The sequence below is a fragment of the Phocoena phocoena genome, chromosome X (genome assembly GCF_963924675.1).
Source record: "Phocoena phocoena chromosome X, mPhoPho1.1, whole genome shotgun sequence".
Lineage (NCBI taxonomy): Eukaryota > Metazoa > Chordata > Mammalia > Artiodactyla > Phocoenidae > Phocoena > Phocoena phocoena.
In genome coordinates this window covers 3,214,394-3,358,572 of record NC_089240.1, presented here as the reverse complement: position 1 = coordinate 3,358,572, position 144,179 = coordinate 3,214,394, and positions in this window count along the sequence as shown.

Sequence of the window (144,179 nt, the reverse complement as noted above, 5' to 3'; positions counted from 1 at the left end):
TGAATGGTGTTGTGCTCAATGGGCTGGAGAGTGTAGTTGTGTTTATTTGAAATTAACATACCTTCACAGTGCTATCCTGCTGTCCTGTGTCATGGGAAACTAAAGATCTTGCAAAGTGAGCTGTAGGAGCCCAGAGTTCTTCAGTTGATCTCAGGTGCATTATTTTTTTTTTTTGTCTAGTATTTAAAGAATATCACTAGCTAACATCCTCTTCTAAACCATACAGATCATAGCTGTTTAACTTGATTTTTTAATCCCTTTAACTTTGGTGTACTGAATTCATGGAAAATAGTTACAGAAGCATTCTGAATTCATTTATGGAAAGAGAAAGCCTAGTTTAATTTTATTTTGCTGTAAAGGGTTGATCTCTGCATAACCACCTCTAAGACAACACCACCTACCAGCTAATATAATGTTATAATATAATGGCTCTACCAAGCCCTTTCCAAAACTGTACTGTACTTCCTATGTAAAAATATCACTTTGGTAAAGTTTGCAAATCTGAGAAGTAAGGAAATTATAATGTACAAAGTACATTTCATTTATTTTGAATTAATACGATTTTTGGCTACCTGAACTTTAGCATATTCTGGTATGTGTCCGGATGCTTGGGAAACATAACACACTATCAGAAAAGAGTGCTTATAATTGGCAGATACCAAAACCACTAATGTGCCGTTTAATTTTTGTACACGTAAAACACTAAAACTCTAACCTATCAAAGTGTATGCTTTGGTAAGATGCATTGGATCCCTTTCTCTCCATTTTTCTTGTAGAGTAAAGCTGGACAGGATGGGTTTAAATAATGGTATAAATATTGACTCTCAGATTTGTAGAACAAAAATCAGGTTAAATATCTAAGTCACGTAAAGTGGTATGACTGTTATTATGCTCTAAACAGATGTAGATATTTCATTGCATTTTGTGGCTATGAATGAAGACACAGAGTACACATTCAAATAATATTTCTTGGACTAAATTTAAATGCTTACCTTTGTAAAATAAGACAAGCCAAATGATATGGAGTCGGGGGCAGAGGCGGCAAAAGAAACTTGACGGCGTAGCGAATTGAATATTTCAGGCAATGGCATAAATTAAAATTGCATGTCTGTGATTATTATCTCAAGTCTTTGTCAGTCTTCCCTCCCGAACATAAATCTACTTTAATCCACGTGGAAAGGAGACATAGAGATGTCATTTTCTAAAAAAATAGTCACCACAGACATAGAACAGACATAAAAATAGTCACACAGAACAGGCTTGTGATAGCCAAGGGGAAGGGGAGGTGAGGGAGTGATCCACTGGGAGTTTGGGGTTAGCAGGTGCAAACTATTATATAGAGGTTAGGTAAACAACAAGGTCCTACTGTAGAGCACAGGGAACTATATTCAACATCCTTTGATAAACCATCATGGAAAAGAATATGAAAAAGAATATATATATATATATATATATACACATACACACACACATATATGTGAACCACTTTGATGTACAGCAGAAATAACACAACATTGTAAATCAACTATACTTCAACAAAGTAAGTTTTTTAAAAAAGAATAGTAACTATAAGAAACAATAATACAGCGCCAATAGTTATATACACTTTAAAAGAGCCCTGATCCCACAATCAGTCAAGACTTGCTTCAGTAATAGCTAAGAATTCAGACTATATTATTGTTTGTAGATATTAAAGAATGGAATGCATCGGCTCTCTTCTCTGTGACCATATCACATAAACAAATGTAAATTCAACATTGTTTCCACTGAACTCCCGCCAGTCTATAGAATCGTAGATGCTTTATAGAATTGCATGTTACAAAGTTGCTGCAATTTTAATAGAATCACAAAGATGCATGGAATGTCAATATGATCGACTGTCTTCCTGCAGCCTTGGGCTAAACAGATAGTAATTAGCAGTCATTTTCCACCCTGTAAAGCCCTCCACAAGGGCTCTCCAACCCCCTATCTCAAGGACAAACAGTAAAGGTGTTGCCAAGAAAAAGAAGAGAAGCATCAGCTGGGGATGCAACCATGTTCCTGGAAGGGTTACTGGATCCATGGGAACCCGACAGGATACATGGGCTCACCCCTCACGTACTAGTGCACTCTTCTGCCATCACTCACTCAACTTCCGTAAAGATACACCTCACACTCGGTCCATTCTGGACTTCTCCAGTGGCCAAGTCTTAATCCCACGTGTGCCCTTGCAAAAATGTGTTTTCACCTAAAGAGAAACAGTGCAGGTTCAAGTCCACCTTCAAACAGGAAACTATTCCACAAAGGAATAGTTTTTTATATACTTTTATATTTTTTAAAAATTTTAATATTTTTATTTGAAATATAGTAGATTTACCATGTTGTGTTAATTTCTGCTCTACAGCAAACTGATTCAGTTATACATATATACTTTTTTATATTCTTTTTCATGATGGTTTATCACAGGATACTGAATATAGTTCCTTGTGCTCTACAGTAGGACCATGCTGTATATCCATCTTATATATAATAGCTTGCATCTGTTAATCCCAAACTCCCAATCCATCCCTCCCCCACCCCTTCTCCCCCTTGGCAACCACAAGTCTGTTCTCTGTGTCTGGGAGTCGGTTTCTGTTTCATAGGTAAGTTCACTGATGTCATATATTAAATTCCACATATAAGTGATATGTGGTATTTGTTTTGCTCTTTCTGACTTAACTTCACTCACTATGACAATCTCTAGATCCATCCAGGTTGCTGTGAATGTCATTATTTCATTCTTTTTGATGGATGAGTACAATTCCATTGTATATATATCACATCTTCTTTTTTAAATTATTAGTTATTTATTTATTGGCTGTGTTGGGTCTTCGTTGCTTTGCACGGGCTTTCTCTAGTTGCGGCGAGCGAGGGCTACTCTTCGTTGCAGTGCACGGGCTTCTCATGGCAGTGGCTTCTCTTGTTGCAGAGCATGGGCTCTAGGTGCATGGGCTTCAGTAGTTGTGGCACACGGGCTCAGTAGTTGTGGTGCATGTGCTTAGTTGCTCTTCAGCATGTGGGATCTTCCCGGACCTGGGCTCAAACCCGTGTGCCCTGCATTGGCAGGCAGATTCATAACCACTGCACCACCTGGGAAGTCCTATCATATCTTCTTTATCCATTCATCTCTCGATGGACGCTTAGGTTGCTTCTGTGTCTGTGCTATTGTAACTAATGGTGCTGTAATCATAGGGGTGCTTGTGTCTTTTTGAATTATAGTTTTGTCTGGATATATGTCCAGGAATGGGGTTGCTGGATCATATGATAGGTATATTTTTAGTTTTTAAAGGAACCTCCATACCATTCTCCATAGTGGCTGCACCAATTTACATTCCCGCCAGTAGTGCAGGAGGGTTCCCTTTTCTCCACACCCTCTCCAGCATTTGTTATTTGTAGACGCTTTGATGATGGCCATTGTGACCAGTGCAAGGTGATACCTCATTGTAGTTTCGATTTGCATGTCTTTAATAATTAGTGCTGTTGAGCACCTTTTCATGGCCTATGGGCCACCTGTATGTCTTCTCACAAAGGGATCTTTAATCTCTCAAAACATGGCACGGAGAGCTTACATCCAGTGTTACCCCAATGGTCCCACCAACTGGGGTTGGAAGAAGACCTCCTTGTTTCTCTCTTAGCAATTTTAACAACAGAGTTTGACCTCATGACCTTCATAGTTTGGGGAAACTGTTTTTCTCGGATGATATGTCAGAAATGTGGCTTCAATCCAGTTGGCAGTCATGTAAGCCAAGACATTGCCAAGCGGAGACATAATTTGCTTCTAACACCCAGCAGCGAGAGAAGGAACATGGGCATGCTTGCCTCTCAGCAGTACAGTCTCCCTGATCATTATTTCAAGCGTGAACAGTCATACCATTGAATAAAGTCACTCAGCTTATCTAGGTGATACCTCTGGGTTATACTTATTTATTTACTTTTATTTTCTAGGGGATTTGGGGGGGCTTCAAATACCCAAAGAGACCACATAAAAGTTCTACAAACTTTTCCACTGTGATCAGCTATTTTTGTCGGACGATGTATTTGTGGTACCATTCTACAAGCTCTACCCAATGACATTTTTATTAATATATATCAATACATTTCTCTCTAATTAAATACCTAAAAATGGGAGTTTAGCACCATAAAATTTGCACTCACCACCGAAAGCCCTGCCCCTCTCTGCATGGCTTCCGTAATAATAAGGTTGTAGATAATAGTTTGCTCTTGTGTTTTTTTCGATACCAGATGTTCTGCCATTTATTCAAACCAGAATATGCCATCAACTGTAATGTTTGCAAACCACAAAACAGCTTGCTGATAACCCGAAAGCATTAAAAATGTTAAAACAGTATGCTAGTATGTGCTTTTTCTATAGTGATACATAATGTCTCAGGTGTAAATAGACTTTTCAGAATCGTGGTAACACTAAAGGCACCTGATAGCTTGTTATTACTGCGCTCATGAATAGAAACTGTGACAGAAAATAAACTTTTAAACTTTATTTTCTTTGCGTATTTCTATTAATTTTTACTTCTATATTAGTCAGCGAGGACTGCCATAACGAAGTACCATAGACTGGATGGCTGAAATAACAGAAAATTCTCTCTGTCCTGGAGAGAGAAAGCCTGAGGCTGAAAGTCTGAGATCAGGGTCTCTGGCAGGTTGGTTCTTCCTGAGGCCTCTCTCCTGGGCGTGTAGATGGCCATCTCCTCCCTGTGTCCTCACAGGGTCGTCCCTCTGTGTCCTAATCTCTTCTTATAAAGACACCAGTCCAGTTGGATTAGGACCCACCCATATGACCTCATTTTACCTTAATTACCTCTTTAAAGACCCCATCTCCAACTACAGCCCCTTCTGAGTTCCTGAGTGTCAGGACTGCAACATGTAATTTTCAGTTGGGACGCGATTCACTCTATAACACCCTCCAGGAGAAAGATTGGATGCTTCACTCAGCCCCCGCTCAGCGTACATCAGTACATTTCGTTGTTCCTACGTGAAGCCCCTGAACCCACCTGAGCCAATCAAAGCACCTCCGCAGGATTTATACCACTCAGGTTGAAGAGAGAGGCAATTATTCTGGTAATCCAACTTTACTCTAGGCATAAACCAGCTCTTCCACTGGAAGGAAGAGGTGATTCAGCTAATCAGGTGGGTACTTAAGGATTGTAGTATGAAATAGCATTTCTCAACATCTAATGCAGTGGTCCCCAACCTTTTTGGCACCACGGACCAGTGTTGTAGAAGACACTTTTTCCACGGACTGGTGAGGGGGGATGGTTTCAGGATGACTCAAGCACATTACATTTATTGTGTACTTTATTTCTATTATTGTTACATTGTAATAGACAATGAAATAAGTATACAACTCACAGTAATGCAGAATCACTGGGAGCCCTGAGCTTGTTTTCACTTGCCACTCACTGGTAGGGTTTTGAGGTGAGTCTGCAAGCCATTGATTTATGGTGGTCTCTGCGCCGTCAAACCTCTCTGCTCATGAGATTCTGTGTTTGCAGCCGCTCCCCAGCACTAGCTAGCGTCACCGCCTCAGCTCCACCTCAGATCACCAGGCATTAGATTCTCACAAGGAGCGCGCCACCTAGATCCCTCGCATACGCAGTTCACAGGAGGGTCCGCGCTCCTAGGGGAGCGGCTGCAAATACAGATGAAGCTTCACTTGCTCACCTGCTGTTCACCTCCTGCTGTGTGGCCCGGTTCCTAACAGGCCACAGACTGGTACTGGTCCAAGGGCCAGTGAATGGGGACCGCTGATCTAATGCACACAGATATGCCCTGCGGATCCTGTTACAATGCAAATTCGGATTTGACGGCCCTATGCTGATTCTGCATTGCCAGCAAGCTCCCAGGTGAGGATGACTGAGGTGGTCCAAGGTCTCCACCTTGCCCAGCACAAGAATGTAGCTATTGATATGGAACATTGGGCTCTCTGGAGGTCTGAAAATACTTTGAGGGCGTTCTACTGACAAACCCATCTCCCCCCAATTTTTATTTTATTCTTTTAATTAATTTTTATTGGAGTATAGTTGTTTTACAATGTTGTGTTTCAGCTGTACAGCAAAGTGAATCAGCTGTACGTATACATATATTACCTCTTTTTTGGATTTCCTTCCCATTTAGGTCACCACAGAGCATTGAGTAGAGTTCCCTGTGCTATACAGTAGGTTCTCATTAGTTAGCTATTTTATACATAGTATCAATAGTGTCTATATGTCAATCCCAGTCTCCCAATTCATCCTACCCACCCCCTTTACCCCCTTGGTATTCATACGTTTGTTCTGTATGTCTGTGTCTCTATTTCTGCTTTGCAAATAAGATAATCTATACCATTTTTCTAGATTCCACATATATGCATCAATATACGGTATTTCTTTTTCTCTTTCTGACTTACTTCACTCTGTATGACAGTCTCTAGGTCCATCCACGTCTCTACAAATGACCCAGTTTCGTTCCTTTTTATGGCTGAGTAATATTCTATTGTATATATGTACCACATCTTCTTTATCCATTCATCTGTCAGTGGACATTTAGGTTGCGTCCATGACTGGGCTGTTGTGAATAGTGCTGCTATGAACATAGGGGTGCATGTACCTTTTCAAATTATGGTTTTCTCCAGATATATGCCCAGGAGTGGGATTGCAGGATCATACAGTAGCTCTATTTTTAGTTTTTTCAGGAACCTCCATGCTGTTCTCCATGGTGACTGCACCGATTTACATTCCCACCAACAGTGTGGGTGGGTTCCCTTTTCCTCACACCCCCTGCAGCATTTATTATTTGTAAGAAAATTATCATTTCTTAAAAACACGTAATAACTAGTTGACATAGGCTTCACCCCATCTTAACTTTAAAACCTTAAATATCTTAAATGATTTGAAATAAGTAGGATTTTTCATGAAACATTACCTAAAGTGACCATGTAACGAGAGTTTACTTGGCTTGGGGAAATAAATGTCAATAATATGAAATTCAGCATCGAAGGCAACCCAGTGACAGACAGATTTGTGTGAACCACGAGAAAAAAGGTTGCTTTAATCTGATGGTAATGTGTGACATACAGGATTCATTTTACTGGAGAACTCAATTTAAAATTGCGTGAAAGAAGGCTTTCTGCTCACATGTCAAAGGCCATTACTAATGAAGGGTAGCAACTGGGTAATGATTGAAATCTACAAGACATCACTTTCAGCGTTTTTCCCCCCTTTGGATTTTCATTAACTGGATGATAAGCCGTAATTTTTGGTTTCATTTCATACTAAAAGTATATGCTGTCTATATAATTAGCAATATTTTATTTTTCCATCAACTTCATGAAGAGAAAATCATCTCATGGTGTCCTATTTTCATGTTGTGGTAATGAATCCTTTTGTCAGTGACAGAATATAGATAAATACCAGCATCAAAAATGGAAGGAAAAGAGGACCTATTTACTAGAGGATATTATTTCCCTGCATTACTGTGAAAATTAGGTAAAGATGAACAGGAAAATGGCAGAGTCAAAAATTAGTCTTCCGGGCTTCCCTAGTGGCGCGGTGGTTGAGAGTCCACCTGCCGATGCAAGGGACACGGGTTCGTGCCCCGGTCCGGGAAGATCCCACATGCTGTGGAGCGGCTGGGCCCGTGGGCCATGGCCGCTGAGCCTACGCGTCCGGAGCCTGTGCTCCGCAACGGGAGAGGCCACAGCAGTGAGAGGCCCGCGTACCGCAAAAAAAAAAATTAGTCTTCCAATCTGTTTTTGTAGCACAGGCAATCTGTAAAATTTTCTACTAAGGGCAAGAAGATTTTATCATTTACACCCACATACCCCCAAATTATACAGCATCATCTTATATATTTTTTTCCAACTTTTGTCTGGATATGGTATTCTTTGACTGAGATATGACTGTTCTAGACCAAGAACATATACACATTTAAGAAGATCTCTGTGTCAATATGTTTTCCATTATTATCATTCAGTTGTTTGCTGAAGATTAATAACTTGTCAGGTCACCCCAGTTAGTCAAATAGTATGTTTTAAATGTGATATATTAGTAAATATAAATTTTTAAAGCAAAATCAATTCTACAAAAGGTCAGATTCATGCAAACAATATTCCTCCCTATACATTGCTAGAAATATCAAATGTGCATTGAATCTATACCTTTCTGAACTCATTTGGTATAAACATGTTTAGATTAATTATAATAGTCATAGAAGCAAGAGAAAAATTAATGTGTTTTCATTTTGCACTTTTACATGATTTCATGCAAGCCAGTATTGTGATTTATTTTAAGGACCTGGGTTGCTCACTTATCATTCTTTTCAAAGTGAAGACCGTGCCTATTTAGGTTTCTACGGGCTACATCCAGAATTTCAAAAATTCATATAAGTAGAATTTCAAGTGATACCATTTTCAACCACTTATGTGGGAAGATGCCTTTTGTATGGTTTAATGATCACTTTGCAATTCAGGGAAACTTTTTCAATTTTTAGGTTTACTTTCCACTTTATCTGTTGCAAGTTCTACAATATGAGACCCTGAGAGACCAAAGTTATGCTACCATATAACTTTTGCGGGAACTTTGCCCCCAGTGACCCATCCTGGCTTCTCTGGCTAAACACAAATCGTCCAGCCAAACTTAGATAAACCACAGCTCCACTCACACAGCCTCTGTTTCCTTAAGGGGGCCCGAAACAGCCATAGCTTCTCCTACCTTCTTAGAACTGGATCAGTGAAGAATAACGAGAAGAAATTCCTCCATCAGCCCTATACTATGCTCAAGCACCTCCCTCATCAGAAAAGTCACCACACTGCTCTTCTGTTGAAATATTTCCATCAAGGCTTGCACTAATGACTTTTCCTGGATTTCTCCTTCCACAGTTACAATAAAATTTGTCCTTCCCATGTGCAAACATCTAGACGTCTCCAAAAAGTCAACCTTTCCAGGTGTCTTAACCCAAAGAGTAGTGTTCCATGGCTGGTATCTTGAAACCCAAGTTGTATGGGAAATGATGCAGCCTCTCATGTTACATGAGTGTATTTAGATATTCACTAAAATTAAATGCACTTTACACAAATGATTTAATAAACAGTTAGAAACAGTCCCCTTTGCTCCAGGAAGAAGCTAGAAGCCAGCATCTCTGGATAATTCTCTCATATCCATGAGTATACTGTCATGAAAAATCAATATTTTTCTAGCAACCTCCAGGTCCATCCCCACGTATCATTTTCCAGAATGGTCTCTTGATACACACGTGATCTGTTTGCTGTGAGTGTCTCCTCTGAGTGAGATCTGTATTTGCCAGCATGGTCCAGGGTGTTTCTGAGCTCCTTATAGATTGGAAGCAATGCACATTTTCAGGTGTAAAGAGTAAGGAAAAGTGGCAACTTACTAACAGGTACCTACTGTGGATGAGAAAACTGTAGGGTCTTCAGGAAAAGAAACAACCACTTCATCAGCTTCAGAGGTGGGGTGTCATTTGCTGGCTCAGAGGAGTTTGGGGGTGTCCAGAGTCCTCTGATCCCACCTGAAGGTCCACATTCCAGTGCTAAATCCTGGTATTTTCTAATGTATGAGAAAATGTTCGTAAAAGATGTGTGATGCTGGAAGTCAATCCAGATTCCATTTCAGTAAGCTTCAGCCTCGAGTCTTCTTGGATTTGTCCTAAATCAGCCTGTGTCTTCAATAGAAGAGCGATTCTTTAGAAGTAGGTGCCCCCTTCCTCTCACCATGCCCTGAGAGAAGACTTAAACTTTGACCTCAGTTGTCACTCATTAGCTCTGTCATGCAGTCCAATCAGTCTGTCCATCTTGCTGTCTTTCCCACCAAAGATTCCACCAAAGCAGTCATGTGGTCTTGACTTCAATGTGTATTTCATATTATGGGTTTCCAGTGTCCCACGCTGTTTTGGTAGAGATATGCCTACTGCCTTGAAACGCACCTGGGGTGATAAACCATCCCATACTCACCTTTCTCTGATGGTCTCCTACCATCGACCTCTGTGGGTACTAATGCTTGCATTGGTCAGCATTCAACGGCAGAGGAAAGAATGCATGTTGTCCAAAAGTGATTTCATAAGAGCATTTAATGGCTTAAATAATCATCAGGAGAGCTGAAGAAATGGGTCATTAATCTCCCAGGGTTGATCCCCAAATTACTTGATAGATGGGGGTTATCAATGAAGCTGATATTCTTTCTATTGTCAAGAATCTGCCTGCTACACTTTACACGATGCTGGGTTCAAATCATACCACGTCTGCTGTGATCTGAATCAGTTCAATTGATGCCTCACACCTGCCTCTCTTATCACCTGTGTCAGCTCTGGTTTCATAACTCATGCAAGTGCATTGAATTGAAAGAACTTAAAAAGTTGACACCTGCATGGAAGATTGTCCAGAAAAATGCAGCTGTTGCTTTCTGGTCTTCTGGAAGCGAAACTGGAAGAAGATAAAAAGTGTTTTGAGAGGCAGCCCACATTTTCAGCCACAGGTGGTGGTTCTTTTTCCTTTTTTGTTTTTTTATTTTATTTTTGGCCACTTGGGATGTTCGTTGCCGTGCGCAGGCTTTCTCTACTTGCGGCGAGCGAGAGCTACTCTTCGTTGTGGTGCGTGGGCTTCTCTTTGCGGTGGCTTCTCTTGTTGCGGAGCATGGGCTCTCGGCGTGCAGGCTTCAGTAGTTGTGGCAGTCGGGCTCAGTAGCTGTGGCTCGCGGGCTCTAGAGCGCAGGCTCAGAGCCTGGCGCACGGGGCTTTGTTGCTCTACGGCATGTGGGCTCTTCCCGGACCAGGGCTCGAACCTGCGTCCTCTGCATTGGCAGGCGGACTCTTAACCACTGCGCCACCAGGGAAGCCTCTTTTTGTTTGTTAACGTGTCTATTTATCTCAGCAGAATCCAGGTGCTTGTAAAAGGCGACAGTGATCTAGACTGGAATTCAGCCGGGGGTGCCTTCAATTGCTACTGCCATTCCAATGCATTCTCTTTATCTCTCTTCAGAAACAAATTAACCAAATGCAGGCACCTGGCCCACAGAATACAGCTATTGTGTTGCCAAATGTATTTGTTTCCTCTCTTCCTTTTGTTTATTGTCTCTCTCAATAAGCAACAAGGTCTTCCAGACACTGACTCTCAGGTAACAGAGCCAACTTACATCTTTATCATCTTGACAGCTTCCTGTGCCTCAGGGTAGATCTCTACAATTTTGATTTTCTCACTGTCCCACGATTTCATAACCCTCGTCTACGTCATTGATGCAAAGGGAAACTGAAACTTAGGATGTAGCGGTATTCCAGATTTATGTAAGACCAATGCTTGCCATGGGTGATACCACCTATGTATTAGTTGCTAGAGCTGACATAACAAAGGGCCATGGACTGGGAGCCTTAGCAACAGACATTTTTTCCTCCCAGTCGTGGAGGCTGGAATCTGAGGTGAAAGTGTCCGCAGAGCTGATTCCTCCTGAGGCCTTTCTCCTTGGTGTGGAGATGGCCGTCTCCTCCCTGTGTCCTCAGATGGTGTCCTCATCTCTTCTTATAAGGACACCAGTCCTATTGGATTAGGACCCGCCCTGAAGACCTCATTAACCTTAATGACATGTTTAAAGGTCCTATCTCCAAACACAATCACATTTTAAGATACTGGGTGTTAGGACTTCAACATATGAATTTGGGAGATGGGGGGAGACAGTTTAGCTCATAACTGCCCCCGAAACAACAGGAATCTGAATCCTCTCTGGAATATTGCCTTATCCATGACCATAGAGCATACTCTTCATTGTGCCTAGATATGAGAATGAACTGAAATAAATACCTATGCTCTACCTGCTGGCTGTGTTTGTGTGGTGAGTGGAGAAGTGAGAGTTTCCCAGCTGGTTCACCTGCTAACATTTTCCTGCAAATTTTGTCACCCAGTACGTTGATTGTTGCGTGAAGTGTATGTAACAGGTCTTGGTGCTGATAGAATTCGTGGAAAGCCCTGCCTGGCTAATTATAGTGAAATCCCAAGATTTCCTACAGGGAATGCCATGCCGTCTTGCAAACTCTTGCCATTTTGGATCAAGCTACTTGCTTTTTACAGAACTCGTAGAAAATGTGTCCCTTACCCTTGGAGTCCAGTGATCTTGCATCTTGAATGATATCTATCAGTAAGTAGATATTCTTTAATTCAGAAAGAGAAAGACAAATACATGATATAGCTTATATGTGGAATCTAAAACAGTCATACAGATGAACTTATTTACAAAACAGAAACAGACTCACAGACATAGAAAACACTTATGATTACCAAAGTGGAGAGGCGGGAGGGATAAATTAGGAGTTTGGGGTTAACATATACACACTACGATGTGTAAAACAGATAAACAACAAGGGCCTACTGTACAGCACAGGGAACTCTACTCAATATCCTATAATAACTTATAATGGAAAAGAATCTGAAAAAGAATATATATAACTGAATCACTGCTGTACACTTGAAACTAACACAACATTGTAAATCAACTGCACTCCAATGAATTTTTTAAAAAAATAAACTAGATATTCTGCAACCCAATGAAGGAATGAGCCTAGAACATTCCATCATCAAGGAGAAGTGGCTTGCTTCAGAGCAAGCAGGTGCTACAGGCTCACATGTTTTGCAGGAGCAAATCATTCACATACCAAAGTGCGTTCTCCTGCATGGCCTCAACACACATCATGGCCTCAACACACATCATGGCCTCATGGAAGGAAACCTATGGTCAGGTGACAAAGTAAAGCCATGCTTGTTTGTGATTGACACCGGACAGTACAAGACATGTTGAAACCATCTGGGTACGTGCTACCGCTGTGGTCTCTTGGACCTGTTAGGACTCCAAAGTGATGCTTGAGGGAGGAGATGATGCTTCACGCTTTGTAGGAACAGAATGGCTGTTTAGAAGCACAGGGCGGTATGGTTTCTTGAGCCCAGCAAAACCCAACTTCAAGCAGAGAGAGAAAAGCAGATCACACACAGAGGAATAACAAGTAGACCAATAGCGAGGTTTCCACTGGTCCCGCAAAGGAGCCATAAAATCCAAGGGATGCGAGAGATTGCCTGTCAGAGAAATCCGTAACCCCTGAAGTATGTATCTCAGAGTGTGGACTGCATAAGCACGTTTACACTGACAGACCTCAGCAGGGAAATCCGTGCACTCAGAAAAGATACCAGACAGAGGAACACGGCACCCAGCACGGGTAGAATGTATTTGCAAACTGAATAAACGTCGTATCTGTGATATTCATGTCTTCCGTGAAACCATGTGGAACTTTATCTCCTAAGATATGTATAATTAGGAAACGCTGGTTTTCATTCCCTTCATTTTTGCCTTAATTCATCTACTCATCCGTCATTCTTGAAGATAGACCAATGCTGCCCTTCCTGTCCTCAAAATGACCTTCTAACAATTGAGAATCTGGATACAAAGCTTGGGTACCCACATGTCCCATGTCCCTGGGAAAACTCTGGTTCATACTGGCTATTTCAGTAAAGAGGTAAGAGACACTCTTTCTCTCTCACACGTGTTCTGGTATGTACAATAAATTGTAAGTTCATTCTGCAGAAATACTGAAAGATTAACTGTTTCCATCCAAACACTTGTAGTTGAAATTGAATACCTTTGCTTTATCTGGGACCCACTCAAAAATCTCTTAGCCTTTCTGGGTTAGTCACCCATGCAGGATCTAATCCCTTCTTCTTTATGTTGGAGGTGAAACAAAACAGAATGTGCACACACAAACACACACACACATATTTTGTTTCTGTCACCACCCCAGTGCTGAATACATAAATAGTTGAGTTATAAAGAAGAGACCCAGTGAAGTAAGTCAGAAAGAGGAAAACAAATACCGTATGCTAACACATATATATGGAATCTAAAAAAAAAAATGGTTCTGATGAACCTGGTGGCAGGACAGGAATAAAGACGCAGAGATAGAGAATGGACTTGAGGACATGGGGGGGGGAAGGGTAAGCTGGGATGAAGTGAGAGAGTGGCATGGACATATATACACTACCAAACGTAAAATAGCGAGCTAGTGGGAAGCAGCCGCATAGCACAGGGAGATCAGCTCAGTGCTCTGTGACCACCTAGAGGGGTGGGATAGGGAGGGTGGGAGGGAGGGAGATGCAAGAGGGAGGAGATATGGGGATATATGTATACATATAGCTGATTCACTTTGTTATACAGCAGAAACTAACACAACATTACAAAGCAACTGTACTCCAATAAAGACGTAAAATAAATAAATAATACAGAAGAGACCCTTCATTATTTGATCGCACTGATCTAAGCTATCTTGAACAAAAGCTAGCTGTTATCCCCCCCAGACAAATGGTCCTTAGTCATATTCGCCGTATAGCAAAGTTTCAACCAAGTGCCGGACATTTGTCAGTGTGATCAATTCATCATTCTGTCTCCTTTCCAAACCAAGACAATACTCCTCAAGTACGTTAAAGAAAGTGTTTTTTTATTTTTACCTTTTTCTGGTTATTGTTGCAGAGAAATTGAGTAGCACATATAGGCAATGTGTGAAATGGTTTGTCTGAATGAAGGTTGAATAAAACATGCTGAATTCACAACAGCAAGCGTTTGGAAAGCTTTTGTGGGCAATTCTTTGACAATTCAATCCCAAGTCCAGCTCCCCTTACTTCACTAGCTTTTCAAAGTCAGACATGAATCACAGTGCTGGGAGCCATGATACCAATTAGTGAAGTTGGGTGACATGTTTTATTATTCTTCTTAGGAAAGCAAAGGAACCCTGGAAGTAGAAATTGGCAAGGGAAGCATTCATCACCGCTCTGCCAGTGTTATTCATTTGAGTATGCCCATAATTCATGGCTATTTTGTCAATGTGGTTCTCTCCTTAGAGGGTTTACATAATAGCCAAGCTTTGACCTAAATTATGAACTGACCAGCAAAAATGTTAACCCTCCAAAAATCTTAAGATGGTATTAATTGTAAGGACTTTAAATTCCTGGGCTTTGAATGGTAACCTTGTAGCTCCCAGACAAACTTGTTAGCTTGAAGACCCTTTATGCTGACTGGGATTCATTTATAATGTGTCAAGGCTACATGAGTTTCTATAGAGATACAGAACTGGTTGGTCCCTAAGATGTCCTGACAGTTGTCTCAGATTAAATGTTCTTAGGAGGGCCAGCTGGTATTTTTGTGTGTGTTAAATTAATAAGATAGGAAAAATATTGATTTGTTTTTCCTTTCTAATATATCCTTCTTATTAAACATCACTACATTTTTTTATTTTTTCTAAAGCAGGTCTGTGCTAGTAGGAAATTGAAGCCTTAGAAAGAAAGGAATGTCCATTTTCATTTTGGGGGGAGTTCTCCGAAGTAGTTCTAAGTTGGTCATTAGACATTTGAGTGTTTGGTTAGAGATATGGAGGAAGGAAAGGAATTATGAAGGACGGACTGCGTGGAAGCCTAGAGTAGATTCAAGCTTTAATTTTAATTTTAATAAAGATATAGGTGTAGTGTTCAGGAGCAATGTCTACACACAGTATGAGGCAGGGTAATTTAGGTGGAATATGGAAGCATACATTTTTCCATTAAAAGGGAACATGTGACTGTCTCGGGGCTTTGAGAGTAGGCAGAAGTGGAGGCATCAGGGAAGGAGACAGATATGTAGGGGAGGTAGGGACGGTGTCCATCTGGCCAGTGTCCAGGCAAGACTGCACAGGAACACGCGAGAAATAACAACCCCACCATCATGCTGGGAATGGAAGTTGAGGCAGAAGAATGGACCATGGACAAGAAAGGCAGGAACCCAATCCCAAGTCCAAAACAGCAACAGTACGATTGGGATGATTTCACAGTGAGAAGGACCACTTTTTAACTCCACTTCCTGGTGTTGGTTTGCAACATGTATCTTTTCCTCCAAAGCCAAATACGTATCTGGTAAATGCTAATAGATGATTGATAGATAGATAGAGATAAATAGATAATGGATAGCTATATGATAGATAATATATGAATAGATAATAGATAAATAGGTTGTATAGATAAATAATGTATAGATAAAAAATAGATATGACAGACAAATAGATGTACATAAAATTAATTTCTCCAATAAAGGAATTATTTATCTTTTTATAACTCTTGCAATAAGGAAGCCAACGATTATAGTACAGGTGAAGAAATGGATTTGTGGCTAAAAACAGTTAAGCTAAATTTTAACCTACGTAGCATTCAAGTGACTGCCCCTCTGTGAGTGAGTCCTAGTGCAGTAAAGACCCATGATCTTTGCATCATGGGATCCAGAAAATCCAGGGTCCGATGGCCAGCTGTAGAAAAAGAAGCCTTTTATTTAAAAATATATACTGATTTTTCAAAAATATTTTTTAAATTGAAGTATAGTTACTTTACAATGTTGTGTTACTTTCAAGTGTACAGCAAATGATTCAGTTATACAGGTACATGTACCTATTCTTTTTCATATTCTTTTCCATTATAGCTTATTCAAGATATTGAGTAGAGCTCCTTTGTTGTATTTTATATATAGTAGTGTGTATGTGTTAATCCCATACTCCTAATTTATCTCTCCCCACCCCCCAAAAGTATTGATTTTTTAAATTCATCAATAAAATATAAATAACTGCTAAAATTAAGCTTTTAATGAATCCACAGAACTGTTATTGTCTTTTTTTAAAAAGGAGGATATTGGCCAAAAACCTGACTACTTCCTGAGTTGCCTAATTCAGCTTTTGTATTGTAGCATGATATATAAGAAAGCAACAGGAACATTTGTAAGGGAACTCTTTATAGAGGTTCTGCTGAGTTGCACTCATTGCTCAGTTGCTAGGGGAACAAAAGAAAACATCGTGGTGTGATGTTCCCGTCAACTGTGATAATCCAGTGAGCAACCTCACCGAAAGAAGAAGAAAAAAAGCAGTAAATAGGCATCCTTTATGGAAGTATTTCAGTTTCCTAATCTGCTTGGAACCATTGTGTCCTATGCATGCTTTTTATTTTTTAATATAATATAAGTTAATATGTATTTATTTATTTATTTTGCCATGCCTCGCGGCACGTGAGATCTTAGTTCTCCAACCAGGGGTCGAACTTGTGCCCCCTGCATTGGAAGCAGGGAGTCTCAACCACTGGACTGCCAGGGAAGTCCTGGAAGCACTCTGTCCTAGATGGTAGTTAAATCATGTCTGTATGGATCCTCAGTAGGAAATGCTTCAGATATAATAATCTCATAAACCTTCAGGTCAATTATTTTTATTAATTTAAATCAAGTGAAAAGCTTATAAGTGGTATTTTAAATTTAAATTAGCTTCATTTGCTTATAAATAGAAGGGAATTAACTCTAAGTAATTATACACAATATGAGTGTGTTGTTATCACAGAAGTTAAAAGGAAGCAACTGGGAACATTTAAAACATATTAGAAATACATATAAATAAAATTGTCCTCTAGATTATTTTGTGCATTACAAGTACCCTCGATTGACTTTCAAATAAGATGTCGACATTTCTCTAATAATATACATAATTTCGTTCACGATGATTTTAAATTTTTTTTTTTTTTTGGTTTCCCAGAGGAGTTCCAAACATAGATTCAGTATTTTTTTTAATTCATTTTTAAATTTTAGCCCAAAGTGCCACTCAAGAGACTAACTCATGATCTTACCTGGAAGAAATATCCCTGTTTTTCAAATTAGATTGAATTTTCAACTCTGCATGGAAATATTTTAATCTTACCATTATATGTGGGTAATATTTTCTTGATTGAATGTATCTAAATAGGAATAAATCTGCAGGTATTTATGCATGGATGTATAGCGTAGTATATATGTAGAGCACCTACACAGAATGAAAAATGTTACTTTCTCATATTTTAGTGAAGATTTTTTTCTTTATATACACAATATGCTTTTGGGGTTTTTTAAATCTATTTTTTATTGAAGTATAGTTGAATTACAATGTTGTGTTAATTACTGCTGTATGGCAAAGTGACTCAGTTATATACATATATATATATATATATATATACATACACATTCTTTTTCGTATTCTTTTCCACGATGGTTTGTATATAGTTCCCTGTGCTCTACAGTAGGACCTTGTTGTTTATCCATCCTATATATGCCAGTTTGCCTCTTCTAATCTCAGACTCCCAATCCAACCCTCTCCCACCCACCTCCCCTTGGCAACCACCGGTCTGTCCTCTGTGTCCCTCACATTTGTTTCTGTTTCATAGATAGGTTCATTTGTGTCATATTTTAGATTCCACGTATAAGTGATAGCATATGGTATTTGTGTCTTTCTGACTTCATTTAGTGTGACCATCTCTAGTTGCAACACAGTATGTTTTTATCAATATCTCTTTTTCAGTCTGTACAAGAAAACTTAAAGAATTAAGGAATGAAGGTGAAATATTGAAATAATTGAGAGGTTTGTGTTTGTTTAAAACATACCTGTTCAACACTTTGGAGTTTCTTTAGTACTTTTTTGAACCATTTTATTGACATGTGATTGACCTACAACTGTATGTATTCAATATATATCACTTGATGACTTGGTAGATAAGTATATACCTGCGAAACTACCCCCACAATCTACGCCATGAATATTTCCATCACTTACATAAGTTTCCTCTCAGCATTATTATTATTACTATTACTATTTTTATTATTATTTTATGATAAGAACAATTAACATAGGATCTATTGCCTTAGCAATTTACTGAAATAAGCCAGACAAAGAAGGACACACAGTGCATGATACCAGTTTTATGAGGAATCTAGAATACTCAAACTCATAGAAGCTGAGAGTAGAATGGTGGTTTCCAGGGGCTGGGGGAAGGGAGTTGCGGACAGGGAGATATCAGTCAAGGGGGTACAGACTTTGAGTTATGCAAGATGTCTAAGTTCCAAAGATCTACTGTACCTCATAGAGCCTACAGTTAACAGTGTTGTATTGTGTACTTTTTTAGAGCATTTTTGCTTGAATTAGTGAAAGATCTGCTGTGAGGTTTCAGTGATAAAACATAAGGCTGAGCAAGTTAAAGTAGTTTTATAGGATGACAGTAATCTAAAGCGTTGCACACAGTGTGAACACGTATTCAGGAAAGTTAGAGGGGAAAATATATGTATATGTCTTTTACTGTTGAGTGGGACTAAAATAAGAACTCCAACCATGATCTGTTATGTCATAAAATATTCTACTTAAAGTCGATTCTCATCTTTTCACATAGGTTTTTGGTATTTCGTACTTCTTAAGAGAAACAAAATTCTTGCTGCCGAAATGGCTTATTTGTAGTTGCTTTCCTTTTCAGTAAGCACTTAATCATTTTATCCTTAAGAAGCACATTCACAAAAATGTATTAGTTTAATAATTATGTTTTAAAATCTAAGTATGTGTTATGTTGTTTTGATTGTGATGCTCCCAGTATTTAATAATTAGGGATTTTATTTTGAAGGAGTTTTGTATACTAACTATATTTATGTGAAACCAATCAAAGAGGGGTCATTATTCATTGTAATGAAACAATGCAGAAGAACATTGTTTAATGAGGCACCTTTCTGCCACAGGAAATAATATACAGATAAACACTGTAATCTATATATAGTGTTTTTATTAAGAATTCATATGGTAGCTTTCATTGGTTGTGTCCTCACTTGGTGCCATATATTTTTTTTAATTTTTATTTTATATTGGAGTATAGTTGGTTTACAATGCTGTGCTAATTTCAAGAGTATAGCAAAGTGATTGAGTTATCCATATACATGTATCTATTCTTTTTTCAAATTATTTTCCCATTTAGGTTATCACAGAATACTGACTAGATTTCCCCATGTTATACAGTAGGTCCTTATTAGTTATCTATTTTATATATAGTAGTATGTATATGTTAATCACAAACTCCTAATTTATCCTTTCCCCCCAACCTTTCCCCCTGGTAACCATAAGTTCATTCTCTAAGTCTGTGAGTGTTTCTGTTTTGTAAGTCAGTTCATTTGTATTATTTTTTTGAGATTCCACATATAAGCGATATCATATGATATTTGTCTTTGTCTGACTTACTTCACTTAGTATGATCATCTCCGGGTCCATCCATGTTGCCCCAAATGGCATTATTTCACTCTTTTTTATTGTTGAGTAGTATTCCATTGTATATATGTGTCACATCTTCTTTATCCATTCATCTGTCAATGGACAGTTAGGTTGCTTCCATGTCCTGGCTGTTGTAAATAGTGCTGCAGTGAACACTGGGGTGTATGTATCTCTTCGAAGTATAGTTTTCTCCAGATACGTGCCCACTACTGGGATTGCTGGGTCATATGGTATTTCTATTTTTAGTCTGTTAAGGAACTTCCATAGTGTTCTCCATAGTGGCTGTATCAATTTACATTCCCACCAACAGTGCAGGAGGGTTCCCTTTTCTCCACACCTTCTCCACATATTTCACTGAAGTCTTGTGTATGTTAATTCATTTAAACACCACAACTTCAGGAGGTGAGTGTCACAGTTATTCCCATATCGTCACTAAGAAATCAAGAGCAAGACGACTTTGCGTCCATGCTTGAACTCACCCAACCTCCCAGCAGCAGAGTGGTGTAGAAAATTACATTTAGGAAGGAGTGTTCTCAAGTCACCCAGTCATGCTCTGGCTCTTTCTAACCCTCACCACCCCCTGAGTAATCCAACCTGCATTTCACACATTTTTCTTTAACTTAAAAGTATCTGCTAAGTGTTCACTATGAAGAAGAATATAAGGGAGGATGACGACCAAGCTCTACACAGCGGTTACCTAATTTTTTCAAGTGGTACTTACTTGTAAAACATTATCGTAGTAATTATCTTTTTTCAGCGATGTGTCATTCGAATAAAGCTGGGATGCAGCACTGTGTGAGGAAGATTAGCGACAGGTCAGTGCTGAGAAAATTGAAATTAGGAAGAAAAGATCACGCTGTTCCCTTTCCAAAGTCGTGCTGGAACACTAAATCCCCCAAGTCACGTGTATCGCATCTGCACCTTGCGATGTGTTTTGTGTTACTATTTCCCGACAAACCGGAGCCCTTGCTCAATGGCATCGTACGTCATCATGCAGAAAAGTGACGGGCCTGGGAATACACTCTTCCCTATAATCCCACCCCATGGGTAACGTTTGATTAATTAATATATTTAACATATTAATTGTGTTGAATAGCAATGATAATATTTAATTATTGAGTTATAAATGCCATTGCTTAATATTTTAATAAATAAAACCATTCAATGTATAATAATGAATGCTATGCATAAATGCAATACCATTTAATTTCTATAAGGTAAGAAATGGTATTGCATTTCTTTCTGGTAAGGTAATTTCTTTCTTTTTCTATTGAATTATAGATGAATCGCACTATTATAATAGTTGCTGGTGTGTAGCATAGTGATTCAGTATTTTTACAGATTATACTCCATTAAAAGTTCTTACAAGATAATGGCTACAATTCCCTGTGCTGTACAATATATCCTTGTTGTTTATCTATTTTATATATGGTAGTGTGTATCTGTTCATCCCATACTCCTAATTTATCCCACCCTCCCCCTTTCCCTTTTGGTTACCATTAGTTTGTTTTCTATGTCTGTAAGTCTGTTTCTGTTTTGTCAATAAGTTCATTTGTATCATATTTTAGATTCCACATATAAGTGATATCATGCGATATTTGTCTTCCTCTGTCTGACTTACTTCACTTAGTATGATAATCTCTAGGTCCATCCACATTGCTAGAAATAACAGAATTTCTTTTTTTTTTTTTTAATGTTTGAGTGATATTCCATTGTATATATGTACCATGTGTTCTTTACCAATCTTCTGTTGATGGACACTTGGGTGGTTACCATATCTTGGCTATTGTAAGTAGTGCTGCCATGAACATTGGGGTTCATGTATCTTTTTGAATTAGTGTTTTCATTTTTTCTAGATATATACCTGTGAGTGGAATTGCTGGAATTTCATTAAAAAACAAACATTAGAGTAAAATAATTTTTTAAAATAAATTTATTTTATTTATTTATTTTTGGCCACATTGCGTCTTCATTGCTTCACGCGGGCCTTCTCTAGTTGCAGCGAGTGGTGTGCGGACTCCTCATTGTGGTGGCTTCTCTTTGTTGCGGCGCACAGGCTCTAGGTGCCTGGGCTTCAGTAGTTGTGGTGCGTGGGCTCAGTTGTTGTGGCTCACGGGCTCTAGAGCGCAGACTCAGTAGTTGTGGTGCACAGGCTTAGTTGTTCCGTGGCATGTGGGATCTTCCCAGACCAGGGCTCGAACCCGTGTTCCCTGCATTGACAGGCAGCTTCTTAACCACTGCGCCACCAGGGAAGTCCCAAGAGTAAAATAATCTTAATGTGTTGTCCTGATCATAGTCTAATTGATTTTTTTCCTTCTCTTGGTGTGAAATCAGGAGAGATGCCGTTGAATTAGGCAATATTAAACACATTTTAAGAATAAAAATGTTAAACAGATAATACAGCCAAAGTTCTGTATGTGAAATTTGGATTCAAAACATACGTTCAGGAATATTTATTATTGGAGTTATTTGGAATTTGTAATTGAGTCGGAAGTGATAAGTACAATCATTAATAATATAATTATTACAATATTAGTAAGTACAAACTTTTTAGATCTTTTTTTTTGCGATACGCGGGCCTCTCACTGTTGTGGCCTCTCCCGTTGCGGAGCACAGGCTCCGGACGTGCAGGCCCAGTGGCCATGGCTCACGGGCCCAGCCGCTCCGCGGCATGTGGGATCTTCCCGGACCGGGGCACGAACCCGCGTCCCCTGCATCGGCAGGCGGACTCTCAACCACTGCGCCACCAGGGAAGTCCCTAGATCTTTTTATACATTTTAGTATATTTTAACATTCAATAGAGTTTATAAATTTGGCATTTAAATTAATAAGTACACCAGTGTTCATTTTCAGAGTTGTTTAGACATAGAAATTTGAAAGAAATTTTGAATAAAAATCATAACATTATTATTTTGAATATGGCCATACAAACACACCCATATCTATTAATAGCATTATATATTGTTTCTAATGTAAATGAGTCTATTAACCATAAGTATGTCAGTGTCACGGCTATTGAGACTAGTAAATGCCCCAGTGCTTATCTGGAGATATTTTGATTTTTGAATTTGAACAAATACATATACAGATGTTATTTGAGCTAAATGCACCAGAGCTTGTCATACGAGTGGTATTCTACTTGAATTGATATTGGAAAGAAGTACATTTGTGTTTGTTGGAAATTAATCAAAGAAGAGCATGGGTGTTACTTGGAAGTGTAAATCATTGTAATCTGGCATTCCAGCTATTAAGTGTACCAGTACTTGTATACTTATTACATTTTGAGATATTTAGTTTTAAAATGTTGAACAAATAAAAATAATTAGAATTTCAAATAATAAGTTTACCAGTATTTGCTATCAAAGTTATTTGGGTTCTGGAAGGTGAATTGTAATTTGAATTAATATGTAAATCAGTGTTATTTAGGATTAGAATTGAAAGGTAAAATATTGCTATTTGAAAATTTGAGGAAGTTTGTCATTGTTATTTGGGATTCAAATTAATAAGTGCAGTAGAACTTTTTACCAGAAATATTTGTATAGTGGAACTTGATTTGAAGTATAAGCTAATAAGCCAACTGGTGTTGTTTGGAATTGGAATTAATACATGTACTGATCTTTGTTATGGTCTTATCTGAATTTTTGAATTTTAATTAGGAATTCAGTGAACGAATGTACTAGTGTTATTTAGAAATGTGAATTTACATTTGATTCGGACTGAATTTAAATCACTAAGTATACCAGTGTTATTTAGAATTTGAGCCAGTAAATGCAAAGTATGTGCTATCAGATTTATTTGGATTATGGAATTTGAATTTAAATTTGAGCTAATAATTCACCAGTGTTATTTGCGTTTAGAAATAATTAGTGGACTGGTACACGTTAATGGTACAACTTGGATTTTAAAATTTCAACTGAAAATTTCAGTTGGAAGTTTCAGACTATTATCTGAAATTTAAAATTGACATTATAATTGAATCAATAAATATGCCAGTGTTATTTGTAAATAATGTGAAAAAGTATACCTTAGATTATAGGTCTTTGGGATATCATTTGCAATTTCAAGGAAATTTGCGCCAGTGTTAATTACAATTTGAAATGATAGGTGCAACAGCCAGTGCTTGTTGTCAAATTTTTTTCGATTTTAAAATTGTGTGTGGAATTGGAACCAATCAGTAAAACAAAGTTATTTGGAATTTGAGCTACTAAGTGCATTGGTGTTTTTTATTTTAATTACTTTTAATTTTTGGTTTGCAGAATTTGATTTAGAATTTGAAATAAAGCATAGTCGTTCTTAATTTTAGCTAATTAATGCAGTAGTACATTTATCAAAATTAATAAGTAAACCACTGTTGTTTTGAATTTGATCTAACAAGTAAACTAATGTTGTCTGAAATTTGAATATTTATACACTAATGTTATTTGGAATTTGAAGAGATAAGTGGAATAATGCTTCTTATTGGAGAAATTTGTATATTGGAATTTTACTTGAAATGTGCACTGGTAATTACAGCAGTGTTACTTGCTATTGGACCTCAAATGTGTGTCTCTTCTTGTCATGGGTATCATTTGAATTGGGGAATTTAAATTGGAATTTGCTTTGATAAGACAAATGATATTATGAGGAATTTTATACTACTAAGCATATTAGTTATGATTGTCTGAGATTTCTGAAATTTGGAATTCTAAATGAAAATTAAACCAAAAGTTAAAATTTATATTATTAGGTACACCAGTGTTAATCAAAATATTAGCTAAAAGTCCAGCATTACTTGTTATCTATTTATTTGGGATTAGAACAAATCAGTTTACCAATAATTGTTATCACTGTGACCTGGGTTTGGGATAGTGAATTGGAATTTGAATGTATAAGACCTCTCATGTTATTTACCATTTGAGCCAATAATTATGCCTTTGCTTGGCATTAGAGATATTTGGGTACTCCAACTGGAATATGAATTAATAGGCACACCAGTGTTAATTGAAATTTGAACCTGATCAGTGCACCTATGCTTGTGGTCAGATTTATTTACCCTTTGGAATTGAAACGGCATTTCTGTTTAAAGTGAACCTCAGGTTGTTATGGAAATGGCATTTCTGTTAAAAGTGAACCTCAGGTTATTATGGAAGTTACCTGCATATGGACATAGGGTTGAATAAATACATCAGTGTTATTTGAAATTTGAAGAGATAAGCGCATTGAAGCTTGTTAGCAGTTTTATTTGCGTTTTAGAATTGGAATTGAGATACGAATTAATAAGTAAATCGGTCTCCTTTGGAATTTGAACTTAGAAGTAAACTTTTGTAATTTGGAATTTAAATATGTAAGCACGTGTTATTTGAAATTTGGATGAATTACAAGACCACCGTCTTACTAGTTATTTGAAATAATATGTGTACCAGTGATGGTTATAGGAGATATTGAAATACTAGAAATAGAGATGAAAGGTAACATAGTCATTTATCAGTGTTATTTTGAATTTGAGCTAATAATTACAATGGTATGTGTTATGAGATATTAGCCTCTAGAGTTTAATTGAAATAAGAAGTAATAATTATACCACTATTATTTAAAATTGGAACTAATAATAGTTGCAGTGCTTGATACCAGTACAATTTATATTTCAGAACTTGAATTGGAACTTGAATTAATAAGACCTGAAATACTATTTTCAATTCATGCTAACAAATGCATTAGTGTTTGTTATGGATAAATTAAGACAGAAATAGAAATTAGAATCAGAATATAAGTTAATAAGTACACAGTAGTGCTATTTGGAATTGAAAATAATAACTGTACCCATATTGATTCTCAGTGTTATTTGGATTTTGAAATTTGAATTGGAAATTGAAATAAACACACTAGTATTATTTGGAATATTTAATTAGCATTATTATTTGATCCAGTACGTACACTGGCGTTGTTTAGAATTGGGGTGAATAAGTGTATCACTGCTTGATTACTGGGTTACTCAGATTTTGAAATTCGAATTGAAATTTGAAATAAGTGTTCCATTTTTACTTGGAATTGGAACTAATAAGTCCACAAAAGCTGGTTTTCAGATATATCTATCATTCGGACTTTGATTTGGAATCGTAATTACTAGTATGTAGTGTTATTGGGAATTTGAATGAAAAGTATGCTTTTACATGTTATGTGAGATTTCTCATTTTGTGCAATAATTCCCTAGTGTACTGGCTGCTGAGAAACATTTCTTCCTACTGAAATTAATCATGTTTCTTTATTACATCAACTCTCTCAGACCATCCGTTTAACTGTTTCTATCAAGTGGCTTGTGTAGGACTGACAGGTTTCTAAACATCGATATCATATTATAAATCAATCTCAAGTCTTGCCAAAAAAATAGAATTTTATTAAGATGTTAAAAATGATACTAGATAATTATTTGAAGCCTGTGCAAAATCATCAAAAAATGAGAAGCCTGGCAGTTCTCATTACCAGTTAATGATAGGAGCTAGAAATGTGATCTAATGTTGGAAATTCACATCGCAAGAATGAATGTCAAAGGATTAAGAGAGATGCCGGGAAGACCATTGGAAAATCATTTTCATTTTGTGTTTCCACCAAACAGACTCTCCTGTTGCTTTGCAAATTCGAACATAAACGGCAGCGTGTTTCACCATTCTAAATGACATTGACACCAGGGGAGACTGCCAACAATGCCGTCTCTCAGGTAAGCACGTACACACAGTTAACGTGACTTAAATGATGTCAGTTATGAGGATAAACACATTTGTTTTCATCCATCCTTTCATTTTTTTGGTTTAAATTTTTATTGGAGTGTAGTTGATCTACAATGTTGTGCTAGATTCTGCTGTACAGCAAAATGTATCAGTTATACATATACATAGATCCACTCTTTTTTAGATTCTTTTCCCATATAGGTCATTACAGAGTATTGAGTAGAGTTCCCTGTGCTATACAGTAGGTTCTTATTAGTTATATAGATAGATAGATGATAGATAGATAGATAGATATGAATCCTAATCTCCTAATTTATCCCCCCCCAGGTAACCATAAGTTTGTTTTTTATTTTTGCAGGGAAATTCTCCATTTTTAAAAACAATATTCTCAAAGGGTGCAGATTGAGTGGTCTTTGATTGTTACCAATTATACTAAGATAATGAGGAACAACTTGTACTAAATTCCTTCAGTATTTTCCAGGTAACATTAACTATAAAAGGATAATTAGTGGAGAATAGAAAGGGAGTAGCTTACCTAATAGTGATCACCCACCAGTGAACATCCAATTCTGTATATTACATGAGAAATGTGAAAATAAACGACATCTGAAGAATATCTCATTCTGCCTATTTCACAGGATATATATGGATGTGAAGACCAATGAAACATTTCATGAACATTAAATTGCCACGGGCATATATAAATATAATAAATGCACACTGTGAATGCCATCTAGCCAAAACAATATTCAAGATACTGTTCTGGACAGAATAATCCAGAGTTGTTTCTGGAGGATATTGGTGTACAAAACTACTACTACATGTCCCCAGATTTCTAGTGAACAGCTCAGTCCAGGATGAAGTATCACTGACAAAACAAAACATTGTTCACAGTATAAATAGACTGTTCACATTTATCTGGACTAAATTTCTTTTCGTTAAAAATTTTTTTAAAATTAATTTATTGATTTTTGGCTGTGTTGGGTCTTTTGCTGAGCACAGGCTTTCTCTAGTTGTGGCGAGAGGGGGCTGTTCTTTGTTGCGGAGCACGGGCTTCTCATTGCAGTGGCTTCTCTTGTTGCTAAGCACAGGCTCTAGGTGTGCCAGCTTCAGTAGTTGTGGCACATGGGCTCAGTAGTTGTGGCTCATGGGCTGTAGAGCTCAGGCTCAGTAGTTGCGGCGCACAGGCTTAGTTGCTCTGCGGCATGTGGGATCTTCCCGGACCACGGATCGAACCCGTGTTCCCTGCGTTGGCAGGCAGATTCTTAACCACTGCACCACCAGGGAAGTCCCTGAACTAAATTTCAAAAGCTGGAGATGCATTCAGATAAGTATCTGGACAGTTTCTTGTATCACCAAGTCCCAAATTTATTTCTCTTTATGACATATTTCTGGATTTCTCAAATCTACGTACAGCACAATTCCTTTAAAAATAGATTTTGAAAGGACAGGAGTAGTTTTTTTTTTTTTTTTTTTTTTTTTGCGGTACGCGGGCCTCTCACTGTTGTGGCCTCTCCCGCTGCGGAGCAACAAGCTCCGGACGCGCAGGCTCAGTGGCCATGGCTCACGGGCCCAGCCGCTCCGCGGCATGTGGGATCCTCCCACACCGGGGCACGAGCCCGTGTCCCCTGCATCGGCAGGCGGACTCTCAACCACTGCGCCACCAGGGAAGCCCTAGGAGTAGTTTTATTTAAACATTCTCTCCCTCTGAAAAGAAGTCATTTCTGAATAGATTCAGTTATTTAATACGTTTTAAGAAAACTGATGAGACACAATGGGTCACACCATAAAAAGCAAGTCACGCATTTGATCACCATGTTAATGACTGTTGCCACCTAAAATATTATCAACCTTGAACTTCTTTCTCAGACTAAGAATCCATATTGCTTCAGAGAAGGAAAATGTAATGAACAAAATGAAACACGTATAATTTTCTGTAGTAAACATCTTGATATTAGAATACAAAAATATTAAATGAAACCAAAAGGATCTGTAGCCACATTTATTTTTATCTTAAAATTTTTAACTTAATTATCCTATTTTTTTAAATTGAAGTATAGTTGATTTACAGTGTCTCAGGTGTAGAGCAAAGTGATTCAGTTTATATATAGATATATTCTTCTACAGATTCTTTTCCATTATAGGTTAGTACAAGATATTGAATATAGTTCCCTGTGCTATTCAATAGGACCTTATTGTTTATCTGTTTTGTATCTAGTACTGTGGGATCTCTTAATCCCAAATTCCTAATTTAGCTCTCTCCCCATTTCCCCTTTGGTAAGCATAAGTTCGTTTTCTATGTCTCTGAGTCTGTTTCTGTTTTGTAAATAAGTTCATTTGAGTCGTATTTTAGATCCCCCATATAACTGATATCATATGATGTCTGTCTTTCTCTTTCTGACTTATTTCACTTAGTATGATCATTTCGAGGTCTATCCATGTTGCTGCATATGGCATTATTTCGTTCCTTTTTATGGCTGAGTCGTATTCCATTGTGTGTATGGACCACATCTTCTGTATCCATTCATCTGTCGATGGACGTTTAATCTTCTGTAACAAACATCACATCATGATGGTAGAACATAAAAAAATATTAAATGAGACCTAAAGGGCCTATAGCCACATTTAAATATAGATTACTTTCTATTTCCTCATTGGGCTCTATTCCTGTGGTTTATATGATCATACTTGATTATTTACTTAGTAAACATTTGTTGGGTGTTCTAATAGGTGCCAGGTACTCAGCTAAACAAGAGGAAACCAAGTTAGATAAGACATGCTACTTGCCATGAGTGAGGTTATAATCTACTAGGACAAAAAAGCATGGCAACTTGTAATCCCCATGGAACCATTCCTCTATCTTGGTATGTGTGTGAAAACATTGTGTAGAATCTCTGAGGATGGGCTAAATATATCTGAGGTTGGCACCTGGAATCAAGAAGAGACAAGATTATGACAGTACAAAGTCACTTTTCTCTTTCAGGTGGCTGCCGTTATTTGTGAAATTACATTGGGTCACTGTCGGTGCAACTCAGCCATCAGAGATGGGTCCATACCCTTCCTTTTCTGAAGGGATGGAATAACATCCCTATGTAGATTTTTTAAGGAACCTCCATATTGTTCTCCATAGTGGCTGTACCAATTTACATTCCCACCAACAGTGCAAGACGGTTCCCTTTTCTCCACACCCTCTCCAGCATTTATTATTCGTAGATTTTTTGACGATGGCCATTCTGATACCTCATTGTAAGTTTTGATTTGCATTTCTCTTAATTATTAGTGATGTTGAGCATCTTTTCATGTGCCTCTTGGCCATCTGTATGTCTTCTTTGGAGAAATGTCTATTTAGGTCTTCTACCCATTTTTTGATTGGGTTGTCTGTTTTTTTGATATTGAACTTACCATATGACCCAGCAACCCCACTACACATTCTCCAGGATAGATCATATCTTGGATCACAAATCAAGCCTTGGTAAATTTAAGAAAATTGAAATTGTATCAAGTATCTTTTCTGACTACAGCGCTATGAGACTAGAAAGCAATTACAGGAAAGAATCTGTAAAAAATACCCCAAAAATGGAGGCTAAACAATACACTACTAAATAACCAAGAGATCACTGAAGAAATCAAAGAGAAAATCAAAATATACCTAGAGAGAAATGACAATGAAAATACAAAAACTCACAACCTATGGCATGCAGCAAAAGCAGTTCTAAGAGGGAAGTTTATAGCAATACAATCCTACCTCAAGACACAAGAAAAATCTGAAATAAACAACCTAACCTTACACCTAAAGCAATTCGAGAAAGAAAAAGAAAAACAACAAAAAACCCCAAAGTCAGCAGAAGGAAAGAAATCATAAAGATCAGAGCAGAAATAAATGAAATAGAGATGAAGAAAGTAGTAGAAAAGATCAATGAAACTAAAAGCTCATTCTTTGAAAGGATAAACATAATTGATAAACCATTAGCCAGATTCATTAAGAAAAAAAACAGAAAAGACTCAAATCAACAGAATTAGAAATGAAAAAGAAGTAACAACTGACTCTGCCAAAATACAAAAGACCATGAGAGATTACTACATGCCAATAGAATGAACAAAGTGGAAGAAATGGACAAATTCTTAGAAAAGCACAACGTTCCACAACTGATTGAGGAAGCAGTAGAAAATGTAAAGAGACCAAATCACAAGCACTGAAATTGAAACTGTGATTAAAAATCTTCCAACAAACAAAAGCCCAGGACCAGATGGCTTCACAGGCGAATTCTATCGAACATTTAGAGAAGAGCTAACACCTATCCTTCTCAAACTCTTCCAAAATATAGCAGAGGGAGGAACACTCCCAAACTCATTCTATGAGGCCACCATCACCCTGATACCAAAACCAGACAAGGATGTCACAAAGAAAGAAACCTACAGGCCAATATCACTGATGAACATAGATGCAAAAATCCTCAACAGAATACTAGCAAACAGAATCCAACAGCACATTAAAAGGATCATACACCATGATCAAGTGGGGTTTATTCCAGGAATGCAAGGACTCTTCAATATACGCAGATCAATCAATGTGATAAACCATATTAACAAATTGAAGGAGAAAAACCATATGGTCATCTCAACAGATGCACTGAAAGCTTTGGACAAAATTCAGCACCATTTATGTTAAAAACCCTGCAGAAAGTAGGCATAGAGGGAACTTTCCTCAACATAATAAAGGCCATGTATGACAAACCCACAGCCAACGTCGTCCTCAATGGTGAAATGCTGAAAGCATTTCCACCAAGATCAGGAACAAGACAAGGTTGCCCACTCTCACCACTCTTATTCAGCATAGTTTTGTAAGTTTTAGCCACAACAATCAGAGAAGAAAAAGAAATAAAAGGAATCCAAATCGGAAAAGAAGAAGTAAAACCGTCCCAGTTTGCAGTTTGCAAACTGAAGAGAGGGGAGCTCCACACAGGTCCTGGTTCTCTGCTGAGAGACCTGGGCTCCTTCAAGGTGGTGGGAAGGCTCGGGCCCTGGTGACAGGAGCACAGGAGATGTGGATGCGTCCTGCTCGCCAGAGAGCAGTCCTAGTTCTGGGGCTCAGCACCCTCCCCAAAGCCCACACTCTGCACTTGCGCTCAGGCTTGCCAGGTCAAGTGCTGGGCCTTGAACCCAGAAGAGTTGTTGGACCAGAAAAGCGTCACAAGCCGGGACCCCCGAAGCCCTAACCTGGTTCCACCAAAGCACATCTGATCACCTGGCAAAGGCCCCTAACTGGGACATAGTCCGTATCTCTCAGCTGTGTGAACCGAGTCGTTTTGTTTTGTGTTTGTTTTAATTCTCCAGGTGATTCTAAGGCTGAGTTTGGACTCTGTTGATTTCAGGTTTTCGGAACTTCCACCGTAGGCCACGCAGCTGCACACCTGGAGGGGGTGACGGGCCCCCTTTTCCAGGGAGTTCCACCAACTCGGATTTCTCCATTAGTCTTTTAATGTAAAATGGCTCCTTTGATAAAGGGTATGGTGGTTATTTCAGCCAGATGTGTCCTTCTCAAGAAGTTTGGGGTGTTCTTGTTGTTGATTTTTCTTTTTGTTTTTTTTTGTAACACAAAGTAATTGAGTCAGCACCTAGCGAAAGATATCAGGGCTCCTCATGTTTCGTTTCATTTGTCCCTCTGGGCACCAGGTAGGATTGTATCGATATTTACCCATGAAACATTTTTTAATTAACAGGCTTTATTTTTTAGAGTAGTTTTAGATTCACAGCAAAATTGAGAGGAAGGTGCAGAGGTTTCCCGTGCACACCCTGCTCCCACATATGGACGGCCTCCCCCATGATGCACATCGCCACCAGATGGTACATCTGTCACAATCGATGAACCTACACTGGCATGTCATTGTCACCCAAAGCCACCGTTTACATTAGGGTTCACTCTTGGTGTTGTACATTCCATGGGTTTGGACAAGTGTATAGTGACATGTATCCATCATTATGACATCATACAGAGTAGTTTCACTGCCCTGTAAATCCTCTGTGCTCTGCCTGCACATCCCTCCCTCCCCCAGTTCTTGGCATCCTTTTACTGTCTCCATAGTTTTGTCTTTTCCAGAATGTCATAGAGTTGGAAGCACACAGGATGCAGCCTTTTTAGGTTGGCTTCTTTCACTTACTAATACGCATTTAAGGTTCCTCCGTATCTTTTCCTGGCTTGATACCGTATCTCTTTTTAGTGCTGAGTAATTTTCCATTGTTTGGATAGACCACCATTCATTTATCCATCACCTCCTGAAAGATGTCTTGGTTGCTTCCAAAGTTTGGCCATTATGAATAAAGCTGCTATCAACACCCATGTGCAGGTTTTTGGTGAGGACATTAAGTTTTCAACTCTCTTGCATACGTACGAAGCAGAGCAACTGCTTGGCTTTATGGTAAGGATAGGTGTAGTTTGGTAAGAAACTGGTTAACTGTCTTCCAAAGTGACTGCACCATTTTGGATCCCCAGCAGTAATAAGCGAGGGTTCCTATGGCTTCATCCTCAACCAGAGTTTGGTGCTGATTTCCGTCCTTTTCACAGCAGACAAAACTCTCAGGTGGGTGAAATGTAAGAAGAATGTGAAACATTCAAAGTGTGGTTAAGCTGACTCTTCTTTGTGGTCAGAAACCAACGTGGAAAAAGCCAGCACAGTGGAATACCTCCTTTAGAGAGCTGCTTCTCAGCCTGCCCTGCAAGCCCATTTCAGAATCCAAGTCATTAAATCAAAGACCAACGGCTTTCCATCCTGTCTGACCCGCAGAATCTTAGAGCCTCTGTGTTACAGCAGAGCGTCCTTTATGGAAATTCTGAAAAGGACCCCAAACAATGGAGGTGGGTGACAGGGGATTGAATCTACAAATTCATGCTGTGAACTTAATTTCTTCAGAGAAAGCTTATATTAAAATGACTTCTCAGGGTATATAGTTAACTTAATCACCTTTTCCTCATCTCCACTGGCCCCTAGAGTAGTCATCTTGGAGTCAATGAAATGGTTTAAGTGTTTGCTTTCCTTTTATTGGTCATTTCTGTTTAGAATAAGGGTGATGGAAGGAGCACAGTCATCGAGAGCACAGACATTTACATAATTGCCACTTGCCAAGGTGAGCATTATAAAGCAAACCCAATATCCCTGAAAACTAAATAGCAAAATGTTGCTAAATAGAAGTAATTTGCTATTCCCTTGAATACAGTCATTGCCAACCTGATAACTAAACATTTCATCTCTTTTAGGGGCGAAGGGCCATGTGTTTGATTTAGCAGTGACCATTAGACTAGAGTTATTATAACTAGAGTTATTATCTTTGCAGTTATAATGTGGACATTACTTAATCTGTTTACACATTCTTCGAAATGTTGAGTGAATGTCTAATGTGGTCTGTTTCAAATGAGAGTTGCAGTCTTCAAACAGCTCTATTAATATTCTAACGATTAAAGAAAATAGAATTTTTGAAAGATCGTGTTTTTCATCTCCTGTCCCATGCGGGTGTCCTTTAGGCTACGTCTATCCAATTATAATAAAATAAATTTGAAGTAATTTTATTAAATGATGTAATTTATGAAATGGACATGCTGATCTCCACTTGTTTAAATTACTGTTACCCTTTAGCTATTCATATGTTTCCATTTTTTCCTTTTAATCACTGCTTGATCTAAATTTGTATATATTGTACATTCAGAGTTAAATTGTAATTATTTTGTCTTTCCCCCTCGGTTTACCCCCCTTGAAGCTCTGGGAGAAAATGTGTTTGAATTTGTTAGTTCTCACCATTATTGTATTATTGGTCAATGCTAATTAAATGACATGGAAGTCAGATAATTTTTCTGTAAGGTATTATTTCTTTGTTGGCTAACCTGGAGGTAGATGTTATTGAAAGGATATGTTTCTTTACAAAGAATATGTGTGCACTTTCAATCCTAGTAAGTTTGTGTGCACGTGTTTTACATATTTACCTATAAAACATAGACAACTTAATATCCTAACATAAAGGAATAATGTACAGCTATCTGCCTATACTACTATAATTTTATCTGTGTAAGAATAGAATGTCTGAGTCATAGGATATGCTTGTTTTCAACTTTGTTGATGCTGCTAAAAGAGTTGTAGGTGACTCTTCCAGTTGCAATATAAAGCATCAGCATGGGAGAGATTCCATTTATTCCGTATCATTATTGCCAGTGCTTGAGATGGTCAGTCTTTTTTTTTTTTTTTGCGGTACGCGGGCCTCTCACTGTTGTGGCCTCTCCCGTTGCGGAGCACAGGCTCCGGACGCGCAGGCTCAGCGGCCATGGCTCACGGGCCCAGCTGCTCCACGGCATGTGGGATCCTCCCGGACCGGGGCACGAACCCGTGTCCCCTGCATCGGCAGGCGGACTCCCAACCACTGCGCCACCAGGGAAGCCCGAGATAGTCAGTCTTTTTAATTTCAGTTACTCTGGGACATGAAGCCTGTATATGGTTTTCATGTATATTACACAGATGACTAAGAATGGCATTTTAATATCTTACTAAGTGAAGTGCCTATTTTATTTTTTATTAAGTAGTCTGTCTTTTTATAATTTATACAAAGCAATGTTTTACAAATGCTGGATATGAGCACTTTGTTGGGAATATCTAATATTAAATATTATTGCAAATATCTCTTTTTAGTAGCTGGTACTTTCATGATTTAATGGTGTGGATTGAAAACCAAACATTTTTTTCCTTTTTTTTTTGGAAAATTGAAATATACATGATTTACAATGTTGTGTTAGTTTGTGGTGTACAGCAAAGTGATTCAGTTTTATATATATATATTTGTATATATATATATACTCATTGTATATATATTTTTCAGATTCTTTCCGATTATGGTTTATTACAGGATATTGAATATAGTTCCATGTGCTATACAGTAGGTCCTTGTTGTTTACCTATTTTATACATAGCAGTTTGTATCTGCGTATTCCAAACTGCTAATTTATCCCTCCTCCATTCCCCTTTGGTAACAATAAGTTTGTTTTCTGTGTCTGTGAGTCTGTTTCTGTTTTGTAAATCAGTTCATTTGTATAATTTTTTTGATTCCACTTATAAGTGGTATCATATGATATTTGTCTTTCTCTGTCTCTTTCTTCACTTAGTATGATCATCTCCAGGTCCATCCATGTGGCTGCAAATGGCATTATTTTCGTTCTTTTTTAAGTCTGAGTAATATTCCATTGTATATATGTACCACATCTTCCTTATCCATTCATCGGTCGATGGACATTTAGGTTCCTTCCATGTCTTTTCTATTGTACATAGTGCTGCTTGGAACACAGGGATATGTGTAGTTTTTCGAATTAGAGGAAAATCAGATATTTTAAATGATGAAAGTAGTGGTTCAGTTTATCACTCCTTTCCTTTTCTGTAAAGTTGTGTGTTAAAAAATAAATAAATAAAACAAAAAACAGATCTACCCTTTTCACAAAATTTTAAGTTCAGTATTCTTAACTATAAGCACCATGTTATACAGCAGATGTCTATAAGTTTTTTTTCATCTCGCCTGATGAACTTACTCATTTGAATAGCAAAAAGCTTTCTTGAGTGTGTTCCTTAAAAAAAAAAAAATTTAATCCTTTTTGAAGAAAATATCATCCTTGTTCAAGAATATATCATCCAAGTAATCATTGTTAAGCTTTCCTATGTACATCTAAAATTCAGATCACTACTATGTTTAAAATTGATATCCCACAAGGACGTACTGTAGAGCACAGGGAACTCTGCTTAATATTCTATAATAACCTAAATGGGAAAAGAATTTGAAAAAGAATAGGTACTTGTCTATGTACAACTGAATCACTTTGCTGTACACCTGAAACTGACACTGTAAATCAACTATGCTCCAATATAAAATAAAAATAAAAAAGGACATTACAAGTGAACATAAAAGTTATAAAATGCTAAAAGAAATTCAGATCAATTCCTTTTTTGGTGTGAGATGAAGTGGTTGATTTTTGTTTGTTTCTGTGGAGGTACCCAAATCTCCTCTACTATTTATGCCATCACATGCTTTCCTTAGGATCTGTGGTCCAAACTCCATCATGCGTTACTTATCTATAGATATTTTTCATTTTCTTCTTCCTGTCTTTGAGTCAAAAATTCACAGTCTTATGGAAAAATTAATGTAAGTCATTATTTTCTTTTAAAGGTGTCATTTGTTTCTGTGATATCTTTTAGGTGTTCTTTGTTTTAAACCTGTTTTTTATTGTGTGTTTTTTTATTTATAGTGAACTTTCCTGGGGTTCATGTGGCTTCCTGGACTTGGACTTAAGTTCCACTTAATTCCAGGAAACAGTGTGGAAAAATTCTTAGAGATTATCTTTTCAAATATTGATTCTCCCCTCTTGTTTTTCTTCCATCCTGGACCTCCAGTTGCATGTGTGTGGCATCACTTGTCTGTGTCTTGTATGTCATTCTTTTTCCCTCAAGTTTCCTTTCTTTTGTCTTTTTTTGTCTTCTACTGTAACTGATGACCTGTCAATTTTATTCACTAGTTTTGTTCTCAGTTCTGGAATTTCTAACCCATATTTTATGTTTTCCTTTGCTCTGTTGATATTACTAACCCTCTGAGTTTTTGAACATACTAATTATTTTTGATATGTACTGTCATATTTACTTTTTTGACCAAGGTGTTAGGCTTTTTATTTAAACATTTTCAATTATGAACCAGTTTTAGCTTTACAGAAATACAAAAAAGAAAAGTTACAAAACATAGAGTTTCCATCGCTCCCTCATGCCACTTCCCTTAATTTTTTATGTAACTTTAGTACAATTATCAAGAACAAGAAATTAACCTTGTACAACACTATTTTTTTTTTTTTTAAACATCTTTATTGGGGTATAATTGCTTTACAATGGTGTGTTAGTTTCTGCTTTATAACAAAGTGAATCAGCTATACATATAAATATGTTCCCATATGTCTTCCCTCTTGCGTCTCCCTCCCTCCCACTCTCCCCATCCCACCCTTCCAGGCTGTCACAAAGCACCGAGCTAATATCCCTGTGCCTTGCGGCTGCTTCCCCCCAGCTATCTACCTTACTACGTTTGTTAGTGTGTATATGTCCATGACTCTCTCTCGCCCTGTCAAAACTCACCCTTCCCCCTCCCCATATCCTCAAGTCCGTTCTCCAGTAGGTCTGCGTCTTTATTCCTATCTTACCCCTAGGTTCTTCATGACATTTTTTTCCCTTAAATTCCATATATATGTGTTAGCATATGGTATTTGTCTTTTTCTTTCTGACTTACTTCACTCTGTATGACAGATTCTAGGTCTATCCATCTCATTACAAATAGCTCAATTTCATTTCTTTTTAAGGCTGAGTAATATTCCATTGTGTATATGTGCCACATCTTCTTTATCCATTCATCCGATGATGGGCGCTTAGGTTGTTTCCATGTCCTGGCTATTGTAAATAGAGCTGCAATGAACATTTTGGTACATGACTCTCTTTGAATTTTGGTTTTCTCAGGGTATATGCCAAGTAGTGGGATTGCTGGGTCATATGGTAATTCTATTTGTAGTTTTTTAAGGAACCTCCATACTGTTCTCCACAGTGGCTGAACCAATTCACATTCCCACCAGCAGTGCAAGAGTGTCCCCTTTTCTCCACACCCTCTCCAGCATTTATTGTTTCTAGATTTTTTGATGATGGCCATTCTGACTGGTGTGAGATGATATCTCATTGTAGTTTTGATTTGCATTTCTCTAATGATTAATGATGTTGAGCATTCTTTCATGTGTTTGTTGGCATTCTGTATATCTTCTTTGGAGAAATGTCTATTTAGGTCTTCTGCCCATTTTTGGATGGGGTTGTTTGTTTTTTTGTTATTGAGCTGCATGAGCTGCTTGTAAATTTTGGAGATTAATCCTTTGTCAGTTGCTTCATTTGCAAATGTTTTCTCCCATTCTGAGGGTTGTCTTTTGGTCTTGGTTATGGTTTCCTTTGCTGTGCAAAAGCTTTGAAGTTTCATTAGGTCCCATTTGTTTATTTTTGTTTTTATTTCCATTACTCTAGGAGGTGGGTCAGAAAGGATCTTGCTGTGATTTATGTCATAGAGTGTTCTTCCTATGTTTTCTTCTAAGAGTTTGATAGTTTCTGGCCTTACATTTAGGTCTTTAATCCATTTTGAGCTTATTTTTGTGTATGGTGTTAGGGAGTGATCTAATCTCATACTTTTACATGTACCTGTCCAGTTTTCCCAGCACCATTTATTGAAGAGGCTGTCCTTTCTCCACTGTACATTCCTGCCTCCATTATCAAAGATAAGCTGACCATATGTGCGTGGGTTTATCTCTGGGCTTTCTATCCTGTTCCACTGATCTATCTTTCTGTTTTTGTGCCAGTACCATACTGTCTTGATTACTGTTGCTTTGTAATATAGTCTGAAGTCAGGGAGCCTTATTCCTCCAGCTCCTTTTTTCGTTCTAAAGATTGCTTTGGCTATTCGGGGTCTTTTGTGTTTCCATACAAATTGCGAAATTTTTTGTTCTAGTTCTGTGAAAAATGCCAGTGGTAGTTTGATAGGGATTGCATTGAATCTGTAGATTGCTTTGGGTAGTAGAGTCATTTTCACAATGTTGATTCTTCCCATCCAAGAACATCCCATCCAAGAACATTTCTTTCATCAGTGTCTTATAATTTTCTGCATACAGGTCTTTCGTATCCTTAGGTAGGTTTATTCCTAGATATTTTATTCTTTTTGTTGCAATGGTAAATGGGAGTGTTTTCTTGATTTCACTTTCAGATTTTTCATCATTAGTATATAGGAATGCCAGAGATTTCTGTGCATTAATTTTGTATCCTGCTACTTTACCAAATTCATTGATTAGCTCTAGTAGTTTTCTGGTAGCATCTTTAGGATTCTCTATGTATAGTATCATGTCATCTGCAAACAGTGACAGCTTTACTTCTTCTTTTCCGATTTGGATTCCTTTTATTTCCTTTTCTTCTCTGATTGCGGTGGCTAAAACTTCCAAAACTATGTTGAATAAGAGTGGTGAGAGTGGGCAACCTTGTCTTGTTCCTGATCTTAGTGGAAATGCTTTCAGTTTTTCACCATTGAGGATGATGTTTGCTGTGGGCTTGTCATATATGGCTTTTATTATGTTTAGGAAAGTTCCCTCTATGCCTACTTTCTGGAGGGTTTTTATCATAAATGGGTGTTGAATTTTGTCAAAAGCTTTCTCTGCATCTATTGAGATGATCATATGGTTTTTCTCCTTCAATTTGTTAATATGGTTTATCACATTGATAGATTTGCGTATATTGAAGAATCCTTGCATTCCTGGAATAAACCCCACTTGATCATGGTGTATGATCCTTTTAATGTGCTGTTGGATTCTGTTTGCTAGTATTTTGTTGAGGATTTTTGCATCTATGTTCATCAGTGATATTGGCCTGTAGTTTTCTTTCTTTGTGACATCCTTGTCTGGTTTTGGTATCAAGGTGATGGTGGCTTCGTAGAAGGAATTTGGGAGTGTTCCTCCCTCTGCTATATTATGGAAGAGTTTGAGAAGGATAGGTGTTAGCTCTTCTCTAAATGTTTGATAGAATTCACCTGTGAAGCCATCTGGTCCTGGGCTTTTGTTTGTTGGAAGGTTTTTAATCACAGTTTCAATTTCAGTGCTTGTGATTGGTCTGTTCATATTTTCTATTTCTTCCTGATTCAGTCTTGGCAGGTTGTGCATTTCTAAGAATTTGTCCATTTCTTCCAGATTGTCCATTTTATTGGCATAGAGTTGCTTGTAGTAATCTCTCATGATTTTTTTTATTTCTGCAGTGTCAGTTGTTACTTCTCCTTTTTCATTTCTAATTCTATTGATTTGAGTCTTCTCCCTTTTTTTCTTGATGAGTCTGGCTAGTGGTTTATCTATTTTGTTTATCTTCTCAAAGAACCAGCTTTTAGTTTTATTGATCTTTGCTATTGTTTCCTTCATTTCTTTTTCATTTATTTCTGATCGGATTTTTATGATTTCTTTCCTTCTGCTAGCTTTGGGGTTTTTTTGTTCTTCTTTCTCTAATTGCTTGAGGTGCAAGGTTAGGTTGTTTATTCGAGATGCTTCCTGCTTCTTAAGGTGGGCTTGTATTGCTATAAACTTCCCCCTTAGAACTGCTTTTGCTGCATCCCATAGGTTTTGGGTCGTTGTGTCTCCATTGTCATTTGTTTCTAGGTATTTTTTTATTTCCTCTTTGATTTCTTCAGTGATCACTTCATTATTAAGTAGTGTATTGTTTATCCTCCATGTGTTTGTATTTTTTACAGATCTTTTCCTGTAATTGATATCTAGTCTCATGGCGTTGTGGTCGGAAAAGATACTTGATACAATTTCAGTTTTCTTAAATTTACCAAGGCTTGATTTGTGACCCAAGATATGATCTATCCTGGAGAATGTTCCATGAGCACTTGAGAAAAATGTGTATTCTGTTGTTTTTGGATGGAGTGTCCTATAAATATCAATTAAGTCCATCTTGTTTAATGTATCATTTAAAGCTTGTGTTTCCTTATTTATTTTCATTTTGGATGATCTGTCCATGGGTGAAAGTGGGGTGTTAAAGTCCCCTACTATGAATGTGTTACTGTTGATCTCCCCTTTTATGGTTGTTAGTATTTGCCTTAAGTATTGAGGTGCTCCTATGTTGGGTGCATAAATATTTACGATTGTTATATCTTCTCCTTGGATCGATCCCTTGATCATTATGTAGTGTCCTTCTTTGTCCCTTTTAATAGTCCTTATTTTAAAGTCTATTTTGTCTGATATGAGAATTGCTACTCCAGCTTTCTTTTGGTTTCCATTTGCATGGAATATCTTTTTCCATCCCCTTACTGTCAGTCTGTATGTGTCTCTAGTTCTGAAGTGGGTCTCTTGTAGACAGCATATATAAGGGTCTTGTTTTTGTATCCATTCAGCCAATCTGTGTCTCTTGGTGGGAGCATTTAGTCCATTTACATTTAAGGTAATTATCGATATGTATGTTCCTATTTCCATTTTCTATATTGTTTTGGGTTCGCTACTATAGGTCATTTCCTTCTCTTGTGTTTCGTGTCTAGAGAAGTTCCTTTAGCATTTGTTGTAAAGCTGGTTTGGTGGTGCTGAACTCTCTCAGCTTTTGCTTGTCTGTAAAGGTTTTAATTTCTCCATCAAATGTGAATGAGATCCTTGCTGGGTAGAGTAGTCTTGGTTGCAGGCTATTCTCCTTCATCGCTTTCAGTATGTCCTGCCACTCCCTTCTGGCTTGTAGGGTTTCTGCTGAGAGATCAGCTGTTAACCTTTTGGGGATTCCCTTGTGTGTTATTTGTTGTTTTTCCCTTGCTGCTTTTAATATGCTTTCTTTGTATTTAATTTTTGACAGTTTGATTAATATGTGTCTTGGCGTGTTTCTCCTTGGATTTATCCTGTATGGGACCCTCTGTGCTTCCTGGACTTGATTAACTATTTCCTTTCCCATATTAGGGAAGTTTTCAACTATAATCTCTTCAAATATTTTCTCAGTCCCTTTCTTTCTTTCTTCTTCTTCTGGAACCCCTATAATTCGAATGTTGGTGCGTTTCATGTTGTCCCAGAGGTCTCTGAGACTGTCCTCAGTTCTTTTCATTCTTTTTTCTTTATTCTGCTCTGCAGTAGTTATTTCCACTACTTTATCTTCCAGGTCACTTATCCGTTCTTCTGCCTCAGTTATTCTGCTATTGATCCTATCTAGAGTGATTTTAATTTCATTTATTGCATTGTTCATCGTTGCTTGTTTCATCTTTAGTTCTTGTAGGTCCTTGTTAACTGTTTCTTGCATTTTGTCCATTCTACTTCCAAGATTTCGGATCATCCTTACTATCATTATTCTGAATTCTTTTTCAGGTAGATTGCCTATTTCCTCTTCATTTGTTAGGTCTGGTGGGTTTTTATCTTGCTCCTTCATCTGCTGTGTGTTTTTCTGTCTTCTCATTTTGCTTATCTTACTGTGTTTGGGGTCTCCTTTTTGCAGACTGCACTTTTGTAGTTCCCGTTGTTTTTGATGTCTGTCTCCAGTGGCTAAGGTTGTTTCAGTGGGTTGTGTAGGCTTCCTGGTGGAGGGGACTAGTGCCTGTGTTGTGCTGGATGAGGCTGGATCTTGTCTCTCTAGTGGGTAGGTTCACGTCTGGTGGTGTGTTTTGGTGTGTCTGTGGCCTTATTATGATTTTAGGCAGCCTCTCTGCTAATGGGTGGGGTTGTGTTCCTGTTTTGCTAGTTGTTTGGCATAGGTTGTCCAGCACTGTGGCTTGCTGTTCGTTGAGTGAAGTTGGGTGCTGGTGTTAAGATGGAGGTCTCTGGGATATTTCCACCGTTTAATATTATGTGGAGCTGGGAGGTCTCTTGTTGACCAGTGTCCTGAAGTTGGCTCTCCTACCTCAGAGGCAGAGCCCTGACTCCTGGCTGGAGCACCAAGAGCCTTTCATCCACACAGCTCAGAATAAAAGGGAGAAAAAGTAGGGAGAATTAGTAGAAGTATGAGTAAAGAAAGAAGGAAAGGAGGAAAGGAAGGAAGGAAGAAAGAAGCAAAGAAGGAAAGAAAGGAGGGAGGGAGGGAGGGAGGGAGGAAGGAAGGAAGGAGGGAAAGAAGGAAAAAAGACAAAGAAAGATGATACAGTAAAAATAAAATAAAGTATAATATAGTTATTGAATTAAAAAATATTTAGAAAAAAAAAGGGACGGATAGAACCTTAGGACAAATGTTGGAAGCAAAGCTATACAGAGAAAATCTTACACAGAAGCATACACATACACCTTCACAAAAAGAGGTAAAGGGGGAAAAATCATAAGTCCTGCTCCCTGAGACCACCTCCTCAATTTGGGGTGATTCGTTGTCTAAAAGGAGGGAGGGAAGGAAGGAAAGAAAGAACGAAGGTAAAGTATAATAAAGTTATTACAATTAAACTTAATTATTAAGAAAAAGAATTTTTTAAAAACAGTCATGGACGGATAGAGCCCTAGGACAAATGGTGGAAGCAAGAGTACAGACAAGATCTCACACAGAAGCATACACGTACACATTCACAAAAAGAGGAAAAGGGAAAAAAATCATAGATCTCGCTCCTAAAGTCCACCTCTTCAATTTGGGATCATTCCTTGTCTATTCAGGTATTCCACAGATGCAGGGTATATCAAGTTGATTGTGGAGCTTTAATCCGCTGCTTCTGTAGCTGCTGGGAGAGATTTCCCTTTCTCTTCTTAGTTCTCACAGCTCACAGGAGCTCAGCTTTGGATTTGGCCCTGCCTCTGCGTGTAGGTCGCTGGAGGGCGTCTGTTTTTTCGCTCAGACAGGACGGGGTTAAAGGAGCCGCTGATTCGGGGCCTCCGGCTCACTCAGGCCGGGGGTTGGGGGATGGGGGAAGGAGGGGCACTGCGTGCGGGGCCGGCCTGCGTCGGCAGAGGCGGCGTGACGTTGCGGCAGAGGCCGGCGTGACGTTGCACCAGCCTGAGGCCCGCCGTGCGCTGTCCCGGGGAAGTTGTCCCTGGATCCCGGGAACCTGGCAGTGGCGGGCTGCACAGGCTCCGCGGAAGAGGGGTGTGGAGAGTGACCTGTGCTCGCACACAGGCCCCTTGGTGGCGGCAGCAGCAGCCTTAGCGTCTCCCGCCCGTCTCTGGGCTCCGCGGTTTTAGCCGCGGCTCGCGCCCGTCTCTGGGGTTCGCGCTTTTAGCCGCGGCTCGCGCCCGTCTCTGGAGATCCTTTAAGCAGCGCTCTTAAACCCCTCTCCTCGCGCACCAGGAAACAAAGAGGGAAGAAAAAGTCTCTTGCCTCTTCGGCCGGTGCAGGCTTTTCCCCGAACTCCCTCCCGGCTAGTCGTGGTGCACTAACCCCTTCAGGCTATGTTCAAGCCGCCAACCCCAGTCCTCTCCCTGAGCTCCGTCCAAAACCAAAACCCGAGCCTCAGCTCGCAGCCCCGCCCGCCCCGGCGGGTGAGCAGACAAGCCTCTCGGGTTGGTGAGTGCCGGTCGGCACCGATCGTCTGTGCAGGAATCTCCCCGCTTTGCCCTCCGCACCCGTCGCTGTGCACTACTCCGCGGTCCCGAAACTCCCCCCTCCGCCTCCCGCAGTCTCCGCCCGCGGAGGGGCTTCCTAGTGTGTGGAAACTTTTCCTCCTTCACAGCTCCCTCCCACTGGTGCAGGTGCCGTCCTTATTCTTTTGTCTCTGTTTTTTCTTTTGCCCTACCCAGTTACGTGGGGATTTTCTTGCCTTTTGGGAGGTCTGAGGTCTTCTGCCAGCCTTCAGTAGGAGTTCTGTAGGAGTTGTTCCACGTGTGGATGTATTTCTGGTGTATCCGTGGGGAGGAAGGCGATCTCCGCGTCTTACTCTTCCGCCATCTTCAAGGTCCCCCCCTGTACAACACTATTAACTCTGGTACAACACTATTGTTGGTACAACACTATTAACTAAATTGCCAAATGTATTTGTATTTCACCAATTTTTCCACTAATGTCCTTTTTCTATTCCAGACTCCTAAACAAGATCCCAAAATGCATTTAATTTTTCTTTCTTTTCAGTCTCCTACAGTCTGTAATAATCTTCAGTCTTTGCTTGTTTTTTATGACCTTAACCATTCTGAGCCATATCGATCAGTTATTTTGTCAAATCTCCCTCAATTTTGGTGTGTCTGGTGTTTTCTTATGATTGTACAGACTGCAGGTATGCATTTTGGACAAAAATACTCCAGAAGTGATGCTATATCTTCAGCCTGTCCCATCACGGGATTCATCATGTTGATATGTATTATTACGGGTGATACTGACCTTAGTGAAAGTGGTATCACAGGTACTTAAAACTCCTATTCTGATATGTATAATACCTGGATTGGTTGCAGTTTTTTGTTCTTTTTGTTTTTTGTCTCTCCACATTTATCTTGGTTTTCAGCCATTGTTAGTGTTCCCTTGTATCTCTGGTACATTGTTTTAATGTTGGCATTGTTTAAAATAATTTTCAGAAACAAAATTTGCCTTGGGATGGTGTGATCTTCTTTCAAAGAGGGTTTATTTTTGCTTGATCTAATTGCATCGTATGGACAGATTTAAGGCTAGTTTTCATTCCCTACCAAGACCCATTTTTTAATCTATTTTTGGTTCATCTCTAGTCTTATGATACAGCTCATCAGGGTCCCAGAATGAAGCTTGGGATTTTCTTTTTTTTTTTTTACCAGATCCCTGCTCCAAGGCAGGCTCTCCTGTCCAGTTTTTGTCCTCCAGCTACACAGTAAGTGTCACTGGCTATCCTCTGGTCCTCAGACTCAGACAGTGCTTATTTCAATGCCATTGATGAGTCATTAATACCTTGAGGGTTGAATTTGTGTCAGAGGATGAGTTAACCTCTACTGGTCACTCAAATCCTGACCGTCTTGGTACCTCTCAGATACTTTCAAATAGACGTCTTTGAAAATTTCTGTCTTCTTGTGGTTGATCAGTAGAGAAAATTCTCACACCTCAAGACTTAATGCAAAATAACAATGCTAATAACAAATAAGAATTCAAAAATCCCCATGCTCATGGGACCGGTTGCCTGTACTCACTCTGCATGTGGTGGTGAGGTCTCACCTTCTACCTGTTGACACCTAATAATTGTCCATTTCTTCCATGGGTCTCTTGGCTTCAGCACACTGTTACACGTCTGTCTTGGAGTTGTCAGAATGTCTAACAACTACAGAATTTCCTTCCTTGATATTGAGTTCATGACCTATATATTTTGTTATATTTTTTTCAGTATTTGTTTGTGTTTGAAATGAGAACAGAGTACTTCCTATCATCTCAATCCATTACACTGATCAGAAGTTATCGACATGATTATATTCAATTTTTTGGACTCAGGTGTATTTTCTTTCTTTTTTTTAAAAAAAATTATTTATTTTGGCTGCACCGGGTCTTGGTTGCGGCATGTGGGATCTTTAGTTGCAGCATATGGGCTTATTAGTTGCAGCATGCCTGCGGGATCTAGTTCCCCAACCAGGTGTCGAACCCGGGCCCCTTGCATTGGGAATGCAGAGCCTTATCCACTGGACCACCGGAGAAGTCCCCTCAAGTGTATTTTCAACTCATTTAAATTTTGAACATAAATACTTGAAGCTACCTTCTCCCCTGGAAAATTCAGTAATTAAGTTACACATTTTGAATCCTGAGCTAATTGGATTCGATAAAGAGAAAGACATTGTGCACAAATGTTCTCAGCTGTAAACATCCCCATGGATTTCTGACAACTTTTATTTCATCACTCATTTCTCTTTAATTCCCTCTCTCTCTCAGACGTACATGTAACTTTGTGTTTACAACTGGGTGAATCTGTTTACAGAAAAGTTGGTCACAGAGGGAAAGGCAAAGAGTGGCGCGACCAAAAATCTAGAAGCAACAAAATATTTGAGGAATCACTAATTGATGTGAAAGTGACTTAAAAAATGTCCCCAGCCATAGGTAAGTCTATGGACTTCTTCCTGTAGGTTGGATAGAATATCAAACTATTTCATGACCATGTTACAGAATATCGTCGTGGTAGGACAGATTAGATGCAGATATCTTTGCTTTCAACATCAGAATGAATTACAATGTGTTCTCTATATTTGAATAGTTTTGTGAATTATTTCACTTCCTTTATCAAAGCTTATAAAAGATTTAAAAAGATTAGTGGTTGGCATTATGCAATATAAAATGTACGTAATTATTGTGTTTATTACTGTTTAGCCAACCTTCACTTTTTTGACTTGTTTGTTTTGGTTTCATGCCATAAACTTTCTACAACTTGAAATGTTAGATGTTTGAATGTTTCTGCTTATGTGAGGATTTGAAACCACAGTTTAGATGATATATGTTTGCAGACATGCTCCTGCATATGCTTTTTTACCCCACCCATCGTCTTTATTTTTAACCAGCAAGTAAGAGATTTTTCTCAGTCACTTGAAAATTTAAAAAACAAACAAATAGGAAAAACTAGATGCAGCCTGTGTACTCTCAGCTTAAGAGAGAACTTGGAATTTTTAGTTACATTTTCTGTATGATAATAACAAAGCTACAGGACATGGCATGAATTTCTTTTCTTCCAGTTTTAGTGAGATATAACTGACATAGAGTACTGTACAAGTTTAAGGTGTACAGTGTAATGATACACATATTGTGAAAAAATTACTGCAATAAGTTTCGTTAACATCCATCATCTCACAGAGATATAAGAAAAGAAAAAGAAAAAAATGGTTTTTTCCTTGTGATGAGAACTTTTAGGATTTACTCTTAGCACCTCTCAAATAGGCCATACAGCTTTGTTATAGTCATCACGTTGTACATTATTTCTCCATTGCTTCTTTATCTTATAACTGAAAATTTGTATCTTTTCACCACCCTTCTCCAATTCGCCAACCACCCACCCTGTCTCTGCTAACCATAAATCTGATTTCTTTTTCCATGAGTTTGTTTGCTTTTAGGTTCCATGGTAAGTGCGACCCTACGGTATTTGTCTCTCTCTAACTTATGTCACTTTAGCATAAGACCCTCAAGGTAAATCCATGTTTTCATGAATGGCAAGATTCACTTAGTTTCAATGGTTGAATAATATTCCAATTTTTTCTTTATCCATTCATCTGTAGGTGGAAACGTATGTTGTTTCCACGTCTTGGCTATTGTGAGGAGTGCTGCAATGAACACAGGGATGTAGATATCTCTTGGACATGATAATTTTGTTTCCTTCAGATAAATACCCAGAAGTAAACTGCTGTGTTATTTGGTAGCTCTATTTCTTTTATATTTATTTATTTTTCCCTTTTTTTCTTTTTTGGCGGTGTCAGGTCTTAGTTGCGGCACACAGGATCTTTGTTGAGACATGTGGGATCTTTTCATGGTGGCGTGCGGTCTGCTCAGGTTTCTCTCTAGTTCCGGCATGCAGGCTTCTCTCTAGTTGTGGCACGTGGGCTCTGTACTTTGCAGCTTGCGGGCTCTCTCGTTGAGGTGCGTGAGCTCAATAGCTGTGGCGCACGGGCTTAGTTGCCCTGTGGCATGTAGGATTTTAGTTCCCTGACCAGGGACTGAACCTGTATCCTCTGCATTGGAAGGTGGATTCTTTACCACTGGACCACCAGGGAAGTCCCAGTAGTTCTATTTTTAATTTTTTTGAGGAGCCTCCATACTGTTTTCCAGTGAGGAATTATACAGTGGGTGATGGAGGTGTGGACAATATAAAAGATCCACATCAAAAAGAATGAATAAGTCATGAGAAGGTGAAAGGGGAGTGAGGACCAAACATTGGAATCTCTGAGAAGAAAAGGAAGGAGAGGGAAATATTTGAAGTTAAGACGACTCTCATTTTGACCTAAAGAACAACATGGAGCCCAGGACTTTGTGTTCAGGAGACAAAACAGAGTTACTAGCTTTCAAGTTGGTGTCGTTGACACAAGTTAGCAAAAGACATTTTCACGTTTCCTCCTTTTGTAAACTTTAAAGTCACTGCGTCCAAACAATTGCAACTTGCTGAGAATCTTGAACATTTAAATAGCTTTAGTCTTAGAGGTGAGAACCTCTCTAGAGCAGAAAGTGAAGCCAGGGAAGCACATCCTCAAGGTTTCTTGAAAATGTAAGAAAAAAAATAAACTCAAAACCTTCAGTGGAAGTGATACTTCCGCTTTGGGGTTGCTCCAGAGGTGAGCTTAAATATCTCTCTCTATGGTGATCCAAGCTGTTTAATTGTGTGTGTGTGTGTGTGTGTCCTCCCTGCACTCCAATGAAAAACTCCTCATTTTGATTCCCTTCTTTTGTCCATAAGTGTAACAAAATTAATGCACGTATACTAGATAAATTTACCGGGGCTTGGAGCTTGAAAATGTTTTGTTTATTAATTAATTTTTGGCTGCATTGGGTCTTTGTTGCTCTGCATGGCCTTTGTCTAGTTGCGGTGAGCGGGGGCTACTCTTCATTGCGGTGCGTGGGCTTCTCATTGCGGAGGCTTCTGTTGTTGCAGAGCCTGGACTCTAGGTGCATGGGCTTCAGTAGCTGTGGCTCACGGGCTCTAGAGCGCAGGCTCAGTAGTTGTGGCGCACAGGCTTAGTTGCTCCGCGGCATGTGGGATCTTCCCGGACCAGGGCTCGAACCCGTGTCCCCTGCATTGGCAGGCAGATTCTTAAGCACTGTGCCACCAGGGAAGTCACATGGTTTTCTTTTTTCACTATCTCCAAAATGATCTTCTCTGCTGGGAAAAAAAAAACAAAAAACTGCAACTAATTTTTAAAAATTCCCAAAGGTCTTTGAGCAATATTGACTATTGGAGTATCCAGTTTGGATTCATGGGTAGTCTGGTCATATTTTCCACATGTCTTGAATATGCTACTTTCAGAGAGTCACAAAAGATAAGGCTGTTATTACAATTCACTCCTCCTGGGCCTTTCATCCCACTAGAGCCAGCTGTTCATTTACTTGTCATGCATGCAAACCTGGAGACTTTATACTTTGAGAGATTAGGGACCCTGGAATCCTTTTCAGTGTGTGGAGCATTAATTAAAAGTGAGTAGCATTCAGGATGACGGTTGTAATGAAAGGAAATAGAGGGAGTTCGTGAACTTAAAGGTAGTTATGGAAGATTGAAAAGCACATTTCCTTAAAAGCACAAATAAACAAATGGGACCTAATCAAACTTATAAGCTTTTGCACAGCAAAGGAAACTGTAAACAAAATAAAGACAGCTTATGTACCGGGAGAAAATATTTGCAAATGATGTGACCAACAAGCGATTAATTTCCAAAATATAGAAACAACTCAGGAACCAAAAAACAACTCAATCAAAAAAATAGGCAGAAGACTTAAATAGACATTTCTCCAAAGAAGACACACAGATGGCCAACAGGCACATGAAAAGATGCTCAACATAACTAATTATTAGAGAAATGCAAATCAAAGCTACAGTGAGGTACCACCTCACACTAGTCAGGATGGCCATCTTTAAAAAGTCTACAAAAAATAAATGCTGGAGAGGGTGTGGAGAAAAGGGAACCCTCCTGCACTATTGGAGGGAATGTAAGTTGGTGCAGCCACTGTGGAAAACAGTATGGAGATTTCCTTAAGAAACTAAAAACAGAGCTACCATATGATCTAGCAATCCTGTTCCTGGGCATATATCCAGAGAAAACCATGATTCAAAAAGATACATTTACCCCCAGTGTTCATAGCAGCACTGTTTACAATAGCCAAGACACGGAAGCAACCTAAATGTCCATCGACAGATGAATGGATAAAGAAGATGTGGTGCATATATACAATGGAATCTTACACAGCCATAAAAAAGAATGAAGCAATGCCATTTACAGCAACATGGATGGTGCTAGAGATTGTCATACTAAGTGAAGTAAGTCAGACAGAGAAAGAAAAATATAATGTGATATCTCTTCTGTGTGGAATCTGAAAACAAAAATAATACAAATGAACTTATTTACGAAACAGAAGCAGACTCACAGGCATAAAAACAAACTTATGGTTACCAAAGGGGATGATGGGGGAGGGATAAATTAGGAGTTTGGGGTTAGCAAATACTCCTATATATAAAATAGATAAGCAACAAGGACCTACTGTAGAGCACAGGGAACTATTTTCAATATCTTGTAATAACCTATAATGGAAAAGAATCTGAAAAAGAATATATTTGTGTATATATAACAGAATCACTTTGCTGTACACCTGAAACATTATAAATCAGTTATACCTTAATAACAAAATAATAAAACAGGCATCTTCATACTAAAAACAAAACAAATGAAGAAAACAAAACCATGCCGTTATTCATCACCATTTCTGGAACACATTTCGTCCTGTGTTCAAGCAAATGCTCCCTTCTTCCTTTTCTCTTCCTAGGACCACACACCTATTTCTCTTTTCTATCCTAATGACCCCATTTTTACCGTTTATTCACTCATATGTCTCAGTAGATGGCACCACGTCTGACGCATGAGGTCACAGAGTCACTCAGTTTCCTCTTTAGGGACTCAGCCTTTCAGACAAGGTCTAGTCCAAGACCGAGAACAAGGACCGATGAGATAGATGTTGACATCGGCGAGCACTTTTATCCACGACGACCTCCAGCTTCTCGTTGTTGATCGTAAAGTTTAACTCAGAGCCACCGAAATTTTGAAAAATATTATGCTTATGGAGGGCATTCAATAACAATAACCGCAAGCATTGTGTACAACTTTAACCATTTAGAAACACTGACACCCCCCCGCTTTGAACCCCTGTTGTGTATTTGATTCCAAGCCAGACACTTCTCAGCAGTGAGGACGTTGAACAACACGCTTGGATGTCTTCACAGAACAGAGTCCCTAGAACTACTGTTGCTCACAGGGTGCAGTGCTTTCAGACACCAGGGGTACTTCAGTGCAGTCAGCAAGGATGAAAGGTGCAGACTGAAAAAACCCCACCTCTGCATTCACACTCATGCACCAACATGAGTTTCTCCAACCGTAAAAGCCTCAGAGCCTGCAACTCCCCTGCAAGCCTTCGTTTTCATGTTTACGCATTGTGGTTTTAATTATTATCAATGTCTACAAAATGGAATGATCTTGATTTGCAATCAATCCAGAAGAACCTTTAGGCCCTAAAAACCTGTTCCTACACATGGCGGGGGGTCCTTAGAACAGAAGAAAAACTAAATCGAACATTCAGTGAATGATCTTTTTTTTGTGTGTGTGTGGTACACGGGCCTCTCACTGTTGTGGCCTCTCCCGTTGCGGAGCACAGGCTCCGGATGCGCAGGCTCAGCGGCCATGGCTCACGGGCCCAGCCGCTCCGCGGCACGTGGGATCTTCCCGGACCAGGGCACGAACCCACGTCCCCTGCATCGGCAGGCGGACTCTCAACCACTGCGCCACCAGGGAAGCCCTCAGTGAATGATCTTTTTATTGTTGTTTTGTTTTCAGTCCTACACCACCGAGCTATTATTTTTATTCATTTTAATTGACGTATAGTTGCTGTACAGTATTATATAAGTTACATATATATAGTATAGTGTTTCACAGTCTTTAAAGGTTATACTTCATTTATCGTTATTATAAAATACTGGCTATGTTCTCTGGGTTGTACAGTATATCCTTGTAGCTTATTTTATACCTAATGGTTTGTACCTCTTAATCCCCTACCCCTATATTACCCCTCCCCCCTCCCCCTCCCCGCTGGTAACCACTAGGTTCTCTGTATTTATGATTCTGCTTCTTTTTTGTTATATTCATTAGTTTGTTGTGATTTTTAGATTCCACGGATAAGTGCTATCATTTGTCTTTCTCTGCCTGACTTATTTCACTAAGCATAATGCCCTCCAAGTCCATCCGTAGTGCTGCAAATGGCATTATTTCATTTTTTTTCATGGCTGAGTAATATTCCATGGTATATAGGTACCACATCTTCTTTATCCATTCACCTATTGATGGGCACTTAGGTTACTTCCATGTCTTGGCTATTGTAAATAGTGCTGCTATGAACATAGGGGTATATGTATCTTTTCAAAATAGTGGTTTTGGTTTTTTTGGATATATACCCAGGAGTGGAATGATCTTTGACGAGGACAGTGAGTAATGTAAACAATTCAATAATTATAAATGAAGATCATACCAAGACTTTTGAAATGAGGCCAAAGAAATCAGAGAAGAGAAACATACGTCTTTAGAAATTACATACAGTTACAATTTTCAAATTACAGTTTTCAAAATAGGGGTCTCTAATAGCCAATTAAACCGATATTTATAATTCCTCAAATCTTAAGTTCATTAAGCCCTTTATAAAAACTCATGAAAATAAATGCCATTATTATAATGGTGAAGAGACTGACATGGCAGCTTTAGAAAGTAATCATAAAGGAACTTTTATTGGTGCTGAATTATGTGTATTTGTTTCTTTAACTGATTAACCTTTCTAATAGATACCTGCTTTATCAAAATGAGTTATCCTAGCTTTCTTTGGAATTAGAAAGTTTTCCACTTTACTACCTTGAAATATTTTTTGAGAAAAAGAATGCTATACTTTGAATAATTTAGAAGGTAACTAATGAATTAGATTATAGGTTTCCTTAAAATTTAATTGAGCACCTATTCTGATTGGCTTAAAGAGATTAACAAAGGCTTATATATATGCAAACAAGAAAAATTTAGATTTCTAGAAGAGACATTTTATTCCTTACACTTTAAGTGTTTTGGCTTTTTAACAAGTATGTATGTATATATATACACATACTGTGTTATTTCATTCTTTGTTTTCTGAGTGAACCTGTAAGTCACAAAGAAAAATGATTCAAATATAAGTTTGCTTAATGGCCTTGGCTAGTAGTTTATAAGAAACAACTGAAAATTGTACTTCAATAGTTTTCTCTTTTTAAAAATATTTAGTGTGAATTATTATAGAAATAAAAGCTCACATAATATATTTGCCCAGATCATTTTTATAAAAATTAGTTATATGTAATGATTCTGTTTTATAAATTGTTATTGGCCATATTTTGGTCTTATCATAATCTCATTTAAGCAAGTCTTCAGTTTATTTTTCCTGAAAACCTAAATAATTTGAGTTACCTTTGTATTGGTGTATCTTGGTAATACACTAATATCACAGTCAGTAAATGTTACAATTATAAAATAATAGAAGTGCTTCCTAAAACTAAATTATTATAGGCTGTAGCTGTATAGTAAGGGATTTATTTGTTTTATCTCCAAAGAAAAATAACATAATGTAAAAAAAAAGCAGACTTATGTGAAAAGTGTTTAAAATGAGACTTTCCAATAACAAAAGTTAATTTCTTTATTCTTCAGAAGAAGTAGGAAAGAGATGCTATTTTATTTTTCATTTCAACAAATTGAGTACAGTTTTGAATCTATAAACTAACCACTAAGTGAGCTGAAAGAGACTCAACCTGATAATTTAACAAAGCAAATAAAATTAAACAAAGAAAACAGAAAAGAGGAAAAAGAGACAGATAAAGAGCATAAGGATATAACATAGGAGCACAAGCCCTACTGTGACCTGCCCATGAGAGGGATCTAGGAGGCGCCCTCCCAAGGAGAATCTAATGCCTGGTGATCTGAGGTGGAGCTGAGGCGGTGACGCTAGCGCTGGGGAGCGGCTGCAAATACAGATTCTCATTAGCAGAGAGGTGTGACTGCACAGAGACCACCATAAATCAATGGCTTGCAGACTCACCTCAAAACCCTATCAGTGAGTGGCAAGTGAAAACAAGCTCAGGGCTCCCAGTTATTCTGCATTATGGTGACTTGTATAGTTATTTCATTATCTATTACTCTGTAATGATAATAGAAATAAAGTGAACAGTAAATGTCATGTGCTTGAATCATCCTGAAACCATCCTCCCTCACCAGTCCATGGAAAAATTGTCTTCCACAGAACCGGTCCCTGGTGCCAAAAAGGATGGGGACCACTGGTCTAAAGGGAAGGAGGGACAGAAGAGGGAAAAGAGTTTAGTTCACACAACTCAGAAGAAAAAAAATACTTCATTAAAACAAAGACACACCCTTGAAAGCAAAAAAAATGTGGCGAAACCAATCTAACATATTACTTATAACAATAAATATCCATGGGGTAGAATCACTTATTAAGAGAGACATTGTCAGACCAGCTTTTTGCTGTCTCTGCAAGATGCAGATCTATTAAGTATTCTAGATAATAGATTTAAGGAGAGAGTTATGTGTCTGGTGTGTAGCACATAAGATTTCCAGAAAGGAGAGTTGTCCATTTTTAGACGATACTTGAAAGGATTGAATTGAACTGCCCAGTGAGACTGGGTTTAAAGAAACCGGTTCTAGGGAAAAAAATGAAAGTTTAAGATCTGGCACAGGGAGAGCATCCTACAGTGGGACCCAAGAAGGACTGTCCAGAAATGTCAGATAAAATCCAAAATTGTGTTATCTTATGAAAGCCAGTGTTTTAGCGTTAGCATTACATTTTTGAGGAATGACACCTGTTACATTTTCTTTTTTCCAGACTGATTCATTTCTTCTGAATGAGCTTTCTGGGTCCTCCCCTCAGAATACTTCATTTTCCAGGTCTGTCTCTTCTTTGCATGCTCATCAGGGCTCCTCTCTGAAACTTTGGATGGAACAAGGTTAGATGCCAAGTTTTCTTGCTCCATAGAGGTGACTAAGATTTGATGTGCTCACACATATTTTGCAAGCTTGTGAGGGACGTAAAACCCATAGGCAAATATATCGCGAACGGCTTTACTGCTCTTCATGTGTAAACCATAAGGCATGTGACAGAGACGTGTATACGAAACACGCTCCTCTAAATTTATGTTGCGATTTGTTTTTTTTATGATAGTGTTAAATACCACTCTGGAGTTGCAGAACCAAAACGAATTCCTCAGCACTTAAACATTTAAAATAGAACTCTCTGACGATGACGCCAATTACGTGTATTCAAAATACACGTTTTGGAAGAATTCATGGAATTCATGTGTAAAAACTAAACAATGCGACTTCCCCGTTGTGGTCTAGGGTTTTTACGGGTGTTGAATTATTAGAAAAGGTATATGTACAAGGCAGTGAGATAAGCTCCGTGACATAAAAATCAGCATTGCTGACACCTACAGAGAGAAAACAAAGTGAGAGGGGGTTGAGAGCATCCCTTGAATATCTGTGACGCTCTAAAGAGACAGATGTGATTACTTTTCTCACTGACAAACAAGTGGCAATGTTCATGCAGATAGGACTTGGCATCCTCAAATGCTACTCTGTTTTGTATATTGGCATAAGTTCCTTAAGGATATTAACTCATAATCGTTGGGAAATTGACTTTCTTTATCTAATCAAACTTCAGTTCTTGAGTTTCATCCATCTTTCTTTAAATGCCGTCATCTTTAAATGACGAAATAACTAGAAAATTAGAACGTTTTAAAAAATTATTTAACATTTAGTAATACAGTAGCCCTCACGTTAAAAGATCACCTAAATAAAATCTGTAGTTCGTAAGCTGCCAGTAATACACATTTTTGCATGAAAATGGATTGCTTTTAAGTTACTGTAATTTTTTGGTTTGGTTGCGTGGAGACTTGAACCTAGGGAGAAACGGTTCTAGACATAAAGATGTTATAAGTTTGCGATACTAATGTTGCTCATTATTTGCACAAAAGGATCTACTGGGAAGGATCTGGGAAATTACTAAACTGACAGGTCATTGATCTGGACAAATGGTTATCCTGGGTAAGAGGTGAAGAACCTCAGGATACCGTGGGTCCTTTTCATTATATGCCTAATTAATTCCAGGGCTAATAGGAATTTCCACCAGTGGCTGAGCAACTCTGTAAAGTTACATGAATTAAAATAGCAATTCAGAGTACAGAGTATGTCATTCATGACCCAGTCAGAAAAACAGGGCCTACACCAGCTAGCTGAAGAGGAGAATTACATGTTGGAAGCTGTTTGCCAATGGATTGAGAGAGCTGGAAAGCTCCACTGGGGTTGGGGAGCCTTTCCAGGCATGAGCCGCCCGAGGGAGTCTGGGTACTGGACCTGAGTGTCAGGCGTTGGGACTGTGCAGGGGACAGAGCTGCAGATGGCATAGCTTCTTGAAGAGCAGATGCAAAGCAGTATCTGGGTTCTCACCTCCTTTCTCCTTCCCGTGCCCTATCTCAGCCTCCTTTTGGTGATAATAAGACGCCAGTTGGCAGGAGAGCCTGGTGTCTGCAGACAGAGCCAGCTGAGGGTGAGGACAGCTCTCAGAGCAAAGAGGCACATGACCAGCATGTATGCGTACACACACACTCACACGGATTACACATTTTAAATTCTATCCAGCCTCAAAAAAGAAGGAACTCCTGCCATATGTGACAACATGAACGTTGCTGGAAGACATTATGCCCAGTGAAATAAGCTGATAAGAGAAGCACAGCTACCGCACGATCTCCTTTATACGTGGACTCTAAAAGGGTCACCCACAGAAGCAGAGAGTCCAGTAGTGGTTGCCCACGTCTGGGGGCTGCGGGCTTGAGGAGTGGTCGTTCAGAGGGTGCAGAGCTTCAGTTACGCTGGATGAATACGTCCCACAGATCTTGGGTACAGCACACACCTCTAGTTAACAAGATGGTGGTGTGCACATCAGCATTTCTTACGAATGCACATCTCACGGGGAGTGTTCTTACCACGAAACTAAACCGAAGGGACACAAGGAAACTTTGCGATGTGTTAGATGTGTCTGTTACCCGGATGGTGGCGATAGTATCACAGGCGTCTGTGTACAAACTCATTGAATTGTCCACATTACATGTGCGCAGTTCTCTGAATAGCAGTGATACCTCAACAATGCTGTTACAAATGGTTACATTTAGAAGGTGGTAGAACACATGGCGGTTGTTTCAGTGCAACCAGATTGTGGGTCAAATCTTGATTTCATTCCGTTGACTTTTAAAGATTGACTTGATTAGAATCCCTGGTGCTTGATACACCGACCTGCTGAAAACAAACACAGATTGTGGAATGAATAACAAATTCTCAACTCACAGGTTCAAGGAGAAAAAAAAGTCATGCTAAATATTTTAAAGTAGAAGACACAAGAATTAAGCGTTCCATTCACATTCAGCTAACGTGCAGTCCCCAGATCTGGAGAACTGAGCTTTTTTCATCAGTTGAAAGTTCAAGGGGGAGATGATGAAATCCCAAGCTTAGTCGATGAAGGGTTTCTAATACAAAAGTCCCATAGACTTGAGCTTATAAAGGGTTTCGCTGTGTGGGGAGGGTGAATTGGAAATGTATCATCTCCCCAAAGAGAGCAAAGTAAGTTGTTTATCTATAATCTCGGCCCCAAATGGTGGAGAAGATGATGGACCCTAGAAAACTCGGAATCACCAGGCAGTGCCTGGTTAGCCAGAACAGATACTTGCACTGTGTTTCTAGAACTTTGAGATGTAAATTGCCGTAAAGCGATCCCACAGTTGGTGTGTTCCCCCATACCTGACGGGTACAAACGCATGTGTTCTCTGGTAGAATCTCCATTCAGGACTGACATCGCCACAATCCCCTAAAAAACAATTGCAAGACAGATGGTTGACACACTTGCCCAAAGTCATAAAGCACTTGTAGAGAAGAAAGCACCATGAGCAAGAGCCTGTAGGTGCAGGGGTCCAGTGCACAGGCTTCCAGGTATTGGAATTATCTTACACCGCTTTTTGAAATACCCGTACCGTGCGAAGACAAGAATCACATTGATTTTTGGATTCACTCTGTATCTCCCCATGTGATCAATCAGTATTTAATCCCTGTTTCCTTACCATAGTCTTTCTTACTAGAACCGTTTATGACACCTGGCACACAGTAGGGCAAGTTCTGGTCTCATTCCTCCTCAGAAGGTAGTTTTCTCTTCTTGGCCTGTTGGTCTTCTATAGAAGCTTCAGGATCCACCTCAACGAGTAAAGGAAGAAACATGTAGAGATAGGCATTTTTAATAACACAAGGACATGTACACAGTGTCTAGGAAGGAGCCAGTGTTCCCTGTCTGAGACACATTTCCCTTTGAGCTTCACAAAGAAAACAGTGGGGAATTTGCACCCATGTGGAGCTTAGAAAGATGTTAATGACGGAGGGTCTTCTTACACGTGCCAATTGTGTAGTTACTGGCATATTTAATTTTTTCAGTATTGTACAGTACAATGTCTTATGTTTTTTAAATTGTTTTGTCATCTGTTAGCTATGTTTTATACACATATATAAAATATATATGCATATGTTCATATATACGCATATGCACATACGGGTATACCCACACGCATACACTGTGTGTGAAGTTACGTATATTGCTTCGTAAGTATATATCATATCTAAGGTCTATATTTGATACTAAAGTATGTCTTTTGAGAAATTAATGCAAACTGTCTTTTTAAAATTACACATTGTAATTCTTTGTTGCTAGTTTAGAAGCTCTTTATTTTGTAAGATTCATTGCTTCTAACTGAATAAAAACTGTGTCGGCAAATAAAAACCTGCCTCCAAAATCCCTGGAAAATTGACGAGAAATCAGGGGGCAGGGAAGTTGGCCATAGGCGTCTAAAAAAGTACTTTGCCCTGATGTGGGCGATGAATACAAAAGGAACTGCTTGGTCACAGTGTTGCCAGGAAATTAATAGTTGGATTGTAGTCATTTAAGTGGAAAAGGGAAGACAGAATTGAGTTCTGTGAAAAAGCATGAAGGTTGAGCTTGGAAGCCATCCAGAAATATTTCGCTCTCCCAGTAAACTTGTATTACATTCTAAGTCCATCTTTAGCTGGGCCACACGTGATTGAATACAATGCCACCGCAAACTAAGTTAACCTTTTATTCCCACTTAATTCAGTAATTTAGATCAGCAGAGTTAAAATTGTGTTATTCCGAGGACTGTTTTCATTAACGTCCTAAAGATCTCTTGACTGGCTTATTCCTCGTCGTGAGTACATAACCGACAAAAAGAAACTATGACATTACAATGCAGTGGAAAAAGAGTGAATCTTTGGTTGGGAATGAAAGTAAAAATACAAGCACTTTAATTTCATGGATATTAGTTCTGTAAGGGCAGGTACTCCTGTGCAGCATCTGGAATCCACATTCTGAGTACCTAATTTGGAAAACCACTTAGTCCTGTAATTCATGTAAAAAAATATATATATATATATTCATATATATATGAATATGTAGATATGAAACAGTCGGCCATTCGCTGTCATTCTGTGTGTGTCGCATTTAGCTGATATATGAATATGTAGATATGAAACAGTCGGCCATTCGCTGTCATTCTGTGTGTGTCGCATTTAGCTGAGAATCTATCCATTTCTAAGGAAGAAGGGTTTTGTTTTATTCTTACCTTTCCTAAATCATCTGTAGGAGCTTTCTCTTTAATCCAACGGTTAGGTTCCTAATTCTTGACTTGGAAATATTTTCTTTTTAAAAACATACAGTGATGTACACATTTTAAAATAATTTCATGTTACTAATATCCTGAAGCTGACATCCTTCATTTCTTCAACTGACCTTGAAACATCTAAACAGTTGTAGCATTTTGGCTAATTTGCACTGGAACTTTGTCTCAGGATGAAAACTATGTTTTTTCTTTCCTTTCTTCCTAGGTGATGGGTTAAAATATATATAACCAGAAATATTTTCTAATAAAGGTAACATTGACAACTTATTACTATAATCTATTTTTAAAATTAATTAATTAATTAATTTTTTTTGGCTGCGTTGGGTCTTCGTTGCTGCGCAGGCTTTCTCTAATTGAGGCGAGCGGGGGCTACTCTTCATTGCAGTGCGTGGGCTTCTCATTGCGGTGGCTTCTCTTGTTTCAGAGCACGGGCGCTAGGCGCGCAGGCTTCAGTAGTTGTGGCGCGTGGGCTCAGTAGCTGCGGCTTTTGGGCTCTAGAGCGCAGGCTCAGTAGTTGTGGCGCACGGGCTTAATTGCTCTGCAGCATGTGGGATCTTCCCATCCCAGGGCTCGAACCTGTGTCCCCTGCATTGGCAGGTGGATTCTTAACCACTGCGCCGCCAGGGAAGTCCCACCATAAACTATTTTACATTAAGAGTGTAGGATTTCGGTGGCTTTCCTGGTGGCGCAGTGGTTGAGAGTCCGCCTGCCGATGCAGGGGACGCGGGTTCGTGCCCCGGTCCGGGAAGATCCCACATGCCACGGAGCGGCTGGGCCCGTGAGCCATGGCCACTGAGCCTGCGCGTCCGGAGCCTGTGCTCTGCAATGGGAGAGGCCACAACAGTGAGAGGCCCGCGTACCGCAAAAAAAAAAAAAAAAAAAAAAAAAAAAAGAAGAAATCCTCTCATTGATAAATAACGTTCCCTTATGTTCTGTCAATGTTGCCTTCAAAATCTTAGCCGGAATCTTTCCAAGTTCTTAGGCGTGCCTGCGGAACGTTAGAACTACCTAACGGTTTGGCAATTAATTAGCGTTCCTTTTGTAAGCTTGAGATTTCCGCCTTTTGCAGTGATGTATGACCTTTCCACAAAGAGGCAATTCTTACTCCTGTTGATTTAATTACAGAGATGAACTTTAATTGCTGAAGGGTATTACTCGAGCCATGGGGTGCAAACATAGTTCCCTCTTTTATTCTTTATAATAAAAGATCCTTTTAAACGTCAAACCTGGCAGAATCCGCTTGAGTTCCTGTTGTTTTCCCTGATATCATGCTAGAACTTTCTCCTTCTTTTCTTCCTCCTTCTTTCTTCCTACTATTGCTATTGTTGTTATTTTATTTAGAATGGCATGCTTGTTAGATTTAGACTTACCACTTTAGGTTGTGGAGAGCTATTTAAATCTATTTTAAAAGATGAAAACCATAACAGGCAGTGGACTTGTGTTTTTTTTTCTTTAATTATAATTTTTATATTTTATTGCCTCTAATCTAATCATTCAGTTTAATGACCAATCCTATTTTACAAGTAACTGAACAAAGAAAAAATCCTGCCAACTAAACTATGAGACAATCTCTTTTATCACATATTATTTGAGGTTCTGAAAGAGCTTTTTTCAATTTAATTAAATATGTAGTTACCATATAAGACTCTTGCATATACTTTAAAAAGGCAATATAAACAAATTAAGTTGGTTAAGGTTTTCCTAAAACTCTGACCTTCAAAGGACCAATTTCTGAAAATCTTTTTAACTCATGGGCTTCATGTCCATACTTTTAAACACAATGTCATCCCGAATGCCATCTAGACCACTGTGATAAAGCATTTCTTTCTTCCTTTTTTTTAACATCTTTATTGGAGTATAATTGCTTTACACTGGTGTGTTAGTTTCTCTTTATAACAAAGTGAATCAGTTATACGTATACATATATTCCCACATCTCCTCCCTCTTAAGTCTCCCTCCCTCCCACCCTCCCTATCCCACCCCTCCAGGTGGTCACAAAGCACGGAGCTGATCTCCCTGTGCTATGCGGCTGCTTCCCACTAGCTATCTATTTTACATTTGGTAGTGTGTCTATGTCCATGCCACTCTCTCACTTCGTACCAGCTTCCCCTTCAGCCTCCCCGTGTCCTCACAGGCAGTGGACTTTGATCTATGTAATACGAAATGCAAAATTTACTTCAGTGTTTTTGTCCTTTTGATTAACATTTGCTTTGTCTTCTTGGAGCCAATTAAGCTATTTTTGTGTCATTTAAATTATTTTCCTATCAAAGAAAAAAGACATCTAGAAAAAAGAGGGCAGATAATGGCTATCCTGAAAGATACATCAGAAATAACCAACTTTCAATGAATCAGTCCTTTAGTACTGTTGATCTTACTGGTAGCTAGCACTTGGACATTTTGAATACTTACAGCTGCGTCACTGTGACTTTAGAATGAGTGTAGGTATTTGAAATGTATGTGTTTACAGTTGGAGCATTATAACCAATGTTCTAACAGGAGATTCACAGCCCTCAGTCATGTGTAGTAATAAGGTAAGAGACCACAGAATTTACAGAACGGCAATATTTATAATTATTACTATTTTTTGGCCATGCCACACGGCATGTGGGATCTTAGTTTCCCGACTAGGGATTGAATCCACGACCCCTGCAGTATAAGCACAGAGTCTTAACCACTGGACCGCCAGGAAGTCTCAGAACAGCAATATTATTTTGAATGTCACCCTCAGGGACTGAGGAGTGCCTCTACCCTGAACTTTGTCATCACCCTCTTCAGTCTGCCAACCTCACTCTTTAGAACAATTGACTTCAGTGAAACGAAACATTCTATCCAGTGTAGAAAGAAGGGGATAAGGAAATATTGTGCATCCCACCCAGGGGCAACCGGCTCTTCTCTCTTGATTTTGGAAATGTGTTTCATTCTACATCCTCATTATATGAAAGTTAGATAAGAGCTTGGTTCCATGTTCCTGGGAGTTTCTCTTTTCAGGGTCTGTTCTATACAGTCATGGTACTTCTGTGCTACGTTTAGTCAATTTGGGGATTGTGTGTGTGTGTGTGTGTGTGTGTGTGAGAGAGAGAGAGAGAGAGAAAGAGAGTTTGCAGGGGAGGGAAGATAGACCAAGCATTAATAGTCTTTTGAATTTATTGCCAAGATCATGTATTTTCACATTCAACAGAACTTAACCATTATTCATGTCACCACTTGAGACATCATCTGTGTGTGAAGGGTTCTTGGCAATACACTCAAAAACTACAGAGAAGAGAGGAGTTGAAAGATCCTGCATACATTTGACTCTTAGATGCAAAAGTGCTGGGTTGTCTGTATGTCAAAGCTGTAGAGAGATTTTGCAAAGAAAATATTTCTAAAAATGGGGAGTCGTTGCTAGGCAGGACCTGTTCGAAACGGGAAGGAACCAAGTAATACATATTCGGACAAAGCTTTCCAATAAAAAGCTGAAGTGTAGTCTCGACATGCTTACCTCTTGGTGCTCGCCCTGTTGGATAACTTTAGAAGTAGAATAAGATTGTAATTATAAATCACGGGGGAGAGGTTACCCCAAATTGGCATATTGGACCCAAGATATTCTGGATATCTGTAAGGGACAGAGAAAGGATTCACAAGAGATGGATTGGAGGATAGGGGTAGACACACATTAAATTCAAGATTCAGGGTAAGTCTCCTGCTGTTTATTTCATTCCTTAGCCCGTAAGAAATGTACCAGGAAAATATCAGGTAGTTGAGCTAAAGCTACATTAATGAGCTCTTGTAGTGAAGAATAGTTTCATAGCACAATTACATCCTCCGTACTGAGTTTCATTGTCTAATACGTGCTTTCTTTCTTTTTGTAAAGTCAGTTTTAGAAAAAGACTGCTTGGAAATAATTAAAAGCGAGGTTCCCAGGGAGAATTTCCTTGAGTCAGGGGCCCAGTATACAAATCACATCCAGCCATATGCAAAAGGAACACAACATCCTGACTAAGTGCCTTGTGTCCAGAAACGTCAGGTGGGTTTAACACGTGAAAATGAATCCACGTTTGTCTCTGTAATTCCGTTACCAGAATGAAGAAGAGAAACCATATAATCAACTTAGGAGATCAGAAAACATATTGAAAAAAAAAAAAACAAAACTCACCAGGAGAATGAATAAACAAATTGCCGTGTATTCATACCATGGGATATTACGCACTGGGGAAAAAAAAAAAAGAAAAATCAAATACTGATGTGTGAATAGTGTGGGTGGCTCTTATTGGCATTAGGTTGACTGAAAGAAATCAGATACAAATCAGTGCACATTTGGGAGTTGAACTTAGGTTTGTATGAAGTTCAACACCAGGCAGAAAAAACAAACCGTGGTTAATACGGCACAGAGCCATGGCCTCCAATCCTGGAAGGAACGTGGGAGAGTTTTTTCTAGTGATAAAAATACTCTCCATCTTAAGGTGGCCAATTCATGGAATTATCAAAATATCTAAGCACCTGTTTCCCATCTGTGCATTTCACAGTGTGCGATTTTTTTTTTTTTTTTTTTTTGCGGTACGCGGGCCTCTCACTGTTGTGGCCTCTCCCGTTGCGGAGCACAGGCTCCGGACGCGCAGGCTCAGTGGCCATGGCTCACGGGCCCAGCCGCTCTGTGGCATGTGGGATCTTCCCGGACCAGGGCACGAACCCGTGTCCCCTGCATTGGCAGGCGGACTCTCAACCACTGCGCCACCAGGGAAGCCCCACAGTGTGTAATTTTTATCTCAATAAATTGTGAACAAGTAGGTGCAACTCACATTTAATGGCACAGTAGACATTAGGAGGAAAAATGGAAGGAAAACCAGTAGCCGTATCCCGAAGCTGTGCTCCTTAAGCAAAGCTCTTTGACATCCTATCTTTGTGTCAGTAAAATCCATATCCATTTCTTTAGATCATAATATAACTGTATCGTGTAAGAATGACATTTTGAACTATGTGTCTTGGAATAAAGTTATTCTTGGAGATGCAATTTTTTTTTCCGTCTCCTTCAAGTATGCTTCGCGAACTTCCATAACCTACAGGTCCTCAGAGTATGGTATTGAGTGTCTCTAAAGATGTGGTTCAGCATTGAAGGGGAGAGAGAGAGAGAAGAAGAAGACTCAATGCCTTCAGTCCGTCGATGGCAAAATTTGATTCTTCTGGGGTCACTGTCCCTTGCTGATGGAGATAGCAAGACTCCCTCTCTCTTATTTAGATGCCCCTTCTCTTTTTGCCAGTAAACTAACAATGCCCACACAGGGTGCTTCATCAATGCCAGCGGGAACCATTTAATTCGTTGGCCCTGTCGGATACAGATCCTTTAGCAAATGAACCCTCTCTGGGACCGAAGGTCCTGTGCTTTGAAGTTAGTTGTCACACAACCTTCTCATGCATCGCAAGAAGCAGTATTGGGAAGGCCCAGGAGGACTCAGGATACTATCGTACTTCATTGACTCCTCCCAGTTGATGGGGAAGGTCACCTCTTCTGAATAAAGCTGTGGCATTGGAATGATCCCACCAAGCCCAACCTTCTGGGGGTCTTTTCTCCCTGCGTTGCCACAATCAAGTATTCGCGGCTCCCTTGTTCGAATAGTATCAACATATAAAAAAGATCGGCAAAGATGAGACAGTGCCTCTCATGGATGTTTGGCCGTCCATTTGAGTGAATGCTTCGATGTATAATCTCCACTACAGAATATAATAATATGCTCAAAAATTTCATTTACGCTGCCAATTGGATGGACAGGGAAAATGACATTTATTTAGTCTGGAATCATCTGTCCTTTCTTCAAATCCCAACCTGCTAGTTAATAGAAAAAAAAAAGAAAATCAACTACCTCTTTGACACAGTTTAACATCTTAGTTCCACTATATAATTTGAATAGTTTTTCTTATTATTAGATAGAATTTCTCGGAAAGAAATCTCAAGACTCTCAGCCTTCTAGCCTCTGCTTCTCCCCCAAAGATGAGGAGGAAGGACATCTTTGGAATCCTGGATGCAGGGGAGAGAGGGTTCACTGGGCGCCATGTTGGGCCCTTCTGGTCACTGGCATTACCCTTCGTCCATCTGGGAACTCCTTGCTCTGCTGCTGTCTTTAATTCGTGATGCTAGCTGGTGCTGTTGATTGTCTTTTCTGTCTGACACACCTTGGCCGTGGGTACCATTATGGTGGCCAACTCCAAGGGTCTCTCTTCCATTCATCTGATCTAGCAGCCCTCCTTTGCCTCTGTTCTGGAGTCCCATGACCCTGCTTGGTCCTAGTGTGCTGGAAGATTCCTGTGGACCCCAGGTTATACAGGAGAGCGCCTGAGGGCAGGGCTGCCTGTCTGCTGAGGACTTTGTTATTTCAGCCAGGAGTGCCTGGTTGAAATCTATAGCTTTCCCCTGTTTGCTAATCTGTCCACACCCTGCTCTAGAATTAGAACACAGATCCTTGTTTTCCAGCTCACACACAAGTTCTTCAGAACTGTTGGGTCTTCCTGAAAAGGATGGTGTGTGATCATTAAGGGAGGATGAGACCAGAGTCAGAAGGAAACCTTTCCCACCCTTCAGTTTCCCTCCAGGTCTCATATCAATAAGCCCCTTCCACACAACTTGTATTTAGCTGAGTAGGTACTGATGACCCTGATTTATGTAACAAGGGAAGGGAAGGAAGAAAGGAGAGTGTTGATGGGGTTCACATTAGTTTAGGACTATTTGGAAATATATATAAAGAAGCCAAATTGATAGGAATGAGTGTCACACATATTGCCCTGTGAGTCTACTTTTTCTACATTGCTTAAATAGTCTGGGTTGTTTATGAAATGCAGAAACATTGGTAAACTATATTGTATCTGAGCATTCACTAAGCTCTGTCTTGAGTTTTGCTTTATTTTTGACTTTCTGCGAGCCTTGACTGGGTTACACGCAGCAGCCACCCGGCAGCCGCCATCGTCCTGGGTAAAGGACATGTGTTAGAAAACCTCTTAAGTTCTGTTCGAGTCCCTAACGTTTTAACTCATCTCGACGTTTCATTTCCTCTAAGGATAATGAGTGGGGGGAAATGAGTATCATTTAGGCACTGCCATTGATTTCAAGAAAAGTTAAGATTAGTTTATCTTTTTCTTTTCCTTTTGATTTTAGGCACATGTTTTGTAATCACGATTTAATTTATTTTTGTTTTTCATATATTTTCCGTTAACATCTTAATGGAAAAACCCAAACGAGCTTTTTTGGCCAACCCAATAAAATGGGCACCTAAAAAGGTGGTCGTCCTTTTTTTTTTTTTTTTTTTTGACTGTTATGCTCTACCTGAACACACAAATTCATAGTAATGTATTTTGAGACTTTTTTTTTCATGTCTTCTACTTATTTATTTTTGGCTGTGTTGGGCCTTTGTTGCTGTGCACAGGATTTCTCTAGCTGTGGTGAGCGGGGGCTACTCTTCGTTGCAGTGCACGGGCTTCTCATTGCGGTGGCTTCTCTTGTTGCAGAGCATGGGCTCTAGGCGCGTGGGCTTCAGTAGTTGTGGCACACAAGCTCAGTAGTTGTGGCTTACTGGCTCTAGAGCACAGGCTCAGTAGTTGTGGCACACGGGCTTAGTTGCTCCGCGGCATGTGGGATCTTCTCAGACCAGGGCTTGAACCCGTGTCCCCAGCATTGGCAGGCGGATCCTTAACCACTGCGCCACCAGGGAAGTCTGAGACATTTCTGAAAAATATTTGTTTTCTATTTTTTACAATCATAACCTGTTGACAGGCTTTCAGTTTTGGAAGCAGATCTTAAAGTTTCTGTGAACAGAATACAGATGAATTGTCAGGGATTCCCAAGGACATACCTTGCTAGTGCATTTTTTCTTTAAGGGGGAAAAGAAGAAAAAGACAGAACAAGTCCACATTAATCAGACTACATTTTCAGAACTTTGACTAGTTCCAATATACATGTCTCTTATTTTTCTTTTAAAATGTAATCAAAAAATGATCTCTGTTAAAATATGTAAATTTGATTTTGGCTAACTTTTAGAATAAATTTTATTTTCTTTGCTTTGTTTGACATATATTATTGACCTTGATGAAGTCTAAACTAGAAAGTTATTTTCAAAGATCAAAACATGAAATAATTTTTTAAAACCTGTATTTTTAAATCAGAAATTGTGACTTCAAATAAGATTACAAGCATATTTCAATCAAAATTAAAACTTAACAAAATATTGGTGAAGATCAGTAGTTTTGCTCCAAGTAGAGATATTTATTCTATTTAGGAAAAATATTTTTGTTAGAATATTCCAAAGAGAAATAGATTACTGTGTTCTTAACTACGTTGATATTTACCCTATATATTCCAAGTTTTCCACAGTTACAGTATCATTTAATTAATCAGAAAAGAAATACAGCTTGTATTCTTCTTTGTTTTGAGAAAATGATAAACTGTTACATATATTCATATGTATACAAATATACATACACATAGGTATTTTTTAATAATTCAGCTTCATCTCCTATCTGTAAGTAGAAGTGGCAACATTTATAGCATTGTATTATAAAGTGATTATTACATCTTTCCTTTATTACATGCTTATATGAAATTATTCTTACCAATTTTTGCAGTTGCTATGGAATTCTCTTTGTTACAAAGAATATGTGTCCATATCCCTTTAAAGGAAAGACACAAGTCCATAGAAAAATAGCTATTCCTTTACATCAATTTCTTTTTTTTTTAAATTTTATTTATTTATTTTGGCTGCATTGTGTCTTCATTGCTGTGTGCGGGCTTTCTCTAATTGTGGTGAGCGGGGGCTACTCTTTGTTGCAGTGCTCGAGCTTCTCATTGCGGTGGCTTCTCTTGTTGTGGAGCACGGGCTCTAGGCATGCGGGCTTCAGTAGTGGTGGCACATGGGCTCAGTAGTTGTGGCTCGCAGGCTCTAAAGTGCAGGCTCAGTAGTTGTGGCGCAAGGGCTTAGTTGCTCCACAGCATGTGGGATTTTCCAGGACCAGGGCTCAAACCCGTGTCCCCTGCATTGGCAGGCGGATTCTTAACCACTACGCCACCAGGGAAGTCCCCTAAATTTTTTAATAGATTAAAAAAAAATACTAATTCTACACAAACTGTCTCATGAGCTGAAAGAAAAAGGAGCATTTAAAATCTCGTTCTATAGGCTAAACATACCCTAATATCAAAACCAGACCAACATAGTATAATTAGGGGGGGAAAAAAAACTACAGAAAAATATCTCTCCTAATCATAATTGCAAAATTCTTTAAAAAATATTGTCCAAGTGAACCCATACTATAAATATGCAAACACTGTGTATTATATGTATGTAGTACTATATGTATGTAATATAATATTTCAGCATGATGAAGGGTATCTAAGGACCTAAAGTTAGTATCGTATTTCATTGTAAAGACTAAATTTTCCCTGATAAGGTAGGGCCATAAAGTTGTTTTTTTGTTTTTTTTTAGTGTTTATTTTGCTTTTAACATCTGCAGTAATTGTAGTGATATTGCCATTCTGTTTCTAATATCAGCATAGTGAGTCTTCTGTCGTAATTACTGTTGCCAGAAGTTTACCAATTTTACTGTTATTTTCAGAGAACCAGCTTTTGGTTTCATTTGTTTTGTGTATTGTTTCTGTTTTCTATTTCATTGACTTCCACTTTGATCTTTATTATTTTCCCCCTGCTTACTTTGTTCCTTTATTTCGTCTTTTCACGTTGGAAGCTGAGGGCACTGATTTGAGATTTTTCTTCTTTTCAAATCCAGGAATTTGGTGCTTGCCTCTAGTAAGTGCTCTCTGTGCATCTCACGCATTTGTGTATGGTGTGCTTTTAAAGGCACTCAGTTCAAAACAGATATCTGTTTCCTTTTTGATTTTTTCGTTGACTCATAGGAGTGTGTTATTCATTTTCAAGTGGTTTGGGATTTTCCAGATGGCTTTCTGTTCATGATTTCAAAATTGATTCTACTGTGGTCCGAGAACGTCCTATTTATGACTTAAATACTTTGGGCCCAGGATACAGTCAATGTTGGTAAATGCTGAGTTCCCCAGAATAAACTCTACGTCCTGCTCTTTTTGGGTGACTCTTCTCTAAAAGTAGATTAGGTCAATTTGGTGGAGTCTGTGCTTTCTGCCCTTTTGTTTGTTTAAATTTTTCCTCCTCTGTCCACTTGTTCTATCAGTTATTGATAGAAGGGGATTAAAACTTCCACTGTGTTTATGGATTTGTCTATCTCTCCCTGTAGTTCTTTAAGCTTTTCCTTCAAGTACTGTGAAGCCCTGTAATTAAGTGTATACATTTTGAGGATTGTTATACGCTATTGAGGAAAGGACCTGTATGTCATTATGGAATGACCTTCTTTATTCAGGATAATTTTCTGTGGCATCAAACTTACTTTGATATTGATTTATCCATTATATATTTCTTTTGTTAACCTGATCAGGGTTTATGCATTTCCTTCGACTTTTAACCTATTAATGCTTGCATACTTCACACGGGTTTCTTTAGGAAGTATATAATTGAATCTTAATTTTTTATGCAATGTGACAATATCTGTCCTTTAGCTGGCAGCCTTGAGCTCCTTTACATTCAGCGTGATCATTTATAGGGTTGAATGTAAACCTTCCCTCCTGAAGCGATGTGTACCACTTACAGGTACTAGAAAAGATCACACACAGTATCATGGCATTTCCGTCCTCGCCTTCGATTATCGTTACCGTAAAGTTTACTTCTGCAAGTTATAAATACCACAATGCATTGCTGTTATCATTGCTTTTAAAAGTTCTAAGAAAGAACCTTTATTTTTACACAGTTGTCACTGTCACTGCTCTCTCTTCCTTTGTAGAGACTGAAATTCCATAGTCCGTCATCTCCCTTTAGTGGAGCAATGTCTTTAGGTTTTCTTCTTTACGATAAAGCCTTTAGTTCATCCTTCCTTATTTCAACTATTGTATTTTTCATTTCTGTAATTTACATCTGGTTCTTTCTTAAATACCTTCTGATTTTTGCTTAGATTGTATATATATATATATTTTTTTTTAATTTGTTGGTAGAATATAATTGCTGAAGAATTTTTATGTTTGGTGCTTTAAAATTCTTGTCTGACGATTCCCTCTCAGCGTTGGTGTCTCATGATCGCCTTTCCCTCCTTCCAGCTGTGGTTTCCAGGTTACCGCTGTAGCAAGCAACTGTTACATTGCATCCTGGACATTTTGGTGTCGTGTGAGAAGATTTCAGTGGGATTCAGAGTCTCCTGTTTTCACAGGTAATCATGCTGCTTAGACCTTAGCGTGCAGATCCTGGCTTACTTTCCTGATCTGTAAATCTGGTCTTTGTTTGTGCTGCTACCCAACGGTTTCCCTGGAAAACTCTAGATAGTATTTCACACTGTCACCTGGTTCCCCAGCATGCTTCTTTATTGAAAACCAGTACCAAACAGTATCCTGCCTGTAACACGTTTAAACCAGAAAAGTAAAAGTCCTCCTTCAATCTTATCTGCATAATCCACTCTCATCTCTTCCCACTGTACCTATTGCCCTGCAACTTACTTTCCCCTTAACAAAATACCTTGGAGGGCATTTCCCATCTGCCCCTGTACGTTTCTGCGCGTTGTCTAAACAGCAGGCCTAGGCCAGGCAGCTCTTGAACCATGCATTACAGTTCAGCACTTGGGGTGGCGGGAGGCATCGCCTAATGTTCGTAACTGCAATGCTGCAGTGATTTTCTACTTCACAGCTCATTCTCAGCATAATAAATTGAAGTGTGTATAGAGATAGATTTACACATGTGCCCCAATTGGCCACTGGCCTTAAGACGCTACCCATCGTGGGAAGAGATGTCGTAACTAATAGTAGAAGAAATACCACACCTGATCATACAAAATGCGGCTGCATTGGTCAAAGCTCGACTTAGAGCACTGCATAACTCTGAGTAGGGAGTACTTCACTCGCCCCAGTGATCGATCGAGCAATCTCTCTCTCTCTTTCTCTGTTTTCATGAATTTCCCGAGCTTCACCTTCGTGCTTTCACTGTGTTCCCTCTTGCAGACACCCCCTACCCACTCTCTTTCCTACATGCAGAGTTCCAGACTCCATCCATCCCGGCACAGCTCATGAAATCCTACTCTTACATTTGTTTACAAGTTGTTTGGGGTTCCTAAGTTAAAGCTTCCTGCCTGTATTGAAGCAAGGGCATACATACAAGGGCATACAAGCAAGGGCATACATCACCCCTACCTGGATTCCTAATTTTATGTAGGGCAGAGATTTGGGGCACCCAAGACTGGCTAGGTAAGGTGATTTGGTTCAGCAGATGCTTTGGGAACAGAACTATACTTTTTAAATGAAAACTTTGGAGAAAACATCTCGTATATGGGCTGAGACAGGTACAGAACACGAGGAGCTTAGGGATTATCATACGGAATCTTGGTCAGTGTTGACACTAGTTATATCGTAGAGCTCCTACAAGATGAGTGAACTGGCTAACTCTTTTTCGAGGTCTGCTCTGTATCAGCCACGGAACCCTTGCCTTGGTAGAATTATCACACGTGAAGGAAAGATTGTTGACCCGATTCTCCAAACCATAACATTCCTACTTCCTTACTTACAAACCATTACATTCCTTACTTACATCCCTCTCTCATCTACATAGAATTTCAGGCAGTACGTAGCTATCAACATCTTGGTCAGATCTCACTTCAGCCCGATAGAGAAAGAGCACCTTTTTACAGATATGTCCTCGGTGTTGCTGAAGATATATCCTCGGTGTTGCTGGAAATAGGGGTTTGTTACTTCTCACAATGCTACAGAAGCTGCCATTAACAATTTTTTTTAATAATCTGAGTCTACTTGTTTCCACTAGTCTGATAAATCCGTTTTTCTTTCCTATATGATAAAAATGTCAAAGGGAAAGCAAAGTAGGGTCAAGGCATGTGTATGATATTCAAATCGTGTCACTGCAACATTGTTGAAGTTTTTCCCTTTAGAGGTAATTATTTTGCAAAGAATGCCTCAAGGGCCCTGTATTTTTCCATCATAAAGCAAAACACAGGGCTTCCCTGGTGGCGCAGTGGTTGGGAGACCGCCTGCCGATGCAGGGGACATGGGTTCGTGTCGCGGTCCGGGAGGATCCCACGTGCCGCGGAGCGGCTGGGCCCGTGAGCCATGGCCGCTGAGCCTGCGCGTCGGAGCCTGTGCTCCGCAACGGGAGAGGCCACAGCAGTGAGAGGCCCGCGTACCGCAAAAAAAAAAAAAAAAAAAAAACAGCAAAACACAGATTAAATAAAAGGAGCCTGAAGACAGGTTTTTGGCACCATAATTAACTTTCAAATGGATTGTTTGAATTTTTTGACTCATTAAACCCTATTTTGGATTCAATCTACTCTATAATCAACACTTCACAGTTTTCTTTTTCGTGTGTGACATGTATTGAAACAGTGTTGTTGTTGTTGTTTTTAAATTCACACAGCATAAATAACACCATGATGTGTATTATAGATGTCGAGAATCTGGAAACTTGAGACTATGTCAGAGTGTAGAATTGACTCAAAGTGGATTGATGATTTCTTAGATGTGAATGGGAAATAAGTAGAAGAAATACTGTTAATTTTGTTGGGGGGGAAATAACCCAAAACCAACAAGCTCATTCCAAGAGAGAGCCATGCCTGTGTTTTTACCCAAGACAAAAAAATGGACTTAGTGGGTCTTATTCTGTGATAAAACACTGCGGTTACTGAAGTTGAATTTTAACAGTTGCCCAACATACTTTTTTAGCATCTATTTTTCACCTTTTTTGTCTTACTGACTATGGTAATTGTCGTTCTGTTTTATAAAATCACTGTTATAATGAAATGATTTATATACCTAGCTAACTTGCCAATAATTATAACAGGTACCGTTATATGCAGTCAGAATCCACATTGTTCCTAGCCCCCAATCCATGGTTCCTACCTCCTGAAGTTCATGTCTTTCTGTCACACCCCTCTCCTGGTGTGTGGACTGAAACTAGGGTCCTGATTCCAACCAGAAGATGACAGGAAAGGCGGGTAGGGGAAACATAGACAGGGTAGCTCGCACATGATTGCACGTGAATGAGTAGGAGAGTTTTTCAAGCGTCAGATTTGCATGTTTGTTTTTCTGGAGTCTCATTGTTTTTTTGCCACCTTTGTAGAGGCAAGCTGCTATAACCCCGCGTGTCAGGGAACCATGAAAGTGAGGGTGCATTTTCTCATGCAATTTTCTCTCACGCACGCAGTCTATGAATTGAACCATCTCATGTTGAAGGACCTTAAAATAGATGACGCAGGAATCGGCAAAATTAATATGAAGACCTGGAAAAATTAAAGTCATCTTTTTAGATTTAGTGCACCTCTTTTTGTCATTTCCGATCAATAATTTAAAAAAGGAGTAAAGACATCAATTTAGGCTTTGAAAGAAACAATGCGTTTGATTTAATGGGTATATATATATTGGGTTGGCCCAAAGGTTCGTTCGGGTTTTCTGTAACATCTTACGGAAAAACCCGAACGGTCTTTTTAGCCAACCCAATAGAAACCTATGCCCATCAGTTAGAAAATACACATCATTTCAAGTACACATAAAACAAATATTAGACTGTAGAGAATATCCATGTTTCAACTTGATTAGGACTTTCCGGGCAAAGTTTACTGGAACTTGTGTTATGGGAGAAGCTTTAGGAGTGAAGAGATGACGCATATACAGTGACCATCGGGGAGAGATGTCCCTACCTCAAAATGTGAGTTCATATTTCAAAGGGGAATTGTGGCAGGGGTCTCCAAGACCGCCCCTTGGTCGGATCATGCGCTAGGAAGATTCAGCATGTATAGTCTATGATTTATCACAGCAAAAGGATGCAAAGCAAAATCAGCAAAGGGAGAAGACGTTCCTGAAGTCCAGAGAACACCAGGTACAAGTTTCCTAGAGTCCGCTCCCAGTGGCCATGCTTAATCCCTCCAGTATCACATTTTGAGAGCACACACATGACTGTCTAACAGGGAAGCTCATTAGAAATCAGTGCCCGAGGGTTTTATTGGGGGCTGGTCGCGTAAGTACCCTCTGCTTAGTATGTACCAAAACAGCAGACTCCCAGAAGGAAAGCTGGCTTTGAGCCCATGTTGTTGTACAAAGCATTTAGGCGAAGTGAGCCACCTTTATCAGTTAAGGGATGGTGGGAACCCACCTGAAACTCAAGTTCCCAGGTAGCAGCCAAGGACCAGCCTTGCCTGTAGAACTTTCTAAGGCAGTCTCAGAACTGCCCTGGTTAACTCTTGTCTACACAGAGATAGAACACTGGGTTGTAAAAATTATCTCCAATCTCACTCAATGAGGTGTCTATTTATATGCTAATAGGTAAGAAACCGGACACTTCTCCTTTTCTAAAAGGTTTTTGTTTTTGTTTTTGTTTTTTAGTATACATTAAGGAGATTAGGTTCTTTCCCTCCCCACTTCCTGCAAAGATAAGACAATATACATAATAAGGGAAGGATATAGAAGGTGGCCCGTGTCATGAAGTACTCAGAGCTTCTTCATGGGATTGAAAGAAGTCTTCCCATAGAGCTTGGTTATAGAATTATATCATTTATCCATCATTTACTCACCCATTCAGCAAAGATACCAAATCATCAGTAAGGAACAGAACAGAACAGAACACAGCACAGAACAGTGGGTACTGAATGCTGGATGTAAAGAAGGCACTTTTATACGTTTTCGAATCCCGAAATTCCTAAGCACCTTCTTTTTTTCTTCTTTCTTAACATATGTATGTATTTAAAAATATTCACCACTGCATTTTGACTTACTCAAATCATTAAACATAATATTTGTTGGTAGTATTTTTTGGGGGGGGGAATTAAAATAAATTGTTTTCATTGGGGTGTAGTTGCTAGGCACCTTTTGGAAAATTTTATATGGAAATGGTTTATACTGAGATTATGTGATTACATAAGATTATATATTCTTATGAATGCATGGTTACATGTTCTTATGAATATGACTATATATTCTTATGAATATATGACTGAAATATTTTATATGGGATGTTTTATACTGAGATTATATGATTATATAAGATTATATAGGGACTTCCCTGTTGGCACACTGGTTAAGAATCCACCCACCAATGCAGGGGACACAGGTTCGAGCCCTGGTCTGGGAAGATCCCACATGCCGCGGAGCAACTAAGCCCGTGCGCCACAGCTACTGAACCTGCGCTCTAGAGCCCGTGAGCCACAACTACTGAGCCCGCGCGCCTAGAGCCCATGCACCACAACAAGAGAAGCCACTGCAATGAGAAGCCCGCTCACCACAACCAAGAGTAGCCCCTGCTCTCCACAACTAGAGAAAGCCCACACGCAGCAACGAAGACCCAACACAGCCAAAAATAAATAAATGAATACAGTTTTTTTAAAAAGATTATATATTCTTAGGAGTATATGATTACATATTCTTATGAACATATGACTTACGATTATATGAGAGCAGATTATATGACTAATATCAGGAATTCATGAATATTAATTACAACTTTGGTAACTGCCCGTGTTTATTGTATACTTATTACATTCCAGCCACCATTCTAAGTCCTTCACCGGTAGAGCCTGTAATTCTCAAAGCAACCTGTGAAAGAGTTGCTCTTGCAATAAATCGGGATTTCCCGTTAAGGAGGCAGCTGCAGGAGGAAGAGCAAGCCCGGCTCCCGTGAGGAACGAGCGTTGCGGGTAGGATTGGAGCGCGGACCTTTTCCCTGTTCAGGTCAAAAGGATGTGCACACAGAGCGTGAAAGCAGATTCCCAAGACGGGCAAGGGATTCCACATCTGAGTGACGTAGATGAACCAGGGAAGGTTGCCTTCAGCCAGACACGGTGTCTTTGATGTGTTTGCTTGGAATAATGAGTTTGCTGAGGTCCTGATGCCCAGATACCAAGAATGGCTCTTCTCTCAGGGCTACGGATATCATAAACTGGGCTAGAAACACGCCCAGGAGGAGGGTGGGACGTCCAGACTCCTGGCCAGCAGGTTGCACCCATGTATTCATAGCCATGATGAGTTAACTTTAGATGTAGTATTCTCACTTTCAGTTGTATAAAAGTTTCACACATTGTAGGTGTTCCCTACCACGTGTAAATCCAGGGCAAGTTTTCAAAGGGACTTGTCACATCTCATCCAAACCTCAGTAACAGTAACACCCATAGACCTCAAGACAAAATCACGTTCAACAACAACAAAAGAGCGGGAAGTCTCAAACCCAGTGGGGAATTCAGCACTTCAATTAAGTCATCCTTCAGGATGCTGTAATGTTGAAAGATTGGCTCAGGGTGAGGCCAAAAAACGCAGTTTCTCTTTGACATCCATGTTTCCCCCAAACATGGTCTGTTGATACAACAGGATGAGGGTGAACGGGTGTGAACCCCGGAACTTTGGATCCAGCTCTGAAGGAAAATGAATTCCATCTTGGCAGGCAGGATCACGTGCCATGGCCTTAGGTGCTGCCGGCTTTATGCGTCAGTACGATGCCCTCCTCCACCCTGCCCCCTCTCGCTTCAGGCACTGAAGAAGAGCAAAAGTTCAACGTTCAGAGGCTCAGAACAAAGGCAGAGTGTAAGAATGAAAGGATGCGTGGCCCGTGTGGAATAGTTCTCATCGCATTTCTATATTAATTACAGCTCCAATCAGGATAGCCACGGGAGCCCCATAAATTCCTCTTGAACCTGTGGCCCCTGGAGCACCCTAAACGACCTTGTGCTGAAGAGAAACGACTGTGCTTTGGAGTGGCCATCAATCAAGTGAATGGGACTTAGTAATTTCTATTAGTTCTTTGGGGGAGGACTTCCATCTTGAAGTATGGAAATGAAGAAACCTGAAAACTGAATTAACTCAAAATGCTCACCCGAGGTGATCTCTTAACATAGCCCCTTTGAAAATCATCTCCTCAAGAGACTAAATAAAAATGTTGGAGCCTGAGAACTGCCACGTTGAGATTATTTCAAATCTGAATCAACAGGTCATGTAAAGGAGAGTTCGACTCTTTTCCGGGTTTATCACGTCTTACTGATAACGGCTCATTCTGAACGTGATGGCTTCTCTTTTTATCATGATTTTCACAACATTCTAATGTACACGAACATGCACCATGAGATACTGAAATACATATTTACTCCTTAAAGTATTGTGAATTCACACACCGAATTCCTTACTCTAGTTCGTAATATGAAGTTTACTCCTTGGAGTGTAATCCAATGATTTTAAGATGCCGAACTGCAAAATGTGACTATATTTGCAGTGGACGCATAGTTAAAGAATACTGCGGTTGAATGTTTTGAAATTTTGATCCATCATTTGGGATAATATTTAACCATGCATTTCATTAATGCCTAGTTTTTATTAATATCTTGTTTAATATCTATGCTGTCTTCCATAATTGGTATCAAGCACGCTTTTAGATTTGAAATAAAATATAGAATTCTTTACCGATGTTAGCTGTCAGTTCCTTAATGGTTCATACCAGAAGTAAGTGTAGGGTGTACGAAATACCTTTATAACGAGGGTTTGAGAGAGGAAACAAAGGTACTGTTCAGTGAATCCAGGGGGTTTGATAGCATTGTGAAATACCAAGAATGTGTTATCAAATATAGCAATGATATTTCCCACGAAATCCATGTTATTTTTCGACTTAACCCTGTGTTAAAGTATCTTTCAGGGAAACATCCTTTTTCGTTGTTGTCGTTTTTTAAGCATCCCCTTTTTTCTGTTGAGCCCAATATTGAAAGACAAATATTTCAAATTTGTATATGGCATAGACTTTAGTTTTATAACACTGAGTCATTTGAGTTGTAACGTTTTGCTTTTAGACTTGGTGCTTTAGGATGGCTAATCGGCAAACAAGAGGCAGTTGTAATAAAATGATGGATGTGTTACAAACACACTTCTGATATGTGTTTTACAAAGTCTAGTTGTAATCACGATAAGACCCTGACCCTCACACATTCCCTAAATAACGTGGTTTTTTAGGGCTCTTTTAGCAAAAACTCTGGTTGCCTTAAGCTTCAGTATGTATGGCAGTAAGAGCCCCGTAAAGTAGACTCTTTCTTGCATTGATTTGGTAACAGGAAGTCACAGATTTGCCTCTGCTGATTAATTCGGGAACAAGTATAGCAATTCTGTGGTACATTTGGTGTCCCTTGAAACAGATATAAGGGACAAAAACACGGAAAAGCTACGGTGATGTTCTTGGATACAGATAACCCTAAAGATTAAAATTAATCATTAGTTCCCCTTATTAATAAAAACAGACATGCAAGTAGTTACACACGGGGTTGTATACACACACACACAGCATTAGGTATATAAACGTCGAGGGTGAGGTATAGCCAACATTTTGTTATAAGAAGGGGTGTTTAAGTAGAATTGATCCAAATCTATTCATTGTCGTAGACTTAAAGAAGTAGACTTAAAGAAGTCCTCTTTTTTTTTTTCTCTGTACATGGGCCTCTCACTGTTGAGGCCTCTCCCGTTGCGGAGCACAGGCTCCGGACGCGCAGGCTCAGCGGCCATGGCTCACGGGCCCAGCCGCTCCGCGGCATGTGGGATCCTCCCGGACCAGGGCACGAACCCGCGTCCCCTGCATCGGCAGGCGGACTCTCAACCACTGCGCCACCAGGGAAGCCCAGAAGTCCTTTTATACCAGTCTTTGCATGAATGTTGCTCAGAGCTGAAATCATCCTAACTTTAGGTAGATTCTTTCACCCCACAGTTGAGGAAGCTAATATCCTTTATTCTTCCACATTCGTATTTCTGAGTTACACAGCATCCTAGCTTACGCGTCTTTTGTATTGGTGAACGTCACGACTTGAGTTGATTTGTCACCATTTTGTTGTATTGGTAAAAACACTCAAGATAATACCTCTTTTTGTATCACTGTAAGTCTAGTTACACTCTGTCACTACACAAAGATATTTTGTAATTATTGGCTATATTCCCCACACTGTGCATTTCATGTCACGGTGATGCATTTATTTTGCAACCGGAAGTTTGTACTTCTTTCCTGATTTTTTTTTTTTGCCCGTGCTACTCACAAGCTTTAGGAGTAAAGACAACAACATCCTAATTAATCTGTCACAGGAGCTAAAGAGAAAAAAGGAAGAGATTGCAAACAAGTAGGAAAGATCAAGGAAGACAATAGTCATCAGGCATGTGCGTCATGATTTTGATTCTTGGATTTTCTAGCATCTATATCATGTTGTTTACTTGGTTTCTTGGTAAATAACCCGACTACAGTCCACAGAAATTCGGAAACCCCTGAGGACATAAACTTGTAAGGCAACACTAAACCCCGTGTGATTTATTTTGCTCCAATTACCTTAAATTGACGCTAAGACCATACCTCAGAGTCTGTCTGCATTGGAGAAATCTTTAAGCGCTGACATTTGCAAAGTGTTTAACATACAAATGAACGTACACTTTCAAATGGAGATTTGCATTTTCATCACGACATGCAATTCTTATCATCCCCTGATTATGCAGTCTGACTTCACAACATAGCCATTGCAGAAGCTGTTCCGTTGCGTGAAACATTCTTCCTCTTCTTCTTTTCTTTTTTTTAATTGAAGTATAGTTGATTTACAGTGTTTTCCTGATTTCTTCTGTAGAGCAAAGTGACTCATTTATACACATATATGCATTCTTTTTTATATTCTTTTCCATGACGGTTTATCCCAGGAGATGGGATATAGTTCCCTGTGCTCTACAGTAGGACCTTGTTGTTTATCCATTCTAAATGTAATAGTTTGCATCTGCTAACCCCAAACTCCCAGTCCATCCCTCTCCCTCCCCCTTGGCAACCACAAGTCTGTTCTCTATGTCTGTGAGTCTGTTTCTGTTTCATAGATAGATCATTTGTGCCATATTTTAGATTCCACATAGAAGAGATATCATACGGTATTTGTCTTTCTCTGTCTGACTTGCTTCATGTAGTATGATCATCTCTAGGTCCATCCATGTTGCTGCAAATGGCATTAGTTCATTCTTTTTTAGGGCTGAGTAGTGTTCCATTGTGTATATGAACCTCATCTTCTTTCTCCATTTGTCTGTTGATGGACACCTAGGTTGCTTCCACGTCCTGGCTATTCTTCCTCTTCTCGACTCTAAAGTTAATTTCGACTTCGCCCTGTGGGATCTAGCCTCTGTCTTTCTCTTCCTTAATGACGCTGTTCCAAGTCCCTTGGTCAACCAACTCCTTCTTCCAAGCACATAGCAAAGTACACGTTTGGAAACGGGACAGGTGGTGTTCAGTTTCGGGGGGGGGCATAGGTGCCCCCCCAAGGCTTGATGATCTTCTAAATCACAGTTGTGTCTTACTCATGTCCCTGTGTCTTCTTTTAACCCAAACACTGGTGCAAAGCTTACCTTGTTAATCACTTCTGACTTGTGTGTTCATGTTCTGTTGATACGAGATGACCCCTCTCATGTTCTTACTATTCCAGTAAGGAAGGAGCGGCATCTAATGAGATTAAAGAAAATTAGGACTGTCTCCTTCCCAGTGTGTCCAATTCTGTATAGAAACTTAAATATAAAGTAATGTCTCCCTACCCAAATCATCCTTAATGTGAGCACTGTGTGGCTGTGATTTGAACCAAGTTTAAGAAATACGCATGCATTGTTTCCAAGAGCCTGTCATTGGTTTGATTATCTGGACCCATTTATTTTTGGTGTATTCCTTGGAAAGCAGACTACAAAAAGAAGAACACAAAACTGAAGGAAGGGCCTAAATTTCAAACAAATAAAAACAATGGCAGCTTTCATCATGCCAAGTCAGGAGCCCTGTTCATGGAAAAAGTCAGTTGAGTTCCTCTCTGTAGACCTGAGGCATCATAGACCAAATCTCAGCATATATTTAATTATGTTCACTTGGAAAAAAATAATAAAGTAGGAAATTAAAGAAAAAAACTATTATTCTCAGGCTTCCCTGGTGGTGGTGCAGTGGTTGAGAGTCCGCCTGCTGATGCAGGGGACGTGGGTTCGTGCCCCGGTCTGGGAAGATCCCACATGCCGCGGAGCGGCTGGGCCCGTGAGCCATGACCGCTGAGCCTGCGCGTCCGGAGCCTGTGCTCCGCAACGGGAGAGGTCACAGCGGTGGGAGGCCCGTGTACCGCAAAACAAACAAACAAAAAACTATTCTCAAGTTAGACATATCAACATACGTAAACATTATTTTATCAGGAAAAAAAAATCCCCCTGTTGCAGCAATTGCTTGTCAGGGACCTGGGGCAAATGCTTCCTTGGTGTTGATTCCAAGGAACAGAGACAAGCCAGAGGATCGTGTCTACCTGAGGAGGTGCGGGGACTGGAAATCGAGACCGCTGCCATTCTCAGCTGCCTTGAAAAGGTCAGACAAACAAAATGAAATGAAAACAAACAGGGAAAACGGAAACTCTGGGCCACCTCCACACATGCTGGGAGGTTTCATCCTGTTTGGACACAGGAAAAAGGAGGAAATCTCACAAGCTGAGGGCAGAAAGTGGGGTGGCAATATTGACAGCAAGAATGCAGCACAGTTGGACACAGGAAAGAGAGAAGCAGACACGTGCTTGATGGGCAAGTGGACTTACTCATGTTTCCTTTGGGTCCTGCAAGTTCTGCCTTACTTGCCAATTTTTAAATGAACAAAAGCGGGTTTAGCCAACCAAATCAGGGAGTTGCCTCGCACATTCACAGGTGGTGTCTCATACAATCTGGTTCTTTCTCAGAATGAGTTTTATTAGGCTGAGTGTAGGGAGGAGAGACAAATAGAAATATTTTAAAACCAGCCTTATACCACATAGCCTCAAGATTTTTACATTTATGTTTACTCTCTATGAAACATACTTAGCACGTTCATTACTGGAAACTAAGTATTCGTTTATACCTAGAAACTCAGTATTATGTCTCATTGACATCTTGTTTAAATAGCTACAGCAATAACAAAAATCAGCTCACGCTGTAGAAACATGATACATTCATTCCTAGTAACTAAATACTGTGTCTAATTGACACTCTGCAGAAATGAAAACAGCTATACTGCAAGAAGCAGCTGATTATAGTATTTGGATCAAGCCTGATGTCTGAAATGTGCTTTAAGTATACACTTTAAGCCTCAAATCACAAAAGAAAACGGTTCAGCTTTCACCAAAAATTTGTTATTACTCCAGGGTTTCCCGGTATTGACCCTGTTGACACTTGGGACGAGATCATTCTCTGTGGAGGGCTGTTCTTTGCACTGTAGGATGGTAAAAAGCATCCTTGGCCTCTACGCATTAGATGCTGGGGGCAGTCCCCCCATCCCCCGTGGTGACGGTGAAAAACGTTCCCAGGCATTGCCAAACGACCTGGGTAGACAAGCAAGAGTGCAGTGCCCCCAGTTGAGAACCCACCCCGTTCTTCCAAGCACTCTTGTGTTTTAAAACAGTGCATTTTCAAAACCCATTTTTCACGTTTGGGCAGAATAGATTGGGTCAGAGTCCTTCTTTTCTCTTTGCCCCAGATGTATGTATTTCTCTCTTCAATCTTACCTCCCTTCTTTTATCCCTCTCTCCACACCCCCTTTCCTTCTTTCAACAAATATTTTTATGCCTCCTGCAAAGCAAAAACTGCAATTTTGTGGGGTAAAACGGTGCCCAGAATACAGGCTAGAAGCTTAAGCATTCAGGAGAAAGTTCTGAAGATATTAACAATAATAATAAGCTACTGAACAAAATGTTTGCTTCAGGATCTACCAAAATAGGAACTTTTCCCTGTTCTCCCAGACGCAGTTTCATGTTTAGTAGCATCCAGTTTGAAACAGCACTTCGGTTAGCCTATGAAATGCATCGCCGGTATTCACCAGATCTTGGCACTTCTCTGCTCGATGGCTAGAGAAGGGTATTCTAAACTCTCAAATCACTCCAGACCCCAGACCTCAAGTGTCTGATACGTCATGAAAGTAGACAAAAGAAAATTGTCCTTCATGTGTGCCAACTAGTTTAATATACCACGGGAGAGGTGTTCTTAGGCGTTACACCGCTCTTCTCTGGGAGGTCCTAGTGGGACCAGGCTGGTATCTGACCGTAATTATCTTACTGCCTTTGAGACACTGAGGGGCAGGTTCGTACCTGCACTGTAGCAGACGTGTAAACAAAAACAAAGATGCTTTTCAGGTGAGGTTTGTATACCTTACATGTTCTCCCTTCTGCACATACACTGTCTATCACCTTGTTTGGAGAATGACAGTCACAGAGTCTCAGCAGCTGCATATAGCATGAAAATGGCCTAGGTGGTGCTCTCAGGAGCCTTGAGACTGTTATTAGGAATTTTCCTCAGGATCTGCCCGGGTAAGAAACATTCCCCCAAATGGGAACCCAAGAGGACTCTAAAGGATGACCATAGAGAAGTGATCACAGGGGAGGGAACTTCAAAAACTGGACACCTTAAGTGGGATCTGATGAATGAACCAGAATTAATAAGCGTCATTGTAAGATGTGTGTGTAGCCAGGAAGGGGCATGGTGAAAAGAAAACCGATGTGAGCACTTCTGAGGTGGGGAGAAAGTGGTCAGTTGTCAGGGGTTTGCTTTTACTGGAGTAAAGACCATGTTGTGTACCAGACAGAAACAACCCCTCAAGACGTACACATCCTCGTCTCTAGAGCCATGGTTATGCCGTGTCACAGGGCAAAGGAGAAACACGGTTGCAGGTGGAATTAGGGTTGATGATCAGCTGACTTGAGATGGAAAGACTACCCTGGATTATCCAGGGAGTAGAATGTAATCCCAGGCATGAAAACTGAAGGGGGGCACACAGCCAGGAATCGGGGTGGCTTCTAGATGCTGCAAAAGCCAAGAAAACATACTCTGTCGTGGTGACTCCAGAAAGCAATCTATTTGAGTTCTGGCAAATCCCTGCTTTTGAGCCCAGTGAGGCCTGTGTCAGATGGCCAAACTGCATCACTCTAAGATAATACACTGGTGTTAAGACACCAAGACTGTGGTGACTTGTTATAGCAGCAAGTAGGAAATTAATCCACGAGTCTAGAAAGTTGTGGTTGGAAACACGTAGCGTCCGATAAACCCCGTGTTCAATCGTGGATTATTTTCTTAGGGAAACCGGGCAACATAGAAGAGTTTTGAGCAGTTGATCATGTTCAGTTCTATATGAGAGAGTCTGGAGGTGGGGAAACCAATAACAAGATGATCTCAGGAATCCTCAAAAATAATGATGGCGTCCTTGACTAAGAGGTACCTCGTGATGGGACTGAAAGGGTAAACCTGAGAGAGATTCATAAAGGAAGCTGACAGGACACTGTAAAAGATTGAAGGATGCATTCACTTCCCGAGGATTTAGGAGGTAATCTTTTTTCATTGTTCCCTGAGTGGAGACTCATTAAAGGTGACACATTACCCGTGGAAGAAGAAGAGTTGAATGAAGACATGTGGACGGATTTGGAGCTGACTTTGGTTTATCAGATGGTGATGGATGCCTGCTGGGCAGGTGGGCACATAGACCCAGGTCGGGCTGAACTTCAGCATAGAAATGCCCATGGAAACCATGGAGGGAAAGAACTTACCCTAGAGAAACATAAACCTGATACATAAGGTAGAGCAATGGAAGGTTGAGCGTCAACATCTACTGATGTTGTGGGCAGAGGCAGAGGAGAATGGTGACATAAGGGTATAGAATTCTGAAGAATCAAGAAGGACGGACAGAAGGATATGATCGTGATCGCTGCAGAGGCGTCACGGTGATTCAAGGATCCAGAGATTGTCAAAGGTAGAACATGCTATAGAAACCTCAAGAAATGATATGATTGAATGTTTCTCTGTAGATGGTAAAATGGATAAGTCGTCCGTGACCCATTTTAGAAGAGACTTGGGGGTGTGCTTTCAGAGCAGTCAGCATCGTAGCCGAGGGAAAACACAGGGTTGGAGCCGCACAGCAGCCCTGCTCAGTCATCTTGGTCTTGACCCTTGATTTGCGTAGCATATTAGCAATGAACACACATCACCTAGACTGAAAATACTTTCTCAGAACAGCTAGAAACTGTGCAAGTAAAATGCTCTCTTGTATGGCAAGTAATCAGAAGAGTGCAACATCAAAGGACGTTCCTCAAGATAATGTTTATATAGGTGTCCACTTTTTATGGACTGTGGACAATTGACTGTAGTTCCATTTGAGAATATATATTGTGCTTGATTACTTCACCTGCGAAAATCACGGTGATTATTCATTATGGAATCATTAGGCCCTCAGCTCCAAGCATATACAACGCAAAATGAATCATCCTGCATCTGTTAGTGAAGTGGTTTACATACATCTGGTGTCTGACTTTATTAGGGCTCGAACACTCAAAAGATTCCAATATGCTGTATCTAATCACTTGATCACTTGTTCTGGTATGAACCTAAGTTCCTAACAGATGACTGTATTTCCCACTGGGAAATGGTGGAATCTGTTATTTTCTTTTGCAAAAAAAAAAAAAAAAAGCCACAAATATTGTATCTAATGTGTTTGTTGTTTTCTCAAGACTGTGAGGAAAGTTTCCTCCTGATGTGTCTTCTTCACTCTCATCCTGTGTATGTATGTGTGTCTTGCTCTGTCACCAAGTAAATTTATGTATATATATGTGTCGTCTTCACTCTCATCCTGTGTGTGTACGTATGTGTGTCTTGCTCTGTCACCAAGTAAATTTACATATATATATATGTAAACTGCTTTTTTTGCAGATTTTATTGAGCTATAATTGATAGTATATTAGTTTCAGGTGTACAACGTAATGAGTCTATATTTTTCAAAATGATCACCACAGTAAGTCGAGTTAACATCCATCTGCATACATAGTTACACGTTTTTTTTCTGGTGATGAGGAATTTTAAGAACTCCTCTCTTAGCTTTCAAATATGCTAACAGTATTATTAACTATAGTTGCCATGCTGTACATTACATCCCCGTGCCTTATTTATTTTATAACTAGAAATTTGGACCTTTTGACCCCCTTCAACCAATTCATCCCCCTCCCAGACCCCACCTCTGGCAACCAGTAATGTGTTCTCTGTATCTATGACGTGTGTTTTTTACCTTTATCATTATTTTTTAATTTAGTTTTTATTTTATATTGGAGTAGAGTTGATTTACAATGTTGTGTTAGTTTTAGATATACAGCAAAGTGATTCAGTTATATGTATACATATATCTATTCTTTTTCAGATTCTTTTCCCATATCGGTTACTACAGAATATTGAGGAGAGTTCCCTGTGCTGTACAGGAGGTCCTTGTTGATTATCTATTTTGTATATACCAGTGTGTGTCTGTTAATCCCAAACTCCTAATTTATCCCTCCCACCTTTCCCCTTTGGTAACAAGTTTGTTTTCTATGTCTGTGGGTCTGTTTCTCTTTTGTAATAAATAAGTTCATTTGTATCATTTTTTAGATTCCACATATGAGTGATATCATGCGATATTTGTCTTTCTCTGTCTGACTTACTTTACTTAGTATGATCATCTCTAGGTCCATCCGTGTTGCTGCAAATGACATCATTTCATTCTTTTTTCCCTTGTATGTATGAACCACATCTTCTGTATCCATTCATCTGTTGATGGATATTTCAGTTGCTTCCATACCTTGGCTATTGTCAATAGTGCTGCAGTGAACACTGGGGTGCATGTGCCTTTTTGAATTAGCTTTTTCTCTAGATATATGCCCAGGAGTGGGATTGCTGGGTCATATGGTAGCTCTCTTTTCAGTTTTTGAAGGAACTTCCATACTGTTCTCCATAGTGGCTGCACCAGTGTACCTTCCCACCAACAGTGTAGGAGGGTTTCCTTTTCTCTGCACCCTCTCCAGCATTTATTGTTTGTAGACTTAATGATGATGGCCATTCTGACAGGTATACGGTGTTCTCTAATTGTGGTTTGATTTACATTTCCCTGATGATTAGTGATGTTGAACATCTTTTCACGTACCTGTAGGCCATCTGTATATCTTCTTAGGAAAAAGGTCCATTCAGATCCTCTGCCTGTGTTTTAATTGGATTGTTTGGGTTTTGCTACTGAGTTGTATGAGTTCTTTATATGTTTTGGATAGTAACCCATTATGAAATGTTTGATTTGCATATATTTTCTGCCATTCAGTAGGTTACCCTTTCTTTTTGTTAATTGTGCCCTTTACTGTGCAAAAAATTTTTAGTTTGATGTAGTCCCAATTATTTATTTTTTGCTTTTGTTTCCTTTGCTTTTGGAGTCAGATCCAGGAGAACTGTCACCAAGTCTGAAGTCAAGGAGCTTCCCTTGTATGTCTTCCTCTCGGAGTTTCATGGTTTCAGGTCTTTAATCCATTTGAGTTAATGTTTGTTTATGGTGTAAGGTAGGGGTCCAGTTTCATTCTTTTGCATGTGGTTGACCAGTTTTCTCAACACTGATTATGGAATAGAGGGTCCCTTCCTTATTGTATGTTCTTTTTTTTTTTTTTTTTTTTTGCGGTACGCGGGCCTCTCACTGTTGTGGCCTCTCTTGTTGCAGCGCACAGGCTCCGGATGCGCAGGCTCAGTGGCCGTGGCTCAGGGGCCCAGCCGCTCCGCGGCATGTGGGATCTTCCCGGACCGGGGCACGAACCTGCGTCCCTTAGCATCGGCAGGCAGACTGTCAACCACTGCACCATCAGGGAAGCCCTATTGTATGTTCTTGACCCCTTTGTCATAAATTAACTGGCCATACACTGGTGGATTTAAAGCACTTTATATGCCTAAAAGATATTTCTTCCTTTAAAATTTAATTTTCATTGATTTTTACATCTGTATACCTCTTCACTAAACACACTTGCAAGATGGCATATTTATCTCTGAAAAGGAGAACCACTAAAATTTTAAAGGTGCAATAGAAATTTATACCACATATAAATCCACACTTCTAAGAATTGAATTCCACAATTCCAAATATGTCCATTTTGCAGTTTCGACTTTCAAAACCCAGCATAGTAGAATTCACCTAAAATGGTACTAAATTATTGATGTGGTTTTTTTTTTTTTTTTGGCATGCTTGTCTTAAGTGGCTCAGAATAGATCAAAAACTTCTCTGAGGGCAGTTTGGCCCCTGATCTCAGATCCCTTCAGCACAGCACACACTTGGAAGGCTCTGGACCAGTGCAGCCTGCTCACAGTAATTGACTGCCTAATGGAAAAGCATTGAGCCTCCGGAGTTCCTCTTTTCTGCAGACGCATCTTTCTCTCTTCCGCCAAGGTATTTGTCTTCATCCACTTTCTCCTAGAGTCAACAGAGCCAGCGTGAGCAGAATATAAATGCACACTCATTTCAGAAAGAACTCTCTTTTCATAACAAGCAAAGTATACACCATTTTCTTTAGCCGAGAGCTGGACCGAATCTCCAGACATCCATTGGTCTTGTGTTCCAGTGAAAAGGTAGAAGGAGCTGGCTTCAGATTTGACCTTCCACTCTGGAATCCCCACCATTTATAGTCATCACACAGGTATCTGCAAAGCAACCACTGTGTGCTGGCCACATGTTCAGACCATAGTTACGCAGGTGGAAGGACTTCGTCTTCATGCATATATTCTGATACTTTAATTTCTGGCAACAGAACGATTCCAAATGCACAAGAGCCTTTTGGCAGCCCAAATTCACTCTCTGCCTTGTTCAAATATGTGCTAGCATTTAGGTTAAAATAGTTAAGTCCTTAGCTATTATTATCACCAGATTCCTGGGGTGCTAGCTGCTGTCCGTAATCTACTTTTATGAGTTTCATGTGGATCGTACGCAAAATATAATTATGCTCAGTATATTTAAAGACATGAAAGAATGAGGACATGAAAATATTTGGGTCTTTTAAAAGTTACCCTGGTTATGACAAAGGATGGAAAACTAGAAAGTGAGGTTACAGAATATGGAGAATGGAATGAAAAGATCTAAACTATACCTTATCTATTCAAGGAGATAAAGTGAGGAACAATGGGGAGGGGGATGAAGCTATCTTTGTAAAGACGTCACCTAAGAATTTTGCCAGATTGATTAAGGACCCCAATTTTTAGTTTAAAAACCTGAACAAATGCAACCATGGTAAGTACAAACTAACTGAGATCTAGAAACTACAGATTTTAAATTCAGAATACCAAGGCAAAGAAAAGACCTAAAAAGTAGGAAAAGATTAAGAAAAAAAATGAACATAGGAATAACGATTAGTCTGACATCAGATTTCTGAGCAGTAATGTCAACCTAGATTTCTAAATTTGGAAACTATATCCTTCAATAGCAAGGACAAAATAAAGATATTTTAAGTCAAAGAGATAGCCTTAGAATTTACGTTAACGATGACAGCAAGGTCTCAGTCAGGCTTTTAATGTTATTTTAATAACAGTGGCAAATCTCAAGAGGAAGGAGAATAATCTTAGATTAAAGGGCTGAGACACAAGGAGAAATGAAGACTATTGAAAGTGGTAAAATGTGGAGCTACAGTGAAACAAATGCTGTCTGTATGAGTTGAAAATAAGAATGTCTTACAGAAATGAAAGTACAAGATCTACCTAAATGTATATGACAGCACCAGCTTATACGTTGGAAAGAGAATGTCTGCATTTTACAATTCTAAGATCCTTGTGATGTCTAGCAAAAAGGGAAGTCTGTTGTTTACATTCAGACCTCAATTAAAGCATGTTTGGCCAAAAAAAAAAAAAAAAAGCTATAGGATCATCGGTGATACAGAACAGATAACAGGAAAAATGGGAAAAGAAAAAATAATCCAAAAATCAAACAGCAAAATAGACCACATGGAAAGAATAGAAATAGAAAGTAAGTATTTAGAAATAACAGAAAAATATAGGATATATTTGGCTTAGCATGAACCCTCCGCTCTTGAAAACAAGGCAATTTCTCTGAAACACTCACGGGGAGCCTGCATAGGCAATGAAGGAAAAGGTGCAGGGTTCATGGAATTGAGTAGACACAGTTTGCCGTGAGTTGACCACATGGCCATGGGTATGGCTTGAAGATGGCAGGTGGTCCCAGACCTGATGGTCTCCATGAAACTTGCAGAGATGTGAATGCTAAGGAAACAGGGCTTCTGTATTGCTTTGTATTTGTGATTTTCTCTGCATCAGTAAGAAGGAGGGAGAGCAGGGGTTGTAAGATACGTTGGAGAACAATGGAACATCTATTTGAAAAAGGAGCATGTGCAGGGAAATCTGCTCCTCGTGGGAGAGCAGTTCCCTGAGTACAGCACAGGGGCTTGTGAAAGAAGACAAGATGGGAGGGAAGGGTTTGGGGTAGGAGATTAGAACCCAGACAATATGGAAATAAACATGCAGGAGGTCCTTAGTGCGTGATGCCAACACAAATGAGAATAAAGATAAGATACTGTATCCGCTAGAGTTTCTCCACTCAAGACACAGCTTGATGATATGGCATCAACTTTCGTGTCTTTGTTCTAGCTTCAACATGGCAGACTTTTAAATAGCTTGATGACCCAGCTAGATGAAATAACCAATCGTTAAATATGGTGAAAACAATAAAAAGGTCAATGCAGTTTAAAATTAGACTTCCTTCCACTAAGTTAAGTTTCAGTGCTGTGAATTAAGTAAATGTGCTGTTTTTTAATCGGATAAATTAGTCATAGGACATGTTTTGCTTCATGATACTGCTGGCACCCCAAGTTTCCAACAATGTGTAGGATATTTGGAGGGTCACTGTGTCCTGAGGGGCAATTGAATTCCTCACTTGTGAGTATCGGTTGACCTGGAAGGGTTAATCCACATTTGGATCTCTGACTTCGTAGATGGTTTCGCTCACTACATTTTATTTTTTATTTATGTTTTTAAAATTGTATTTATTTTTTTGGCTGCCTTGGGTCTTAGTTACGGTATGTGGGGTCTTTGTTGAGGCATGTGAGATCTTCCTTCATGGCACAGGCTCTTCGTTGCGGAGCACGGGCTTCTTTCTAGTTGTGGGCTCCAGGGCGCGTGGGCTCTGTAATTTGTGGGAGGTGGGCTCTCTAGTAGAGGCGTGCGAGCTCAGTAGTTGTGGCGCACGGGCTGAGTTACCCCGTGGCATGTGGGATCTTAGTTCCCCGACCAGGGAACGAACCCGCGACCCCTGCATTGGAAGGCGGATTCTTTACCACTGGACCACCAGGGAAGTCCCCAGGCATCTTATTTTAGCAAGGCTCTTGAAATTCCCTTTATAAAAACACACGGGCAGCATCATTCTGAAGCAGGCAGTCATCCCATGCCTCCTATGGGGGTTTCGATGTCCCGCCCATCACGTTTCTCCTGGCTGTACGTTGCATTTAAGGCAAAAGGAAATGGAAAGATCATCTACGCCATGCTGAGGTGTCCTTTGTAGAACTGGCCACTTTGCTCTGTGATGTTTGCCACCCTGATAAGTCAAAACGTATTCTGCAGCTCACCTGCAAAAACCAGACACACACCTCAGCCTTCAGTAGAAAAATTCAGGGATACTGTCCAACAGTCCCTCACAGGACTGGAGCTCCAGCATTTAGGAACTTAGTGAATTAAATAATGGTGGTGAAATGCCAGTTTTCTACGGAAAGACTTCATCTCACAAGACCCCTTTAGCAATATCCTTTGAAGGTGATTTCAGATGGTTTAAATTTTAGACAGATACACTCTTAGTAGCAAGACATTGCTAATTCATTTCACACTTCTGATACCTTGATGATACCAGTTTACCTTTTTGAGTGTCATTTATTTTGGCAGTTATACCTTCCAATACTTTCATTGGTGAAATTTGATATTATTGTGTCTAATTATTCTACGCGTGTTTTTTACCTGGTTCCTCTGGGGTAGAGACTAATGGAATTTTATGTCTTATCTGTTATAAGCTTTTCTTTTTTTTTTTTTCTTGTTGAACTCACTAAAGTGATGAGTAACTGTAATTAGTTGGTTTATGCTTTATTAAATGACTTTGAAAAGTCAGGAATGAATACGAAACTCCCGCTCTTATGTGATGTGTATGTGTGTGTATGTTTTTGTAGCAGCAGCAGTAGTAGTAAAAAGGGTGATTTCAAGGTATTCAAATCTCTCTAACCCAGTGGACTGGGCTAAAATGCAATTCAGTTAAAGTTGATAGATTGTTACAGTAAAAAACAATGATTTCCCAATATTCCCATGTCTAGTTCTTGTCTCCTTTTAATCATCAATATTAAATATTTGATAAAGCGTTCATTGAGTATTAACAGTCTATGAAGCATTATGGAAATACGGCAACAAAAGTAAGACAGCTCCTGAATCTAAAATGTAAAAATATGAGAATAAAGACAATACATGAACCATCTAGAAAGAAAAAAGCATGTAGCAATCAAAACAAACGATATTTTAAGTAAGAGTGTTTAGAGCTGAATAGGATTATTGGATTTCTTAGAGATCCAATGTAACCACATCTTTTAAAACATGGTAGCTACCAAAGAGAGAAAAAAAATCAAGAAGTCCTTTCCCACAGAATTGGAAAGCATCTTAGAGACTAGCACACGGGCAACAAAACTCAATTGCAAACATATCGCTCTTTCATTCCTCAGAGTCTAATGTAGTAGTTGCACAATTCTTTTGATATTTCTCCAACACTTACTAATAGAAAAAAATCGATTACAATGTTGATGTCTAGTTCTTAGGAAATAATTATTGCCCCAAATATTTCGTATGTGTATGCCTGACTTAAGTATTGAATTTGAACTACCCTTGATAGAATCTGGCTTAAATGTTTATAGACTTCATAGCGTCAGGCTAGGTGTGTTGCACATATTGGGACCTTATTGAACTTCTAAAGATTTTTTTTTTTTTTTTTTTTTTTTGCGGTACGCGGGCCCCTCACTGCTGTGGCCCCTCCCGTTGCGGAGCACAGGCTCTGGACGCGCAGGCTCAGCGGCCATGGCTCACGGGTCCAGCCGCTCCGCGGCACGTGGGATCCTCCCGGACCGGGGCACGAACCCGCGTCCCTTAGCATCGGCAGGCAGACTCTCAACCACTGCGCCATCAGGGAAGCCCCTAAAGATATTTTTAATCAGAAATAAGATCTATGCCTTAAGTCATATAATAATTACCTATAATAATTATAATAACCTGTAAGAAGTTTCCTTTAATTTTCTACTAAGTAGTACTTAACTCGTGTTTATTTTTAAGAAGGAGAAAAAAAAGGACAAGTGAAGGTTTGGGTTAGAAGAGAAACACAATAGTGAATTTAGCTTCAGAGAGGAATAACTACATCCAAAGAGGGGTGCCCACAATTTGTTAATGGCAATGTGTGTGTGTGTGGGGGGGGGGTTATAGGTACACGTCTGTGTGTGTGTGTGTGAGTGTGAGTGTGTGAGAGAGAGAGAGAGAGAGAGAGACAGTATGAAGGTGAAGGCAACATATTGAGCCAGGGTACTTCCTGGGGATGAATATCTCCAACTACACCGCCTCTGCGGGGCGAATGTGTGCTGTGGAGCTAAGCATGAAACATGGTTCAGCTTTTGTTCCGGTTGGGAAGAGCGTCCTTGCATATGGGGATAGTGGGCATCTGTAATCACAGCCCACATGAGGGCAGCAGACCCTCTTTCCAGTTATTCTCTCAAATCATAAACACGCAAGAGCGGTATCTATTTTCGAGAAAGAAAATACGTCCAAAGTTTCATTCCAAGACTTTAGGAAGAATGCCAATAAACGTTTAGCACAGGCAATGCGTAAAGAACCGACACACTCAACTTTTAAATCTGGTATTAGCAGATGAGTAGATGTACGCTTTTCTTCACATTTTAAGAATTGGTGCAGTTTCGAAAACGTAATTCAGTTCATTGTAGGAGTTTCTAATTTATAGCTAAAGAGAATGAGGCACAGTCTAAGACTGTAGAATTTTATCTCATTCAGATAAGAAAATATCTGAAAATACTGATATTTTAAGTTTAAACAAAATACTGACCTTTGAAGTACTGATAGTCTTGAGAGAATTTGTAGTTTTTTAAAAAAATTTTTCCCAAGCATATCTCTCTAAATCCAAATGACATCTATGGTAATGTTCTACATATATATATATTTTTTTCTTGGTTCTTCCTCCTAAAGTCTGTCATACAATGTATATAAATTTAATACTTTTTAAGTCATCGTAACTTGTTGCCCAGTTGAAAAATTCAGATCCTGGTTGCTCCTTTTCATTACTTGCAAAAATCACTATGCTGTCACCTATGTTATTTGTCAGCTGATGACCCGTGGACACATTGACATGAATATGACAGTATTTCAATCTTAGCTCTGTCATTGATTTCTTATATCAAATCTGTATCTGTCTGGAGTTGCATTTGCCCACCCCTGCAGTGGTCAACTAGTCGACATTTAATGCAGTTTGCTTTCTCTCTCTTTTTTTTTTTCATATTTACAAATCCAGTAGATCTTTACCAATCAGAGAAGCAGCAGGACAGGCAAGACCTTAATTTACAATGACTCTTTTCCATTTGTTAATAACTATTTAAAATTTGCTCAATGAATATTAATTTTTTTTTTTTTTTTTTTGGTGGTACGCGGGCTTCTCACTGTTGTGGCCTCTCCCGTTGCGGAGCACAGGCTCCGGACGTACAGGCTCAGCGGCCATGGCTCACGGGCCCAGCCACTCCGCAGCACATGGGATCTTCCTGGACCGGGGCATGAACCTGTGTCCCCTGCATCGTCAGGGGGACTCTCAACCACTACGCCACCAGGGAAGCCTGAATATTAATTTTTATATGCAGGTAGAATAGTTAACAGACATTCATAAATACATGACCAAGTAGCCTTTAGCTTTTTATGGACATATAACCTAAATACTGAAAAGTATGAAAACCAAGTGACCAACTGGATAGGTTAACATAAAGAGAACACACCCGTGTAGTAACCTTCCAGGTCAGTAGGTAGAATTCGAACAGGACGGCAGAAATGTCTTTCACACGCCTCTGTCATCACTACCCACTTCACCCTCTACACACGTAGTTGCCTGCAGTAAACTCTGCCTGTTCTCAGACCTTATAAAAATGGAGCAATACAGTTTGCTTTGCTTTTGGTGGCTCCTTTTACTCAGTATTTTCAAGATTATTCATGCTGTTGGTTACAGCTCTGCATCATTTCTTTCATGGCTCTATGATACTTCATTGGCTTCCTGTCCTACAATGCACTGATTCATTCTATTAATAGAATCACTAGCTATTTGGGTTGTTTCCGGTTTGGAACAATTATAAGTAGTGGTGCTCTGGACTCCCATGCATGGACTTCATCCCTGGTAACTTAGTATTTTCAGTGCTATTGTACATGGTAAGTATAATGAGCTACTAAATTCGTTTTTCCTCTTGTAAAATTAAAATTTCCTAATTTTAGTATTTTGTGGATTCTCTGGCTTGTTGACTGTCGTAAGTCTGTCGCCTATTAATAATTTTTTTTTTTTTCTAAAAACGCTCAGAACTTGGTAGTCTTTTCTGGGCAGGAGGTACATTCTCAAATATAATATTGAATAGATACAGGGTTATCTTTTTCTCTGAATGCTTCTGATTCCTGCGGAATGTTGAGAAGTTCATCCTTTATGAAGACCCCTCGGGCTTCCCTGGTGGCACAGTGGTTGGGAGTCCACCTGCCGATGCAGGGGACACGGGTTCGTGCCCCGGTCCGGGAAGATCCCACGTGCCGCGGAGCGGCTGGGCCCGTGAGCCATGGCCGCTGAGACTGCACGTCCAGAGCCTGTTGCTCTGCAACGGGAGAGGCCACAACAGTGAGAGGCCCGCATACCGCAAAAAAAAAACAACAAAAAAAAAGCCCCCTCCTAGCGTTAGTCTGGTAAAAACGTTCCTGTAGATTAATCAGGGACTGGTGTTCCTTTGGGGAGATTAATTTTAAAAATAGGTGGATGTTTAAGCACTTACCAAAGTAGACAGAAGAGTATAATGAATATTCTCACCGCTGACCTTCAGTTATTATCAATTTAGAACCAGCGTGTTTCAACTACCCTCCCCTCTCCTGTCACCACCCTGGAAAGTGTCACACATTGTAGCTAATTATTGAGGGCCATTAATGAGTAGAGTTTCAGGACTAAAGTGTCTTCTTGCCTGTATTGGGCTGTTTCATTATTTATATGAATAGTCTGTGGGCTGTAAAATGACACATTTTATTCCATTATCATTTTCTTCAATCTCTATCTGAGATGTTATCCCATGTTTCAATATACTGTTGGCTGTTTCTCCTTTTCTTTCTCTCTTCCTGACCAGCCTTGTCAGTGCTTTTCCCATATTACTGTTCCCATATGCCAATATTTTAAATTTTATTTGCTATACTATTGATTTTCTCTAGCATTCCACTGCAGACCGTGTGATTATTTTCTTCTCTGCGTTTACTTCTCAGTCCTTCTTTCTATTCTCTTTGTGTTTAATGTGGGGTTTCCAACTTATAATTATTTTTGACTTTTATATTTCCTCGTTAAACGAGTCATAGCAAAATTAAAATTAGTGAAGTAAAATGAGTCCCCTTTACTCACACTTCACACTTGGTACATGATGTTGTCGGTGTCTTTGGATTCTTCATATTTTCCAACTTCTATGGTATTCTTCTTTGGACCCCCTGAATTGTTCAGAAACGTGTGTTTCACGATGCAAGCATATGACCTGTTTTTCCCTGCTGTTTTGTTATCAGTTTATATTTGTTGCTGTGCATTAGTGTGTGTACTGGTTAGCGCAGTAAGTTTGCACATTGTTCCGGGTATGCAGTGTTCCGGAAAAGCGCATGAGTACCATCCTTTTCACATTCTAAGTTGTATCTGTGTCTCTTTTCTAAATACTTTTCTGCTTGTCAAACCTTTTCAGAGAAAGATTTATTTAAATCTAAGACACATTTTGGATTTGCCAGTTTTTCTGTTTACTTTTGGCTGTGTCGTGTGTGTGTGTGTGTGTGTGTGTGAGAGAGAGAGAGAAAGAGAGAGAGAGATTTGCTATTTTGTTAGGTGAAAGCAAGATCAGAATTCTGGTGATTTTTTTTCCTGCCTTTTATTTATTACAAATTTCTGCACGTTTTCTTGGTTTCCAGCTCTGCAACTCTGGTAGACTTTGCTGGAGAAATGGCAACCCTCGGGCTCCGAGACATCTGAGATGAGGTTTAGTGTTTCAGTATTAAAGATAATAAGACTTCTCTGTCCAGAAGGCTTGCTACACGGTATCATAACTAACGTATAGAGCAGTCTGTCGTCACAAAGTACCTGATTCTAGCTGGATGCAGCCTCGTACTGGCTGCTCTCTCCCCGTACAGGTTCCTGAGTAATTGAGATGTAGACAGAGTTATGGGCACAAACAAGTTATCCCTGCTTCAAGAGGATGAAGTATAAGACTCTGGGGATTTAGGTAGATAAAAATTGCCACATTTTTCTGCACAGAAGAGAACGCACACCGACACACACACACTTCCCATAAATACGGTCTCGAATGTGAGTATGGACTTCACGCAACATACAGTACACACGCATGCCAGCACATGCCCGTGATTTCATGTGACACTGTTATTTACAGAACGATCTGTTAATGCTGGCAGTTACCGGCCTCAAATATTTCTGCTTCAATGAACAAGGTGCAGCCATTCACAGAAGCTATAGGCAGTGGCAAAAATCCACGCTTTTTCTCTGGCTTAGGATAGCCCTCTCCGTTGGAGAGTCAACCTCGATTGTGGGGAAACCCCAGCTGTGGGCCCCTCCCCAGGAGGCGCTGCTTCTCCAGGAAAGAGTTGTTTCTCCTTTCTGTACACCTGTGTTCCGTCCTCTGCCTCCGTATTTCATTGCTCTGAACCGCTGTAGCATTCGTTCTAGGATTGCCTGGCTTCTCCAATAGCTGTCCAAGTGGTTAATGCATAATATGTGGGATGGATATGTATGCATACATTTATAGGTATGTGGTGGGCAGGTAGAAGTAAGATGAAGTGACCCTGGGTCAAAGGGGGCTCTATCCATTGACCGGCATCCTTAAAAGAGAAGGGAGAGAAGCGGTAGATACAGAGACACAGAGGAGCCCTGTGAAGACAGAGGCAGAGACGGGAGGGAGGCGACCAGAAGCCCAGGGATGCCTGGAGCCCCCGGAAGCTGGAAGAGGCAGGAAGGACCATCCCTCAGAGCCTCTGCACGGAGCATGGCCCTGCCCACACCTTGATTTCTGACCTCTGTCCTCCAGAACCATGAGGGAATACATCTCTGTTGTTTTAGACATTTCTCTAATTTTAAGCCACCAACTTTGTGATAATATGTTGTAGTAGCCACAGGAAACTCATACAAGATATGTACATGGACATATATGTATGTTCATACACACATTTCTATTATATATTTATATATTTCAAAATTTATTGTGTATAATATACGTATTCCTTTTGTTTACAGAATTACTTTGCCAACACCTATCCAGTGCTTAATTGATAGTATGTGTGACGGATATATGTGTGTACACACACACGTGAACACACATAGTGAAAATACATATTATTGGAATGGGATCTGGAAAAGGTCAGGAACCAAGGCGGTTACCAGACGTTTGTTCCTTTCCAAAATGTCCATAAGACATTTGTTTCACTCTAAACGATTCTTGATATTTGGTCCTGTCCAAAACATCCATGAGCATATTTGGTCCATGCCAAATGGTTTTAGACAGGACCAAATGTCAAGGACCTTTTGGTGTGGACCAAATGTCTTAGGGAACTTTTGGACAGGACCAAATATCCTAAAATAAGCAAGGCAGCCTTTTTCACATTCTTCAGCTTCTCTTTGCACATCAGATCCACTAGCCTTCCCCGCGTGTATGCCTCTGCTCATATCATGAACCACCCTTAGACGAATTAGTCACAGGTTAGGGTGACGTAATAAAAACCCGTCCCTTAGTGAGTGGCCGCCAACTCAAGCATCCCGTTGCCCCAGCCACTCTCTGGCCTCCCCATGAGTAGTAATAATGGCCTCTCCATCCTGTGCATCCCTGTGACGGGGTTTGCCTTCCTTAGAGTGTTGTCACAGAAAGACTGATTTTGTCGGCTGATTGCCAAGGGATTACAAGGACCACTTTCCCCCAGTAAGTGGGGAAGCAGCAGATGTGCTGTAGATGCTCACTGAAATGTTTACCGAAGCGAGGCACTGCTCCTGGGGGAAGTTCCTCAGGGGAACCGTGCTCTGTATACATGGGCTTCTCCAAAATATTTCACCCCTAACTGCCCCTCACGCTATGCTGGGACCCATGTATACGAGAAACCCTGGCTTCTGCCCTCTGGAGTTTAAACGTTATTCAAGTTATAGGAGGTTGCACAAAATGTAATAATAAGGGTAATAGTACTTGTCGCTATACAAATACAAATACAAGTACTTGTAAAAACATATAATTATTAGACAAGGAAATGTATTTTGGATGTGCTTAAACAGACAGATGTGGAAAAATGACCTTAAAGAAGATTGGGTTTAGAGAATTATACACTTAATCTGAAGCCATGTATTTAAGTAGAGCAGTTACCCTAGTGATGGGGATCCCAGAAGAGATGGGGGGGTGTTTAAAGGGCACGTTCGCCGAAGGAGTACAAGGCAAAGATTGGAGAAACTGATTGCACAGAAATATAGGAGAAAAAACTTGGTGGTACACATCTACAGAAGGCTGAGATGGGAGGAATTTCAAGGAAGACCTGGTTACAATTCTGAATCTTTTCAGGGCTATTCAGAGGAAAAGCTCACTGAATGTAATGAACCCCAGGTCTTGCAGTCTCTGTATGAAGATAGTTGCAGGTAACTTTTAATGAATGTGTACACCGTGCCATGCTTGGTGCCAGCAATTTTACACACATTCATTCATTGATAACACATCAGTTGTGCAAGACGGGTGACATTACTAAGCACGCTTGCTTGGGGGTGGCCCTTTCCCCCCAGCCCCGCGGAGAAAGAATCTCCTTTCTTCTCACCCCACTGCCCTTCTTTCAAATACCAGAATCTGCAGCGTTCTTCGTTCCTCAACAGCAGACGTTCCTCAAGTTCTGAATTAACAAGTGCGGTTTGAAATTCAGCTGCAGGGACTCAAAGCAGAGAGGAATTCATGAACATGGCTGGAGATTTTAACAACCCTCTCTCGGTAAAGGAGAGACGTGAAATCAGTGGATTATAAATAGGTAAGATTGTAAAAGCCTATTAACAAAATACTTTTAATTCTCATTTCTAAAGCCTTAAATCCACAATTCTAGAATACACATCCTTTAGAAGGCGCACGACGTAGTCACCAAAATAGACCATATTCGAGACTACCAAGCGAGATTCAGTAACTTTCAAAGGAATAACATCATGCAGTTTTTTTCTCTGAACACACACATGCACAGCTAAAACATCCTACGTACTTGGTATTGAGAAAATTCGCATTAACTAATTTATCAAACAGTGAATAAACGTGGACATTAGAAAATATTTGAACTGAAAAAGGATGAAAATGCAACATAGCAAATTTTTTCAGAGGTAGTGAAAACAGCACCAAATGTAATCGTTTTAAAATACTATTAGGTTGGCTAAAAAGTTCGATCCGCTTTTTCCGTAAGATCTTACGGACAAACCCGAACGAACTTTTTGGGCAACCCAAGATTTATTAGTTATGTGAGACTGGGCTTTGGAAGAGACGTTTGTAGCCGAGGAAACAAAAACTGAATCTGTGGTGTACAGATGGCACTCAGTGGCGTGACACTGTATGAGATCACCCAAGGAGGGATTGCCAGAGAGAGAGAGATGTCGGAAGACTGAGACTTAGATCCTGACAATTTTGAGGTCAGGGAACAGAGAAGGAAATGACAGAGGACACTGAGAAATAGCAGTGGGCATGGGAGAAAAAATCAAAAGCAGCCAGTGCAGTCGTCACACGAAAACAAAGACATTGTCGTCCCGAAGGCCAAGTTGCAAAAGAGGTGAACTCTTGCGAGATGGAGACTGAGAATCGAAAATTGGATTCAGCTCCCTGACGTTATTAGTGAGGTTTACACGAATAACTTCTGGACAGTGGAAGCTGCAAAACCCTGCCTGGATTGTCTTTAGGACAGAAGGGGCTGGTGCAGGTGTCACAGGCGTGTGAGTAGAAACAATTCCTTTGGAGGAATTTCGCAGTGCAAGGCAGCAAGAAGGAGTGGATGTGAGTTGGTCGGGAAAGTGGGATCAAGATATTTTTCTAAGATGGGAAATATGGCAGCTTTTTTGTGGATGGGAGGAATCCACTTGGGAATTGGTGCAAAATTTGTATCCTTCAGAGCACGAGGAAGGGAATCCTTGCTCAGATGGAGGGATTGTGTTTGGAAAGGAGGAGGGTGGCTAGCATCCATCACCGTTCAGAGTGTGTGGTTTCAGATGTGGGTACCTCGGTGGCGATGCAGGTAGAAGCCCATGGATGCTTTGGTCTCACTGCTTCCAGGTTCTTGAAGAAACGGAAAGCAAAATCTTCAGCTGATTGAGGGGGTAAGTCTTAGGATTCTAGGAGAGGAAAGTACAAAACATCTATCAGAGGCAGTTGGAGGATTTACTAGACTGCGGAAGTAAACTGGGGGAACCTGGACACCCCACTTGGCATTTACCATCACAAATGTAAAGTCACAGTGGTTGGTGTGGTTATGTTCATGGTGGCCAGCGGGGTGTAGGTGGAGTTGTATTTAATCAGACCTGGGGGTACAAGCTAGTGCGATAACATGAGAGAGAGGCCAGGGATTCAGGGAGTAAGTTTAGGAGTGATGACGGTGTTTTACCACTGGATTTTAGTGGGGAAAACGGGGTCAAGAAAGGTGAGTTTCAGTGAAAATTTAGTAGCTTCGATGGATTGGTGAAGCCGGTGAAGTGAATGGTTTTTGGAAATGGATTGGGGAGTTAGTGGTGAGCTGGAAGAGCTGAGGTTCAAGATGAGAAAAGTTGTAGCCTTGAACTTACGGAGGACCAGTGCTTATTGGAAACCATCATGTGTAGGGACTTACGTTAGGTGGAGGAAAAGCATCATTGCAGGTAAGATTTCAGAGAACCTAAGGGCAAGGGTAGTGAAAGGCTCAGGTGAATGTGTATATAAATATTAAGAATTAGCTCAGCAGAATTGGAGCCCATGACAGTAAAGCAAGAGGCAGAATGTTGGGAAATGAGAGGGACGGATTTGGGTGTCAGGAAGAGAGAGTAATATGTTGAAATGGATTATGAGAGAATGTAAGTGTATGGGAACAAAATTGTCCACCCCAAAATGTGTGTCTGACATGAGGATTATTTTAGAATGATTATTTTAAAAAGCAGAAGACTCAGGAAGTCTTTCTTTTTACCTCCCCTTAGTTGCCTAGAGAATTTAGATAGAGGGCTTGTTCCTGGAATGGAGCGTCACCAGACATGTCTGCAAAGAATATGGACCATGTGGGGTGGGGAAATTCAGCAGGGCCTGGAGATGAGTCCACTCCGTGTCCCACTGTCTCTGCAGGCCCAGCAAACACTTGTTTACAAACGTTGGCTTCTCCGTCTCCATGGGAACTGCCCTCCTCCCCTTTGAGGTCCCAAACCACTACCCCAAGAGCCTCTTCTGTCTATACCCGAAGATGATATTTAAGGTGCGGGTTTTGATCATTTTGGCACATGACTCAGGGTCTCCGGGTCTCTCCTGTGGATACATGTTTTTCAACTTCGGTTTGATTTTCGCCTGTTCATCCGTCCGATGTCAATTTAATTCTTAGATTTTAATCTTAAGAACCTAGAAGGGTAGAGAAAAATGCCTTCCTTCCCCACAAAAGTGAGGTAATTGGATGACGTGGGCTTTGAAGCTGGAGGCTGGGCTGAGAGTGGCCATGGCAACAGGACAGACACCGAATATTTCAGGGAACCGGATTGCAGGCGACTTGGTGGGGGGCCGGCCTGAGGTCAGGCTCCTGCACCAGCTGAGACACCAGGATATGGAAAATTCGGGCCGTGAGTGGAATCGCGATTGCGTGCTGGCGACTAAGGAGGGCTGGGTGTCTGAGGTCCCTTTGTCGCCCGCAACGACAGACCCAGGGGGCATGGGAAAAAGCAATGTCCACTCCAGCACCTCAGCTCGGGATGGTTACATGGCTCTGGGTTGTCCTTAAATCTCTAAAATTGCTCCTGTTTACATCTCTGTATTATTTTAAGTGTCCGTGGATGGCAGTTAAGAATCTCCTGGAAACACAGTACAGCCAAGGCAAACAAAAATAACCAGCATTCCCCACTTTGAATTCATGGAGTTACTGCTATAGCAGGGTCTTACTGCTTTAAGTCCACTGAAGATTTTCTCCAGTAACTTGTGTTGTTTTTGTTCTCAGGACCTCCCCATAGCCCTGAATGATTATAGATCCCTCAAATTTGGTTGGAATATAAGAATTGCCTGGTTTTTTTCCCTTGGCATGTATCAAATCTCTTCCCATTTTTTTTTTTTTAACTTTAGCATTCACAAGACTTTAATAAAAGATGTCAGTATAGTTTTGTGTTTCAAAAACCAGCCAATTTATTATTTTTTTATTGAAGTATAGTTAACTTACAATATTGTGTTAGTTTCAGGTGTACAGGAGTGATTCAGTATATATATATATATATATTCTTTTTCAGATTTCTTTTCCCATATAGGTTATTACGGAATATTGAGTAAGGTTCCCTGTACTGTACAGTAGGACCTGGTTGATTATCTAGTGTATATATAGTAGTGGGTATATGCTAATCCCAAGCTCCTAATTCCTCTTTCTCCTACCACCTCTCCTGCTAGCCGAAAGTTTGTTTTCTAGGTCTGTGAATCTATTTCTGAAAAGCCATCCAGTTTACTTCTACATATAAGTAGATACACCACACAGCCAAGAAAAAAAAAAAGGCAGAATAGTCTTATAGGCAAGGATGCAAAGTATACATAGAGTGCCGTGGAAAGTACAGCCTCCCTGTTTCTATACGTGTTGAAGGGAAAGTTAACTCCTGTACTGCATGGAATTTGGTATTCCGTAAGCGGATTTCCTCATCTTGCAGCAGAACTGAATACCAAGATGATGGGTAAAAACTCAAGACATGTTGGTGATGTTCTCGAGTGGAACACAGAACTCGCTCTCTGTGGGACAAAACTGGCCTGAAACACTATCCCTCAGAAATGTCGCAGAGGTGAATTGCCACCTGCTGGCACCAGGAGCTGCTGATTTTGCTACAAAAGGCTTCCAGAAACTGTCCCAGGAGCTGCTAGCGGAGAGCAGTCTGAAGCTTATCGGGCTGGCTCCCCTTTGTCCCCTTGGCCCCAACACATCCGTTCCCTCCTGTGGTCCTTGTTGAAATCACTGCGATGGCCGTTAAAAGGACGCCTGGGATTTTAGGTCAAGAGTCTATGGTGATACATACCAGAGACACACAGTCTGATTCTATAAATAGTATAATTACCATTTTTATTACCAACCAAGAAGGCAGATTAAGAGAGGATGGTATGTCTTACGCCATATGCATACGTACACATATGACATATATATGCGTACGTGTGTGTTTGAGTGTGCGTGTATATATACACATATTAACGTATATGTCTATATGTATGTATATATACACACACGTATACAGATATAATTTACACTTGTAATTTACAATTCACATATCTTATCATTTACACTTAGATTTACAAAATTCTCCACCTCCTCAGAAGAAAAGATTTAAAACAGAAAGAAGAAATGATGCAATAAAAGTAGATCCCACTAAAGACCTCGGTTTGCAGATTTCCCTGACATTTTCTCTTTGAGAATATTTTTTATCAAATCATTTGCAGCATTTAATTATACTTCTGTGCATTAGACATGGGGCAGACATGTGAAAATAAAGATTGTGGGCTACACTTAGGTAAAGCTTTCACATTTTGCTCGGTTAGGTCTGTAGTAAAACTGATACATGTGTTCTAGTTTTGGGGTTTTCTAAAGATGGTTACTGTAAATCTTGATTCCATTGTAAATTTAATACAGTTACCAGATCCATCCATACCCCTGTCTGTTAAAATATTCTTTTATTACTGCTGCTGAGATATGCAGTGAAATATTGTCATTATCAACAATTAGCATAACCAAATACTAACCATTCAGGACACAGGAGAGAAGGACTCAAGTAAAAAATATGCTGAAACATGTCTTTGTATGCCGTGATAATATTAACCATCCTCATTCTAGACAAGGACTACACAGTGTTACAAATAATTAATGATAATCTAGTGAAAGAAACACAGTAACATGGTACTGCATATAGACACGCCAACAAGTTTAATCGTGAACCTCATGCATCTCCTTATATTTTCTTATAAGACAGTAAATTATTAGACTGACTTTTCCACTCTATCATATGGTTTTATTACTCTCCCTGCTGTCACAGTAAATTACCAAGTATTATAAAGATAATATAACCAGTTTTCTCCCACGGGTCTTTACAATAATAGTTTTCCTTTATGAAAATGCCATAATTTGACAGATAAGTGTATGGTAGAGTTTCTAGTTGGATCGAGGTGAAAATATAAATGTAAGTGCACACAATTTTAATGACGCATACACACATATGAATAGGAATATTTCTAACAGTATTATATAGCTTGCTTCGTTGTTTTAATCTTGTTGAGATAATTGGTAAGTAGACTGAAAGGTGACCCACGGCTTATGGGGAAATCAGGTAACTTTCTCATGACAGGTCTGAAGTTTTGTTTTGTTTTGTTTTGTTTTTTATTTATTTTTGGCTGTGTTGGGTCTTCGTTGCTGCGCGCGGGCTTTCTCTAGTTGCGGCGAGCGGGGGCTACTCTTGGTTGCGATGCGCGGGCTTCTCATTGCGGTGGCTTCTCTTGTTGCGGAGCACGGGCTCTAGGTGCGCAGGCTTCAGTAGTTGCAGCACGCAGGCTCAGTAGTTGTGGCGCACAGGCTCTAGAGCACAGGCTCAGTAGTTGTGGCGCACGGGCTTAGTTGCTCCACAGCATGTGGGATCTTCCCGGACCAGGACTCGAACCCGTGTCCCCTGCATTGGCAGGCGGATTCTTCACTGTGCCACCAGGGAAGCCCCAGTCTGAAGTTTTTTAATTGGTTTATTACAATGTTCAGCAATCCAAGCACAGAACGCTTCATTATGTATTTGTAGGTTGGCTTTGTTGTGTTTTCCCAGATACTGTTACGGCTTTCTTGTGTGTTGGCTTTATTAAATCGTTGTATGCCAGTTAATCTATAATACAGTTGTTGATTTAATATAAGGAGGATGTGTAGAATAATGCTGAAGTGTGGTGAATGACAGGGAAATAGATACTTTGCAACATCCTCACCAACTGTGGACAGCTCCAGGCATGCATCATCATGGACCACTCCTCCTGGGATGACAGGAGATGCAGAAAGCAGTCGTCCAGTGATTCTGACCCTTGATCATGACACAAATACTGCATCCAACCTATACAAAGAGAGAAATAGAAAATACATCTACTGAAAAAATTCCACTAAGCCACAAATTATTATTAATGGTAAAAGTAATTAGTAGATGCTACCCTTTGGCTCCTTACCGAATTCACCGTTCTGAGCATTCTCTAAGCATTCTTGTCTACTTCTCTTATTAACCCTTTAAGCTAGGTGTCATTGGTACCCCATTTCACAGATGAGGAAATTGAGGCTTTGAGTGATGAAAAAACATTACTTATTGTTAAACATTTAGAGATTTCCTGGGCCAGAGTGAAACTAGGAGTAAAAACCGGGTTTAAAGAAGATTTAATATTGAGCTACTTTCCATTTGTGAAGAAAAGATTCCACTCTTTCTTAATATACTGGTTCCAGAACGGTTATTTTGATGATGAAACAGTATAATAATTGTAAAGACCTTAGGGTAATCATTGGTCCTTGGTAATCACCATTCATGTCTATCTTACCTTATTAATATCAGGGTAGAGGACTACCCTGTCTAACGGCAAGTTAATACTTTGAAACAATGCTAGGTCTAAGGCATGTGCTTTTAAAGATAGCAACAGGGCTTCCCTGGTGGCGCAGTGGTTGAGAGTCTGCCTGCCGATGCAGAGGACACGGGTTCGTGCCCCGGTCCGGGAAGATCCCACATGCCGTGGAGCGGCTGGGCCCATGAGCCATGGCCGCTGAGCCTGTGCGTCTGGAGCCTGTGCTCCGCAACGGGAGAGGCCACCACAGTAAGAGGCCTGCGTACCACAAAAAAAAAAAAGATAGCAACAATAATAACAAAAATAAATTTTCTTGTCCACTGGAACAGATTGCTTCTACTAGTGTACATGAGGAGAAGAGATGAGTCCATTTAATTAGGAGATATCTAAGTGATAATACGTTATTTTTGTCAAGTTCATGAAAGCTAATCCCATGTGAGATTTTGCTGTGGGCTAATTATTTTCTCTAGTGCATTCAATATGTCTCTCATAATATACAGAAGATAGAGGAAGCCAAAGAGTCATACAACTTTAAACTGACGTTATTGCGAGAGACACTGAAAATGTTAAGTATTGCTTAAAAATAAACAACAGAGAACACGTAATTGTATAAGATGCTAAAAGATGACTACCACCCCCTTCTGCCCACAATAACAATTTATTTTTATACCCACCTTCTATACCATCATGTTTAAAAAAAAAAACCTGATAAAATTTCTGCAATTAATTTCTTTTAGATTTCCCCATAAACTTTTTTTTTTTACATCTTTATTGGAGTATAATTGCTTTACAATGGTGTGTTAGTTTCTGCTTTATAAGAAAGTGAACCAGTTATACATATACATATGTTCCCATATCTCTTCCCTCTTGTGTCTCCCTCCCTCCCACCCTCCCTATCCCATCCATCCAGGTGGTCACAAAGCACCGAGCTGATCTCCCTGTGCTATGTGGCTGCTTCCCACTAGCTATTTTACGTTTGGTAGTGTATATATGTCATGCCACTCTCTCGCTTTGTCACAGCTTACCCTTCCCCCTCCCCATATCCTCAAGTCCATTCTCTAGTAGGTCTGTGTCTTTATTCCTGTCTTACCCCTAGGTTCTTCATGACATTTTTTCCCCTTAAATTCCATATATATGTTAGCATGCGGTATTTGTCTTTCTCTTTCTGACTTACTTCACTCTGTATGACAGACTCTAGGTCCATCCACCTCATTACAAACAGCTCAATTTCGTTTCTTTTTATGGCTGAGTAATATTCCATTGTATATATGTGCCACAGCTTCTTTATCCATTCACCTGTCGATGGACACTTAGGTTGCTTCCATGTCCTGGCTATTGTAAAGGAGCTGCAATGAACATTGTGGTACATGACTCTTTTTGAATTATGGTTTTCTCAGGGTATATGCTCAGTAGTGGCACTGCTGGGTCATATGGTAGTTCTATTTGTAGTTTTTTAAGGAACCTCCATACTGTTCTCCATAGTGGCTGTACCAATTCACATTCCCACCAGCAGTGCAACAGTGTTCCCTTTTCTCCACACCCTCTCTAGCATTTATTGTTTGTAGATTTTTTGATGATGGCCATTCTGACTGGGGTGTGGTGATATCTCATTGTAGTTTTGATTTGCATTTCTCTAATGATTAATGAGATTGAGCATTCTTTCATGTGTTTGTTGGCAGTCTGTATCTCTTCTTTGGAGAAATGTCTATTTCAGTCTTCTGCCCATTTTTGGATTGAGTTGTTTGTTTTTTTGTTATTGAGCCTGCATGAGCTGCTTGTAAATTTTGGAGATTAATCCTTTGTCAGTTGCTTCATTTGCAAATATTTTCTCCCATTCTGAGGGTTGTCTTTTGGTCGTGTTTATGGTTTCCTTTGCTGTGAAAAAGCTTTGCAGTTTCATTAGGTCCCATTTGTTTATTTTTGTTTTTATTTCCATTTCTCTAGGAGGTGAGTCAAAAAGGAACTTGCTGTGACTTACGTCATAGAGTGTTCTGCCTATGTTTTCCTCTAACAGTTTGATAGCTTCTGGCCTTATATTTAGGTCTTTAATCCATTTTGAGCTTATTTTTGTGTATGGTGTTAGGGAGTGATCTAATCTCATACTTTTACCTGTCCAGTTTTCCCAGCACCGCTTATTGAAGATGCTGTCCTTTCCCCAATGTACATTCCTGCCTCCTTCATCAAAGATAAGGTGACCATATCTGCATGGGTATATCTCTGGGCTTTCTATCCTGTTCCATTGATCTATCTTCCTGTTTTAGCGCCAGTACCATACTGTCTTGATTACTGAAGCTTTGTAGTATAGTCTGAAGATAGGGAGCCTGATTCCTCCAGCCACGTTTTTCGTTCTCAAGATTGCTTTGGCTATTCGGGGTCTCTTGTGTTTCCATACAAATTATGAAATATTTTGTTCTAGTTCTGTGAAAAATGCCAGTGGTAGTTTGACAGGGATTGCATTGAATCTTTAGATTACTTTAGGTTGTAGAGTCATTTTCACAATGTTGATTCTTCCAATCCAATAACATGGTATATCTCTCCATCTATTTGTATCATCCTTAATTTCTTTCATCAGTATCTTATAATTTTCTGCATACAGGTCTTTTGTCTCCTTAGGTAGGTTTATTCCTAGATATTTTATTCTTTTTGTTGCAGTGGTAAATGGGAGTGTTTTCTTGATTTCATTTTCAGATTTTTCATCATTAGTGTATAGGAATGCCAGAGATTTCTGTGCATTAATTTTGTATCCTGCTACTTTACCAAATTCATTGATTAGCTCTAGTAGTTTTCTGGTAGCATCTTTAGGATTCTCTATGTATAGCATCATGTCATTTGCAAACAGTGACAGCTTTACTTCTTCTTTCCTGATTTGGATTCCTTTTATTTCCTTTTCTTCTCTGATTGCTGTGGCTAAAACTTCCAAAACTATGTTGAATAAGAGTGGTGAGAGTGGGCAACCTTGTCTTGTTCCTGATCTTAGTGAAATGCTTTCAGTTTTTCACCATTGAGGACGATGTTGGCTGTGGGCTTCTCATACATGGCCTTTATTATGTTGAGGAAAGTTCCCTCTATGCCTACTTTCTGCAGGGGCTTTATCAAAATGGGTGTTGAATTTTGTCAAAAGCTTTCTCTGCATCTATTGAGATGAACATACGGTTTTTCTCCTTCAATTTGTTAATATGGTATATTACATTGATTGATTTGCGTATATTGAACAATCCTTGCATTCCTGGAATAAACCCCACTTGATCATGGTGTATGATCTTTTTAATGTGCTGTTGGATTCTGTTTGCTAGTATTTTGTTGAGGATTTTTGCATCTATGTTCATCAGTGATATTGGCCTGTAGTTTTCTTTCTTTGTGACATCCTTGTCTGGTTTCGGTATCAGGGTGATGGTGGCCTCATAGAATGAGTTTGGGAGTGTTCCTCCCTCTGCTATATTTTGGAAGAGTTTGAGAAGGTTTTGGTATCAGGGTGATGGTGGCCTCATAGAATGAGTTTGGGAGTGTTCCTCCCTCTGCTATATTTTGGAAGAGTTTGAGAAGGAAAGGTGTTAGCTCTTCTCTAAATGTTTGTTAGAATTCGCCTGTGAAGCCATCTGGTCCTGGGCTTTTGTTTGTTGGAAGATTTTTAATCACAGTTTCAATTTCAGTGCTTGTGTTTAGTCTGTTCATATTTTCTGTTTCTTCCTGATTCAGTCTTGGCAGGCTGTGCATTTCTAAGAAGTTGTCCATTTCTTCCAGGTTGTCCATTTTATTGGCATAGAGTTGCTTGTAGTAATCTCTCATGATCTTTTGTATTTCTGCAGTGTCAGTTGTTACTTCTCCTTTTTCATTTCTAATTCTGTTGATTTGAGTCTTTTCTGCTTTTTTTCTTGATGAGTCTGGCTAATGGTTTATCAATTTTGTTTATCTTCTCAAGGAACCAGCTTTTAGTTTTATTGATCTTTGCTATCGTTTCCCTCATTTCTTTTTATTTCTGATCTGGTCTTTATGATTTCTTTCCTTCTGCTAACTTCGGGGTTTTTTGTTCTTCTTTCTCTAATTGCTTTAGGTGCAAGGTTAGGTGGTTAATTCGAGATGTTTCCTGTTTCTTAAGGTGGGCTTGTATTGCTATAAACTTCCCTCTTAGAACTGCTTTTGCTGCATCCCATAGGTTTTGGGTCGTCGTGTCTCCATTGTCATTTGTTTCTAGGTATTTTTTGATTTCCTCTTTGATTTCTTCAGTGATCAGTTCATTATTAAGTAGTGTATTGTTGAGCCTCCATGTGTTTGTATTTTTTACAGATCTTTTCCTGTATTTGATATCTAGTCTCACAGCGTTGTGGTCGGAAAAGATACTTGATACAATTTTAATTTCCTTAAATTTACCAAGGCTTGGTTTGTGACCCCAGATATGATCTATCCTGGAGAATGTTCTATGAGCAGTTGAGAAAAATGTGTATTCTGTTGTTTTTGGGTGGAATGTCCTATAAATAATAAGTCCATCTTGTTTAATGTGTCATTTAAAGCTTGTGTGTCCTTATTTATTTTCATTTTGGATGATCTGTCCATTGGTGAAAGTGGGGTGTTAAAGTCCCCTACTATGAATGTGTTACTGTCGATCTCCCCTTTTATGGCTGTTAGTATTTGCCTCATGTAGTGAGGTGCTCCTATGTTGGGTGCATAAATATTTACAGTTGTTATATCTTCTTCTTGGATCGATCCCTTGATCATTATGTAGTGTCCTTCTTTGTCTCTTCTAATAGTCTTTATTTTAAAGTCTATTTTGTCTGATATGAGAATTACTACTCCAGCTTTCTTTTGGTTTCCATTTGCATGGAATATCTTTTTCCATCCCCTCACTTTCAGTCTGCATATGTCTCTAGGTCTGAAATGGGTCTCTTGTAGACAGCATATATATGGGTCTTGTTTTTGTATCCATTCAGCCAGTCTGTATCTTTTGGTGGGAGCATTTAATCCATTTACATTTGAGGTAATTATTGATATGTATGTTTCTATTCCCATTGTCTTAATTGTTTTGGGTTTGTTATAGTAGGTCTTTTCCTTCTCTTGTGTTTCTTGCCTAGAGAAGATCCTTTAGCATTTGTTCTAAAGCTGGTTTGGTGGTGCTGAACTCTCTCAGCTTTTGCTTGTCTCTAAAGGTTTTAATTTCTCCATCAAATCTGAGTGAGATCCTTGCTGGGTAGAATAATCTTGGTTGCAGATTTTTCTCCTTCACCACTTTAAGTATGTCCTGCCATTCTCTTCTGGCTTGCAGAGTTTCTGCTGAAAGATCAGCTGTTAACCTTATGGGGATTCCCTTGTGTGTTATTTGTTGTTTTTCCCTTGCTGCTTTTAATATGTTTTCTTTGTATTTAATTTTTGACAGTTTAATATGTGTCTTGGCGTGTTTCTCCTTGGATTTATCCTGTATGGGATTCTCTGTGCTTCCTGGACTTGATTAACTATTTCATTTCCCATATTAGGGAAGTTTTCAATAATAATCTCTTCAAATATTTTCTCAGTCCCTTTCTTTTTCTCTTCTTCTTCTGGAACCCCTATAATTCGAATGTTGATGCATTTAATATTGTCCCAGAGGTCTCTGAGACTGTCCTCAGTTCTTTTCATTCTTTTTTCTTTATTCTGCTCTGCAGTAGTTATTTCCACTATTTTATCTTCCAGGTCACTTATCCGTTCTTCTCCCTCAGTTATTCTGCTATTGATCCCATCTAGAGTATTTTTCATTTCACTTATTGTGCTGTTCATCATTGCTTGTTTCATCTTTAGTTCTTCTAGGTCCTTGTTAAACACTTCTTGTATTTTCTCCATTCTGTTTTCAAGATTTTGGGTCATCTTTACTATCATTATTCTGAATTCTTTTTCAGCTAGACTGCCTACTTCCTCTTCATTTGTTAGGTCTGGTGGGTTTTTATCTTGCTCCTTCATCTGCTGTGTGTTTTTCTGTCTTCTCATTCTGTGTTTGGGGTCTCCTTTTTGCAGGCTGCAGGTTTGTAGTTCCCGTTGTTTTGGGTGTCTGTCCCCAGAGGCTAAAGTTGGTTCAGCGGGTTGTGTAGGCTTCCTGGTGGAGGGGACTAGTGCCTTTGTTCTGGTGGCTGAGGGTGGATCTTGTGTTTCTGGTGGGCAGGTCCACGTCTGGTGGTGTGTTTTGGGGTGTCTGTGGACTTATTATGATTTTAGGTAGCCTCTCTGCTAATGGGTGGGATTGTGTTCCTGTCTTGCTAGTTGTTTGGCATAGGGTGTCCAGCACTGTAGCTTGCTGGTCATTGAGTGAAGCTGGGTGTTGGTGTTGAGATGGAGATCTCTGGGAGATTTTCGCCATTTGATATTACGTGGAGCTGGGAGGTCTCTTGTGGACCAGTGTCCTGAAGTTGGCTCTCCCACCTCAGAGGCACAGCACCAAGAGTCTTTCATCCACACGGATCAGAATAAAAGGGAGAAAAAGTAGAAAGAAAGAAAGAAAGAGGATAAAAGAAAATAAAGTAAGGTAAAATAAAAGTTATTAAAATAAAAAAATTAAGAAAAACATTTTTAAGTAAAAAAAAAACACAGACGGAAAGAACCCTAGGACAAATGGTGGAAGCAAAGCTATACAGACAAAATCTCACACTGAAGTGTACACATACACACTCACAAAAAGAGGAAAAGGGAGAAACAAATCATAAATCTTGCTCTCAAAGTCCACCTCCTTTATTTGGGATGATTCGTTGTCTATTCATGTGTTCCACAGATGCAGGTACATCAAGTTGATTGTGGAGCTTTAATCCACTGCTCCTGAGGCTGCTGGGAGAGATTTCCCTTTCTCTTCTTTGTTCTCACAGCTCCCGGGGCTCAGCTTCTGGATTTGGCCCCGCCTCAGCGTGTAGGTAGCCGGAGGGCGTCTGTTCTTCGCTCAGAAAGGACAGGGTTAAAGGAGCCCCTGACTCGGGGGTTCCGGCTCACTCAGGCCGGGGAGAGGGAGGGGCACGGAGTGCGGGGCAAGCCTGCGGCGTCAGAGGCCGGCAGGACATTGCACCAGCCTGAGGCACACCGTGCGTTCTCCCGGGGGAGTTGTCCCTGGATCCTGGGACCCTGGCAGTGGCGGGCTGCACAGGCTGCCGGAAGGGGGGTGTGGAGAGTGACATGTGCTCGCACACAGGCTTCTTGGGGGTGGCGGCAGCAGCAGCCTTAGCGTCTCAGGCCCGTCTCTGGGGTCCGCGCTTTTAGCCGCGGCTCGCGCCCGTGTCTGGAGCTCCTTTAAGCGGCGCTCTGAATCCCCTCTCCTCGCGCACCAGGAAACAAAGAGGGAAGAAAACGTCTCCTACTTCTTCGGCAGGTCTAGACTTATCCCCGGACTCCCTCCCAGCTAGCCGTGGTGCACTAACACCCTGCAGGCTGTGTTCACGCCGCCAACCACAGTCCTCTACCTGCGCTCCGACCGAAGCCCGAGCCTCAGTTCTCAGGCCCGCCTGCCCCGGCAGGTGAGCAGATAAGCCTCTCAGGCTGGTGAGTGCTGGTCGGCACCGATCCTCTGTGCGGGAATCTCCCCGCTTTGCCCTCCGCACCCCTGTGGCTGCGCTGTCCTCCACGGCTCCGAAGCTCCCCCCTCCGCCTCCCGCAGTCTCCGCCCGTGAAGGGGCTCCTAGTGTGTGGAAACCTTTCCTCCTTCACGGCTCCCTCCCACTGGTGCAGGTACCATCCCTATTGTTTTGTCTCTGTTTTTTCCTTTTTTCTTTCGCCCTACCCAGGTACTTGGGAGGTTTCTTGCCTTTTGGGAGGTCTGAGGTCTTCTGCCAGCATTCAGTAGTTCTGTAGGAGCTGTTCCACGTGTAGATATATTTCTGATGTATCTCTAGTCACAAACAATAAAGCAGGGCATTCTGGCAGTTTAACACAGCTTGAGTTCAGCAACCACCTTACACTACGATCTTCATTCAAATCTCAAAATGAACTCACATCAGATTCGTCCTTATTCGGCAGAACACTCTCAAACTGAACTGTGGCGCTTCCTCCTTCTTCCATCCTTTCTCACAGCACATCTCTTTAGTTTATCACCTGCTCTACGCATCTTTAAATGGTTTCTCCCCATAAACTCTTACAGAAAACCTTTAACCAAAAAAAAAAAACATCAGAGTATTGCATTGTAAGAAGCAACTAGATAACATACCTCTCATTAATATTGCAAGCATTCAGGACTTCCCTGTTGGCGCAGTGGTTAAGAATCTGCCTGCCAATACAGGGGACATGGGTTCAAGCCCTGGTCCGGGAAGATCCCACATGCCCTGGAGCAACTAAGCCTGTGTACCACAACTACTGAGCCAGCGCTCTAGAGCCCATGAGCCACAACTGCTGAGCCCTTCCGCCACAACTACTGAAGCCCCTGCGCCTAGAGCCCGTGCTCTGCAACAAGAGAAGCCACCGCAATGAGAAGCCTGTGCACCACAAAGAAGAGTAGCCCCCACTCGCCGCAACTAGAGAAATCCCGCACAGAGCAACGAAGACCTAACGCAGCCAAAAATAAATAAATTTTTAAACGTACAGCAAGCATTCCATGAGCTCAACGGTCACAGGAGACACCATCAGATATGCTGCTTTCCATGATCACTCTGAGTATGTGCAGCAATCCATATGAGCTCCTGGCTCAAATTTCTTGTCCTCACAGTTATCTGCATGGAACCTTTGTCCAAAACTTCTGTGCATCTGTTTTCACTCACTCACCCTTCTAGTCTTTCAGACAAGAATTTACAAATCACCACCTCCTAAAGCAGAATAAACCCAATCTCAACTGTTGTGCTTCCCTTCTTGCAGACGTATTTACTGAGAGATCTGCCCTATCCTCTGATTCATCACCATACACTCTTTACCCTATGCTCATTTTGTTTCTTTCATTCATTTAAAACTGCAAAGCAACATAGAAAATACTTTAACCACATAAAAAATTAAAAATAATGTAAAAGTGCTCCTCTGACCAGCAGCTAGATAATGAGATGCTTTGTTATAAATTTTTCAAAGCATTTTTGAGAAACAAAACATAAATCAAATACCCTTCCTTCGCTTATGTTTTCCATCGTTCCCAAAGGTAACCGCTTGCTGGCAGTCACTATATATTCATCTGTATTTTCATATACTGAGGAAACCTGCATCCCCCGTCATGATAGAATTCTGATCAGCATGGTTTTACATTTTGCACTCAACTACGCTGATACACACGGATCTGCTTCAGTGTCGTCAACTGTTGTAAAGCATTGCGTGATACTAAGAGCAATAATTTACACATTCCTTCGTAAAAGTACCTTCTTCTGCAATGTTTTCTCTTAAAAACAGTACAAAGGTGATGATCCCCAAGCATCCTCCTTATACAGGCATGTTAATCTGGTGATTATACCTAAGATGGAATTTCTGTGTCATAGGATGTTCTTGCCTGAAACTTTGCTATTTCCAAATTGCTTTCCTGAGTAGTGGTACTAATTTTCACATAACCATCCTTGTGTTTTTGGTGTGTGCGGGTGTGCACTCTTCCTGAACTACACGTTGCTACAGGCATCCTGTCTATTTCTTGTCCCACTCCCAGAGTCATCCGTCTCTCCCAGGAGCCCTGGTTCCTTTTACTGGAGGGTGGGATTAGAAGTCAAGGTCTGGGCAGCAGTTGGGCCTGTTGCTCCTAGAGTGTCATTTCTTCAGGAACTTGTCAGCTGACAGAGCAAGGAAATATGCGGGGTTCCCTTGGTCTCTGTGGGGGACTGGTTCCAGGACCCCCAGGGATACGAACATTCATGGATGCTCAAACCCTTATATAAAATAGTTTAGTGTTTGCATATAGTGTACGCACAACCTCTTCTATACTTTAAGACATCTCTAGATTACTTATAATACCTAGTACCATGTAAATAATTGTAAATGCAATGTAAGTCGCTGCTGGTTTATGGCACATTCAGATTTTGCTTTTTGGAACTTTCTGGAATTTTTTTCACCCCCCGAATAGCTTTGATCCATGGCTGGTTGAATCCGAGGATATGAACTCTCGGATACGGACGGCCGACTGTGTGTGTGCGTGCTAACTCATGTTTCTGCACGTGTCTCTCAATATTGCTTTATGTGAGGATGTGTTTGTATATTAAACAGAACCTGAGTGCATGGCAGTGTCTACAGCTCTGATCCATCACCACGTGGACCACTGTCACCTTCATTGCTCATCTGCTACCTGGCTCCTGCAGTCCATACACCGATGGGTCAGCCCCAGTGTACATGCAGGGCACTATCAGAATTGTTGAGCCACGCCCCCGTGGGCAACAGTTTTGTCAAGCAGAGTTCACTGCTTATCTGCGAGTCCTTTTGTCTTTCATCTTACAGATCCACCAATACGTAAAGAAATATTAGGTGAGCACCGGCCCCTAACCACACACCTCACTGAAGGTTACTTCACCCATTGGTAACCAGTAAATTCTCTTGACACAGCATACGTGTTTCATCCTGGGAGCCCGTAAAATTCTCAATATTTTTGTTATTAATTTGCATACCTTAGTTTCGGTCTCTGTCCTCTAAAGTTCTGTGACTTTTGAGAAATGGCTAGTGTCTCGTATCTGCCACTACTGTATCATACAGAATAGTTTCACCACCCTCAAGGTATCCCCCATGCTTCACCTATTCAAAACTCCTCTGCCCCAAAACCCTGGTTAACGCGGACCTGTTTACCTTCTCTCTAGTTCTGCCTATTCCAGGATGTCATATAAATGGACTCATACAATGTATAGTCTTTTCAGACTGCCTTTGAAGTATAGTTGATTCAGAATGTTTCAGGTGTACAGCAAAGTGATTCAGTAATATGTATGTGTGTGTATTTATAGACCCATATATATAAGTACATGCACCCACGTATATTCTTTTTCAGATTCTTTTCCATTATATAGAATGCCTTCTTTCACTTAGTAGTATGCATGTAAGTTTCCTTTTTAAATGTCCTTGCCTTGTCTGGTCACTGAACAGGATCCCGTTGTATGCCTGACCACCATTTCTTTGGTGAAGTAAATGGCTTCATGGAGTCATCTTCTCACTTTAACAGTAAAATCCACCAAATTGACAACGCTGGCGTGGGACTACATCCCATCACAGTGACGTGGTTCTCAGCAAGTGATGTTTGCCGGTCCACCTCACCCTGCCCTAGAATCCTTCATCGGGACTCCCAGTGTGGAAAAGAAACCCTCCTCTAGCGTTAGGGTGTTCTATGGATTCCGAGATTGTAGTTGGCATGGGGACGGCTCCGTTTTCTGTTGTATGGATTCCAGGATCGTGGTTGATGTGGCGATGGCTCCATTCTCTGGGCAGTTCTGAGGTCCTTGACCCTGTCCTACAGAAACACTGAGAGTCGCCTGCCTACCCAGACCCATAGAGCGCCTCAGGCGTTGCTTCATTCTACCCTGTTTATCGCTTGGAGACACCATGTTCTGATGAGTCGGTACGGGCTGTGCACCTTTTTCCAGTTGTATTAGTTCCCTGTGGCTGCTGTAACGAAGTATTACCATCCTAGGGGCTGAAACAACACACTGATACTCTCACTCCTCTGGCGGTCAGAAGTCTCACGTGGGTCTCACTGGGCTTGGTGCAAGCTGACCCTTGGCCCCCGTGCGTCTCTGAAGCCATCCATGGCTGCTCAAGTCTTTGTCACAAAGCTGTATCTCATGGTCTGACTCATCTGCCTTCCTGCTTCCCCACACTGTACAGGACTCTTGTGATGACACTGGGTGCACCTGGGTAATCCAGCCTAGTTTCCCCATCTCAAGTCTTTAACCTCACATCTGCCAGACCCATTTTGTCCTGTAAGGTAGGGTGCCCACACAGTCCAGGGTGAGAATGGGGACATCTTTGGGAAATGGAGTGTGTGGGGATCATTCTGCCTCTGACAGACGTTCATCCCTGGAATTTATAAGGTTTCAGCAAGTTGGCATAAGATTTTCCAGCCTCTATATTCTTACATGAAAAAGGAGATAATGGATTCACGTCTGCGGTTGTGAGGCTCGCACGCACTCATGTGAGTGGAGGCTTGGGGTACGTTGTTCACAGTCTACAAAAGACACCCTCCTTCGGCCGTCCCGGTTGGCTGCTGGCCGGATCCCAAAAAGGCACCCTTGCAGAGAAGCCAGAGTCATCTTCTTAATCAGTGCTTCTGTCCTGGACCACAGAGGCCCTGATGACATGTAATAAAAATGTACAGTCGCTGCCCTTTTGGTGAGTTCTCTAGAGAACTTAGCCTTTGCCCCTCAGTGGGTGAAGGGCCAGCAGCTGGGTAACTGTTTTCTTGTCTTTAGATGTGATCACATCCTTGACCTCTGGTAAACAACATTTATCATGTTCAGAATGCCCTGCTTCAAGGATTGCTGCTTTGGTTTATATTAAAAAAAAAAAAAAAAAAAAGCCTAATGCTGAGAGAGTTACCACGGCAAATTCCCTAAGGGCTTGACCAAGCAAATTATATTTCCAACCATTTCATCGTGGATTCTTTGCAACTGTAGGCAGATATGTACGCAGCAACGTAGAATATGCACTTACTTAAAGCCTTTTTAATGTTTCTGTTTTTTACTTTTTATTGAAATGGTAGCATCACTCCTGATAATTTTTACCAAGTTATAATCAGGTAATCAGTGAAGAAAGAAAATGCCTTCCCTGTAACGTCCCAATCCTACTTTCCAAAGGAAAGCACGTTCCACGGTCACTGTTCCATGCTGTGGGCTTCTGCGTGCTTTGCAGGATGGTGGCACCAGGCTCCCATTGCAGCTCGTGCCTCTTGTTCTCCAGGCACCCCCGATTTCTCCCGATTCTTTGTGTCGGTGTTAGGGTTAGAGAAGAGGAATCTCCGCTGGGCCTCGTGCTTCCTCTAGGTCTTATCCTGTCAGGTATGGCTTGGCCACCATCTGGACTTGGCCACTGTGTCTCACCACCAGACCTCTTTAATCCCGTTGGCTTGTAAAGGTGCTTTTGCTTATTCCGCATGTGCCGTTCACTAACCGTCATTTTACCGATGAGTTCAGGCTTCAGGATGGCAAAATCCTAACGGGAAGTATCTTCTCAGGGCAGCGTAAAGACCCCAGAAACCAGAGAAGAAGACAGAAAGCCCATCGGGGGAAACACACAAGCAGCAGGAAATAGCTCAGCAAATTATTCTGCTGCAAGTACAGACAGACACCGTGTTCTAAGACACGGGGACCTGGTATCATAGTAATGAAAGGAGTGACCTGTTATCACTGGAATGAAAGGAGTGACCCATAATGGGGTCCCTTGGAAGGTTTGCTCTATGTAGTTTGGTGTTTATTTAACCCAGGCATGGCCTACTCGTGGCTTTGCACTTTCGTTTTTTTATTTTAATTTTTGATTGAAGTAGAGTAGATTTACAATATTGTGCTAGTTTCAGGTGTACAGCAAAGTGATTCGGTATTTTTGAAGATTATCTTCCATTATAGTTATTACAAGGTAATGGGTATAATTCCCTGTGCTGTACAATGAATCCTTGTTGCTTATCTGTTTTATGTATGGTAGTTGGTATCTCTTAATCCCATACCCCTAATTTATCCCCACCCTTCCCTTCCCTCTCCCCACTGGTAACCGCTAGTTTGTTTTCTATATTTGTGAGTTTGTTTTTGTTTTGCATGTACATTGATTTGTATTTTTCAGATTCCACATATAAGTGATATCCTACAGTGTTTGCCTTTCTCTGTATGACTTATTTCTTGAAGCATAATATTCTTTAGGTCCATCCACGTTGTTGCAAATGGCACTGTCCCATTCGTTTTTTTTATGGCTGAGTAATGTACATATACTAATATACATTGTATATACATATACAATATGTATATTGTATATGTATAATATACATTGTATATATACAATGTATATACATATATATACATTGTATATATACACACATATATACATTGTATATATACAATGTATATACATACATATACATATGTATATACATATACAATATGTATATTGTATATGTATAATATACATTGTATATACATATACAATATGTATATATATATATGTATACATATACATAGTAATATACATAGTAACATACAATGTCTATCTAATGATTCATGTCTTAGTTGCAAATGTGCCTGCCGTTAGCATTGCCGGGCTTGTTCTAATTTTGTTTACGTGTATATTTCCATGAAGTCTTTGCCCTTTCTTTAGCAACTCTTCTGATTCAATTTACATGTGTCTATTGAGTATATAAGAGTTGATTTGTTACAGACTTGGTATGGTGATGCCGTGGAAAGCTTTAATACAGTCTTTGACTCACGGGCCTAGCCGCTCCACAGCACGTGGGATCCTTCCGGACCGGGGCACGAACCCGCGTCCCCTGCATCGGCAGGCGGACTCTCACCCACTGTGCCACCAGGGAAGCCCAATACAGTCTTGATCTTATGATCTCCTCTTGTCCTCATCTGTGTTTTTCAGTGGACGGTACCTGCCTTATTTTATTGGCCAGCTCTACTCGACACACTCTTTTGGCGTGTGAGTGGTGGTGGTGGCGTGTGCCCATATTTGTTTCTCTTTCTATGATTGAATTGGTGATTAAGGTTTTTGTTCAACTGTTTTCAATATTTCTCAAAATGAGGCAAAGGACCAGTCCATCAAAACCATCTGAGGTGTTTGACCACCACCATTTCCATCTCAGGAGACCCTCTTTCCAGACTCTCTTGGAAGGAAGGGCTTTGGAATCTTTCTCATGAGCAACTCACATGATTTTAATACACAGTGGTGCCTACATAATACCCTCCTTGGGATTACTGTATACGAAATACTGTCGGTTGTTTTTTCACCATTAGAGATAGACTCTGTTGTACACCAGCTGACTCCTTGGGATTACTGTATACGAAATACCGTCGGTTGTTTCTTCACCATTAGAGATAGACTCTGTTGTACACCAGCTGACTCCTTGGGATTACTGTATACGAAATACCGTCGGTTGTTTCTTCACCATTAGAGATAGACTCTGTTGTACACCAGCTGACTCCTTGGGATTACTGTATACGAAATACCGTCGGTTGTTTCTTCACCATTAGAGATAGACTCTGTTGTACACCAGCTGACTCCTTGGGATTACTGTATACGAAATACCGTCGGTTGTTTCTTCACCATTAGAGATAGACTCTGTTGTACACCAGCTGACTCCTTGGGATTACTGTATACGAAATACCGTCGGTTGTTTCTTCACCATTAGAGATAGACTCTGTTGTACACCAGCTGACTCCTTGGGATTACTGTATACGAAATACCGTCGGTTGTTTTTTCACCATTAGAGATAGACTCTGTTGTACACCAGCTGACTCCTTGGGATTACTGTATACGAAATACCGTCGGTTGTTTTTTCACCATTAGAGATAGACTCTGTTGTACACCAGCTGACTCCTTGGGATTACTGTATACGAAATACCGTCGGTTGTTTTTTCACCATTAGAGATAGACTCTGTTGTACACCAGCTGACTCCTTGGGATTACTGTATACGAAATACCGTCGGTTGTTTTTTCACCATTAGAGATAGACTCTGTTGTACACCAGCTGACTCCTTGGGATTACTGTATACGAAATACCGTCGGTTGTTTTTTCACCATTAGAGATAGACTCTGTTGTACACCAGCTGAAAAAACATAAAATACAAATTAGCACCTTTAAAATCCCTCTTCCTTCTTCTAGTCACACACCAAAATTGTGTAATTAATTTTCCAATTAATTATGTAATTAAGGTGCACCATATGTGCTTTGTTTTGGAAGTGAAGTTTAAAAATTGTCTCGTGATCTATTTCAAATAATTCAAAGTCACAGGATCTTTTATGGACATATTTTCATCAGTTGAGATTTAATTTGCTTTTGCTATTGGCTCTTTTTGACGAATTATTTTTCCTGTCGGCTTCTCTGTGTTTTGACTAGATTTAAAAAGGGATGGTGAACCACATGTCACTAAGGTATATTTATATATATGATTTATATATATGTATATACATTTAGATATATATTTTATATATTATAGAATATATATAATTTATATATCACACATATACAAATATATATAGAATTTATAGATTATATAAAAATATATATCACTAAGATAGGTTTAGCATCTGGTGTGTGTATACATATGTATACCAGTTGTATATGTGGATATATGCATATATCTCTGAGATATGTTTAGTGCTTAATGGTGACTGAGATTGAGCTTTATTTTTTTCTTGAGAAATAATGTACCATCTGATATCTGTACTTTGGAAAAATCCCTTGGTTTGTTTCGATTGTTATTAAATTTTCATATTTGTTTCATCACAGGCTAATCTTGCACTCATAACCTTTTTTGTTTTTTTCCCATCCCTTCTTTTCCTAAATAACTTTAAAACAATGTGCTCTTTTACTCTTTTTCTAACAATGTATTTTTCGCTATAATTTTATCTTATGTATTACACTCACTGCAGAGAGGTTGTCTATATCATTCAGTGGCCCAGTTATCACTCTTGTCATTCCTTGTCCTGAAGTTCTCTCGAGGCAGAATCTTGTTTTCTTGCTTTCAGGGGATTTTTTGTGTCTTGCGATGCAGGGTTTCATAGATTTTTTTGTCTGCTATTGTTGGTCACGTTGTTTCCGGTAGTGGGTAAATCAGGTTCCTATAACTTCACGTTAAGGCCGAAGCACAGATAGTCTGGGTATCAGAAGAAAGTGATAAAGCAGCTGGAATTCTGCTGGGCATCTTCTAAACCCTTCACACCCAAATGGTGTGTGCACACGAGGGCTAGGCAAAGAGCTAATGTGGAGAAAACTCTCCTGTGCCGCTGAGTGAGCCGTATTGGAGGAGATGGACTCTTTCCCCAGGAATTACTGAAAGGCGAAGGGATGTTGAACTGTGGGACAGAGACTGTTGCAGTAGGTACAACTCTAACCGCAAGACCTGTGTCTATGGGGACGTATGTATGTGTATGGCTGATTGACTTTGTCGTACAGCAGAAACTAAGACAGCATTATGAGCAATTATACTCCAATAAACGTGAATTAAAAAAAAATTTTTTTAAAGGTGACACGGGAAGGAGAAATACTGAAACTTTAACAAGCATTTTGTTTTGATCAGCAAGTGTGGACAATTCAGTGCATTGTTTATGAGACAGACAGATAGGAAACTGGAGAGTCTGTGTCTGGCCCTGTCACATAGGTAGACAAGGGGGTGGGTAGTCTTTACTAAGTCACGTGAGGAAGGAGTTTCCCAGAACACAAAAGGGTGAGCTATTTCTTAATCGCTACTGCTTTCCAGGGTAACAGGGCTTGCGGGAAATTCAGCTTTGTTCATTTCTAGAGGTGGCTGTACATTTTAGGTTGACGTAGCATTTCCATATGTCAGCCATCCAAGGAATGATGACTTTTGAATTTTGTTCAATAGGGTAAACCTGTATAGTACTCTGTTGATGTTGATCATTTAATGGGGTTACAAAAAGTTACAAAAATAACAAAACTTTACTGAAGGCCATTTCTCTATCCTAATTTCCTCTCTAAGGACCCATCATTGGAATCCTAAGTACTGACTAATCTTAAAACGTCAAGACAACAGTTGCTCAGCGATCACCTGCTACGGATTAAATATAGGCTTATTTACAATCTGTAGCTTTCCATGTTAGAGTCAGTAAGCCATAGACATTTGGGACACCAGAAAAAACCCTTTGAGTTGCCAAATAAATGTAGTTATCTATTTCTGGCACCTTCTTTTCACAAGAAATGAAAATGAAAACCTGACTGGTTGTTCCCATGTAGTCAAGTCTACCAGAGCCATCACCAAAGATCACCAATCAGTGATCTTTGGCCTCCTGTGTCCATGTTTATTTAGAATATTTTCCTACAAAATTCTTCTCTTGTGCAAGTGATTCTCCAAAAATAGGGGAGGGGGAGAAAATCTCATTAAAATACAGGGATGTAACCGTTCCTGTGTTTCTCAGTGCACTAAACACAAATCTTGGCAGTTGAACTTTGAAGATAGGTGTTGAAAACGTATGGCTTTATTGAGCCAGAGATCAAATTAATTCTTACAAAGGCACAGACTGAAGTGAAAGCAGTCGTTCGGTACAAAAAAAATGACCAAGGCCCAATTATTTAAGCGTGGGTTTTGTAAAGCAGTGCATTATAAAATTCAGTGTACTTTCAGCTTTCATCAGTTCATGTATTAAGATGTTGGCATCATTTTACTGACCTAAAATACCAAACTACCTTCACTTCGGTAATTCAGTTTTCTGAGTGTTTTGACTTTTTTATGTTCAGAAAATAGGTTTCATCTGAGTTTTTCCATCATGTCTCAGAATTACAGTCATTTTATCTTTAAAGAAAACACTCTTTATACTCTGAAATAATGGTTGGGTAATGAAGGCATGTGTTCATTTACCTCATACTTCTTTCAGAAAATTAGTAAAATTACTGAAAGCTGCTCTGTAATATATAGCCTAGACTTACGCTAAAAAAAGCCAACTCTTCGCTTTAGAAATTCAGTGGAGGAGGGATATTACAGAACCTTCAGTAAAGGCATAGGGCTGCACTTCTGTAAGCATTATGACCACTTGAAAATGATTTTTTAAAAACCCTGAATAATACGTGGTAGTAGATATATTGGATGGAACTGGGTAAATAAAATTATATAAGCTAAATTAGTAGCTGGCAAGCATAGCTGTACAAAATATATTTCCCACCCCTTTTCCCTTTCTTTACAAAACAAACCACAGCAAACACTCAATCTGCCCTGACTCATAGAGCCATGTCACCCAGTTATGTTTAAAGACGTATAACTGGAGGTATTGGGGATGGAGTTTTTAGGAAAGAGACCTTGGAAGTTTTTTTTAAACATCTTTATTGGGGTATAATTGCTTTACACTGGTGTGTTAGTTTCTGGTTTATAACAAAGTGAATCAGTTATACATATACATATGTCCCCATATCTCTTCCCTCTTGCGTCTCCCTCCCTCGCACCCTCCCTATCCCACCCGTCTAGGTGGTCAAAAAGCACCGAGCTGATCTCCCTGTGCTATGCGGCTGCTTCCCACTAGCTATCTATTTTACGATTGGTAGTGTATATATGTCCATGCCACTCTCCCACTTTGTCACAGGTCACCCTTCCCCCTCCCCATATCCTCAAGTCCATTCTCTAGTAGGTCTGTGTCTTTATTCCTGTCTTACCCCTAGGTTCTTGATGACATTTTTTTCCCCTTAGATTCCATATACATGTGTTAGCATACGGTATTTTTCTTTCTCTTTCTGACTTACTTCACTCTGTATGACAGACTCTAGGTCTACCCACCTCATTACAAATAACTCAGTTTCGTTTCTTTGTATGACTAATATTCCATTGTATATATGTGCCACATCTTCTTTATCCATTCATCGGATGATGGGCACTTAGGTTGGCTCTTGGCTATTGTAAATAGAGCTGCAATGAACATTTTGGTACATGACTCTTTTTGAATTATGGTTTTCTCAGGGTATATACCCAGTAGTGGGATTGCTGGGTCATATGGTAGCTCTATTTGTAGTTTTTTAAAGAACCTCCATAATGTTCTCCATAGTGGCTATACCAATTCACATTCCCACCAGCAGTGCAAGAGTGTTCCCTTTTCTCCACACCCTCTCCAGTATTTATTGTTTCTAGATTTTTTGATGATGGCCATTCTGACTGGTGTGAGATGATATCTCATTGTAGTTTTGATTTGCATTTCTTTAATGATTAATGATGTTGAGCATCCTTTCATGTGTTTGTTGGCAGTCTGTATATCTTCTTTGGAGAAATGTCTATTTAGGTCTTCTGCCCATTTATGGATTGGGCTGTTTCTTTTTTTGTTATTGAGCTGCATGAGCTGTTGTAAATTTTGGAAATTAATCCTTTGTCAGTTGCATCATTTGCAAGTATTTTCTCCCATTCTAAGGGTTGTATTTTGGTCTTGTTTATGGTTTCCTTTGCTGTGCAAAAGCTTTGAAGTTTCATTTTTTCATTAGGTCCCATTTGTTTATTTTTATTTAGGAGGTGGGTCAAAAAGGATCTTGCTGTGATTTGTGTCCTAGAGTGTTCTGCCTATGTTTTCCTCTAACAGTTTGATACTTTCTGGCCTTACATTTAGGCCTTTAATCCATTTTGAGCTTATTTTTGTGTATGGTGTTAGGGAGTGATCTAATCTCATACTTTTACATGTACCTGTCCAGTTTTCCCAGCACTGCTTATTGAAGAGGCTGTCCTTTCTCCACTGTACATTCCTGCCTCCTTTATCAAAGATAAGCTGACCATATGTGCGTGGGTTTACCTCTGGGCTTTCTATCCTGTTCCATGGATCTATCTTTCCGTTTTTGTGCCAGTACCATACTGTCTTGATTACTGTAGCTTTGTAGTATAGTCTGAAGTCAGGGAGCCTGATTCCTCCAGCTCTGGTTTTCGTTCTCAAGATTGCTTTGGCTATTCGGGGTCTTTTGTGTTTCCATACAAATTGTGAAATTTTTTGTTCTAGTTCATGCCAGTGGTAGTTTGATAGGGATTGCATTGAATCTGTAGACTGCTTTGGGTAGTAGGGTCATTTTCACAATGTTGATTCTTCCCTACCAAGAACATGGTATGTCTCTCCATCTATTTGTATCATCTTTAATTTCTTTCATCAGTGTCTTATAATTTTCTGCCTGCAGGTCTTTTGTCTCCTTAGGTAGGTTTATTCCTAGATATTTTATTCTTTTTGTTGCAGTGGTAAATGGGAGTATTTTCTTGATTTCACTTTCAGATTTTTCATCATTAGTGTATAGGAATGCCAGAGATTTCTGTGCATTAATTTTGTATCCTGCTACTTTACCAAATTCATTGATTAGCTCTAGTAGTTTTCTGGTAGCATCTTTAGGATTCTCTATGTATAGTATCATGTCATCTGCAAACAGTGACAGCTTTACTTCTTCCTTTCTGATTTGGATTCGTTTTATTTCCTTTTCTTCTCTGATTGCTCTGGCTAAAACTTCCAAAACTATGTTGAATAAGAGTGGGAGAGTGGGCAACCTTGTCTTGTTCCTGATCTTAGTGGAAATGCTTTCAGTTTTTCACCGTTGAGGACAGTGTTGGCTGTGGGCTTCTCATATATGGCCTTTATTATGTTGAGGAAAGCTCCCTCTATACCTACTTTCTGCAGGGTTTTTATCATAAATGGGTGTTGAATTTTGTCAAAAGCTTTCTCTGCATCTATTGAGATGATCATATGGTTTTTCTCCTTCAATTTGTTAATATGGTGTATCATGTTGATTGATTTTCATATATTGAAGAATCCTTGCATTCCTGGGAGAAACCCCACTTGATCATGGTGTATGATCCGTTTAATGTGCTGTTGGATTCTGTTTGCTAGTATTTTGTTGAGGATTTTTGCATCTATGTTCATCAGTGATATTGGCCTGTAGTTTTCTTTCTTTGTGCCATCATTGTCCGGTTTTGGTATCAAGGTGATGGTGGCCTTGTAGAATGAATTTGGGAGTGTTCCTCCCTCTGCTATATTTTGGATGAGTTTGAGAAGGATAGGTGTTAGCTCTTCTCTAAATGTGTGATAGAATTCGCCTGTGAAGCCATCTGGTCCTGGGATTTTGTTTGTTGAAAGATTTTTAATCACAGTTTCAATTTCAGTGCTTGTGATTGGTCTGTGTATATTTTCTATTTCTTCCTGATGCAGTCTTGGCAGGTTGTGCATTTCTAAGAATTTGTCCATTTTTTCCAGGTTGTCCATTTTATTGGCATAGAGTTGCTTGTAGTAATCTCTCATGATCTTTTGTATTTCTGCAGTGTCAGTTGTTACTTCTCCTTTTTCATTTCTAATTCTAGTGATGTGAGTCTTCTCCCTTTTTTTCTTGATGAGTCTGGCTAATGGTTTATCAATTTCGTTTATCTTCTCAAAGAACCAGCTTTTAGTTTTATTGATCTTAGCTATCGTCTCCTTCATTTATTTTTCATTTATTTCTGATCTCATTTTTATGATTTCTTTCCTTCTGCTAACTTTGGGGGGTTTTGTTCTTCTTTCTCTAATTGCTTTAGGTGCAAGGTTAGGTTGTTTATTCGAGATGTTTCCTGTTTCTTAAGGGGGGCTTGTATTGCTATAAACTTCCCTCTTAGAACTGCTTTTGCTCTATCCCCTAGGATTTGGGTCGTCGTGTCTCCATTGTCATTTGTTTCTAGGTATATTTTGATTTCCTCTTTGATTTCTTCAGTGATCACTTCATTATTAAGTAGTGTATTGTTTAGCCTCCATGTGTTTGCATTTGTTACAGATCTTTTCCTGTAATTAAAATCTAGTCTCATAGCATTGTGGTCGGAAAAGATACTTGATACAATTTCAATTTTCTTAAGTTTACCAAGGCTTGATTTCTGACCCAAGATATGATCTATCCTGGAGAATGTTCCATGAGCACTTGAGAAAAATGTGTATTCTGTTGTTTTTGGATGGAGTGTTCTATAAATATCAAGTCCATCTTGTTTAGTGTATCATTTAAAGCTTGTGTTTCCTTATTTATTTTCATTTTGGATGATCTGTCCATTGGTGAAAGTGAAAGTCCCCTACTGTGAATGTGTTACTGTTGATTTCCCCTTTTATGGCTGTTAGTAATTTCCTTATGTATTGAGGTGCTTCTATGTTGGGTGCATAAATATTTACAATTGTTATATCCTTTTCTTTGATTGATCCTCTGATCATTATGTAGTGTCCTTCTTTGTCTCTTCTGATATGAGAATTGCTACTCCAGCTTCCTTTTCGTTTCCATTTGCATGGAATATGTTTTTCCATCCCTACACTTGCAGTCTGTATGTGTTTGTAGGTCTGAAGTGGGTCTCTTGTAGACAGCATATATATAGGTCTTGTTTTTGTATCCATTCAGCCGATCTGTGTCTTTTGGTGGGAGCATTTAGTCCATTTACATTTAAGGTAATTATCGATATGTATGTATGTTCCTATTCCCATTTTCTAAATTGTTTTGGGTTCGTTATTGTAGGTCTTTTCCTTCTCTTGTATTTCTTGCCTAGAGAAGTTCCTTTAGCATTTGTTGTAAAGCTGGTTTGGTGGTGCTGAACTCTCTCAGCTTTTGCTTGTCTCTAAAGGTTTTAATTTCTCCATCAAATCTGAATGACATCCCTGCTAGGTAGAGTAATCTTGGTTGCAGGCTTTTCTCCTTCATCACTTTGAATATGTCCTGCCAGCCCCTTCTGCCTTGCAGAATTTCTGCTGAGAGATCAGCTGTTAACCTTATGGGGATTCCCTTGTGTGTTATTGTTTTTTTCCCTTGCTGCTTTTAATATGTTTTCTTTATATTTAATTTTTGACAGTTTTTGATTAATATGTGTCTTGGCGTACGTATTTCTCCTTGGATTTATCCTGTATGGGACCCTCTGTGCTTCCTGGACTTGATTAACTATTTCCTTTCCCATATTAGGGAAGTTTTCAACTATAATCTCTTCAAATATTTTCAGTCCCTTTTTCTCTTCTTCTTCTGGAACCCCTATAATTCGAATGTTGGTGCGTTTAATGTTGTCCCATAGGTCTCTGAGACTGTCCTCAGTTCTTTTCATTCTTTTTTCTTTATTCTGCTCTGCAGTAGTTATTTCCGCTATTTTATCTTCCAGGTCACTTATCCGTTCTTCTGCCTCAGTTATTCTGCCATTGATCCCTTCTACAGTATTTTAATTTCATTTATTGTGTTGTTCATTGTTGTTTGTTTCCTCTTTAGTTCTTCTTGGTCCTTGTTCAATGTTTCTTGCATTTTGTCTATTCTATTTCCAAGATTTTGGATCATCTTTACTATCATTACTCTGAATTCTTTTTCAGGTAGACTGCCTATTTCCTCTTCATTTGTTAGGTCTGGTGGGTTTTTACCTTGCTCCTTCATCTGCTGTGTGCTTTTCTGTCTTCTCATTTTGCTTATCTTACTGTGTTTGGGGTCTCCTTTTTGCAGCCTGCAGGTTCATCGTTCCCGTTGTTTTTGGTGTCTGTCCCCAGTGGCTAACGTTGGTTCAGTGGGTTTTGTATGCTTCCTGGTGGAGGGGACTAGTGCCTGTGTTCTGGTGGATGAGGCTGGATCTTGTCTCTCTGGTGGGCAGGTCCACGTCTGGTGGTGTGTTATGGGGTGCCTGTGGACTTACGATTTTAGGCAGCCTCTCTGCTAATGGGTGGGGTTGTGTTCCTGTCTTGCTAGTTGTTTGGCATAGGATGTCCAGCACTGTAGCTTGCTGGTCTTGTGTGTGGAGCTTGGAGGTCTCTTGTGGACCAGTGTCCTGCAGTTGGCTCTCCCATGTCAGAGGCACAGCACTGACTCCTGGCTGCAGCACCAAGAGCCTTTCATCCACATGGCAAAAGAGGAAAGAGGGAAAAATTCGTAAATCTTGCTCTCAAAGTCCACTTCCTCAATTTGGGATGATTCGTTGTGTATTCATGTATTCCACAGATGCAGGGTACATAAAGTTGATTGTGGAGATTTAATCCACTGCTTATGAGGCTGCTGGGAGAGATTTCCCTTTCTCTTCTTTGCACAGCTCTCAGGGGCTCTGCTTTGGATTTGGCCCCGCCTCTGCGTGTAGGTCGCCAGAGGGCGTCTGTTCTTCACTCAGACAGGATGGGGTTAAAGGAGCCGCTGAGTCAGGGCCTCTGGCTCACTCAGGCCGCGGGGGAGGGAGGGGCACGGCAGAGGCCAGTGTGATGCAGCAGCGTGAGGCACGCCGTGCGTTCTCCTGGGGAAGTTGTTCCTGGTCCCAGGACCCTGGCAGTGGCGGGCTGCACAGGCTCCCTGGAAGGGGGGTGTGGATAGTGACCTGTGCTCGCACACAGGCTTCTTGGTGGCGGCAGCAGCAACCTTAGTGTCTCATGCCAGTCTCTGGAGCTCCTTTACGCAGCGCTCTTAAACCCCTCTCCTTGCACACCAGGAAATAAAGAGGGAAGAAAATGTCTCTTGCCTCTTCGGCAGGTCCAGGCTTTTCCCAGACTCCCTCCTGGCCAGCCGTGGCGCACTAACCCCCTGCAGGCTGTGTTCACGCAGCCAAGACCAGTCCTCTCCCTGCGCTCCGACCAAAGCCTGAGCCTCAGCTCCCAGCCCCGCCCACCCTGGCAGGTGAGCAGACAAGCCTCTCGGGCTGTTGAGTGCTGGTCAGCACCAATCCTCTGTGCAGGAATCTCTCCACTTTGCCCCCCACACCCGTTTCTGTGCTCTCCTCTGTGGTTCCAATGCTCCCTCTCTGCAGTCTCTGCCTGCGAAGGGGATCCTAGTGTGTGGAAACTTTTCCTACTTCACGGCTCCCTCCCACTGGTGCAGGTCCTGTCTCTATTCTTTTGTCTCTGTTTATTATTTTTTCTTTTGCCCTCTCCAGGTACGTGGGGAATTTCTTGCCTTTTGGGAGGTCTTCTGCCAGCATTCAGTAGGTGTTCTGTAGAAGTTGTTCCATGTGTAGATGTATTTCTGGTGTATCTGTGGGGAGGAAGGTGATCTCTGCGTCTTACTCTTCCGCCATCTTGCCCTCGTCCAAGACCTTGGATTTTCACTCCTTCTCCTCTCCTTTCACCTGGAAATCCCCAATCTCTGAACAGTCAGAGATTGTGTGTATGTGAGTGAATATGGGTGTAAATGTTAGATGGATGGAAGGGAGGAAAGACAGATGACTGATAGAAAGAGATACAGAAAAATGATGGTTAGATGGAAATATATATGAAAAAAGTTGAGATGGGTGGATGACAAGATACACGAATGATGTAGAAGATAATACAAGATACTTAAAAGAGGTGTAAACGTCTTTCCTTCTCTCTACATACATCCACAAACAAGCATAGATTTACACACATCTGTACAAACACACACTTTCTTATTGTTACCTCATTTAATTAAATAAGATTGAGTCAAAGTTTGTATGCATTTGAAATACCTTTAGATTGTACTTTGTTACTTTCTGTAATGCAGCATCCATTTATTTAAAGACCTCTGTTCCTACATCATTACTACCTTCATACCTTTGGAGCCTGGCAACCTTCAGGAAGTCTAGGAGCAAACGCTGCAGTAGGTGACTGGGCCTGGCTGCAGCCCTGGGAAGATGTGAGGACCTGATCCAGGAATTGAGGGATTGCCACCAGGGACTCTAAGAGGAAAGGGGAAAAAAAGAAAAGTAACTGGAAAGATCCCTAGCAAAGCAGGATCTCTTACAACATAATCTCTCTTGATTAATGCATTGTTTGAGGATTTCTTTTTAAATAGCATATAGTAGAAATTTTCTTTTTGGCATTTTCCTAATAATTTTGCTTTAGGGAACTGTTAACTCTGAGAGTCTTCTGTTTGCAAGCCTGTCTTCCTCCTCCACCCAGGGAGCAAGCTGTAATACTTGGCAGAAGATGGTAAAATAAACACCTGGAGGCTAAACATTATGCTACTAAATAACCAATGGATCACTGAAGAAATCCAAGAGGAAATCAGAAAATACCTAGAGACGAAAACACAATGATCCAAAACCTACTGGATGCAGCACAAAACCTATGAGAGACAGTAAAAGCTGATCTAAGAGAAAAGTTTACAACAATAGTCCTACCTCAGGAACCAAGAAACATCTGAAACAACCTAAACCTAAAGGAACTAGAGAAAGAAGAACAAACGAAACCCAAACTTAATAGAAGGAAAGAAATCATAAAGATCAGAGCAGAAATAGAGATGAAGAAAACAATAGAAGAGATCAATGAAACCAAAACCTGGTTCTTTGAAAAGATAAAAAAATAAAATTGATTAATCTTTAGCCAGACTCAAGAAAAAAAGGGAGAGGCCTCAAATCAACAAAATTAGACATGAAAAACAAGTTACCACAGACACCAGCACAGAAATATAAAGGCTCAGAAGGGACTACTACAAGAAACTGTAGGCCAGTAAAATGGACAACCTAGAAAAAATGGACAAATTCTTACAACCTTCTACAACTAAGCCAGAATGAAATAGAAACTATGAACAGACCAATCACAAGTACTGAAATTGAAATTATGATTTAAGAACTCCCAACAAACAAAAGTCCAGGATCAGATGGCTTCACAGGCAAATTCTATCAAATATTTAGAGAAGAGTTAACATCTATCCTTCTGAAACTCTTCCCAAAAATTGCAGAGGAAGGAATGCTCCCAAGCTCATTCTAACGAGGTTACCATCACCCTGATACCAAAACCAGACAAAGATGATGGCACACAAAAAAGAAAACCACAGGCCAATATCACCGAACATAGATGCAAAAATCCTCAACAAAACACTAGCAAACTTGAGAGAGAATAGAGGAAGATGGCAGAAGAGTAAGAGGCAGAGATCGCCTTCCTCCCCACAGATACACCAGAAATACATCTACACATGGAACAACTCCTACAGAACACCTACTGAAGGCTGGCAGAAGACCTCAGACCTCCCAGAAGGCAAGAAACCCCCCCACGTACCTGGGTAGGGCAAAAGAAAAAAGAATAAACAGAGACAAAAGGATAGGGACGGGACCTGCACCAGTGGGAGGGAGCCATGAAGGAGGAAAGGTTTCCACACACTAGGAAGCCCCTTCGTGGGCGGAGACTGCGGGTGGCGGAGGGGGAAGCTTCAGAGCCACGGAGGACAGCACAGCAACAGGGGTGAGGAGGGCACAGCAGCGAGATTCCCACCCAGAGGACTGGTGCCAACCAGCACTCACCAGCCCGAGAGGCTTGTCTGCTCACCTGCCGGGGTGGGTGGGGCTGGGAGCTGAGGCTCGGGCTTCGGTCGGAGCGCAGGGAGAGGACTGGGGTTGGCAGCACGAACACAGCCTGCAGGGGGTTAGTGCGCCATGGCTGGCCGGGAGGGAGTCCAGGGAAAAGTCAGGAGCTGCCGAAGAGGCAAGAGACTTTTTCTTCCCTCTTTGTTTCCTGGTGCGCAAGGAGAGGGGATTCAGAGCACTGCTTAAAGGAGCTCCAGAGACAGGCGCGAGACGCTAAGGCTGCTGCTGCCGCCACCAAGAAGCCTGTGTGCGAGCACAGGTCACTATCCACACCCCCCTTCCGGGGAGCCTGTGCAGCCCTCCACTGCAACGGTCCCAGGAACCAGGCACAACTCCCCCAGAAGAACAAACGGCATGCCTCAGGCTGGTGCAATGTCACACCGGCCTCTGCTGCTGCAGGCATGCCCCACACTCAGTGCCCCTCCCTCCCCCCGGCGTGACTGAGCCAGAGCCCCTGAATCAGCTGCTCCTTTAACCCCATCCTGTCTGAGCAAAGAACAGACGCCCTCTGGTGCCCTACACGCAGAGGCGGGGCCAAATCCAAAGCTGAGCCCCTGGGAGCTGTGCAAACAAAGAAGAGAAAAAGGGAAATCTCTCCCAGCAGCCTCAGGAGCAGTGGATTAAAGCTCCACAATCAACTTGATGTACCTGCATCTGTGGAATACCTGAATAGACAACGAATCATCCCAAATTGAGGAGGTGGACTTTGAGAGCAAGATTTATGATTTTTTCCCCTTTTCCTCTTTTTGTGAGTGTGTATGTGTATGCTTCTGTGTGAGATTTTTGTCTGTATAGCTTTGCTTCCACCATTTGTCCTAAGGTTCTATCCGTCCATTTTTTCGTAATAATTATTTCTTAATTTAATAACTTTATTATAGTTTATTTTATTTTATCTTCTTTCTTTCTTTTTTCCTTCCTTCCCCTTCATTCCTTTCTTCCTACTTCTACTAATTCTTTCTCTTTAATTTTTATCCCTTTTATTCTGAGCCATGTGGATGAAAGGCTCTTGGTGCTCCAGCCAGGAGTCACGGCTCTGCCTCTGAGGTTAGAGAGCCAACTTCAGGACACTGGTCAACAAGAGACCTCCCAGCTCCACATAATATCAAACAGCGAAAATCTCCCAGAGATCTCCATCTCAACAACAGCACCCAGCTTTACTCAACGACCAGCAAGCTACAGTGCTGGACATCCTATGCCAAACAACTAGCAAGACAGGAACACAATCCCACCCATTAGCAGAGAGGCTGCCTAAAATCATAAGTCCACAGGGACCCCATAACACACCACCAGACGTGGACCTGCCCACCAGAGAGACAAGATCCAGCCTCATCCACCAGAACACAGGCACTAGTCCCCTCCATCAGGAAGCATACACAACGCACTGAACCAACGTTAGCCACTGGGGACAGACACCAAAAACAACGGGAACGACGAACCTGCAGGCTGCAAAAAGGAGACCCCAAACACAGTAAGATAAGCAAAATAAGAAGACAGAAAAGCACACAGCAGATGAAGGAGCAAGGTAAAAACCCACCAGACCTAACAAATGAAGAGGAAATAGGCAGTCTACCTGAAAAAGAATTCAGAGTAATGATAGTAAAGATGATCCAAAATCTTGGAAATAGAATAGACAAAATGCAAGAAACATTGAACAAGGACCTAGCAGAACTGAAGATGAAACAAACTGATGAACAACACTAAAATACTCTAGAGGGGATCAATAGCAGAATAACTGCCACAGAAGAACACATAAGTGACCTGGAAGATAAAATAGTGGAAATAACTACTGCAGAGCAGAATAAAGAAAAAAGAAAGAAAAGAACTGAGGACAGTCTCAGAGACCTATGGGACAACATTAAACGCACCAACATTCGAATTATAGGGGTTCCAGAAGAAGAAGAGAAAAAGAAAGGGACTGAAAATATTTGAAGAGATTATAGTTGTAAACTTCCCTAATATGGGAAAGGAAATACTTAATCAAGTCCAGGAAGCACAGAGAGTCCCATACAGGATAAATCCAAGGAGAAATATGCCAAGACACACATTAATCAAACTGTCAAAAATTAAATACAAAGAAAACATATTACAAGCAGCAAGGGAAAAACAACAAATAACACACAAGGGAATCCCCATAAGGTTAACAGCTGATCTCTCAGCAGAAATTCTGCAAGCCAGAAGGGGCTGGCAGGACATATTCAAAGTGATGAAGGAGAAAAGCCTGCAACCAAGATTACTCTACCTGCAGGGATGTCATTCAGATTTGATGGAGAAATTAAAACCTTTAGAGACAAGCAAAAGCTGAGAGAGTTCAGCACCACCAAACCAGCTTTACAACAAATGCTAAAGGAACTTCTCTAGGCAAGAAACACAAGAGAAGGAAAAGACCTACAATAACGACCCCAAAACAATTTAGAAAATGGGAATAGGAACATACATACATATCGATAATTACCTTAAATGTAAATGGACTAAATGCTCCCACCAAAAGACACAGATCGGCTGAATGGATACAAAAACAAGACCCATATATATGCTATCTACAAGAGACCCACTTCAGACCTACAGACACATACAGACTGCAAGTGTGGGGATGGAAAAACATATTCCATGCAAATGGAAACGAAAAGAAAGCTGGAGTAGCAATTCTCATTCAGAAGAGACAAAGAAGGACACTACATAATGATCAGAGGATCAATCAAAGAAAAGGATATAACAATTGTAAATATTTATGCACCCAACATAGAAGCACCTCAATACATAAGGAAATTACTAACAGCCATAAAAGGGGAAATCAACAGTAACACATTCACAGTAGCGGACTTTCACTTTCACCAATGGACAGATCATCCAAAATGAAAATAAATAAGGAAACACAAGCTTGAAATGATACACTAAACAAGATGGACTTGATATTTATAGAACACTCCATCCAAAAACAACAGAATACACATTTTTCTCAAGTGCTCATGGAACATTCTCCAGGATAGATCATATCTTGGGTGACAAATCAAGCCTTGGTAAATTTAAGAAAATTGATATTGTAACGAGTATCTTTTCCGACCACAATGCTCTGAGACTAGATATCAATTACAGGAAAAGATCTGTAACAAATGCAAACACATGGAGGCTAAACAATACACTACTTAATAACGAAGTGATCCCTGAAGAAATCAAAGAGGAAATCAAAAAATACCTAGAAACAAATGACAATGGAGACATGATGACCCAAAACCTATGAGATGCAGCAAAAGCAGTTCTAAGAGGGAAGTTTATAGCAATACAATCCTACCTTAAGAAACAGGAAACATCTCAAATAAACAACCTAACCTTGCACCTAAAGCAATTAGAGAAAGAAGAACAAAACCCCCCAAAGTTAGCAGAAGGAAAGAAATCAAAGTTAGCAGAAGGAAAGAAATCATAAAAATGAGATCAGAAATAAATGAAAAAGAAATGAAGGAGATGATAGCTAAGATCAATAAAACTAAAAGCTGGTTCTTTGAGAAGATAAACGAAATTGATAAACCATTAGCCAGACTCACCAAGAAAAAAAGGGAGAAGACTCACATCACTAGAATTAGAAATGAAAAAGGAGAAGTAACAACTGACACTGCAGAATTACAAAAGATCATGAGATTACTACAAGCAACTCTATGCCAATAAAATGGACAACCTGGAAGAAATGGACAAATTCTTAGAAATGCACAACATGCCAAGACTGCATCAGGAAGAAATAGAAAATATACACAGACCAATCACAAGCACTGAAATTGAAACTGTGATTATAAATCTTTCAACAAACAAAAGCCCAGGACCAAATGGCTTCACAGGTGAATTCTATCACACATTTAGAGAAGAGCTAACACCTATCCTTCTCAAACTCATCCAAAATATAGCAGAGGGAGGAACACTCCCAAAGTCATTCTACGAGGCCACCATCACCTTGATACCAAAACCGGACAATGATGGCACAAAGAAAGAAAACTACAGGCCAATATCACTGATGAACATAGATGCAAAAATCCTCAACAAAATACTAGCAAACAGAATCCAACAGCACATTAAAAGGATCATACACCATGATCAAGTGCGGTTTATTTCAGGAATGCAAGGATTCTTCAATATATGCAAATCAATCAATGTGATAAACCATATTAACAAATTGAAGGAGAAAAGCCATATGATCATCTAAATAAATGCAGAGAAAGCTTTCGACAAAATTCAACACCCATTTATGATAAAAACCCTGCAGAAAGTAGGCATAGAGGGAACTTTCCTCAACATAATAAAGGCCATATATGACAAACACACAGCCAACATCGTCCTAAATGGTGAAAAACTTAAAGCATTTCCACTAAGATCAGGAACAAGACAAGGTTGCCCACTCTCACTACTATTATTCAACGTAGTTTTGGAAGTTTCAGCCACAGCAATCTGAGAAGAAAAGGAAATAAAACGAATCCAAATCAGAAAAGAAGAAGTAAAGCTGTCACTCTTGGCTGATGACATGATACTATACGTAGAGAATCCTAAAGATGCTACCAGAAGACTACTAGATCTAATCAATGAATTTGGTAAAGGAGCAGGATACAAAATTAATGCAGAGAAATCACTGGCATTCCTATACACTAATGATGAATAATCTGAAAGTGAAATCAAGAAAACACTCCCATTTATAATTGCAACAAAAAGAATAAAATATCGAGGAATAAACCTACCTGAGGAGATAAAAGACCTGTATGCCAAAAATTATAAGACAATGATGAAAGAAATTAAAGATGATACAAATAGATGCAGTGATATACCATGTTCTTGGATTCGAAGAATCAACATTGTGAAAATGACTGTACTACCCAAAGCAATCTACAAATTCAATGCAATCCCTATCAAACTACCACTGGCATTTTTCACAAAACTGGAACAAAAAATTTCACAATTTGTATGGAAACACAAAAGACCCCGAATAGCCAAAGCAATCTTGAGAACGAAAACCGGAGCTGGAGGAATCAGGCTCCCTGACTTCAGACTATACTACAAAGCTACAGTAATCAACACAGTATGGTACTGGCACAAAAACGGAAAGATAGATCCATGGAACAGGATAGAAAGCGCAGAGATAAACCCACGCACATATGGTCAGCTTATCTTTGATAAAGGAGGCAGGAATGTACAGTGGAGAAAGGACAGCCTCTTCAATAAGCAGTGCTGGGAAAACTAGACAGGTACATGTAAAAGTATGAGATTAGATCACTCCCTAACACCATACACAAAAATAAGCTCAAAATGGATTAAAGACCTAAATGTAAGGCCAGAAACTATCAAACTGTTAGAGGAAAACATAGGCAGAACACTCTAGGACATAAATCACAGGAAGATCCTTTTTGACCCACCTCCTAGAGAAATGGAAATAAGAAGAATAAACAAATGGGACCTAATGAAACTTCAAAGCTTTTGCACAGCCAAGGAAACCATAAACAAGACCAAAAGACAATCCTCAGAATGGGAGAAAATACTTGCAAATGATGCAACTGACAAAGGATTAATCTCCAAAATTTATAAGCAGCTCATGCAGCTCAATAACAAATAAACAACCCAATCCAAAAATGAGCAGAAGACCGAAATAGACATTTCTCCAAAGAAGATATACAGACTGCCAAAAAACACATGAAAGAATGCTCAACATCATTAATCATTAGAGAAATGCAAGTCAAAACTACAATGAGATATCATCTCACACTAGTCAGAGTGGCCATCATCAAAAAATCTAGAAACAATAAATGCTAGAGAGGGTGTGGAGAAAAGGGAACACTCTTGCACTGCTGGTGGGAATGTGAATTGATACAGCCACTATGTAAACAGTATGGAGGTTCCTTAAAAAACTACAAATAGAACTACAATATGACCCAGCAGTGCCAATACTGGGCATATACCCTGAGAAAACCATAATTCAAAAAGAGTCATGTACCAAAATGTTCATTGCAGCTCTATTTACAATAGCCAAGAGATGGAAACAATCTAAGTGTCCATCATTGGATGAATGGATAAAGATGTGGCTCATATATACAATGGAATATTACTCAGCCATAAAAAGAAACGAAATTGAGCTGTTTGTAATGAGGTGGATGGACCTAGAGTCTGTCATACAGAGCGAAGTAAGTCAGAAAGAGAAAGACAAATACCGCATGCTAACATATATATGGAATTTAAGGGGAAAAAATGTCATGAAGAACCTAGGGGTAAGACAGGAATAAAGACACAGACCTACCAGACTTGAGGATATGGGGAGGGGGAAGGGTAAGGTGTGACAAAGCAAGAGAGAGGCATGGACACATATACACTACCAAACGTAAGGTAGATAGCTAGTGGGAAGCAGCCGCATAGCACAGGGAGATCAGCTCGGTGCTTTATGACAACCTGGAGGGGTGGGATAGGGAGGGTGGGAGACACAAGAGGGAAGAGATATGGGAACATATGTATAACTGATTCACTTTGTTATAAAGCAGAAACTAACACGCCATTGTAAAAAAAAAACAACTTTCAGGGAGCTTCGGCTTTTTGTAGGGCATGGGGCACCTGTCTCCTTGCAAGGCTTTGCAATAAACCTTTCTCTGCTCCAAAAAAAAAAAAAATAGTAGCAAACCAAATCCAGCAATACATTAAAAGGATTATACACCACGATCAAGTGGGTTTATCCCAGGGATGCAGGGAGTTTTCAGTATCTGCACGTCAATCAGTGTGATACATCACAATAACAAATTGAAGAATAAAAACCATATGATCATCTCCACAGATGCAGAGAAAGCTTCTGACAAAATTCAACACCCATTTATGATGAAAGCTCTCCAGAAAATGGGCATGGAGGGAACCTATCTCAACATAATAAGGGCCATATAGGACTAACCCACAGCAAACATCATTCTCAAAGGTGAAAAACTGAAAGCATTTGCTCTGCGATCAGGAAGAATACAAGTATGTCCCATCTCACCCCTATTATTCAACATAGTTTTGGAAGTCCTAGCCATGGCAATCAGAGGAGAAAAAGAAAAATCAGACTGGAAAAGAAGTAAAACTGTCACTGTTTGCAGATGACATGATACTACACATAGAAAATCCTGAAGGTGCTACCAGAAAACTACTTGAGCTCATCAATGAATTTGGTAAAGGTACAGGACAAAATTAATACACAAAAATCTCTTGTATTTCTATCTCCGAACAATGGAAGATCAGGAAAAAAATTAAGGAAACAATCCCATTTATCATCAAATCAAAAAGAATAAAATACCTAGGAATAAACCTATCTAAGGAGGCAAAAGACCTGTATTCTGAAAACTGAAAGACAGTGATGAAAGAAATCGAAGATGACACTAACAGATGGAAAGATATATCATGTTCCTGAATTGGAAGACACAATATTTTCAAAATGACTACACTACCTAAGGCAATCTACCGATTCAATGTGATCCCTATCAAATTGCCAGTGGCATTTTTTTTTTTTTACGGAACTAGAACCAAAAGTTTTACAATTTGTATGGAAACACAAAAGACCCCAAATAGCCAAAGCAGTCTTGAGAGAAAAAAAAAATGGAGCTTGAGGAATCAGGCTTCCTGCCTTCAGACTATACTACAAAGCTACAGTAATCAAGACAGCATGGTACTGGCCCAAAAACAGAAATATAGATCTATGGAACAGGATAGGAAGTCCAGAGATAAACCCATGCACCTATGGTCAGTTAATCTACGACAAAGGAGACAAGAATATACAATGGAGAAAAGACAGTCTCTTCAACAAGGGCTGCTGGGCAAGCTGGACAGCTACATGTAAAAGAAATTAGAACATTCTCTAACACCATGTACAAAAATAAACTCAAAATTTATCAAAAACCTAAATGTAAGA